The sequence below is a fragment of the Hyperoodon ampullatus genome (genome assembly GCF_949752795.1).
Source record: "Hyperoodon ampullatus genome assembly, chromosome: 3".
NCBI classification, from domain to species: Eukaryota; Metazoa; Chordata; class Mammalia; order Artiodactyla; family Ziphiidae; genus Hyperoodon; species Hyperoodon ampullatus.
Window position 1 is genome coordinate 178,331,134 of NC_136916.1, and position 143,502 is coordinate 178,474,635.

Sequence of the window (143,502 nt, forward strand, 5' to 3'; positions counted from 1 at the left end):
ATATTTAAACATTCAGATCAGTGGAAAAGGTACAATAAAACACTGCATACCATGACACTTCACCCCTAAATATTTTAACCTGCATCTCTTAAAACTAAGGACATCTCCTATGCATTCTGAATACCATTGCCACACCTAAGAAAGTTAATAATTCCGATATCAAGGTCTTGTTCAAATTTCTTATCGCTGACATAGCTTACACTCCCCACATTCTAACAAAGGACCACCAGGGGTTCGGATGTTCACTCCTAGTTAAGAACCATAGTTTCTTTACAATATGAACTGTGATTCCTCTTGGAAGTAATTTTCTTCTTAACCTCCGATGAATCAAACACAAAGAAACTTACCAGCACTCCTGATTTTATAAACGATAAAAGCCATCAGCCCCATTCCTGCCCAAATCTCCTGGTAAGCTTGGGTATAGTAGGGCTTCATGGGGATCCAAACATTCTTAATAAGGCTTTGAAGCATCTGAAAAGGAACACAGTGATAAATACTACCTGACTATTGTTTTAAACCTAACTGGTAAGAGGTTTCCATTTATTAAGTTTAATCCTATTTCCCAAACTATTCAACAGGGGCAGCCCCTATGCCAGACCTGCTACCCGAAGACATTCCAACATCTACATGGGGACTCCCGCTCTCAACAGCTTTCCAAGCTCCACTCACCTCTCACCATCCCCTGACCTTGGCCATCCGGACACTCCATCACTTCACATTCCTCCAGCCCCAGAGCTCTCCCAGCCCGTGCTGTCCCACACTGTCACCAATGGTCCCCCTCTCTGAAGGCTATCCTCCACGAATGCCCCCAAATTATGCCAAGAATTACACACTTTTTAAGAAACTAGCATACCTGCCCATCACCATGTTAAGAACTGTTGGCATTCAAAGCTGAAAAAGAACATGGTCAAGGCACGGTGATTTCCCTGTGAGACTAACACCCAGGCTTGGGCTCACGTCCGTCAGCTGTATCTCAGTCCTTCTTTTGTTTTGTTTGAATCTCAGCTGTATTGGCATAACTGACATATAAAACTGTAAGACATTTACGGTGTACACCATGGTGGTGACTTGACACATGTGCACAATGTGCAGGGACTTCCCCCGTCTAGGTGATTAACACATCCATCACCTCACTTTTTTTTTTTTGGAGAGAACTTTCACTTCTCTAAAGAGCCAGAGCATCTGGGAGAACAGTGTCCTTGGTAGAGGCAGCTCACGGGCCAAGACCCAAGGTCAGAACATGCTTGGAGTGGGAGGAACATGCTTGGAGTGGGAGGAACAGCAAGAAGGCCACTGTGGTTGCTCAGATTCAAATCCTGGCTCTGTCACTTTCCAGCTAACTTAAACTGCCTCGGTTTCCTCATCTCTAAAACAGGGATAAAAACAGCACCCGCCTCAGAGGGCTGTTGTGAAGATGGAGGAGTTGCTCTGTGTGAACTGCAGTATCTGCTGTCCTACAGCAAGTGCTTGTTACATAAAGTGTCATGGCTGGGCTAGTGGACAGAAGATGGCCAGGTCATACAGGGCCTTGGAGGCCACAGCAAAGAGCGCAGCTTTTATTCTCAGAATGTCATGCAAATTTAACAGCATTCATGAAGTGCTTTACCTGCTTATCTCCTGCACTCCTTGGAGAAGATCACACAGTTGCCTGAGATCACACAGCTGGATCTGTAAGGCACCCAGCTGGATCTGCTCATTACTGAGAATTTGCTCTGAGGCCCAGCTTCCAGCTCTTCCAAAGAGAGAACGTACCCAGGCTGAGGCCCAGGCCTGAAGGCCAGCCAGCCCCCAAGTGACCCACGAAGACGTGGCTGTGTCCTCCTCCTGGAACCCCTTGCAGACATGCCTGCCCTCACATTTCCTGTCTTCAGGCAGTACTGGGATGCTCTGTCAGAGCATAACGTAACCTTCCAACAGCCCTGTCCTGAAAAGGCAGTGGAGAGGATCCAAACAGGCTGTGGAGGAAGCCTCTGGAAGCCCTGGACGGAAGAGTTCAGAGGCACTGAGCAAATTCCTGTCCTCCCTGCGCCCAGCACTGACCGGGAAGGAAGACCAATGGGGTTGGAAGCCCGCGAATCCTAGGTTCCTACACCAGTTCAGCCTGTTTTGCCCTCGATCCTGGGAATGTCTTGAAGCTGTCATTTCAGAGGTTTCCCTTTCCGTGAAACAGGGATAGCTCCACCTGCCCCACTGGGCTCTCAAAGTAAAGGACCCCAACCTACTGCCTGGTGTGGAATAAAAACTCAGTAAATGATCGCAGCAAGATCAGAAAGAATTGCTGCAAATGCCCAGCTGACTACAACAGCACTAAGCTCCTGAGATTCTACGAGGAAGGACTTAAGAAGCTGAGGGCAAAGGCCCAGGCCAGGGAGGGGCCTTAGAGCAAGGCCAGAAGAGGATCTAGAAGGAGAAGAGCAAAGCAAACTAGGATGGTGTAAAGGAGGTAAGAAGGGGCCAAAGAAACTTCTGTTATCTCCATATTTTGCTCAGGGCCCAGGCCCCTCGTGTTGTCTCCTCACCTAGAATTACCCAAGAGTGCTTCAGGGTAGGTACACGGCAAATGCTTACCTCCCACCCCGCCTTTGGCCCAAGGCTGACATATCTGGCTGGACAAGCGACATGTTCCCAATGTTTACAAAATGAGGCCCCCTACTTTTTCTGCCTGAGTTCACTCTATCTAGCATCGTTTCCCAGCTGTGTGAGTTTTATTAGCGCCCATTCCTTCAAAGACCCATCCTATTCAAAGGCCAAGTGGGTGTCGGCTGTGTCCGTTTAAGTCTGCCAAGTGGTTGGTATGTTACATAAACAGCAAACTATTACCTGACCTTACACTGGAAACAGGAGACGTCTGACCCGTTGAGCCTCACATCGGGCTTCACAGGCTGAGGTCCGTACAATTGCAATAACCTCCGATCCCGTTTTGGTCCCCGTTTCCCCCTCTCCCAAAGCCCTGTCATACGTACAGTGTAGCTCCGAGAACAGTGTGCTGCAAGGAAACTTGAGGTGTAAAGGAGAGAAGAGACTAAACCTGGGCTAAGAGCTCTCGGCGTGGATCCTGACTCCATCACTAACCTGCCGTGTAAGCTCGGTTAGGTGGCTGAACCTCTCACGGCCAAAGGAAAAGGCGTAGCGCGGCCTCGACTAATAACAGCTAACCCCCGGACGACCTCCCTTTACAGTTTGGGGGACCCAAGTAAAAAGTGCGCGTGGGCAGGGAGAGGAGTTGGACCTCAAGGTCAGCGGGGATGGAGGTGTGGCCGCGGTGGCTCCCACCTGCCACGGAGGCCACTCCGGGCTCCGAGTCCTCGCCGCCCCCGATCCGGCCCTTCGCCGTACCGGCTGCTCCGCGCCGAGCGCCGACCCCAGCCCCGTACTCACCTCGGCGATGGACTAGCGTCTCAGCTAGCCCCAGCTCAAAGCTGATGCCTCGAAAAGGTCACTGAGCGCGCAGGCGCCGCGCGGGGCCTGCCGGGAAGGCGGAAGGAGCGGCGTCGCCCTAGACCAGCACGCCTCCCCTGGCCGCGCCTGCGCACCACAGCGCCCCCAGCGGCCGCCCGGGTTCGGCCGCCTGGAGGGTTGGGGGAGGGGACACGTGTGTGTGTGAGTGTGAGAGTGTGTGTGTGTGTGTGTGTGTGTGTGTCACAATCACGTGACTTAACCATCCGGATTTGCCTGGGCGTGGGACTTTCAGTGCTGAAACAGAGAAGGTCTTGGACAAAGCCGACGAGTTGGTCTACCTGAAAAAGGGAATCTTTACTTGTGTTAAACGCAGAAAAGTTGCATCTCCCGTCTCTGATTTTCTTGCCATTTCTCTGTGTTAACATTTTTTGCTCTGCATATTTTTATGCATCAATTCTGTGCATCGTAATTCTACTCAATAGACAATATAAAGACTTCCACAGGGGTGCCAGACACTGGACCTAAAAGACACAGGCTTTAAAAATAACCATGCTTGGGACTTCCTGGTGGTTCAGTGGGTAAGACTCTGTGCTCCCATGCAGGGGGCCGAGGTTCGATCCCTGGTCCGGGAACTAGATCCCACGTGCATACCGCAACTAAGAGTCCACATGCCGCAACTAAGGGTTTGCATTGCCACAACTAAAAGATCCTGCATGCCGCAACTAAACATGCCACAACGAAGATCCCACAACTAAGACCCGTGCAGCCAAAATAAATAAATAAATATTTAAAAATAAATAAAAATAACCATGCTTAATATGTGCAAGGAAATAAAAAACAAGCCTGAAAATATCAGCAGAAAACTGGAAACTGTAAAAAGTGAAACAAAAGAAAGCCACTTAGCTGATTTGAAAAAAGAGCCCAATAGAAATTGGATTGACTTAGCAACAGATTAGACAGTTGAAGAATTACTGATTTGGAGGCTGGGTTAGAAGAAACCATTCAGGAACGCAGACAAAAGAGAAAGGAACAGCAAGAAAATCGATCATACGTGTAACTGGTGTCTTAGTATAACTGCCAATCTAGAATTCCATGCGTGAGGAAATTAGCATTCAGAACAGAAGGCGAAATGACATTTTGGGCCAACTAAGACTGAGGGAATAATCACCAGTAGGTCTGCAGATTAAAAAATAAATCAATGTTCATTATTCAGGCAGAAGGAAAGTGAGCTCACAAGGAAGGATGGGGAGGCTGAAAGGAAGAGCAACAAACTTGGTCCTGCTTCGAAGTGAAAGCAGCTTAGGATCAAATGAAGCTGCATGCAAAACTTGGAAAACTTAGGGTAGTGATGCTCAAAGTGTGGTCTCAGGGTTCCCAAGGCCCCCGAGGGCCGAAACTATTGTTCGTAATAATGGTAAGATGTTACTCGTCTTTTTCACTAGAATTCTCTCACAAGTGTATGGTGGAGTTTTCCAGAGGCTGTGTGGCTTGTGATGCCACAACAGAATGAGTACAAAAACAGGAGAATCCAGCTATCTTCCATTAAGGCAGACATTAAGAGGTCTGTGAAAATGTAAGCGTCTTTTATTCTTCTCAAACACAAAAATTTGGGGGTAAATATAGTGACTTTTCATAATTATTCCCTTTAACATCAACTGGTTTTATTATCATTTTTAAATGAGTTTAAAAAGTAAATAAAACATTTCTCAGTTGTCATCCCTAAATAAAGCAGATAGAACCCACGTAAACAAAAGCTCTGTAGGGTCTTCAACAATTTTTAAGCATGTAAATGGGTCCTGAGACAAGGACAAGGTTTGAGAAATACTATCTTAGAAAAAGAATGTTTTAGACTTATAATGAGCTAGAAAACCACAAAGGACAATAAGCACTTAGGAAGAACTGAAGGAAGATCATCATCATTGTAAGCTATTTCAAGACAAATCTTTTGAACTTCAAACTCGACTTGAGAGCGACAGAATTTTAATGTCCTCAGTTGTTAATAAAACGTAGCCCATGAAAAACACACATTCAAAGAAAACAATGTTTAAAGAAAGGGTCAGCCCAGCAGATTAATTCAAAGTGCAAAATGCTGTATTTTGTGGCTGAGAAGGTCACTGAAGATATGAAGGTATTTTGGGCAAAGCTCCTCCCACTTCACAGCATCAACATCACTTGGAATTGCTCTCAGCTGTTTCCCCTTTGGGCCTGCAGCTCCAACTGTTCTGGGGATGCAAATATATGAAACCTCCACCAAGGCCTGCTCCGTGGCCTTCCCCTTTGCTCTCGCCTAGATGTCTACGTGCCTATTTGGAACTATGAAGCTGCCTCTTTTTAACTCTGGACTTTGGGCAGGAATGCCAGATGAGCTGGGCCAGATGACTAAAGAGCACCAAGAACTACTCATGAAATGAAGGGGCTCAAAGCCATTTACTCTGTCACGACACCGAATGTTAACCAGTGTTTCGTCTGGGAAGTGGCAGTTACATGACAACAAATTTCAAAACTGAAGAAGCATCAAGACGGTGTCCTTCAACTGCAGTTAACTCAAACCTCAGGAGGACCGAAGGAGGTAGTAAGCCAAAAGGATCAAAGAACATAGAAAAAGCCCTTCAGAAAACATCTGCGTGAAAGGCACTTTCTTCAGAAAAACAGCAACTTCCACTTAGAAACACACTCACTGTGACATCAACAAAGGAAGGTAGTGTGAGAACAGTAACGTACTAGGAAACACAAATGGGATTTGCAGAGTTGTTTGAAGTGGTTTCGGCCTATCTTGTGAAATTCAGAACACGTGCTAGCCTTCACAAAATGGATGAAGTTGCAGTATTTTCCCACCAATGCTGAATGACATACTGAGAGTCTAAATGACTTTATGGTCACATTTTCTTACTTACTGAAAAATATGTTCTTTTTTCCTTGCCAAAAAATGTGCGTGTGAGGGGGACTTTTGAAGCCTGCACTATTTGGAACAGTCAAAATACGAGGCCCAGAGCTCGTAATACATCAGTGGTGTGGCCAAGATAGGGCCTGGGACTTCTAGCTCAGTACCATGCTGGGTTTGTTTTTTGTAAGAAACCAATAGCTCAACCCGGCCTAGTCTGACTTCCCTGTGCACTGTTCTCAGGCTGACCTCTTATTTGCCAATCTTTGGGCATTTTCCAGTGTTTAACTGATTGGCCCTCACACTGTTGACCAGTGCCATGCTCTGGATGCCTCCCACCTATTTCTTAGCAGGGCTCTTTCCTGCGAGCCCACACTGTGCCAGACACTGCACTGGGCACTGACGGTGTGAAGGTGGGCAGGCAGTAACGTCACTCTTCTGATTCTCCCTGTTGCCTTTCTTCCTTTGTATATCTTTACTGGATTTTTCCTCTCTGATCCTTCTTTCAGGCTGCTTCCTAGTTTCTGTCTACCTTCATTCACTCTGGCCTGGACCATTTCAGCTGCTCCCAGGGTTTTAACCACCATCCATTTGCTGATGACCTCCAAATGTGAACCTCTCACCACCTGTTTCCGTCTAGCTGTGGGGAGGACACCGCCCCTGAGACGCGGATTTAGGAAGGAAGGAAGATGAACTCAGTTTAGTCAAGATCTCGCCCCACTTAACTTCTTCCAGATCCTCAATTCAGCCAGCAGGGCCACCTGCCGTCAGGCCTTCATCAGCGTACTACCTCCCCCTCTGAGTCCTCTTTCGCCGGGCTTGTTCCTGGTTCTTCTACAGGTTTCCACTTAGGTGTCATTTTCTCCAAGAAGCCTTCCCCAACTTCCTTGCTCCTTTCCCCAAATTAGGTTCAAGGTGTCCCAGGTTAGCAGGCTCTGGTTTGCCTTCCATCTTCTCCACGCTGAGGTCCATTACCACCACCCTGCACTGGGCCAGGCACACAGCAGGTGCTCAATAAACGTCTGTCCCGTGTTGGCCCAGAGCGCCCGCCAAGCCTCAGACGGAGTAGCCCTCAAAGGGGGAGGTTGGAGAGAGACTGGAGGCCTTGTTCTTGCACATCCCGGGTTCGCTGATACTGGGCCCCGCCCCCAGACGGCCGACGAGCCCTGAGGGACTCGTTTTGCCAACTTCGGTACCTGGTGGCCGACCCCCAGCGGCCGGACTTCGGCGTCGCTGACTGGCAAGTGCTCCCGGCAGGCCTCACACGGCGCAGCGGGGCGGGGCGGGGCCGGCGGCACAAGGTCAGGGTGGCGCGTGGGGCGCGTGGCGCGCGTGGGGCGCTCTGATTGGAGGGCTTGCGGCGGGGCGGGGCCGCGGGCCTGCCGTCACTGCGTCGTGCGGGCGCTGCGTCGTGCGGGCGCTGCGTCGTGCGGGCGCTGCGTCGTGCGGGCGCTGCGTCGTGCGGGCGCTGCGTCGTGCGGGCGCTGCGTCGTGCGGGCGCTGCGTCGTGCGGGCGCTGCGTCGTGCGGGCGCTGCGTCGTGCGGGCGCTGCGTCGTGCGGGCGCTGCGTCGTGCGGGCGCTGCGTCGTGCTGCGCCGTGTTCCCGCCACTCTGACCGGCGGTTGAAGAGGCTCGGACGCCGGCCTGTGAGCATGCTATGCAAGCTCACCCTCGACCAGATCAATGACTGGTTCACCATCGGCAAGACGGTGACCAATGTGGAGCTGCTGGGCTCGCCGCCCGCCCTCCCGGCCGAGGCAGCCCGGGACGAGGCGCAGCGCAGGGACGTGGGCCATGAGGCCCCGGCCCAGGCCCAGGCCAGGCCTGTGCCGCTCGAGAGGTAAGAGTCTGGCGGGGAGAGACGGGGGCGGGGGGGCGCAGGTGCGGGCCTGGGCAACGAGGACCTAGGCCGCCCTGACCCCGCATGACCATGTCGCTGGCCTCGGCCGCTCTGGTGAGATGTCTGGCCACCAAGCAAGCCCCACCCCGTGGCCTGGGCCAGGTTGACTTCTCCCTACCAGAAGTGGAGCCGCTCCAGAGTTTGGTTCAGTTTAAAAACTTTTTATTGGTAGGCTTTATTTATTTACTTTTTAGAGCAACTTAAGTTTATGGAGAAACTGAACAGAAAGTAGAGCCCCATGTACCTCCTGCTTCCCGAACAGTTTCCCTCACTGTCAGTATCTAGCTTTACTGTGGTATGTTTATTATTATTAACTAAATCCGTCAATAAGCCGAGGGTTCATTCTTGGTGGTGTGCAGAATGTGGGTTTGGACAAAGTATAACGATATGTATCCACCGTGAGCATCGTACAGAGTACTTTCACTGTCCTCAAAATCCTCTGTGTTGTGCCTCTTCATCCCGCTCTCCCCCGCCTCCCCCAGCCACCTTTTTATTGTCTCTGTAGTTTTGCGTTTTTCAGAATGCCTTCTAGTTAGAAAGCGTCCAGCATGTAGCCTTTTCAGATTGGTTTCTTTCACTTAGGAATATGCAGTTAAGGTTCCTCCATGTCTTTTTAGGACTTGGTAGCTCATTTCTTTTTAGTGCTGAACAATATTCAATTGTCTGGATGCACCACGGCCCGATCACCACTGAAGAATATCTCGGTGGCTTCCAAGTTTTGGCAGTTATGAATAAAGCTGCTGTAAACATTCTTGTGCAGGTTTTTGTGCGCTCAGAAGTTTCGGCTCATTTGGGTAAATACCAAGGAGCACTAATGCTGGATCTTTGTTCAGTTTGATTAGGGCTCCTCCTCCTCCCATTACTCCTTGACGTGGGTGCTGTCAGTTAATCTGTTCACATGATTTTAGTGGAAATAAGGCAAGAGGTTGCCTCTATTTCTAGGAGACCTAGACCTGGTGAGTAGAAACACCTGCTCCCTCTTTAAAGAAGGTCAGTGTGGAAGTATCCCCTGCTTGGGGTATCTGCATCACTGCTTGGCCTCTTCCCCCCAAGTTCAACACCCTTTACAGTTGAGAGGGTGGTTTTGATTTTAATTTTTTTAAGTTACCATTGTGCATTGCCCCCAGCCTTCACCCCCATTTGATCTAGTGGATGGACTCAAGAGTCTGAGTCAAGGTCTCATGGGTTGTTTCGAGCCTTTGTAAAGTCAAGTGCAACTTGGGATCGTTGGTAAATTTGTTTCTTGGAGGCAGGGAGGGGACAGAGAGACTCTTGTACAGCTTTGGAGTGGCTGTTTTGTTCACGGTTTCACACACTTTGTTTCCTTTAATTACTCTGGCGAATGATCCCTTAGATCCGCCCCCTGCCCCCACTCCCCTGCTTGCTCCATAGACTTAATGGGCAGAACAGTATTGCTTTTAAATAACTCACTGTGGTACTGAAGTAAGCTATTATTGACCTTGTCAGAAACGACAAGCATGGATTTAAATGTCCTTTTAACTTCCTGGACCCTTAATGCTCATCTAATGCCAGAGTCTCTAGCAAATAGTAGGCACTCAGTTAAATATAGCTATATTATTTAATCCTCAAAACAACCCCTTGAGGTTGCTGGCATTACCTTGATTTTATAGATGAGGAAACACACTTGGGTGGTAAAGTGACTTGCCTGGTTTCCAGGAATAAATGGTCAAGGTAGGTAGAATGACTTCCTCCCCCACCCCCAAAAGATATCCACTGGAACCTGTGAGCATTTTATGTAACGTGGCAAAAGGGATTTTGCAGATGTCATTAAGGTTACAGATCCTAAAATAGGGAGATTACCTGGATTATCTAATCAAATGAGCTCTTAAAAGCAGAGACCTTTTCTGGGTAGAATCAGGGATTTGAAACATGAGAGGGACTTGACTGGTCATTGTTAGAGGGGCCACATGGAAAGCCTGAGAAGGAATGTGGGCAGCTAAGAGCAAAGACTGGATCCTGGCTGACCGCCAGCAAGGAAATGGGGACCTCAGTTCTCCAACTTCAAGGAACTGAATTTGGCCAACGACCTGAATGAGCCTCCAGCTTAGGGAATGCAGCCCTGCCAACACCTTGATTTTGGCCTTGTGGGACCCTAGACAGAGGACCTAGTTGGGTCCACCTGGACTTGTGATTTACAGAAACTGAGAGATAATAAATTTGTGTTGTTTTAATCTGCTGAACTTGTGGTGACTTGTGGTAGCAGCAGGAAACTAATACAGTGGTAGAGCTGGGATTCAGACTTAGATGAGCTGACCATGAAGCTGTTACAGCTACAGTGCCTGGCACACAACGGCTGCTCAGAGGCTTGTTGAATGATGTCTTCCCAGTGAAGGAGAGTTTTTATTTTTAAATAAATTTATTTATGTTATTTATTTGTTTTTGGCTGCGTTGGGTCTTCATTGCTACGTGTGGGCTGCTCTAGCTGCAGCGAGCGGGGGCTACTCTTCACTGCAGTGTGCAGGCTTCTCATCGCGGTGGCTTCTCGTTGTGGAGCACGGGCTCTAGGCGTGCGGGCTTCAGTAGTTGTGGCGCGTGGGCTCAGTAGTTGTGGCTCGCGGGCTCTAGAACACAGGTTCAGTAGTTGTGGCACACGGGCTTAGTTGCTCTGTGGCATGTAGGATCTTCCTGGACCAGGGCTCGAACCTGTGTCCCCTGCATTGGCAGGCGGATTCTTAACCACTGTGCCACCAGGGAAGGCCTGAAGGAGAGTTTTGATGTTGGTGAGAAAACATTCGATGTAGGGGAAGGCAGGCTTTATTGGTATAGGGTATCGCATAGTGAAAAGGTATTTGAGAGGGACAGTCACTCAGGTGGGAAGATTAGCTTGCATTGAGTCCCCGGAGTCCAGTCTGTGGGTGCTGTTAAATCAGCTTAATGAGTCGTATGAGTTGTGACCATCAGCATAAAAAAAAAAAAAGGCAATAGGAAATACCAGACTGTATCATGGTAGTTCAAATAAGAATTGCTTTGTGAGATGGACCTGTGCCTGTGTGGTGAGTACAGAGTCACAGTGTGAGTTTCTTTCTGAAAGAAAGCCCTGCTTGAGTTCCTGTGGTGAGAAGTTAGCAAGGACCAGGAGTTGGGAAGGGTGGTGAAGTGAGTAGGAGTAGTTGAATGGTTTGCAAATGATGTATTCAGTGATACTGTGGATTTCCTCCTGTCTTGTTTTCCACATGTTATTGTATTTTTGCTCCTTTGTGCTGATTGTGGGGTATGCTTTCCCTTTTTTCTTTTTCTTTCTTTCTTTTTTTTTTCGTCTGTGCTGGGTCTTCGTTGCGGGCTTCTCTCTAGTTGTGGTGCGCGGGTTTAGTTGCCCTGCGGCATGTGGGATCTTAGTTTCCCGACCAGGGGTTGAACCCGTGTCCCCTGCGTTGGAAGGCGGATTCTTAATCACTGCGCCACCAGTGAAGTCCTGAGGTATGCTTTCTTTTATTTTTACATTCCTGTTTCTTCACCTTGGCATATGAAAAAGAGAAACTTAGTGGCTGTGTTAGGCCATTGTGTTTTCCTCCAGGGTTGTCTGTTGTGTTTTCCTCCAGGACTGTCTGTGCCAGCTTTCCTTTGGAATGCAGGGCATGGTCCTCAGACTGTGGCTGGGAGCCTCGCTGCACTCCCATTGCCCTTCTGCCCAGTGTTGCTTTGTGTGTGGACTTCCCTCTGTCTTCCTAACTCACACAAACTCCTGCGCTCATGACGGTCTTGCTTAATTCTCGCTTTGACATCTTTGACTCTCCAGTACCTTAAAATGTACTTTGTCTCAGAGAAACTCCATTACAGAAAGCTTTCAAATCGCTTTTCAAAAGCATCTGGTGATGCTCTTACCCAGTTTACTTTTTTGTTAATTTCACGTTTCCTTCTTGAAATGTCTTACTATGAGTTCAATGCCTACTGCGTTGGGCATTGTGTCAGGTGACGCAGGCAGTACAAGCAATCTCACTCCTTCTGCCAGACGAGGCAAGTCCCATCTTATAGCTGAGGAAGTCAAGGATCAGGTAAGTTGAGAAACATACCAGCCTATGTATCTGTTATGTTGTACAATGGGTGTATTTGACTCCAAAGCGTGTGACTTCTTCCTTTTTGCCTTGTCTTTCAGTATTTAGGCCTTCCGTAGATGGTAGTATTTGCTTGTGTTACCCTCCAAGGAGTTCTGTTTTCTTTTCACCCACAAAAGTCCATGTTTTTTAAAAACCTTTGTCTGTTGAACAGATTGAGTCTGTTAGGTAATTTTCCTGTTAATTGAAAAACTATTTGAGTGTCTATTCTGTATCTACCACGTGCAGCTGGAGTAGAGGGATTGAGAGGGAGGGAGGAGATGAAGTCAGAGAGGCAGCAGGGTGCCAGGGCACGAGTTCCTTGTTCAGTCTCACAGAGCAGCTTGCTGCTTCATCTTTGACATCGGGGAGCCCACTGGAGGGCGCTTGGAGGTTTTGGGCATAGCTGCGGTGTGTAGTCTCCACTCTTAACAGGGTCACTGCCAGTTGAATGAATGAAGGGAGCCCAAGGCAGAAACAGGGAGGTCAGGTATCAACTTTATGTGTAAACGTGGTTGCACCATGGTGCCCAGATATTTGGTCAAACATTACTCTGGGTCTTTCAGTGAAGATATTTTTTGGATAGAATTAACACATAAATAGGTGGATTTTGAGTAAAGCAGGTTAACCTTCATAATGTGGGTGAGCCTCATGCAATCAGTTGATGGCCTGAATACAACAAAGACTGATCTCCCCTGAGCAAGAAGGAATTCTGCCAGCAAACTCCCTTTAGACTCAGACTGCAACTGACCGGGGTCTCCAGCAGATTTTGGACTTGCACCTCTACAATTGTGTAAGCTAATACCTTAAAACTAATCTCTATATATACAGACGTCCTGTTGGTTCTGTTTCTTTGGAGAACCCTCACTAATACATCATCCAAGCAAGAGAGAGGACGGTGGTTTAGACTAGGACAGTAGCAGTGGAGGTGGTAAGCGATGGTGGAATTCAGGGTATATTAAAAGAGGCGGGAACTTTGTAGCTGGATCAGGTGTAGAATAAGAACGGGGAAGCAGTCATGGGTGACACCAAGGTTTCCGGCTGAGCATTTGGAAGGTGTTGCCATCCCCTGAGAAAGGCCAGACCGCAGGAAGAACTGGTTTTGGGAGAATACGAGGTGTTTGATTTTGAACATGTTAACTCTGAAAATCCTGTTAGATAACAGTAAGTGCATGAATCAAGGAAAGAAGTCTGGTTGTGGAGCTAGATGTTTGGGAGTTTAAGGCTTTGAGGCCAATGAGACGAGACCACCCAGGCTCTGGGTGATGAAGCCTGGTGGGTGAGTGCAGAGACAGGGTAGGTCTAAGGACCCAAGCCTGGAGCACCTGAATGTTTAGAGGTTGGTGAGAAAAAATGTGCAAAGGAGACTGAGAAGGAACCACTAGCAGGGTCTGAGGAAAACCAAGCGAGTGAGCCTGTTTTAAACAACTGCTTGCTTAGTGCCCTGTATGTGCATCTCTTAGTACTTTTAAGGAGTTATTTATTTAATTTATTTATTTATATTTTTAATTTTTTGGCTGCGTTGGGTCTTCGTTCCTGCGTGCGGGCTTCCTCTAGTTGCGGCGAGCGGGGGCTGCTCTTCATTGCGGTGTGCAGGCTTCTCGTTGTGGAGCACAGGCTCTAGGTGTGCAGGCTTCAGTAGTTGTGGTGCACGGGCTCAATAGTTGTGGCACACGGGCTTAGTTGCTCCGCAGCATGTGTGATCTTCCTGGACCAGGGCTTGAACCTGTGTCCCCTGCACTGGCAGGCAGATTCTTAACTGCTGTGCCACCAGGGAAGTCCCAAGGAATTATTTTATGTGTTGTTTTCCCCACATAAGAACTTGAGGGTGCAGATTTTCATTGAATCTCCACCTCTTAGCACAGTACCTGGCGTATAGTAGGGACTCAGATGTCTGTTTGGATGGATGAACTGCCTTCGTAGGTCCCAATTATTGATTGCTTACAATGTGCTGGGTCCTTATTCTAGAAATGATGAGAGTTGCTTCCTCATTTGCTCCTACCTTGAATGAATCCTGAAATCTGAGTTATTCCTCTGAGCAGAGCTGATTTCCCTAAGGTAGGGGTGTGCGTGCATGAGTGTGTGTGTGTGTGTGTGTGTGTATGTATGTATACAATCAGTCCAATAAAAATCAGCATATCCTGGCAACTGTACCGTAAAGTATTTCTAGAATAAGAGTGTCTCACTGTGTATACGATCACCACCCTGGTCTAAATAAACCACCATCATATCTTGCCTGGATTATTACAAAAGCCTTCTATTTTTGGTCTCCTGGCTTGCTATCTTTGCCCCCAATAATTTATTCTAGCACCTAGAAGAATACCTGGTGTGAGGCAGATGCCCAGTTGATATTTGTTGAATGAAGGAATCCTTGAGTAAACATTCACACGTAAGGTTTGAGGAGCCCATGTGCGACTTTCTGTGGGGTAATGGCTGTTAGAACAAGGTGTAGACTCTGATCGTGGCTTACCGAGTGTTCCTCCATCTGGCACCTGACTCACCTCCTGCTGTCTTTCACTGCACTCTGGACACATGGGCATTTTTCTGTGTCTTGAAGACACCACGCTCCTTTCCACACTAGGGCTTCTGGAGTGCCTGCCCTCTGCCATTCCTGCCCTGTCTCTTCCCGTGACAGGTTCCTTCCATCATTCGGGGCACTGCTCCTTCAGGAAGTCTCCTGGGACCTCCATAGCTACACAAGTCCTCCCCCAGCTTCTTTGGCAGTCTCTCTAATCTTTGTCAACTTTTTCTCCTCCTCTAAAGCACTTATCACTTGCCCCAAGTCTTGTTGGTTTGTGATGTGTTTTTGGGTCCTTCACCATTGTGAGGGGGCCAGAATGATCCTGAGACTTCTGGCTTGTAGGATTGGATGGATAGGTAGGGTTGTCGTTTCCTGGGAAATGGCTGGAAAACCCTAGTTGAGGTGTTCGAAGAGTTATGCTTTTAGTTTGTGTAAAGTGTGTTGTTTTGATTCCTGTTCCTTTCTTGAATTTTATTTATCCTTTTAGGAAACAAACCTCTGTGATTTGTTTTTGAGCATGTTGATTTGAGTTGCCTGTAGGTCTCCAAGAGGAGGTGTCAAGTAGGCAATTGCCTGTATGCATTTGGAGCTCAGACGTAAGTTGGGGCTGGAGGTGGTGTAGGGGCCTGTCAGGCTGATGTGAATCCTAGCCCTGCCATTCAGTATCTCTTGTGATATTGGGCAAAGGCGTCGAACAGGTGTGAGGCTGTTTTCTCATCTGTCAGATGGGAATAACATCACCTACTTTCAAGTTTAGGATTAAATGAGGTGTACATACATACAGTGCTTAGCACAGTGCCTGGCATGTAGCAGGATGACTTTCATGTTATTAAATGGATTCGGCTGGTTAATAATGCCACCTTTTCAGAGCTTGCTATATGTCAGGTTATCAGAATACTTTTACGTGGGTTAGTGCATTTATTCCTTGCTATTCCCTACCTAAAACTTTTAGCTGCTGTGCCAGTACTTTATCTTTGTAAAACATACCTGAAGCTTTCCTAGTAGTCCTCTCCCCCATCTGCACCCCCTTTATATTTTTAATGCTCATTCTTTTGCCAATGTTAGGTACTATAAGTAGCCCAGTGTATAGAAGTGTGGATCTGTTAACATTCAGGAAGTTATTTGTGTTATAATTTCTACCTGATTTGTCAATTTTTTAGAAACAACTATAGATTTCAGTTATATACACCAATACTGACATAGGAAACATGGTTATTAGGTTATTGCCAAAAACAAATGTGAGAGGTAGAAACTCAGAATACCAAAGTCCCTTTTGTATTTTTCCAGTCCCTTTAAAAGTCTGGTTGTACAGTTGACTCACTGCATCGTGGGTGACTTAGAGTGGTGTGGGGTTCGTCTTCATCCTGGACTAGTGGGATGACCTAACGTCTACAGCTTCTTCAGTCACTGTAAGCTTTTTTTTTTTTTTTTTTTTTTGCGGTACGCGGGCCTCTCACTGTTGTGACCTCTCCCGTGGCGGAGCACAGGCTACGGACGCGCAAGCTCAGCGGCCATGGCTCACGGGCCCAGCCGCTCCGCGGCATGTGGGATCTTCCCGGACCGGGGCACGAACCTGTGTCCCCTGCATCGGCAGGCGGACTCCCAACCACTGCGCCACCAGGGAAGCCCCCACTGTAAGCTTTTTGATAGGAGTTATTTTAAAAAAATTATTTTCTTCCTGTCTGAACAGGGAGGATGGCCCTTTCTTGAAAGTGTCATGGGCTCAGTCATTACTTTTGTTCAGTGGCTGTTTGATGTGCCTTGGAGGGAGGAAAATGTTTTGGGCCTCTTCATGGTGTATATCTCCTGATATATGTGGTGAGGCTCCTGGCTCTAGTACTGGATTTCATAGACAAACTCAAGTTCTGTTTAAAACAGAAATTCTATGAGGACCTACTGTACAGCTCAGGGAACTCTACTCAATACTCTGTAATGATGTATATGGGAAAAGAATCTAAAAAAGAGTGGACATATGTGTATGTATAACTGATTCACTTTGCTGTACAGCAGAAACTGACACAACCTTTTAAATCAACTATACCCCAGTAGAAATTAATTAAAATTTCTTGTTTGCTGCTTCATATGTTCACTGCACAATGAGCAGTTGTGCCCTTTGGGGAACATTTCTCTCTCCCACAGATAGTTTTCACTCTACAGATTCTTATAGTGATTGAAGCCATAGATAGTTATGTCCTGAAAAATGAACAAAAAGGGAACAGGAATGAGAGGTGTCTTTATTTTAAATTCACTTTGGGTTTGTTTCCATTTACCTTGTCTTATTAAACCCTGGGTAGGTTGACACCATTTATAACATTGTTAGGATTTAAGACCAAACTGAGGCCAATTCAGAATGGTGTTGAAGTTAGCCAGGAGTAGGGAAAAACGCATAGTCAGAGTGTGTATTTTCTTTGGCGTGTGTATTTAGCTCCTACCTTGATTTTTTTTTTTTTTTTTTTTTTGCGGTACGCGGGCCTCTCACTGTTGCGGCCTCTCCTGTTGGTGGAGCACAGGCTCCGGACGCGCAGGCTCAGCGGCCATGGCTCACGGGCCCAGCCGCTCCGCGGCATGTGGGATCCTCCCAGACCGGGGCACGAACCTCTGTTCCCCGCGTCGGCAGGTGGACTCTCAACCACTGCGCCACCAAGGAAGCCCGCTTTTTTTTTTTTTTTCTTTTTTTCTTTTTAATGGAAAAAAACTCACTCGAATAAATCTCCAAATATAAAGTTATGGACATTAGGTTCCTTGGATTTACTTTTAAGAATGATATAGGTTCTAGCACTTAATCATAGAAATGAATCTGACTAATGAATAGTTCCCTACTTTAATGAAATTCTGAGAGGTTGAATTTTATATATTAAATATTTTGCTATTTTAAATGAACATAATATTGGTTTATAGATTGGCATTGACTTTTTCTTTGAGTAGCTGTTACTAATGTTGTTAAACTAGTCCATTTCTTTTTTGCTCATGTAATATAGAGCTGTTTTTTTAATACTTTCCCTTAATGCTGGTTGAGATTAAAAACGAATCTCAGTGTTGGGCTGAAGCACTGCTTTGTTTTCAAACTGCACATTATTTTTTTCCCTCACTGCCGTCTTCCCCCTCCCCTGCAGAGAATGACTGATTCAGTGTTATATTGTAAAGATAAGATTCACATCAATCATTTGTTTTATTCTATACATAGTTCTTTTTAGAATAAAAGCAAGGTTAATATCAAAGTTAATTTATCGAATTTCATACTTGTTACTTTCATACAAATTTCAGATTTCAAAATAAAATGCCTTAGTTCCTGTTGGGATGTGTTTGAGGTATAAGAAAATGCTTCAAACATTTTTTGAAAATATTTAGGAAACATTTTAGTTAAAAGCATACTGTTCAATGAAAACATTGCATTTTTAGAGTGGTTAAAAAAGGAACACTATTTAAAACATAGGCTACATCCACAGGAATTTTAACTTATGATCTTGCAACAAAGAGTAGCATTAAGTCACATCACTTTCTCTTTTTCTTAACATTAAGGGTTCTGATACTAAGACTGTCAAAAACTCCTCTGTTTACAAGTAATTTAACTTGATGGGTAATAATATGGTAGGTTCCATATCCTATGTGAGAATGTTGGGAACCTGTTCTTTGTGTTTTTGTCTACATAACTTGAAATAGTGGGTATTTCATCCTTGTCTGGACTCTTGGAGCTTTCTCCTGGGATCACGGAGCGAACAGGACAGGCTGCGCTCTGTGACTCTTCCAGGCCCTCTTGCTGACTGCCTTTGTCAGTACTACTTAAGAAGTCCTTCAGAACTTGCTTGAAGATGTAGACAATTTCCCACGGCAGTACATCATTTTCTGCCAGAACTTCTCGAAATCTAGAGGCAAAGCAGTTATCAGTATTCAATTCAGAAAATCTCTTTTGTCGTATCCCTTTGTCTCCAAAATTCAGCTTAGATAATGTAACCATAGAGTAGTTACCCACCTTTTGAGTAAACTGCACATTGCTTTAAAATTATACTTCTAGTAAAGAAATTTCAAAAGAGACTTTAAAACATTTCCTAGCCAGTGAGATATCAACAGTGTTTTTGTTTTTTTTAATCCGGCCCATCCTTAGGGATTTTGGTTGCTGGGTAGTTGATACACATGATTAAAAAATTTATATGATATAATACGATTTCCAGTCTAAAGATATGAGAAGCTTAGACTTGACAGCAAATATCACAGGAAGAGAACGTAGTATTTTTACCTGCTGAGAATAGCTCCAGTTTGACAAGGTTGAACCTGTGAGCAAAGAACTTCAAGTTGTCTTTGTTCAGTAGCTGGGATGGTTGCGTGGGGATTCTGATAGTTTCTCAGCCAGTTGTAATCCACACCTGTTTTTTTCACTTTTTGCTCATTTTCGATCTCTTGTATTAATCTCTCTCGTTCCTTTAGATGCCATTTTAATTCCCGAAGCAGAGTCTTTGTCACTACTTCTGAGTCACGGTAGTGTGTGGATTTGTAGGAATTGTATTTTGGCCATTTCATCCAGCCAAAAAGTGGCATTTTTAGCCTATGGAAATATTCTCACTTGTTTATTTGCATAAAATCTTATGGTTCTGATGAGCAAATATTTGTTTCTTTACAGTAACTTTGCCAGAAAAGTGCATGAATTTTTCACTGGTTAGATATACAGGTCAAAATAAGATTAGAATGGATTAAAGTCTTAATTTCTAACTAGGTCAGTGCCAAAAACCAGGCTTTGAAAATACTTTTATGTAGCTAAGGAGAAATGAAATGCAGTCAGATAATCTACAGACTGAACATTTTCTGAAAATACCACTAACACTTGCTATTAAAAGTTCTTAGGAGGCTTTAAAATATTAACATATAGGAAAGTGCTATCTGCAAACATACTTTTGACTTATGTTTTGTACAGAAAAGGTTTAAAGATTACCTGTGAAGTTGATGGATCCGACGTGATTACCTGTGAAGTTGATGGATCCGACGTGGTGATGTTGCCAGAGAGTTTACTTGAATTGGTGATGAAGCTGTGCTTCACTCAGGCGTATCTCCTTCTCCTGGATGTGTCCCCTGTTGAAAGAATGATTCTCCTCCTTTACCCAATGAAACTGTATTTGAAATAACTAACCTTCTATGTTAGGAATGAGGTTGTGATGTCTTCATTTGGAGAGAATGCTCATTAATTCACCTTGTAAGTAAGCTAGAAGAAATGACAAAAATAACTTACTATTTAATCTTTACAAATTATATAATGGTTTGCCTTTTGAATGTAGCTCAGTGTATTTGAAAAAGATGCCGGCAGCTACACATTCTGGTCCTAAATGCATTTAGACATATCTTTGATAAAGAAATGAAGAAAGGTCGTCTGAAGCACCACAGATGCGCTGCCAGCTAAAGTGAAGACTGTCGCATGATGTGATGCTTTGCTGTGCATAGCTGCAGGTCACAGTTTAGTGCTGTGTTTTTATGCCTGTAGAGCTCTAAAAATAACCATGTTGCTTTTATTCTTCAGCTTAACTTTCAAGCCGTTTAGAAGCCAGGTCACTGTCCCCTCTAATGAAAGCAGGAAAAATAGATCAGACTTGACTATTTGCACAATATACATTCTGAGAAACCTCGTTACAATTGAGCAAAGTAGGCAGAGAATGCTGATATCAGTCGTGTGAAATATTTAGTAAATGTTATATTCTGTACACATTTTGTTTTTCTTTCTAAATAGTATTTAAATTTGTATATTTAAACAAGTTGTAATGCTAGAGGACATTATATACACTTAAGTAGATAACTTTAAAATATACTTTATAATCTCTAAAAACATGGTGATAAGGCAATAATAGATTACGGTCAGAAAAAAAATAGAGACATGAGAACATATCAAGTTCACAACAAAATCTTACAGTTCATTATAGAAAATCATTTTCGTGTTTCCTTTTGGAGCTGAAAGTGAAACTTATACTCACAGTTTGGGCGAGTAGCGATGTGTACTTGGTCTTTATTGTGCTGATTTTCTGTTCCAGAGAGGTTTGTGTCTTTGGTTTAAGCATGGACAGGTTCGTTACTCTCTAGTTCTGTGTTAAATGGCTGTGTAGTGGCTTTTCCTTTTATAATATTTGTTTCTTCTGTTGCTTTTTCCTTCAAATGATCTGTGAAGCATAGACCTTGTTTACATCAGATCTGCATGTCATGCATGATAAAGAGTGATGTGTGTGGTCATCCTCCAGCTCCTGTTACTTATATGTTAGAAAAACCCAGATGTCAGGATTCATTATCTGTAACTGGAAGGTTTTCATATTACATTGTGTATAGGACTGTGAAAGGGAAGGGAGTAAAGTTTATCATGACAGAACTGTCCTATCTGATTTTCTACTATAGTTATGATGAGTCATGCTGCTTCTCCCTTTGAATAACCTCGTTGTCATTGCTTTAATTTTTAAATTTTTTGCCTCTGAAATGGTAACAAAAATATCAAAAATGTATTGGATGTGGAGCATAAACCGACTTTCTGTTCCAGGCCCTCTTTAGTCTTGCCTGTCCCTTTTTTTTTTTTGCGGTACGCGGGCCTCTCACTGCTGTGGCCTCTCCCCTTGCGGAGCACAGGCTCCGGACGCGCAGGCTCAGCGGCCATGGCTCACGGGCCCAGCCGCTCCGCGGCATGTGGGATCTTCCCGGACCGGGGCACGAACCCGTGTCCCCTGCATCGGCAGGTGGACTCTCAACCACTGCGCCACCAGGGAAGCCCTTGCCTGTCCCTTCTTCTCCGGCTTGCTTTCTTGCTCTACCTGAGTCTGTCTGTTGTGTCAGCCAAGCCTGACTGCCACTGCCCCACGCAGGCCATGCTCCCTCTGACACTTCAGCTTTGGTCGCACTGACTCTCTCTTCTGAGATGCTCGTTTTTCTTTTCCATGTACCTATACTGTAATTCTCTTATTTATTTATTTTTGGCTGCGTTGGGTCTTCGTTGCTGCGCGCGCGGGTTTTCTCTAGTTGCAGTGAGCGGGGGCTACTTTTCATTGTGGTGCGCGGGCTTCTCACTGCGGTGACTTCTCTTGTTGTGGAGCATGGGCTCTAGACTTGAGGGCTTCAGTAGTTGTGGCACACAGGCTCTAGGGTGCGTGGGCTTCAGCAGTTGTGGCGTGCGGGCTCCGTAGTTGTGGTGCGCGGGCTCAGTAGTTGTGGCTCGCGGGCTCTAGAGCGCAGGCTCAGTAGTTGTGGCGCATGGGCTCAGTAGTTGTGGCGCACGGGCTAAGTTGCTCCGTGGCATGTGAGATCTTCCCGGACCAAGGATCGAACCCGTTTCCCCTGCACTGGCAGGCGGATTTTAAACTACTGTGCCACCAGGGAAGTCCCTATACTGTAACTCTTTTTTTCAGGGCTCAGTTTCGATATCAACTAATTTCTTCTTCTGTCTGAGGGAAAAACGTTTTTCCCTTGGCCCCCACGCCCTGTTCCTTTCAACTCTGGTTTTATTTCTCTTTACTGTTAAACTAATAGTCCTTCACGACTAGGTTCTGTCTGTCCTCCACTTACTTGCAGCTCTCATTAGCTCAGCAGATAGTTTTGACTGTGCCGTGTCCTAGATGCAGGTTAGGGACTGGGGATGCAGCAGTGGACCAGACAGACCTATTCTCTGCCCTCATGGAGCCCGTCTTCTAGTGGAAGGATGAACCCAGGGACCCAAATCACCCAGTGCAGTGGTCATGATACACTCGAGGACTCCCCAGTTCACTGTGGAGGTCAGGGAAGGCCTTTCTGGGTAGGGGCTGTCCTTTGAGCAGAGGTTTAAAGACCAGCGAGGAAGCTACACAAAGCGCTTCATGCGGCCAACTCCCTCCTCAGCTTGACCTATTAGCGCCTAGCTGGCTATTGAGATTCCAGTCTGACTTTCACAGAACTTTTCTTACACCTCGGCTCACATTCAGTGCATTTTCCTTTGATCTTCCTCCCGTAAGCCAGTTTTCCTAGTACTTAGTGTGTGCTACTTGTATTATACATTTTGTTTTTTCTGTCCTGTCTCCTGAGATTGTTAGATTGAAATAGAGCCCAAATGTCATTCTCTGATTACAGTAATTCCCCTACTACCATGGAGATAGAGAACAGAAATATTTGTAGATCAAGGTAAGGAAGTACCTTTGCATTAATCCTTCCTGTCTGTTGGGAGTATAACCAGATTAATGTTGGATTTTATTCGTCACACATTTTAGTAAGTTGAATAAATGAATTATTTCTAATGAATTGCAACCTCATTAGGCTATTTTGTGTGGAAGACATAAAGCTTAAACTATGAAGCAGTTAGGTTAATTTCTTTTTGGTCTTTATCATGGTTTTCTAGTCTTTATCTTCTTAGCTGAACAGCAAAAGATTTTATGACTTGAAGTGAGATAGGATCATATTCATAGTGTGTGTGTGTGTGTAAAAGTTTAAGATGTGTAAGGAAGTACTTAAGTCTAAAAAGACAAAATTTTGGAATCTCGAGGGGCAGGCTAAGGAGCCAGGTTGTTTATATACAACTTGTATATATTTATGGTCAGGGGGCCTTATACAGTTCTCAGCAGCATTTGATTGCAATTAAAGGAAGATTTTTCATTGTGAGGGGACTAATATCTTTCTGTTTGTAATTCCTTTGCTACTGAATTCAAAGTTCTGAATTATTGGTTCTTTTTTTTTTGGCTATTAAAGATGCAGTTAATATTTGAGAAACTGTGATGTTAAATTCCTTTTCCCAATATTATTCCCTCTTTAAAATACTCTAATTAAAACACACTAAGATGTACTTTTTCATGTTAAAAATCATATTCTGTTGGGTTGTCCATATTTTACCGACTTAAGAGAATTCTTAGTGTACGTCTGCGTTCTGTGCTGCAAATGTTCACTCTAGAGAGACCACTGTTCTTGCTCTTTAACCTTTATAGACATTGTTCATAAGTTTTCTATTATAGTTTAGTTCAGTTTGTTGATATTTTCCTTTTTTGACTTTTCCTTTTTTGTGTTCTTGTTTAAGCCTTTCTTTACTTCAAAGTTACAACATACAGGAGAAGATCAGCTTTTTAGGCTTAAAAAAGTACGTACCCCTGGGTGTTGAGTTGGTTTGAAATTGATTTGAGATTGGTTTGAGGTGTAGGGGTCCCCAAATTGGATAATCATTATTCAAAGTAAGTAGTCATTGTTCCACCCAGGAGATTTTCCCGATTCCTCGTACGCCCAGTAACTGTGTGGCGTATCCTGGGTATTTTGAATATTATATTATGTTATGGGACTCTGGGTCTTGTTTAAATCCTGTGGGGAATGCAGCTGACCAGCTGTGTTCAGGCTGCAAGTTCCAGCCAGCTTCCTATGGGCAGTGGATTCAAGGTCCCTCTGGTTTTCAGAGCCTTTGCAGGGCTGTCTGGATCTGTTTTGCACTGTGCCATCTAGTGGCCGTCCTGTATCTCAGTTCTCAAAGTCTGTGATGGGCTGTTTGGGGTCAGGGCACGCCTGCCAGCCCAGGGGTGCGCCCAGCAGTTCCTAAAGGTTCTCAGGTGTCTGCAGTTTCCCTGGTGCTTTCCCAGCCCAGGGCCTCCCTTTTCTGGTCCTCTGGCCAGAAGACAGGGGCTTCGTTGCCCTGCTCTTCCAGGCACTTCCTGCAGTGATGTCTGCCTCCCAGGCCAAGCAGTGGGAGGGCAGAGAAAGAAAAAAGGCAGTGAGAGTTTGCCCCGCCCTCTTGTAGAGGGGGTTTCCCTCCCTCGGAGTTTGATGCTCCCGCCGCCCCTGGCTCGTGAGAGGATGGAGAAAAGAAAAATGTAAGGTGTGCACTGCCCCCGTTTTGAGTATTTGGAGTCCCCTTTCCTGCCCCCCAGGGCACAGCTAGAGCTGGTCCTGGGGTCCTGTGCCAGTGCCACGTGCATTTTGTAGCTTAGGAGTTCAGGTCAGGGGCCAGCAGAGTTAAAAAATGAAGAGCTTGTGCCGCTGGTTTGGTGCTCTGAATTCTGGCCTTCTTCCCGTTTACTTGTTAGAGTCCTCCAGCAGCTGCGCAGGCGTTCTGCCCAGGGGTTACGGCTTCGTCCTGTGGGAGGTACGGGGTGCAGCGTGCTTCCGTGACCTTACTGGAAACTGGAACCTTGGAATCATTCTTGACTCCTTTGTTTTTTTCAGACCCCAGGTCTAATGTGTCAGCATGTTCTGTGGGCAGCACTTTCACTGCTGCCACTCTAGTCCGAACCATGTCATCTCTGGCCTTGGTTTTTACGCCGGTCTGTTAGGTGGTCTCCCTGCTTCTGCTGTGTCTGAGCCCCCATCAGCCCACCCTACTTCACCCAGTCAGAGCCATCCTGGTGAAATAGGAGTCAGATCTTTTTATTGCTCTGTCTATGCTCAAAACCCATCTCACTCAGAGCAAAAGCCAAAATCTTTAAAATTAGCCCCTGCCAGTCCTCTGGTACCTGCTCCCCCAATCCCTGCCTCTTCCCCATACCTCTACCCACCCTCGCCCACACCTCTTCTGGGCTTTCTCTGCTGGAGCCACATGGGTCTCCCATCCTCCCTGGCCTTTTGCCTCAGGGCTCCTGCTTTCCTGTGAATGTTTCCCTTACAGAGCTGCCCCGTCCTTCTCTTTCTTCTGATCTTTGCCTGTGTGTCACCTTATCAACATGCAACTCTCCTCGCCCTGCCTCTTCTCCTGCCTTATTTTTCTCTATTTTATTACTGTCTGACATACTCCATGCTTTACTTTATTTCTCGTCCCCCAGCTGGACTGTAAGCTCCATGAGGGCGGTCTGCTCACTGCTTTAGGTACTTAGGACAGTGCCTGGCATGGAGTTGGCCCTTAATTATTAATTTGTTGAGTGACTTAATGAGTAAATATCAGGTAAACAGTAACCAAAAGTATGCTGATAGGACTATAAATATCAGGCAGAAGTAGATTTTAATGCAGATAGCATTTATTAAGGTAAAACTCAAATTTCAAGAATTGGCATCATACTGATAGCAGTGCATTTAAATTAGACATTGATAACAAAGACAGAATTGATAGCATATTTTGCATATCATAGCAATTGCCTTTTTTTCCACTTAATGTTTTGGACATTTTTATCTATTAGCATGAATATAGCCATAACATTCTTTAAAAATGATACATATTAAGTAAGAGTATGCCATAGTTTAGCTTGTCCCTCTGTCGTTCATTTTTTCCAGGTTTTAACCACTACAAGTGTCTGGAAAAGGTATCCTCTCTCCTTGGAGGGTCCTTTATACCCTTGCCCTGTTTTATTTTCCCTTTGTATCCCCGATGAGCGTCTTGCATGTTTGTTCTGCGTCCTTCAGTGAAATGCTGGTTTTGTGAGGGCAAGGACGTTGTTCTGTTTACTGCTGTATCTCTGCTCTGTGTCTAAGACAGTGCCTCACACGTGCTAGGTGTTCAGTAAATATTCGCTGAATGAATGAATGCTTTGTTGGGGAGGAAGAAAACTTTCTTCTAGCTTCTTCTGGCTGGTCTAAAAATTAAATTGACATGAGACAGATTAACAGGAGAAAATAAAATTTAATTTCACATGATCAGGAACCCCACATACCTGAGAGGGTCAGAGACCCCACATGCTGGAGAGGTTCAAAGACAGAAAGGTGAAAGGAGGTATATATGACATCCTGAGCTACGGAGTGGGAGAGGGGCCTGGGGCTTCCAAGGACAGGAGGGTCTTTTGTTTTTTTTGGCCCCATCGCATGGCTTGCAGGATCTTCCGGGTCAGGGATTTAACCTGGGCTCTCCGCAGTGAAAGTGCAGAGTCCTAACCACTGGATCGCCAGGGAATTCCCCAGGAGGGTCATTTATAGGATGATAAGAAGGAGAGCAGATGTTTGGTAATTAGATGTTGGCCTTGCTGTGTAGATGGAGCTCTATACACACACACACACACACACACACACACACACACACACACATTCTTTTCCATTATGGTTTACTACAGGATATTGAATATAGTTCCCTGTGCTATACAGTAGGACCTTGTTGTTTATCCATTCTATATAAAATAGCTTGCATCTGCTAACCCCAAACTCCCAATCCTTCCCTCCCCCAGCCCCCTCCCCCTTGGCAACCACAAGTTTGTTCTCTATGTCTGTGAGTCTGTTTCTGTTTCATAAGTAAATTTATTTGTATCTTATTTTAATTTAATTTTATTTAAAATTTAATCTTATTTTTTTCTGGCCTCTACAGAGTATATTAAAAGCAGCACGTGAGGTTAACACATACTTTCACTGGAAAAACATTACCTAGATATAACAAAATTCTATTTCGCTTTGAAATATCTTTTACATAGGTGACTATACATGTTTTATTATATGCACCACAGTGTGTGAATCCCATTTTTAGTGCAAGAACTTCTGTACTTATTTACATATACATGTAGGACTCTTAGAAACATCTTTTATATGTGCATCTTTAAAAAGTATATGAATTGCAGCACATATCCTTTAACTGAGAAAACAATACCTAGAGACAATAAATTCTACCACTCTTAAAAACGTCTGTTACACATTTAACTTTGCATAGTGTCTTACGTGCGCCAAAGTGTGGACATCATACTCTTAATTAAATAACTGTATGTTTTCACATGTACAGCCAAAATTCTTATAAATATCTCCTATACCTGAGATTTTACAGAATGTATGAAATGCAGCATATGTGGTGAACATTCTTTTGATGAAATAACACTACCTGGATGTAACAAAATTCTATCACCTTAAGAAACATCTTTTTTTAAAAAACATTTTGTATCATATTTTAGATTCCACATGTAAGTGGTATCATGTGGTATTTGTCTTTCTCTTTCTGACTTCACTTAGTATGATAATCTCTAGGTCCATCCATGTTGCTGCAAATGGCATTATTTCATTATTTTTATGGCTGAGTAGTATTCCATTGTATATATGTACCATGTCTTCTTTATCCATTCATCTTTTGATGGACATCTAGGTTGCTTCCATGTCTTGGCTATTGTAAATAGTGCTGCAGTGAACATTGGGGTGCATGTATCTTTTCAAATTAGGGTTTTCATCCTTTCCAGATATATGCCCAGCAGTGGGATTGCTGGATCATATGGTAGCTCTATTTTTAGTTTTTTAAAGAACCTCCATACTGTTCTCCATAGTGGCTGTGTTTTGGAAAACAGGCACTTTACGTTCCCACCAACAGTGTAGGAAGGCTCTCTTTTCTCCACACCCTCTCCAGCATTTATTATTTGTAGATTTTTTGATGATGGCCATTCTGACTAGTGTGAGGTGATACTTCATTGTACTTTTGATTTGCATTTCTCTAATAATTAGCAATGTTGAGCATCTTTTCATGTGCCTCTTGGCCACCTGGATGTCTTCTGTGGAGAAATGTCTACTCAGGTCTTCTGCCCATTTTTTGATTGGGTTGTTTTTTTTTTTGATACTGAGCTGTGTGAGCCATTTGTAGAGTTTGGAAATTAAGCCCTTGTCTGGTGCATCATTTGCAAATATTTTCTCCCACTCTGTAGGTTGTCTTTTTTTCTTTTATGGTTTCCTTTGCTGTGCAAAAGGTTGTACGTTTGATTAAGTCCCTTTGTTTATTTTTGCTTTTATTTCTATCGCCTTGGGAGACTGACCTAAGAAAACACGTTGCTACGATTTATGTCAGAGGATGTTTTGCTTCTGTGCTCTCCTGAACCTGTAGCGTCTTGACTGCCTTTAGTTCAAAATAATCCTCATACAACAGTGACACATTTTGGGGAGGCTCGTTCTGAACCCCTACAGCTCCCATACGTGTCTTTGCACGTGCTTCCTTGTGTACAGGTGCTGCGAATACTGCCCTTGGGGAAGATGCTGAGGAAAGGAGTGTCAGCTGGCAGGGGATGTCTTCTGAGGTGGACAGGACTGGTCATGACGCTCTGCAGAGCAACCACTTGTACCCGCCTGCCTCCCTCTCCTCGCAACCTAAGCACAGCTGTGCTTCCTGCCAATGCAAAGGGCGGAAAAGGTTTCTCATGGTTTTAATTGGCATCTGTTTGGTGACTGACAGTGAATTTGAGTGTATTTTCATTTGTTTATTGACGATTTGCAGTTTTTCTTATAGGACTTAATGTAAAAGTAACTATTCAAGAATTCTCCTAGCATGTGGGAATTTCTTGGCTTTCTGTAAACAGTATACTAACTTTTAATGTTCTTTGCAGGCCACTGAGCCAAAAGAGCTCAGAGACGGAGTGTATTAACAAATACAGAAAACTTGAAGCACAAGAGTTTGATATGTATGGCAGTGATCATTCAACCAGTGGGCCAGGTAAACGAGTATCTTTAAATATCATAAAATATGATACGTGAGTTGTTCACATGTTAAAACATTAACTTCTTTTTTTTTGCGGTAGGCGGGCCTCTCACTGTTGTGGCCTCTCCCGTTGCGGAGCACAGGCTCCGGACGCGCAGGCTCAGCGGCCATGGCTCACGGGCCCAGCCGCTCCGTGGCATGTGGGATCTTCCCAGACTGGGGCACAAACCCGTGTCGCCTGCATTGGCAGGCAGACTCTCAACCACTGCGCCACCAGGGAAGCCCTAAAACATTAACTTCTTAAAAGTCTTTAAGAAGTGTATTTTGATCAATAAAGAATCCGTATTGCTTGTTAATTCAGGATTTTGGGGGGATGAGTATATGATAGATTATAAATTGTGAGTGTGTGATGTGTTGTGAGTTGCTCATGTTTTTATCTCAAGTATAGTGTCTAAATAGTCTGTCCTTTGGAAGACTAATAATGGTCCCTGACCTTACTATTAATTAGAATTACTTAAAATTGTTATTACAATTTTAATAATAATATATTATTATAAAATTATTATTAGTTATTATAGTTTTTAAAATAATAATCATATTAAAACAAGATTTTAAATAGTACATAAATGTATACAATAAAAGGTAAAGATCCTTCTTAACCTCTCCTCCTCCCAAGGACGAGATACAAGGATACAACTGTTCAGAGTTTAGGTTAAGCTAGTTACTTTCTGTGAGTATGCACTTTCTTTTAGTGAGCTGATTGTCTTATTAGCATTAGACCGTATTCATATGACAGAAGTAAGTTTTTGATTTTTTTGCTTTATAAAAGGTTATCCGTCACAAACTTCCTACCAGTTCAGTCAGGAAGTTCTGCCTCCTTTCTTTCTACTCTGTGTACTTATGCTCGGACTTAGGGACAGAAGTTGGGGTTAGAGTAATATTTTCCAGCCTTTTTGAAAATTATGAAATATAGTCCATACGTAAAAGTATACTAATCCTTATTCTTCTTGGTCTTTATTTGGGCTTCTTGACAGTATAAAATATTGGTATCTTTCATCAATTCTGGAAAATTCTGAGCCATTATCTATGCTCCACTCTCTTATGCAGTTTTGTATTTTTCATTTTTTTGGTCACTCTACTATATGCAGATTAATTTCTCATTGTTCATCTTTCTCCTAAGGCAGAAGCAGCTTTGAGTTCTTTGTCTTCCTCTCTGTGTCCTTGCCTTATTATAGACTTTGGCCTGGTGTTTCCTCTCTCTCTTGCCAGGCTTTCGGTTTTTTAAAGATGGTGTTTGTATATTTCATCTAGCATCTTTAGTTGTCCTCAGGAGGAATATTTGTGTGAACAATCCAGTACATTATTACCAAAAGTGATAGTTTAAAGTGATAGTGTGTCCTTTGATTGAATATTTACTTATTCTAAGAAAAGTACAACGTAGTACGTGTAAGAACATTTATTGCATCGTTGCTTATTTACGGGAAGCCTTAGAAGTCTCTTAAATGTCAGTGAACTAGAGGCCTGGTGATTTTTATCTGTGTAGGGGAGTGTGTGGACTTTGATAGGAGCCTGAAATAGCTATTATGTGTTATTGTGGAAAGACATCTGTCGTTCAATATTGCCTTTTGGGGAAGTGTGTTAGTTTTCAGATGACTCTTGATGATGTGATCCTTCGTATTGCACTCACATATACAGACCCCGAGCACACCCCTGCGGGTCCTGGAGCGTGCCATAGGGATTGCCGCTGTGTGGAGGTGGCTAGATGACAAATGAGTGCCTGCAAGTGCAAGTGTCTGCTCTTGTAACTTTTGATTTGTATTTGTATTTGAAACTGCTATTTGCTTTCTCTGTCCATGGCATCTTAATATATTTGGAGCTTTTCACTAGCCAGTCATATAGCTTTGACTGCACTTGAGGATTCACTCAACGACCAGTGTTTATGAAGGTGTGTGCCAGGGACGGTGTGAAGCAATGAGAATATAAGTTAAAAAGACCTGGTCCCTCCTCTTACAGAGATGATCATTTAATCATGCAGTTACACAAATACATGCTTTTGGAGGTAAATGCTCTGAAAGATAAACTCTCTGGGGACTTAGGACAAGGGTTTCTGACTTGAGCTGGGGTATCAGGAAAGTAACAATTAAGCTTGGAGCTGAAGGATGAATAGAAGTTATAGAAGTTACCTAGACAGTTTGGGGATCAGGGGGAGGGGAAAATGTGTGCAGAGGGCCTGTAATAGGAGAAAGCCTGGGGTGTGGGTGGGCAGGGTCAGTTGGAGACTGAACAATAGCCCTCCACAGAGAGCCTCACCCTCCTCTTCAGAACATGTGGTGACTGTGCTACATCACGTGGTAAAAAGAACTTTACAGATTAAGTTGAGGAGCTTGAGGTGGAGGGACTGTGGGTGGGTCTGGTGTAATCGCAGGGCTCTTAGCAGAGTCAGTCATAGATGTGAGGACAGAAGCCGGAGTGATACAAGGAGGGGGCAGTGAGCCAGGGAGTGCAGGTGGCTTCTTGAAGCTGAAGAGGTGGGGAACGGGTTCTTCCCCACAGAACCTCCAGAAGGAACCAGCTGTGCAGACCTCTGGATCTTAGCCCAGACTGCTTTTGGACCTCTGACGTTCAGAGCTGTAAGAGAATGCTGTAAATGTATGTTGTTTCAAGGTACTGAGGTTGGGATCATGTGTCACAGGAGCAGTAGAAGATGAGTGCGGTTGTGTTGGATGAGATACAGGCACAACTGGGGACAGGGCCTGGGGCTGTGACTAAGAATTTTAGGTTTTTTTTTTTTTTTTGCGGTACGCGGGCCTCTCACTGTTGTGGCCTCTCCCGCTGCGGAGCACAGGCTCCGGACGTGCAGGCTCAGTGGCCCTGGCTCACGGGCCCAGCCGCTCCGCAGCACGTGGGATCTTCCCGGACCGGGGCACGAACCCATGTCCCCTGCATCGGCAGGCGGACTCTCAACCACTGCGCCACCAGGGAAGCTCAAGAATTTTAGTTTTAATACTCAGAGCAAGGGGAAGCTGTTGAAGGTTCTAGGTTTACCTTGGCATGAGTGTGTGTGGGTGGGGGAACATCAAGGGATGAGATCAGTGTTTTGAGAAGACCACTTTGGTCATATTGGAGAGACTGGACTGGTGGGGACCAGCATGGACATGAGGAGAAGTCCAGGTGAGACTGGATGGTGACTGACGACTGGGGTGACGGCATGGAGTGGGGAGCTGTTCGTGGGATGGCCGGACAGGACCACGTGAGGCATGGATGGGGATATGAGGGAGGAGAGGGGCCGCAGGAAGCAGGAGGTGCTGCTCCACGCTTTGAAGTGCGGCGGTGCCTGTGGGGAAGAGATGAGGTTTTCGTGTGTGTGTGTGTGTGTGTGTGTGTACACACACAGCTATTTCTATCCCTATTCTGTCTATTTACATTAAAACTGTGAGATCGCACTGCTACCTCTAATTCCAGTCCAGCCCCAAGGTTTCAACGTGAAAATTTTGTTATATCCAGTTTAAAATACTTTGATTCAAAATACCTTTGCTGGGATTTCCCTGGTGATGCAGTGGTTAAGAATCCGCCTGCCAGCAGGGGACATGGATTCGAGCCTTGGTCTGGGAAGATCCCACATGCCGCGGAGCAACTAAGCCCATGAGCCACAGCTACCGAGCCTGCGCTCTGGAGCCCACAAGCCACAACTACTGAGCCCGCATGCCACAACTACTGAAGCCCGTGCACCTAGAGCCCGTGCTCTGCAACAAGAGAAGCCACCGCAGTGAGAAGCCCATGTACTGCAACAAAGACCCAACACAGCGAAAAATAATAATAATAATAATAAATTAAAAAATAATAATAATTAAAAAAATACCTTTGCTTTTGGCATGATACAGGTGTTATTTCATCTATATAACTGTTTTAAAAAATTATTTCTAAGTAGAAATCCAAGAACGCACATTCAGTGAATTTCTGTGAATTACATTAGAATCATTTTATATAGTTTAAAGTAAATCATTTTTTTAAAATTGAGATTTAATAGCATTTCTGAACAGCTTGACCTTGGTTCCAGGCTGTGGACTCTTGCAGGGTTTCTGTTGTTTTCATATAGCAGTTTTGAATTTGTCCTGGGATGGTGTCCTTAGTTGTGATTAAATGCCACAGTGCTACCTCCCTTTTAATTTGGTGAAATTTTTGGTGGTTGTTTCCATCCGTTTGATAGCTTTTCTTTTGAATTTAAGAGAATGGCCTGTCTGGAGTTTCTAATAACTAAAAAGGGAAATATTCAAATTAAGTTTAATTTTGTATTTGGAATACCAACCCATACTTGGAGAAAGTGATATGTAATTATTTTGGAGATTTAATTGTATGCCTAAATCAGCAATGTAGAAATTAAACTTATTTTCTATAGTGTACAGTGTCTAGATTTTATGATAAGAAATGTTATTATGTTCTCCAGTTAAAATCCATTATATACTGTTTGGAACCCTGACTGCTGAATTTTTTGGTTAGATTTTATATTTAAGAAACTAGCAATTTTCATGGTTTCCAGTTTTTTCCAGTTCATGTGAGATATTTTAATGTTAATAACGTCGGATAAAGAGATAACAGGAAAATAAAATTTAAGGTTGAGGTATTTCTCATATCACTTTTGGATTACACTTTGCTGTATGTGGTTTGTTGATTTGCGTTAAATTACCCGTTTTCTTTGAGAACTTACCTGTAATATTTTTCTGGCCCCCTCTGATTTGGTTGCTGCTGCACAGGTGAAAGAGCTGCACAGCCATGAACATGTCTTTTGCTTCTGGTCTTCCCTCTGGCGGTGGATGTGGAGGCTGGACTTGATTTGCGCTCGGTCGGCTGCAGCCAGTGACCTGAAAATGTCAGCCTGTGTTTCCTGTTAAACAGAGAGAGTGCTGTGGTTTAGACAATACAGTTAGGACTTCTGCAATTTTTTTCTTGTAGCATTTCTGTCTTTAAGCAGCAACCTTCAAAATGCATGTAATCCAGGAATGGAAGTCACATCAGTGTTGCCAGAGTGATGGCTCGTTCAGCAGCACCGTGAGCCACAGCTGCAGGTTCTGAGCAAAACACACAGCTGTGACCTTTCTGTCTGTCTAAAGAGTCTGTGTTCCCTCTCTTCCCCACGCAGGCCTCGTCCCTCTCGCCCTGTGTCCCACTCCCTGTCACTGCAGCTCCCAGCGGTGTCGCAGCTCAGGAGCTCCTCCCTCTGTCTCTCCTCCTTTGTTGGGCCGTGTGGAGTCTCATCCCTTCCCTTTGTGTTAAAAAGGCCTATTATTGATTGATAAGCCTACCAACACCAAGGATGGGAAGGTCTCTATTTTTTCCCGATTTATGCATATATCATCTCAGTTCTTGCATTTGTAGACTGGCCTGGGTACCCAGCCATCATTTAGAATTCTACATAATTTAATAAAATCTTGGAACCATTTGTAAGTTAGAAACTGTTCACACATTGAGTTTTGCTACATGTTTTGAAGGTAGTATGGTTAAATTAAAGCGCTTTTTAGCTGAGAGTGCTTCTGGAAGGGGTGAGATTGAGCGCAAGTATACCAGTGGGAACACAGGACAGCGTCAGTGATTGTGTTTCTTAAAAGCTAAGCCGAGCAACAGAAGGAGAGTGAGATGTGAGAGTGGACAGAAATGCACCCTTTGGAGTTTGGCGGTCAGTAGTGAGGTGACTAGAAGGTTAGAAAGCTGTTGAGGGCAGGACTTAGAGAACTTTCCCCCGAAGTCAGTGCCGCGATGCCCGAGAAGGAACTCTGTTTCCACAAAGAAGCTGTTTTCGCTTTGAGAGAGAACAGAACTGGCTCCTCTGTTCTTGAAATTCAGAACAAGTACTGCACATCTTGATTCAACTGTAGGAAAATAGCCATATTTTAATTGTATAGTTAGACCGATTTTGAAACTGAGAGTATGTGTAGGGGAAAATGTAGGAGAGCAAAAGTAAAGCGTGGACACGTGTGTCAAGTGGGAGGGTGATGGCAGAACAGAGGGAGAGGCTGGGACAGAGAAGCGAAGGGCTGGGAGGAACAGGGAGGGGGGCGTTGAGGGGAGACCTGGGGAGGGAGCCAGCTCAGTGCTGTGTTTGGGGGAGACAGGGAAGCTTTCAAAGTTTATTTACTTTGGAAGTAAAACTTACTTCCCAATAGAAGTCTGTATCCTCTGAATTTTGATGATTTATCAAGAATTTGTGGCATCCCCGGAGTATAGTGCATGTATTTACAGGAGGACGTTCAATAGCAGGGCTGGGCAGAGCTCCCCAGGGTGTGTCTTTCTTTTTTTTTTAATAGTATATTTATTTTATTTAATTTATTTATTTTTGGCTGTGTTGGGTCTTCATTGCTGCTTACGGGCCTTCTCTAGTTGCAGCGAGCGGGGGCTACTCTTCGTTGCAGTGCACGGGCTTCTCATTGCGGTGGCTTTTCTCATTGTGGAGCACGGGCTGTAGGTGCGTGGGCTCAGTAGCTGTGGCGCACGGGCTTAGTTGCTCCACGGCATGTAGCATCTTCCCGGACCAGGGGTCGAACCTGCGTCCCCTGCATTGGCGGGCGGACTATCAACCACTGCACCACCAGGGAAGCCCCCCAGGGTGTGTCTTTGTCAGAATAAAGTCCCTTCCAGGGTGCTTGTTCCTAAGGTATCCTTATGGTGTTTGGTTGTCTACTACCGATTTAGTAGCAAGGAATGAACACTTAACAAATTGGTGTGAAATTTCAAATAAAAGTTTGTTCTTTAAGCTAATCATTTTTGTGCCATTTTCAAGTGATGAGTACTGTGCTCTGCAGCTCTTTTATCTTAGGAGGTAGTGCTGAGCCTACAACACTGATTGCTGTGATAGAGGGTAAGATGGTGCTCATCTTGTATAAATTATTCGCAGTGAGTGCTAAGGGCATTTTCTAATTACCCTGCTCACAGGGTTAGCCTGTAGAATATGTATTTGTGTGTGTATACAGCTTGCTGTATATATAGATAAAACAGTAGGTTGTTTACCTTGTCTTTTTTCATATAAGAAATAGCATTGTATTTGTTTTGTCTGAATCCAGGTCCAAGGCCACCTTTAGCTAAATCAAGCAGTGTGATGTGCATCCCAGAGACAACTTACAAATATCCTGATTTGCCTATAAATCGATGTAAGGAAGAGGTAAAATTATTTTTGTCGCAATGTAATTTTGTTGTTCGACTAAATGCCGGCGACCCAGCACTTGGTTTCTGGTCTGAAAGTGATGGGGTGCTGGGCAGGCACCCTGGGGAGGTGGTTTTGTGTAACAAGCGTGTTGATGGCCTTCCGTTTGGCTCTCCTTCATTTGTTCAGCCTTCCCCTGAGCTCATCTCCTCATATATAATTATTCTCCTAGTCTTCCCTGCTCTGAAATAAGTGTGAGTAAACACCTGCTGGGCCCCAGGAGAGCTGCTGCTTGCAATACCTGCTGCCCAGACGTTTTAGAAAGCAAAGAATACCCTCAGCCGCAGTCTTGTCTAGCATTCCACTGTGTTTTCTTTGCACTCTGCCTGGTTTGTTTGCCTGGTGATGGAGCAGTCATTGATACATAATTTTAAGAACAATGTTGGGCAATATAGCAGCAGGATGATTACACTTTTAATTAGTTACATGTTATGAAACATGGGTAAAAGTAAGCGTATTGAAACCTTAATTAACTATACTAGCGGAAGAAGTGGTTATAGATAGGACTAAACTGTAAATGTTCTAAATTTAATTTTTATTTTGCTTTAGATTAAATCATGCAGCTTTTGTAGAGTAGATATACTTTATTAATTTTTAAGAGGCAAGTATTCAAATTAATTTGTATTCCCTGACCTTGGCAGTTGCTAGAGTGATAAGAGCTTAGGCATATCTAGGGTGGAGGCGGGGAGCGGTGGGGAGAGATCGGGCTGGCGTTCCCGGGCCGCTCCATGCAGTCTGTACGTGGAGCACGAGAAGTTCATTGTTTTAAAGTGTGTCTGAAGAGTTTCAAATGAGAATTTAAAGCCACTTGAGTGTAATAACAGCTGTGTTTTCATGTTTCTCAGTAGAATTACATGGAGGTTCATTACAAAATTTTAAAATAATAGAAATTTAGACTTAGCAAGAGCTATAGAAATTCATTTTGGTGTTTTCATATTTATAGATGAAGAAATTGAGACATAGAGATCAGTGAACTTGGCCTGAATTTCTGTGGCAATTAGTTATTGTTCACAGTGTTCAAATTGGTTTCAAATTCAGCAACCATTAGTAACCTTCTTTCTCTCATTTGTGATGTTTAGGTGGTTAGGTAATAATTTAACTTTTAAGGATGAAAAGAATATAAATTCTGAAAGTCTTCCTGAGATAAAGCTTTTGGTTCATAGGTAATACTTTATTTATTTATTTATTTTTGCGGTACGTGGGCCTCTCACTGTTGTGGCCTCTCCCGTTGCGGAGCACAGGCTCCGGACGCGCAGGCTCAGCGGCCATGGCTCACGGGCCTAGCCGCTCCGCGGCATGTGGGATCTTCCCAGACCGGGGCACGAACCCGCGTCCCCTGCATCGGCAGGCGGACTCTCAACCACTGCGCCACCAGGGAAGCCCCCGGTAATACTTTGTTACATCATTGTTAAATTTTGAAGGTTTTTTTTTTTTTTTAATTCTAGGTCATTTCTTTGATAGAAAGTAATTCTGTGGTAATTATACACGGTGCCACCGGTTGTGGTAAAAGTACTCAGCTCCCGCAGTATATCTTGGATCATTACATCCAACGCTCTACCTACTGCAACATTGTGGTCACCCAGCCGCGGAAGATCGGGGCCAGCAGCATCGCCAGGTGGATCAGTAAAGAGCGCGCCTGGACTTTGGGTGGTTTGGTGGGCTATCAGGTGAGATGAGAGAGGGAGCCATCTCTCTCTGTTAATTTTTCTTTTTTAATTTATTTTTTGGCCATGCCACATGGCATGTGGGATCTTAGTTCCTTGACCAGGGATTGAACCCATGCCCCCTGTGTTGTAAGCACAGAGTCTTAACCACTAGACTGCCAGGGAAGTCCCTCTTTGTTAATTTTTTATTTTATATAAGTTGATGATAAGGTGTGATTATTTTCTGCTGGAAAAGAAAATAAAATCAGTTGCTTATAGAGCAGAATTATGGCATAATTTTTTTTTTTTGGTGGTACGCGGGCCTCTCACTGCTGTGGCCTCTCCCGTTGCGGAGCACAGACTCCGGACGCGCAGGCTCAGCAGCCATGGCTCACGGGCCCAGCCGCTCCGTGGCATGTGGGATCTTCCTGGACCGGGGCATGAACCCGCGTCCCCTGCATCGGCAGGTGGACTCCCAACCACTGCGTCACCAGGGAAGCCCCTGGCATAATTTAAAAAACAGTGAATCTCTGAAGTTCTTGAAAATATTGATAACTTTAGTTTCTTTCTCAGTTGAATAGAAAAGAAGTGAGAATGCTCAGACTTGAGAATGGCTTTTATATAATTTTATCTTTTAATTATATCTTTATGTTGAAGATGTCAATAAACAATCATTTTAACATAAAAATGATATGGGAAGTACGACTAGATAGGCCAATCTCTCCACCCATCACCAAAAAAGAAGAAGAAGAAGAAAAATCAACTTGAGAATTTCAGTTTTAATTTAGACCCTATATTTTTTGTGATATACAATAATTTTTTTTCCCTTTCTTACCTTCATTAGGAAATGAACATTTTTTGGTAGTTAAATGTGAACCATTTAAACTGAAAATTTTCTCCTTTCTTTTTTCCTTCCCCAATTGTAGGTAGGGTTGGAGAAAATAGCGACAGAAGACACCAGGTTAATTTACATGACGACCGGCGTGCTGCTTCAGAAAATAGTTAGTGTCAAGAGTCTGATGGAGTTCACGCATGTCTTCATCGATGAGGTAAGTACTCTGCTTGTACGTTCATGTTCCTATTTGATAAGAGAACACAGTGCACGTTACCTGTAAAGTGTCAAAAAGTACTTTGGGCCTATGTCTGCTTATTCTACTTAGAATGTTGATTTTCTGTTTTTATCCTTTGCTCTTACTTCCAAAATGTGGGTGGGGAGGTGGAGGACTGTGAATCCTTGTTTAGAGCAGGGGTTGGCAGACTACAGCCCTCAGGCCAAAATTGTCCCCTGTTTTTGTAAGTAAAGTGTTATTGGCACACAGTTTTGCTCTTTATTTATGATTGCTGGTGTTCTACAGAAGAGATGAATAGTTGGGACAAGACCATATGTTCCGTGAAGCTGGAAGTATTTGCCCTCTGGCCTTTAACAGGGAAAGGCTGCTGACCCTGGTTTAGAGTGTTAGCCACATCAGACAATTAAAAGAACTTTAATTGTCTGTAGGTATTTTTAGTGCCTTGCAGATACTTTCCATCTAGTAAAACAAGGACAATAATATCTTTTAAGAAAATGAATAAAGTAAATAGATGATATTGATCTATTCACTTTTCTAAAAAAATCTCTAATAAAGTATTGTGAACCCTGTCTTTGTGCCAGTCTTAGCTTTCTCGACTTTTTTCAGTAAGGATGGAATATTTAATTGATTTTGATTTGATTCTATTCTGTTCTGTTTAGGCCGCGCCACGCGGCTTGTGGGATCTTAGTTCCCTGACCAGGGATTGAACCTGCACCCTCTGCAGTGAAAGCGCCAAGTCCTAACCACTGGACCACCAGGGAATTCCCGATTTTGTTTATAGAGTCTTTTGAGGTGGAGAGATGCTGTGTTCAAACAGTTTTCCCAGGAGCTTTGGAAATGCCTCTACCCCAAACTCTTGAGTTTTAAACCTCATCAGTAATTATGCCTTGAGAAGCTTTACTTATTTCTTGTGGCGTTAGAAACATCAGCAAATAAATAGGATTTGTGGGAGACTGTGAGGTGGGGCTGGAGTACCCGATAGAGGCTGGAATGAAACCCTCTGAGCAGCCCTTTAGGGAAAGGTCTCTCCATTCTCTTGATGTGTTGTGTGATCAGTATAATACCAAAATATCCTGTCGATGGAAATAATCAGTAAACAATCTATAATAGGAATAGAAAAGAGTGTTATTTGAGCCAAACTGAGGACTATAGCCTGGGACACACTGATTAAAGAAGCACTTGAATTGTGTTCTGCTGGACTACAAAATGGGGGGCTTATAAAGGCAAAAACTGAAAAATACAAGTTGTTTGTTGAGAATTAGGATTGGAGCCGGAGAGAAGTAAGGGTGCTAGTTAAACAGGGTTTGGTCGGGGTCTGGAATGGTTGCATAGTTATAAGCAGAGACCTTGAGACCGTAAGGTTGCAGTTGGCAGCTGCTGGCAGATACTGTTTTGAGAATGGCTGGAGGTGTCCTTGAGTCTGTATCAGTTCAGAAAATTCAGGTTCCAAGTGATGGAGGAACGTGTCTGAAACCACATCCACAAGGGCCACCCGGCTCCATTTTGGATGCCTGAACCATAGTTACTCCATTTTTATGTTTAAGTGCATTCTCTTCTTTAATGGTTAAAGCAGATGCACAATGCCTGTGTGACAGGCCACAAAACAAGGCTGTTCTAATTAGCATAAAGTCCAAGCATGTCAAGTATAAGCCAGAATGACTTCCCCATACCTCAATATGTGAAAATTTCTCCCATCGATACTGCAGGTAAAGCTGAGTGGGTGCATTTACTAGCTTGTGTACATTTACTTGGTTTTAAATTACTGTTGGTTGTTTGGGAGAGTAAAAGGTTGTTATTCTTTGCAATACAGTGTGATGTACAGTATGGTTCATAATTTTTCTTCATGACTTTTGGCAGTTTTGAGTGTCTTTTGGTAGTGATGAAATTCAGACTTAGGCAGTATGCCCAAAGGTGGTATTATACAGTCCACAGTAGTTACTGTTCGTTGTTGAGCCTTTTACTGAGGCCTCCAGATAGCATGGTGTTGTGGGGTAGTTCACTCCAGACCTCTGCTTCTCATGCCTCCATTTATTTCTGTAGATGCAGCAACTTTCTGACAGTGTTAGGAGGTATCTTTGCACACACACGCCTGAGTGACATGGACATGCCCATGCACACTGCGTTACTGGGTGCATTCTTTCCTGAAGCTGTGTGATGGTAGCAGAACACAAGTCAGCTACACTGTGCACGCGCTTGTCCTGCAGGGGAGTGTCTCGTCACTTGGTTACACGAGCAGCTTCCTACTCTACCACCGTGTCCCCAGCTCCTCGTAGGTGTTGTAATAACTATTTGCTTAAAGAATTAGTGGGTTGGATAGACCTGAAGTTTCAGTTTTACAAAGAATATTGTTCCTATTGTGCAGGATGATTTGAATTCCAAAAGAAATCTGAGAAGTTGAAGGTGGCCAGGCAGTTGAAAATGGAATGATCATGTCCTTAACTTCTTAGCTCTTGAAAAAGAATAAACTAGCTTCAGGTGAATCATTCGTTTAGTAAACATTTTTTGAGTATCTGCCTCATTAGGTGCTGAGGTTATAAAGATGCAGGAGTTGTAGTTTCTGCTCTCAGCCACTCTGCTGGGGAGACACTTATCTACTGAGATATGTGTAATTATGGGCAACGGAGAAGGGCCTGGGCCCGGGAGAGGACTGTGGGCCTCCTGGGATATAGGGGTGAGTGGGGTCCTCAGGGCAGGAGGGGGAGGCAGCCCGGCCTCCAGCAACTGGGAGAAGCCGGCTTGTGTGAAGTCAGAGCTCTGGAGGCTGTAGTGGTGGTGTGGAGGCCAGGGGCGTCTCAGCGCTAAGGAGAGGTCACTTTGGGGCTCTTGCCTGAGCACAGCCTTTATTTTTCTTTGTTAAGTACGCGAGGCAGGATGTTTGTGTTGAGGAAGTGCTCTGGGGTTTGGTGAGAGAACGAAATGAGAGTTAGATTAATAAGGTGTCTGTTAGGGTTTCCAGCGGTTAGGCAGGAATGTTAAATGCTTTTCAGCTGCTGTGTTTTTTTTTCTTTTCTCTGTACTACTTTTGTCCATACCTGCTTCAGTGGGAAGTGCGGCCGGGAAGGAGCCGGCTAGAGAATAAACCATGGAGCCTTTTGCCTGGAGGAGAAGGGAGCGCCCTCTTTCAGACTCAGTAGCTAATCTCTCCACTTGGGCAGAGGAATGTCCCAGAGTAGAATCTGCTGTCCCCTTGTGCCTTGGGGAGCCCGACTAAGTGTAGAGAAACGGCCACACGTGACTTAGCCCTGGTTGTTGGCTGGTTCGGGGCAGGCCCTCGGGGACTCGGCCTGGAGGGCGCTGTCTGAGCAGCAGGCCCCCGGGGGACCCTGCAGCCCCATTTCCCCGGGTGCTACTGTGGGGCTTCCTGTTGCCCTCAGCTCCTCACCCAGCCCTGCGCTACCTGTTCCTGACTGAGCCAGCTCTTCCGGAGCCCACCCTGTGAGCTCCAGCCTGCCAGGCAGGGAGCACTGCTGCCCAGGCATAGCCACCGCCCTGCACTCCCTTGCTGAAGTAGTAGTGTAAATACGCCCATGCAGAGGGGTGCTGTGGGCCGGGAGCGGCAGAGGGAGGCTGGTCTGCTGCTTCTCGGTGGTGGGATGCTTTGTGTTGTCACAGTGGGCAGGGCCGAGAGCGCTAAACATTCCTCTGTCCAGATGCCTGTGCGGCCCTACAGAGAAGCACGGGGGCTGGGGGGGACAGTGACACACACGCCCCTCGTGTGCTCTCTGGTTTGTGGGCCGCCGTTCTTTGCTTCCTCTTAACCAGGAGTAATAGTCTCCTGAGGAGCGGCATTTAGCGCAGAGACTTAGTCCCCAGGCCCCTAGGCGCACTGTTGAACCCCTTTCCCTCCGGTCACTCAGCGGTGACATGTGCCTTCCCACGTTGGGGGTGCCCCCTTTCTATTTTGCAGGTACACGAGCGAACTGAAGAAATGGATTTCCTGTTGTTGGTCGTCCGCAAACTTCTAAGAACAAATTCACGTTTTGTGAAGGTAAAGTTCATTTCATGAGTAACTGAAACATTTAGGGTTAAGATTTATTATCTAGTTTTGTTTCTCTTTATTTTAATAGAAACTAGTTGTTCATCGTCTTGTGTAGTCCTCCAGATCTTGCTAGGAAGCTGGCTAAAGGGCGTTCTCCTATGATCAGACCATGGAGTACTTTTTGGTTATTATGTTGCATTAAATTGTAGAATATTCTACAGGCTGCAGAAAATGATCTGATAATAGTTGACTCTAATGAAATGCTGGGTATTAGAGCACTGCTTTTGGTTGAATAGGTACCATAATCTGAAGGTATATGACTACATCTTTTAAAAGTCGCACTGAGTCACATTGAAGTTTGAGAATAGTTATATGCACTGTTATTATAGGAGACTTGAGTTAGGAGCTAACTGAAAGTCCGTGGCAGTGGTAAACATTGCTTACATTCTATTGGAACAAAAAGGACAAAGCAGTGAACTAGGTCAAAATAGCAAAAGGTTTATAATTATTATGCAGTTTAGACATAGGGCAACCCAGCCATGCTAAGTAGGAGTCTTTCAGAAGCAGCAATGATTGGGTGCATGTCATTCATTAATATGAAGGAACTGTGGAAGGACTCGCTGTTATTGGAAAGCAGATGCCTCTAAATCACAACAGATTTTGTCTTCAAGTGTTTCATCCCTCTGTCCGTTCAGGGAGACGTTCCCACCCTGCCCCAGGGTGGGGCATCAACCTCAGGAGGCTCACAGCCTCCCCTGGGGGATGCTGACTAAATGGAACCCGGAATTTGCAATAAGTTGTCTTATTGCTTGAGATGACTATAAAAGGAAGGAGAGAATTTGGCTATTTCATTCCTTTTTCTGAATCTTAAAGATGATGTTGAAGGTTGTTCAACAAGTTCAGACCTTTCTTTTTCTTTTGTTTTTTGGCTGTGCCGTGGGGCATGTGGGATCTCAGTTCCCTGACCAGGGATTGAACGCATGCCCCCTGCATAGGAAACGTGGAGTCTTAACCACTGGACTGCCAAGAAAGTCCCCAGAATCTGGACCTTTCTTTTTTTTTTTTTTTTTTAGTAAATTTGTTTATTTTTGGCTGCGTTGGGTCTTCGTTGCTGTGTGCGGGCTTTCTCTAGTTGTGGTGAGCGGGGGCTGTCCTTCGTTGTGGTGCGCTGGCTTCTCGTTGCTGTGGCTTCTCTTGTTGTGGAACACGGGCTCTAGGTGCATGGGCTTCAGTAGTTGTGGCTCACGGGCTCAGTAGTTGTGGCTTGCAGGTTCTGGAGTGCAGGCTCAGTAGTTGTGGCGCATGGGTTTAATTGTTTCATGGCATGTGGGATCTTCCTGGACCAGGGCTCGAACCTGTGTCCCCTGCATTGGCAGGTGGATTCTTAACCACTGCACCACCAGGGAAGCCCTCTCTTTGGTGCTTGTTACTCCCTTATTTTTCTGGAGCATATCATCTAGTAGCTTATTCTGTCTTAAGTTAGCTTTCTGTTTTTTTTTTTTTTTTTTTTAGCTGTAGCTTGTTTTTTTTTTTTTTATAAATTATTTTATTTATTTTATTTTTGGTTGCGTTGGGTCTTCGTTGCTGCATGCAGGCTTTCTCTAGTTGTGCCGAGCGGGGGCTACTCTTCGTTGCGGTGCACGGGCTTCTCATTGCAGTGGCTTCTCTTGCTGTGGAGCATGGGCTCTAGGCGTGCAGGCTTCAGTAGTTGTGGCATGTGGGCTCAGTAGCTGTGGCTCGCGGGCTCTAGAGCGCAGGCTCAGTAGTTGTGGCACATGGGCTTAGTTGCTCCACGACATGTGGGATCTTCCCGGACCAGGGCTCGAACCCGTGTCCCATGCATTGGCAGGCAGATTCTTAACCACTGCACCACCAGGGAAGCCCTTAAGTTAGCTTTCTGATGCAAAGTGTCCTTTTAGGTTAATGGTTGTAATTTAGCTTTATTGGAGAAATGTAGTTTCTCACTTGATAAAGCAATTGAAGAGAAATTTAAAAGTTGGCATCTCTGAGCATTCTTTAAACTGTAATAATTTGAATTACACTGGAGATCAAATCGAAGTATTCAGTTAAAGTTTTGAAAATTATTAAAACAGAAGACAAGCCTGGAATTGTAAAAGTATTTCATTTCAGTTATTATTATCATCATCATTTTGTCTGTTTTAATGGTTTCTCTTGCTCTGTAGGTAGTCCTGATGTCAGCCACCATCAGCTGTAAAGAGTTTGCAGATTACTTTGCTGTTCCTGTTCAGAACAAGATGAACCCTGCTTATATTTTTGAAGTGGAAGGAAAGCCCTATGCAGTTGAGGAGTATTATCTTAATGATTTGGAGCACATTCATCATAGCAGGGTATGTTGGAATGCATTGTTTCTTTTACAGTGAATGTACTTTTGTATTTGATCAAACCTGCATTTATTAGCTACGATTGCAAGGCTCTTTTGGAGCTTAAAATTGGAGCAGAGAGATGGTGTGGGATGGGACTGGAGAAGAATAAGAGGAAGGAAACTCCGGGGTTTGTTGTCATAAACTGTGAGCATCATGAGCACTCACACTGTATATCCCGGTGAAAATTATTCAAACTGGTTTTATACTTTATTGATGTTGAAGAATAAAATGTCAGCTTTTGGTCAGCTACAGAATTGTAGATTCAGCTGAGGGTAGAAGGTAATTTTATTTCTGTTAAATTAAATTTTCTAATGTAAGTTGTATTGCTCTAAACTGAAGGAAGATTGCATTGTGGGAACAGTGTGTGATAATATATTCTTATGAAAAGTTGCAGTTGATTTACAGTTGTTTTCACGTGGCTAATACATTTATAGGATTTGAAGATGGAAGAGTGTATGCAGGTATAAAATATCTCCTTCCTGCTCCTGTCCTTTGTCTGCCCAGTTCCCCCACTAAATTATTGTCATTAATTTCTCTGGATCTTTCCATATTTCTGAGCAAATATGGATATATTGTTTCTCCTTTTTACAGAGTGATAGCGTTCTATGTGCATCTTGGTTTTTTTTTTCACTTACCTTTTCACATTTTTTACATGTCATATAGTTTCTTCATTCCCTTTTTAGAGCTACATAACATTCTTTTATGTGAATATAAATATAAAGATTATTCTTTTTTTTAAATTGAAGTATGGTTGATTTACAATGTTGTGTTAGTTTCTGGTGTACAGCAAAGTGATTTGGTTATATATATTGTGTGTGTGTATATATTCTTTTTCATATTCTTTTCCATTATGGTTTATTACAGGGTATTGAATATAGTTCCCTGTGCTATACAGTAGGACCTTAACTGTTTATGTATTTTATAGGTAGTCGTTGGTATCTGCTAATCCCAAACTCCTAATTTATCTCTCCCCCACCCCTTTTCCCCTTTGGTAACCAGAAGTTTGTTTTCTATGTCTCTGAGTCTTTTTGCAAATAAGTTCATTTGTATCATATTTTAGATTCCACATGTAAGAGATATAATATGGTATTTGTCTTTCTCTGTCTGACTTACTTCACTTAGTATGATAATCTCTAGGTTCATCCATGTTGCTGCAAATGGCATTATTTCATTCTTTTCTATGGCTGAGTATTATTCCATTGTATATATGTACTGTATCTTTATCCATTCATCTGTCGATGGGCATTTAGGTTGCTTCTATGCCTTGGCTATTGTGAATAGTGCTGCTATGAACGTTGGGGTGCATGTAGTAAAGATTATTCTTTATTTAACTAATCTCCAGTGTTTCTTATCTTTTCTTATTAAAAACAGTGCTAGGGCTTCCCTGGTGGCGCAGTGGTTGGGAGTCTGCCTGCTAATGCAGGGGACACGGGTTCGAGCCCTGGTCTGGGAAGATCCCACATGCTGCAGAGCGACTGGGCCCGTGAGCCACAACTACTGAGCCTGCGCGTCTGGAGCCTGTGCTCCGCAACAAGAGAGGCCACGACAGTGAGAGGCCCGCGCACCGCGACGAAGAGTGGCCCCCACTTTGCCACAACTAGAGAAAGCCCTTGCACAGAAACAAAGACCCAACACAGCCAAAAATAAGTAAATAAATAAATTAAAAACAAACAAACAAAAGAAAACAGTGCTATGTGCATGTGAAGGTATATCTCGTAGGCCAGGGTTTCTTAGCCTCAGCATAGTTGATATTTTGGGCCAGGTAATTCTGTATGGCGGGGGCTGTCCTGTGCATTGTAGGATGCTTGATATTTAATAGCTCTGCTGGCCTTGACCCACCAGATGCAAGTAGGGCTCCTTCCCATCCCCACCCCCTGTGACAACCAAAAATGTTTCAGGACATCCCTGGGATGGGAGTAAAACACCTCTTTCGAGTACCCCTGTGTAGGTTGTGCCTTCCTGGAAGTGGGTCAGAGGATGTGTGCATTTGGAATTTTGATGGACGTTGCCAAATTGCTCTGTATAAGAGTTTGACTTTTATTAAAAACATCTGTAGGGACTTCCCTGGCGGTCCAGTGGTTAAGACTCTGGGCTCCCAATGTAGGGGACATGGGTTTGATCCCTGGTTGGGGAACTAAGATCCCGCCTGCCGCGCAGCTCGGCCAAAAAAAAAAAGAAATCTGTAATGTTAAAGTAAACAGTCTCTACTACAATGAGTTGGCTGACTAGGGTTCACCTCATTAGAAGATGTATTTTGTCAAATCTAATTATGTCAGAGGGAGGCCAGTGATGGCCATTAGAATGTAGCACTTCTTTTTTTTTCTCCCAGCTTTTAATTTTTTTAAAAAAATTAATTAATTAGTTTATTTATTTTTGGCTACATTGGGTCTTTGTTGCTGCACGTGGGCTTTAGCTGTGGCGAGCGGGGCTACTCTCCATTGTGGTGCGCGGGCTTCTCTTGTTGCAGAGCATGGGCTCTAGGCACGTGGGCTTCCGTAGTTGTGGCACACAGGCTCAGTAGTTGTAGCTCGTGGGCTCTAGAGCGCAGGTTCAGTAGTTGTGGTGCACGGGCTTAGTTGCCCCGTGGCATGTGGGATCTTCCCAGACCAGTGCTCAAACCCGTGTCCCCTGCATTGGCAGGCGGGTTCTTAACCACTGCGCCACCAGGGAGGTCCTCTCCCAGCTTTTAAAATGACAGTATTTCAAAACAGAAAAGTTGAAAGAAATTTTGTAGTGAACACCCATGTGTCCATCACCTAGAATCTACAGTTAACATTTACTTTGTAGCACTTCAAAAAAAACCCAAACCTGTCAGAACTAAGAAACTAACACTGGTACATTACTATTAGCTGAACTTGAGTTTGTTTGGATTTCACTGGTTTTCCCTAATGTTCTTTTTCTGCTCTAGGATCCCACATTGTGTTTAGCTGTCATGTCTCCTTAGGTTCCCCTGGGCTGTGACAGTTTCTCAGACTTCTCTTATTTTTGATGACCTTGACGATTTTTAGGAGAACCGGCCAGGTATTTTGTAGGATGCCCCACTACTGGAATTTTTCTGGTGTTTTTCTCATGATTAGACCGGGGCTATGAGTTTGGGGGAGGAAGACCACCGGGGTGAAGTGTTGTTCCATCACATCATGACCAGCAGCACGGCTCATCGCTGGTGACGTGGCCTTGGTCTCCTGGCCCCGGTGGTGTTTACCAGGCTTCTCCCTTGTAATGCTACTCTGCCCTCCTTTTCTTTTTCCATATATATGTATATATATATTAGGTTAGTTTGTTTGTTTATTGTCTGTCACAGGAGAGGGCCCATATTTATAACATTTAACCATTGTGCCTTGTCTGACCCATTTTGGAATATGAGAGTAATAATGCTTTACTAGTCTTTTCACCTGGCCAATGTCTGATTGACTTCTGTTGATGTGTATTTTGTGTTTGGTTCCTTGTGGATGTGCTGAGGAGTGGGGTCTGGCCTGGGCACGTGCCCTGAGCCCGTGTGGGCCCTGGCAGCGGATGGGTGCATCGTGTTCACCTGCTAGAGGACACCTGGCCCCAGCGCTGTTTACCGTATGTCCTGATCGGTGTCACTTAGGGTTTCAATGAACCGATACTCAAGATTTAACTCTGTATTAATTTTAAGCCTTACAGAAAAGGTGCTTTATGTAGATTCTATTATAATTTTTGGAGTCAGAGGGCCTTTGTTAAAATCACAGTTTTATTACCGTGATTAGTCGTGCCATCATGTGGTTACTCAGCACGCTGTCTCGTGTTGCGAGGGAGAAGGTCCTCCTCCAGAGCAGCGGCCTCTCCACCCTGTGGTTGTCTCATCCCTTCCCACCTCTTAGGGACCTCGTCTGTTTCACTGCCCTCCTCTCCGTGTCTTTCCTAGCATCTTGTCCACAGTTAAACAGCACTGAGTGTCTTTCATCTTAAAAGACACCCACGTTAGGTGCGCTGTTTCTCATAGCTTTTGCTAGACTTTGAACTCCCAGTGCCCACTTCTCTACCCTCCCCCCACTCACTGCCGCCTCTCAGCCAAGACTGCACCCCCCAGTGTCACTAGTAACCGCCTCGTGAAGTCCAGAGCAGTCGGCCCTACACCCCCTGAGCTGTCTTTAATATTTGACACTGTTGGCCACTTTGGTTTTCTTGAAACTCACCCTTCCCTTGGGTCCCATGATGCCCTCCTGGTCATTCTGTTACCAACTCTGGCTGTTACTTTCAGTGTCCTTTGAAGAGCCCTTTTCATGCTTCATTTTCAACTTTTTTTTTTAATTGCCAAAAAGCCCTCACAAAACCGGCCCGTAGGAAAGGACATCAAATGTAATCGTGCACTGGGATAAATTGTGGCCACCCGTGATCTGCAGCCTGGTCCAGCAGCAGAGCATGGCCCACTCCCCAGGCCTCCTCGTGGGTTCTTTTTGGAGCATGCTCCACCACCCTAGAGCATCACTGTTCTATAATTCTGCTTGGTTTTGCTGTAATCCATTTGAAGGGGATTTGGGAGGATGCTGTGGGATGGGTTGCTTCCCGGACAGGCTGGTTGGCCTGGGCGAGGCCGACTGGGATGGAGGCAGACAGGCAGGGCTCCAGGGCCTCAGCTTGGAACAGAAATGTCATGGTTGCTGAACACTGGGCTCCGGTGGGTGGGCTGACTGGAGCCACCCTGGCCCCGCCTGTGTGAATAGCAGCATAGCAGCGCTTCCCTCCACAGTCCTGCTCCCGCCTGAGCACGCCCTCTGCAGTGCACTTCACTCCACTGCCTGCCCACACCGTGCTCTCCGGGAATGCGGAGGCTTGTCTGTTGTGCCGCCTCCTGGTTTCCTCTCTGCAAACAGAAGGGGTGGGTTCAACAAGTGGATGGGTGGGCTGTGACTAGTGTATGTCCTTTGTCACCTGTGTCAAGGCTGGCTTGGAGAAAGCAGGGCTATGTTTGGTATCCTAGCAGTGAGTTCAAAAAATATTCTCTAGGCTTGGATTCTAGAACTCAGTGAAATCACTTGTGAACTGATGTCATGCTTTTCCTACAGCTTGTTTGTAGGAAAACAATTCTAGATGGGTTTGGATCTACTGTTGGAGTTTGTGAAAAGTATACCTTTTCTTCTATTTCTTTTTTGTCTGGTTGTGTTATGGTAAATACTGGCTATTGTTTGGGTAAAGTAGAAAATTATTTAAAGGTTGAACGTCAAGAATGCTTATTCAAAATTATTGATTAAATAAGAGTCAATTTGTCATACTTATATTAGTAGAATTTTAATTTTAATGAAACATGGATTATTTGAATACTAGCTGACTTAATTTAAGTAAAAATTGGAAAAGGAGTTTCTCCTGAAGTCTTCTAATCTGTTCTTCACAAAATCAAATGTTGTGTCTTTCATACAGTACTTGATAAGTAAAATTATTAAATAAACAAAAAAGCTGTCTTATTCTTGGTGAAAAAACTCAGTATGGCTATAAAACAGATTTTATGGCAACAATGACATAACCTAATGCTGGATATTCTGGAGAGAGATGCAGTGATGGCCTTGGTCCTATGAACACTCTCAACTCAGACTGGTAATTCTAACCTCACCAGGGAGTCTGTGGATGTGGCTGAACCCCAGTGTTCCAGAGAAGCACCTGAAGGGCAAGTTTAAAGGAACTGGGCTCCATGTGGCTTTGTTTGAATACACAATTAAAAGTAGTCTAGGGACCCCCTCAAAAAGCTTCATAGCTATAATATGACATGGTTATATTATTACTGTAAATCGGCAGATACAGATGGGCTGTTGCCTTTTCCTGGTACTTGTGATTTTTAGGGCTACTTTCCACATGATGCTGTTGCAGTCCTCAGGCTCTCTGAGGTCGAGGGCATGAGCACTGGCTCTGACCAGAAGCTCTTCCTGGCTCCACCGGCATTGGGAGCAACTTTTCCTTTGTTCTCAGAATAGATTTCCCACCAGAGGTCTCACTTCTGTATGTGTGGACCCTGACTCCTCCGTTGCTCCCGCGACGTGTGTGCCGTGGGTGTCGGGGCCTTGAGAAGGGCTTGATGCTTAGCAGGCACCAGATACTGGCTGCAAACGATGCCATGTTTATTCGGGGTATTTGTTATGGTGGTAAACTCGCGGGTCACCCATCCGACCCCAGAGTTTCCTTGGTGATCCTGTTTTGGCTTTTCCTCTTCCTCTTTCTAGCTTTCTCCTCACCTCTTGGAGGAGCCAGTGATAACCAAGGACATCTATGAAGTCGCTGTCTCCCTCATTCAGATGTTTGATGGCTTGGACATGAAGGAGAGTGGGTAAGAGATGCTCCACTTGGCAGTGTACTTGAATGTATCTGAGAATTAAGAAATCTTTATTCGTTTTGAAGCTTTTTACTGTTTTTATAATAGTAACTATAGATACTGTTTCAGTAGTCACTGTATATATTTTAAAATAATGTCAGTATCTTGCAAATTTTTTTACTGGAAACTTCTATTTTAAAGTAGTTAAAATCATGCTAAGAACAGTATAGGACTGACTGTGTTTAAAGCTAGAAACTGCAGCCTGAAGATAGAATAGTTTTTCCAGACACGCAGAAGTCATGTCAGGGCTTCCCTGGTGGTGTGGGGTGGTTGGGAATCTGCCTGCCAATGCAGGGGACATGGGTTCGAGCCCTGGTCCAGGAAGATTTCACATGGCGTGGAGCAACTAAGCCCGTGTGCCACAACTACTGAGCCTGTGCTCTAAAGCCTGCAAGCCACAACTACTGAGCCCATGTGCCACAACTACTGAAGTCCGGGTGCCTAGAGCCCATGCTCCGCAGCAAGAGAAGCCACCGCAATGAGAAGCCCGCGCACCGCAACGAAGAGTAGCCCCCGCTCACTGCAACTAGAGAAAGCCCACGTGCAGCAACAAAGACCCAACACAGGCAAAAATAAATAAATAAATAAATAAATAAGTAGAAAGATAAAACCAAAAGCTAATAAAAATCTTTAAAAAAAAAAAAAAGGAAGTCATGTCAGTCAAGTCACTCACAGTTCTAAGGTAAAACTTAAAGGACCACATTAGGAGAAACTGTTGAAAGCCTTTCTTTGCCTTTGTTTCCATTTACTGTAAAGATATATTCCCGATTCTAAGCAGTCTCCCATTATAATCCAGACGTTTTTTCATTTAGCTGGCTCTTTGAAACCTAGAACATACTTATTTTCCCTTCAGGACAATTTTAGGTTACAAGTGGTAGTTAGAGTCTTTAATTTTCTAAATATTATACCATATTAAGACTTTTTACTGTGCTCATTTTGCTACAGCTCATAAATACCATTTATATATTGGGACAACAAACAGAATATAGATTCCACCTCATCATAGTAACCAGCACTGGGTTGCTGGGAAAGCTGCTCTCTTATAGGCCCTAGACACACACAGACATGGTATTTCTCTTCTTTCAGTTGTTAGTTGTGTAACATAAACATACAGAAAGTGTCAAGGTATTCATTGTCTTACACTCCTAGTGAACAGTACCTTGCAGTGAGGTGGCTGTATTCTGTGCCTTCAGAATAGATTTCCTGCCAGACATTTCACTTCTGTGTGTTCGGATTCTGCCTCCCCCGTCTCTCCAGTGCCAGCGTCAGGGCTGTGCCAGGACCTCCACGTGTCGGGGGCTTGGGTAGTGCTTGACACGTGAGTTAGAAAATCCAAGTTACGTGCAGCTCTGTTTTCAAGCTCCCACAGTTTTTTTTAATATGATCAGTGTGTTTAGCTTTCCTCAGATATATATCATTTTATTCATCATTGTTTCATCTTAGACTTTCCTTTTTTTACTTTTTCTAATTTCTTAAGTAACTTTATTGAGGTATAATTTACATATATTAAATGCACCCATTTTTTATTGTCTTTCAATATTTTATGATATTTTCCCATAATATTCTGGCTTCTCTTATTATGGTGAGAGGTTACCTTTTGGTTCAGCTGTTCCTTGTAGGTAAATCTGCCTTTGCCTGGTTAGCTTTCAGCCTCCTTCCTTGTCTTTGTCCTGTGGTTTGACTGCTGTGAATAGGTGTGGCGGTCTTTTCATTGATCTTGCTTGAGGTTCAGTGGACTCAGGGAGTCTGAATGGTGGTGGCTTGGGTGCTGCCCAGCAACCTCTCAGCCAGTGGTATACACTGATGCTCTCACCTGAGCCATTGGTACATTAGTGAGGTTCTGATTTTATCACTTGTCCTTATTATTCTCTGAGATTGTTCTATAAAGAGGACTTTTCCTTTTATTACCCTGCCTCTTTTCTCCTTATCTCTCTCTCTTCATGTCACAGTGGACTCGTGGATTTTTTTTTCCTTTTAAATAGATTTTATTTTTTAGAGCAGTTTTAGGTTCAAGGCAGAACTGAGCAGAAAGTACAAATAGTTCCTGTATACCCCCTCTCCTGCAGATGCACAGCCTCCCCGCCTATGGAGTCTCCTGCCAGAGTAGCACATTTGTTACAATTGACACATCATTATCACTCAGAGACTATAGTTCAGGGTTCACTCTTAACCCTGAAGATTCCTAGAAATCCTCTGTGCTTGACCTGTTCATCCCTTCCTCCTCCATAACCTCTGGCAATCACTGACCTTTTACTGTCTCCATGGTTTTGCCTTTTCCAGAATGTCATAGAGTTGGGATCGTACATATTGCAGCTTTCAGATTGGCTTCTTTCACTTAGAAATAAGCAGTTAAAGTTCCTCCATGTCTTTTCAGGGCTTTTTAGTGCTGAATCATATTTCATCATCTGGATGCACCACAGTCTGTTTACCTGTTCACCTACTGAAGGACATCTTGGTTGCTTTCAAGTTTTGGCAATTGTGAATAAATCCACTATAAACATCCAAGTGCAGGTTTTTGTGTGGATGTAAGTTTTCATTTCATTTGAGAAATACCAATGAGTGCATTTGTTAGATCATATGGTAAGAGTATGTTTAGTTTTGTAAGAAACTGTGAAATGGTGCTCCAAAGTGGCTGCACCGTTTTGCATTCCCACCAGCAATGAACAAGAGTTCCTGTTGCTCCACATCCTCACGAGCATTTGCTGCTGTCAGTGTTCTGACAGTTCTAATAGGTATGCAACGGTATCTTGTTTTAATTTGCATTTCCCTGATGACATATGTTGTGGAGCATCTTTTCATAGGTTTATTTGACATCTGTGTGTCTTATTTGGTGATGTGTTTTTTCAGGGCTTTTGCCCATTTTTTACTTGGACTGTTCATATTCTTATTGTTGAGTTCTAAGAGCATTTTATATATATTTAGGATAACAGGTCTTTTATTATATATGTGTTTTGCAAATGTTTCCTCTTAGTCTGTGGTTTGTCTTCTCATTCTTGTGAGACTTACGGATTTTATTTATTTAAAGTGTCAAAGTTAATTATAATCAGTTTTATTTTTTTAACAATCAGTTGTCCAAAATTTGGCCAGTGGGAGCCTTTGGTAAATTGGCTCCTGTATTACTTGACATGACTTCCTTAGTTTTGGGGCATTTATTTGCTTTCTGGCACAAGGTGTTCCAAGCCATTCATCTTGTTCTTTCCCTGCACTAGACCAAGAATCATTTCTCCAAGGAACTGATTCTTGTAGTGAGGAATGTTTTTAGAAAATAGGATTTGGATTCTAAGTGTGCTCATTGCTACTGGGATGTCTGTCATTGCTTCTAAGTCTTTTCAGTGGTTATAGCTGGAAATGTATTATTTATTTATTTTATTGAAGTATAGTTGATTTACAATGTTGTGTTAGTTCCGGGTGTACAGCAAAGTGATTCGTGTATATATATATAATATATATATATATATATGTATGTATGTATGTATGTATGTATGTATTTATTTATTTATTTATATTCTTTTTAAGATTCTTCCCCATTATAGGTTATATTCCACTGGAGTAATATCTCATTGTATATATGTACCACATCTTCTTTATCCATTCATCTGTCAGTGGACATTTAGGTTGTTTCCATGTCTTGGCTATTTGAATAGTCTGCTATGAACATAGGGATGCATGTATCTTTTTTTTTTTTTTTTTTTTGCGTTATGCGGGCCTCTCAGTGCTGTGGCCTCTCCCGTTGCGGAGCACAGGCTCCGGACACGCAGGCTCAGCGGCCATGGCTCACGGGCCCAGCTGCTCAGTGGCACGTGGGATCTTCCCGGACTGGGGCATGAACCCGTGTCCCCTGCATCGGCAGGCGGACTCTCAACCACTGCGCCACCAGGGAAGCCCCTCATGTATCTTTTTGAATTATAGTTTTGTTCAGATATATGCCCAGGAGTGGGATTGCTCTATCATATGGTAATTCTATTTTTAGTTATTGAAGGAACCTCCATACTGTTCTCTGTAGTGGCTGCATCAACTTACATTCCCATTAACAGTGTAGGAGGGTTCCCTTTTCTCCACACCCTCTCCAGCATTTGTTATTTGTAGACTTTTTAATGATTGCCATTCTGACCGGCGTGAGGTGGTACCTCATTGTAGTTTTGACTTGCATTTCTCTAATAATTAGCAATGTTGAACATTTTTTCATGTGCCTGTTGCACATCTGTATGTCTTCTTTGGAAAAATGTCTATTTGGAAATGTCTCTTTCTGCCTATTCTTTGTTTTTTTGGTAATTTTTTTAACTGTCATACATGAAATGATATTTCAACTCAAATTTAATATTGTTCTTTTCTTAGCTTTTCTTTTATATGTTTGTTACTGAACCAAACTTGGGTCTGCTCACCCATGTGCAGTAAAGCCAATCCACTGACACTGGTTGTGGTGAAGAAAAGTGCAGGGTTTATTGCAGGCGCCAAGCAAGGAGTCCAGGCAGCTAATGCTCAAAAAGCCCAAACTCCTTGAAAGCCTTTAAAGGCTTTTAAAGACAGGTTTTTAAAGACAGGGTGAGGGAGAGTTGTGGGGTGCCTGATCAGCTCGTGGACGCTCATCTGACTGGTTGTTGATGAGGTAATAGGGAGTCAACATCCTCAGCCTTCTGGTTCCAACTGGTCGGGGGTCTACAGGCTTGTGGTCACCCATGCAGTTAACTTCTTCCACCTGGTGGGGGTTTCAGTATCTGCAAAACAGCTCAAAGGATGTGGCTCAGAATAGTACCTGTTTCCCTTGAGGAGGAACTAAAGGTCCTTGACTTTGTTTAATGGCTAAGCTATTATTATTTTGTCTTGCTTGACTGTTTTCCTTTGTTTCTGCATTTTCTCACTTCTCTGATTAAATTTGCTCTTTGGAACTCTCAGAAGGCCTAGGAGGCTAAAGTTTTTCTACAAATAAGAGGCAGGTGGAGGACATGGTGTGTGGGAGGGGTGGTTTCTGTCCTGGGAAGGCCCCATAGGGTCCTGCTTGATTACATTTTTAGTGCTTTTTTTTTTTTTTTTAACATCTTTATTGGAGTATAATTGCTTTACAATGGTGTGTTAGTTTCTGCTTTATAACAAAGTGAATCAGTTATACATATACATATGTTCCCATATGTTCCCTCTTGCGTCTCCCTCCCTCCCACCCTCCCTATCCACCCCTCCAGGCAGTCACAAAGCACCGAGCTGATCTCCCTGTGCTATGCAGCTGCTTCCCACTAGCTATCTACCTTATGTTTGGTAGTGTATATATGTCCATGCCTCTCTCTCGCTTTGTCACAGCTTACCTTTCCCCCTCCGCATATCCTCAAGTCCATTCTCTAGTAGGTCTGTGTCTTTATTCCTGTCTTACCCCTAGGTTCTTCATGACATTTTTTTCTTAAATTCCATATATATGTGTTAGCATATGGTATTTGTCTTTCTCTTTCTGACTTACTTCACTCTGTATGACAGACTCTAGGTCTATCCACCTCATTACAAATAGCTCAATTTCATTTCTTTTTATGGTTGAATAATATTCCATTGTATATATGTGCCACATCTTCTTTATCCATTCATCCAATGATGGACACTTAGGTTGTTTCCATCTCTGGGCTATTGTAAATAGAGCTGCAATGAACATTTTGGTACATGACTCTTTTTGAATTATGGTTTTCTCAGGGTATATGCCCAGTAGTGGGATTGCTGGGTCATATGGTAGTTCTATTTGTAGTTTTTTAAGGAACCTCCATACTGTTCTCCATAGTGGCTGTACCAATTCACATTCCCACCAGCAGTGCAAGAGTGTTCCCTTTTCTCCACACCCTCTCCAGCATTTATTGTTTCTAGATTTTTTGATGATGGCCATTCTGACTGGTGTGAGATGGTACCTCATTGTAGTTTTGATTTGCATTTCTCTAATGATTAATGATGTTGAGCATTCTTTCATGTGTTTGTTGGCAGTCTGTATATCTTCTTTGGAGAAATGCCTATTTAGGTCTTCTGCCCATTTTTGGATTGGGTTGTTTTTTTTTGTTATTGAGCTGCATGAGCTGCTTATAAATTTTGGAGATTAATCCTTTGTCAGTTGCTTCATTTGCAAATATTTTCTCCCATTCTGAGGGTTGTCTTTTGGTCTTGTTTATGGTTTCCTTTGCTGTGCAAAAGCTTTTAAGTTTCATTAGGTCCCATTTGTTTATCTTTGTTTTTATTTCCATTTCTCTGGGAGGTGGGTCAAAAAGGATCTTGCTGTGATTTATGTCATGGAGTGTTCTGCCTGTGTTTTCCTCTAAGAGTTTGATAGTTTCTGGCCTTACATTTAGGTCTTTAATCCATTTTGAGCTTATTTTTGTGTATGGTGTTAGGGAGTGATCTAATCTCATACTTTTACATGTACCTGTCCAGTTTTCCCAGCACCACTTATTGAAGAGGCTGTCCTTTCTCCACTGTACATTCCTGCCTCCTTTATCAAAGACAAGGTGACCATATGTGCGTGGGTTTATCTCTGGACTTTCTATCCTGTTCCATTGATCTTTCTGTTTTTGTGCCAGTACCATACTCTCTTGATTACTGTAGCTTTGTAGTATAGTCTGAAGTCAGGCAGCCTGATTCCTCCAGCTCCGTTTTTCGTTCTCAAGATTGCTTTGGCTATTCGAGGTCTTTTGTGTTTCCATACAAATTGTGAAATTTTTTGTTCTAGTTCTGTGAAAAATGCCAGTGGTAGTTTGATAGGGATTGCATTGAATCTGTAGATTGCCTTGGGTAGTAGAGTCATTTTCACAATGTTGATTCTTCCAATCCAAGAACATGGTATATCTCTCCATCTATTTGTATCATCTTTAATTTCTTTCATCAGTGTCTTATAATTTTCTGCATACAGGTCTTTTATCTCCTTAGGTAGGTTTATTCCTAGATATTTTATTCTTTTTGTTGCAGTGGTAAATGGGAGTGTTCTCTTGATTTCACTTTCAGATTTTTCATCATTAGTGTATTGGAATGCCAGAGATTTCTGTGCATTAATTTTGTATCCTGCTACTTTACCAAAACTTTCCCTCTGCTATATTTTGGAAGAGTTTGAGAAGGATGGGTGTTAGCTCTTCTCTAAATGTTCGATAGAATTCACCTGTGAAGCCATCTGGTCCTGTGCTTTTGTTTGTTGGAAGATTTTTTTTTTTTTTTTTTTTTTTTTTGCAGTACACGGGCCTCTCACTGTTGTGGCCTCTCCCGTTGCGGAGCACAGGCTCCGGACGCGCAGGCTCAGCGGCCATGGCTCACGGGCCTAGCTGCTCCGCAGCATGTGGGATCTTCCCGGACCGGGGCACGAACCCGTGTCCCCTGCATCGGCAGGCGGACTCTCAACCACTGCGCCACCAGGGAAGCCCTGTTGGAAGATTTTTAATCACAGTTTCAATTTCAGTGCTTGTGATTGGTCTGTTTATATTTTCTATTTTTTCCTGGTTCAGTCTCAGAAGTTTGTGCTTTTCTAAGAATTTGTCCATTTCTTCTAGGTTGTCCATTTTATTGGCATATAGGTGCTTGTAGTAATCTCTCATCATGATCCTTTGTATTTCTGCAGTGTCATTGTTACTTCTCCTTTTTCATTTCTAATTCTGTTGATTTGAGTCTTCTCTTTTTTTTTCTTCATGAGTCTGGCTAATGGTTAATCAATTTTGTTTATCTTCTCAAAGAACCAGCTTTTAGTTTTATTGATCTTTGCTATTGTTTCCTTCATTTCTTTCTCATTTATTTCTGAGCTGATCTTTATGATTTCTTTCCTTCTGCTAACTTTGGGGTTTTTTTTTTCTTGTTTGTCTAATTGCTTTAGGTGTAAGGTTGGGTTGTTTATTTGAGATGTTTCTTGTTTCTTGAGGTCGGATTGTATTGCTGTAAACTTCCCTCTTAGAACTGCTTTTGCTGCGTCCCATAGGTTTTGGGTTGTCGTGGTTTCATTGTCATTTGTTTCTAGGTATTTTTAAATTTCCTCTTTGATTTCTTCAGTGATCTCTTGGTAATTTAGTAATGTATTGTTCAGCCTCCATGTGTTTGTATTTTTTATAGTTTTTTCCTGTAATTGATATCTAGTCTCATAGCATTGTGGTCGGAAAAGATACTTGATATGATTTCCATTTTCTTAAATTTACCAAGGCTTGATTTGTGACCCAAGATATGATCTATCCTGGAGAATGTTCGATGAGCACTTGAGAAGAAAGTGTATTCTGTTGTTTTGGGATGGAATGTCCTATAAATATCAATTAAGTCCATCTTGTCTAATGTGTCATTTAAAGCTTGTGTTTCCTTATTCATTTTCATTTTGTATGATCTGTCCATTGGTGAAAGAGGGGTGTTAAAGTCCCATACTGTTACAGTGTTACTGTTGATTTCCCCTTTTATGGCTCTTAGCATTTGTCTTATGTTTTGAGATGCTCCTATGTTGGGTGCATAAATATTTACAATTGTTATATCTTCTTCTTGGATTGATCCGTTGATCATTATGTAGTGTCCTTCTTTGTCTCTTGTAATGGTCTTTATTTTGAAGTCTATTTTGTCTGACATGATGCTACTCCACCTTTCTTTTGATTTCCATTTGCATGGAATATCTTTTTCCATCCCTTCACTTTCAGTCTGTATATGTCCCTGGTTCTGAAGTGGGTCTCTTGTAGACAGCCTATATACAGGTCTTGTTTTTGTATCTATTCAGTCAGTCTGTGTCTTTTGGTTGGAGCATTTAATCCATTTACATTTAAGGTAATTATCGATATGTATGTTCCTATTACCATTTTCTTAATTGTTTTGGGTTTGTTGTTTTAGGTGTTTTCCTTCTCTTGTGTTTCCTGCCTAGAGAAGTTCCTTTAGCATTTGTTGTAAGGCTGGTTTGGTGGTGCTGAATTTTCTTAACTTTTGCTTGTCTGTAAAGGTTTTAATTTCTCCATCAAATCTGAATGAGATCCTTGCTGGGTAGAGTAATCTTGGTTGTAGGTTTTTCTCCTTCATCACTTTAAATATGTCCTGCCAGTCCCTTCTGGCTTGCAGAGTTTCTGCTGAAAGATTAGCTGTTAACCTTATGGGGATTCCCTTGTATGTTATTTGTTGCTTTTCCCTTGCTGCTTTTAATATTTTTTCTTTGTATTTAATTTTTGATAGTTTGATTAATATGTATCTTGGTGTGTTTCTCCTTGGATTTATCCTGTATGGGACTCTGTGCTTCCTGGACTTGATTGACTGTTCCCTTTCCTATGTTAGGGAAGTTTTCAACTATAATCTCTTCAAATATTTTCATAGACCCTTTCTTTTTGTCTTCTTCTTCTGGGACCCCTGTAATTTGAATGTTGGTGCGTTTAATGTTGTCCCAGAGGTCTCTGAGACTGTCCTCAGTTCTTTTCATTCTTTTTTCTTTATTCTGCCCTGCAGTAGTTATTTCCACTGTTTTATCTTCCAAGTCACTTACCCGTTCTTCTGCCTCAGTTATTCTGCTATTGATTCCTTCTAGAGAATTTTTAATTTCACTTATTTTGTTGTTCATCATTGTTTGCTCTTTAGTTCTTCTATGTCCTTGCTAAACGTTTCTTGTATTTTCTCCATCCTGTTTTCAAGATTTTGGATCATCTTTACTATCATTACTCTGAATTCTTTTTCAGGTGGACTGTCTATTTCCTCTTCATTTGTTAGGTCAGGTGGGTTTTTACCTTGCTCCTTCATCTACTGCATAGTTCTCCGTCTTCTCATTTTGTTTAACTTACTGTGTTGGGGGTCTCTTTTTCTCAGGCTGCAGGTTCGTAGTTCCCATTGTTTTTGGTGTCTGCCCCCAGTGGGTGAGGTTGCTTCAGTGGCTTGTGTAGGCTTTCTGGTGGAGGGGACTGGTGCCTGTGTTCTGGTGGGTTGGGCTGGATCTTGTCTTCCTCGTGGGCAGGGCTGCATCCGGTGGTGTTTTGGGGGGTGGGTCTGTGAACTTAGTATGATTTTAGGCAGCCTCTCTGCTAATGGGTGCGGTTGTATTCCTGTCTTGCTAGTTGTTTGGCATGGGGTGTCCAGTACTGGAGCTTGCTGGCCTTTGGGTGGAGCTGGGTCTTAGCGTTGAGATGGAGATCTCTGGGAGAGCCCTCGCTGATTGATATTACCTGGGGCCGGGAGGTCTCTGGTGGACCTGTGTCCTGAACTCAACTCTCCCACCTCAGAGGCTCAGGCTTGACATCAGGCCAGAGTACCAAGACCCTGTCAGCCACACGGCTGAGACGAAAAGGGAGAAAAAAAGGAAAGAAAAAAAAATTTTTAATTATTAAAATAAAAAAATAATAATAAAAAAAAGAAGAAGGAGAGCAACCAAACCAGTAAACAAACCCACCAATGATAACAAGTGCTAAAAACTAAACTAAGATCAACATAAAAATCAGAAACAAATCAGTCACAGACAGCAAACCCCAAGTCTACAGTTTCTCCCAAGTCCACTGTCTCAGTTTTGGGACGATTCGTTGTCTATTCAGGTATTCCACAGATGCAGGGTACATCAAGTTGATTGTGGAGATTTAATCCACTGCACCTCAGGCTGCTGGGAGAGATTTCCCTTTCTCTTCTTTGTTCGCACAGTTGCTGGGGTTCAACTTTGGATTTGGCCCCGCCTCTGCATGTAGGTCGCCCTCAGGCATCTGTTCCCACCCAGACAGGAGGTGGTTAAAGCAGCGGCTGATTAGGGGACTATTGCTCACTCAGGCCAGGGGGAAGTGAGGGGTAAGGTACTCATAATTGTAATGTGGGGCGAGCCTGCAGTGGCAGAGGCCGCTGTGATGTTGCAACAGCCTGAGGCGCGCCGTGTGTTCTCCCGGGGAAGTTGTCCCTGGATCACGGGACCCTGGCAGTGACGGGCTGCATAGACTCCCGGCGGGTGGGGGCTGGGGGCTGGGGGGTGGATAGTGACCTGCGCTTTCACACAGGTTTTTGGGTGGCAGCAGCAGCAGCGTTAGCGTTTCATGCCTGTTTCTGGGGTCCGAGCTGATAGCCGCGGCTCACACCCATCTCTGGAGCTTGCTTAGGCGGTGCCCTGCCTTCTGTGGGTGGACAGGGAAGGAATCCCCTCTCTTGCGCACCCCGAAACAGTGGTCTCTTGCCTCTTAGGCAGGTCCAGACGTTTTCGCAGACTCCCTCCTGGCTAGCTGTGATGCACTAGCCCTCTCAGGCTGTCTTCATGCAGCCAACCCCAGTCTTCTCCCTGGGATCTGACCTCCGAAGCTCGAGCCTCATCTCCCAGCCCCCACCTGCCCCTGGGCGGGTGAGCAGACAAGCCTCTCGGGCTGCTGAGTGCTGGTCGGCACCGATCCTCTGTGCAGGGATCTCTCCGCTTTGCCCTCTGCACCCTGTTGCTGCGCTCTCCTCCGTGGCTCCGAAGCTTCCCCCCGCCACGCCCCGTCTCCGCCAGTGAAGCGTCTTCCTAGTGTGTGGAAACTTTTCCTCCTTCACAGCTCCCTCCCAGAGGTGCAGGTCCCGTCCCTCTTCTTTCTTCTCTGTTTTTCCTTTTTTCTTTTGCCCTACCGAGGTACATGAGGAGTTTCTTGCCTTTTGGGAGGTCTGAGGTCTTCTGCCAGGGTTCAGTAGGTGTTCTGTAGGGGTTGTTCCACGTGTAGATGTATTTCTGATGTGGAAGGAAGGTGATCTGCATGTCTTACTCCTCTGCCATCTTGAAGGTCCCCAACAATTGATTTTTGTTTATTGATCTTATATTCTGCAACTTTGTTGAACTCATTTATTAGTTCTAGGAGGATTCCTTAGGGTTTCTGTATATAAGATCATGTCATCTATTGAATAAAGATAGTTTTATTTCTTCTTTTCCAATCTGGATGCCTTGTATTTCTTTTTCTTGCCTAACTGCCCTGGCTAGAACCTCCAGTACATTGTTGAAAAGAAGTGTCAAATGTGGATGCCCTTGTCTTGTTACTGATCATAGGGGGAAAACATCCATCTTTCACTGTTAGGTTATCATGTTTGCTGAGGGCTTTTTGTAGATGACCTTCATCAGGTTGAGAAAGTTTACTTCTATTTCTAGTTTGTTGAGTGTTCTTTTTTTAATTAATTAATCACTTTATTTATTTATTTATTTATTTATTTATTTTGGCTGCATTGGGTCTTTGTTGCTGTGCATGGGCTTTCTCTAGTGGCAGCGAGTGGGGGCTATTCTTCGTTGCAGTGTGCGGGCTTCTCATTGTGTTAGCTTTTCTTGTTGTGGAGCATGGGCTCTAGAGTGCAGGCTCAGTAGCTGTGGAGCACGGGCTTAGTTCCTCCGCAGCATGTGGGGTCTTCCTGGACCAGGGCTCAAACCCGTGTCCCCTGCATTGGCAGGCGGATTCTTAACCACTGAGCCACCAGGGAAGTCCTGCTGAGTGTTTTTTAAATGAAAGCGTGTTAGATTTTGTTAGATGATTTTTGTCTATTGAGATAATCATGTGCTTTTTGTCTTTATTTATTTTTTAGATGTTAAATCAACTTTGCATCCCTTGGATAAATCCCACTTGGTCATGGTGTATACTTCTTTCTATATGTTGCTGGATTTGGTTTACTTAGTATTTTGTTGAGGATTTTTACATTCATATTCTTAAGGTATTGGTCTGTAGTTTTCTTATGTCTGTCTGGTTTTGGTATCAGGGTAATACTGGCCTCATAAAATGAGTTGGGAAATGTTCTGTTTTTTTGGAAGAGTTTGTGAAGAATTGGTATTACTTCTTTGACTGTTTTTTGGAATTCAGCTGTGAAGCCATTGGGGTCTGGGCTTTCTTTATGGGTAGTTTTAAAATTCCTAATTCAATCTTGTTGTTTGTTATAGATCTATTCAGATTGTCTGTTTTTTTCGTGGGTCAGTGTCAGTAGTTTGTGTCTTTTTAGGACTAGTAGCAATGTCTTCTCTTTCATTTCTGATTGTAGTATATGGACTCTCTCTTTTTCTTTTGGTCAAACTAGGTAGATTTGTCAATTTGTTGATCTTTTCAAAGAGCTAGGTTTTTGTTTTTCTGTTGTTTTTCTTTTTCTATTTCATTGATTTCCACTCTAATCTTTATTTTTTTCTTGGAACAGTCAAGAAACAATCCATGCTGTGCCTGGGAACAGTAACTGCAAAGAAAGAGGAGGGGGTGAGAGGGGTAAACTAGTAACTGCAGCTCTGTGGCTCTTTGTCCCCTGTTTGTTCTTGTCACGGTCTTACTGCTGAACTGAAGGGGCTGATTTCCTTGTTTCTTGTCTGTCTCTCTAGCTAGAATGTAAGCTCCAAAGAGTGGGGACCTTGTCTGTCTTTCTGCTGTGCCTGCCTGCATGGAGGAGGGCCTGGCACAGGGGAGGGGCTCAAGGGTTTGTGGAGGAGCAAAAGTTCTGACTTCACACAACATAAATATGTTGATAGCAGCAGGGAGGCGAGAGGACAGTTTGAGATCTTGGTCTATAAAAGTGCTTTCTAATGATAGTTTGGATTCCTTAGAGTTTAAGTTTTGTTAGTAGTAGTTTTTCTAAATGTTTTGTATTTTGAGGTTCTGGGTTACAGTAACTGAATTTCAAAGAAGACTTTTCCGGATAGTGAGTTTTTATGGGAGAAAGTAGTCAAGAGGCTTGGGGTCCCTTGGGTGATCCTGGGGCTTTGGACAGTGTCTCACGTCCTGGGTCCTCTGTGTTTTCTTATGTAAAAGAAGGAATATTATACTCGATGATCTAGATGTAAGAACCTTTTAGGGTCAGGAGCCATAATATGAGGATTCTGGAAAAACAATGGCTACTTAGCCTTGATTAATATTTGTGCACTTCACATTTTAACAGGACCAAGACCTGGTCGGTCACCCCATTTGTGTCAGAGCGGAGCAGTGTGTTGTTGTTTTTGCCAGGTGAGTGTCATTCCTTCGTGATCTAGAATCTGCGCTGGATGGAGACTAGTTTGTGTCTCGCACATATTGTGAAAAATGGTATTTGTTGTGCGGGTTTATTCTTTTTAGACTCTGGGAATGCGAATAATTGTGATTTTAGGTTTGACTTCTTACTATAACTTTTGTGTTGCTAAAAACATAGATAATGAACAGTTTAACTTTTTGAGGGCAGTCTGACCCCCTTCAGAAAAAATTGGCTATGTTAAATTTGCTATTTCATATATATGGTTATAAATGTGAAGTAATTGTCATCAATCTGTATTTAAAGTTTATTTAATAATAATATCATTATTGTAATACCATGAAAATCATCAAGGTAGCCCTTGAGTTCCTTTTTCTTCAGTATTTGACAAAATAATCTCTTAAGATACTTAAAGATTAATTTTTGTTAAATTGTACTTTTTCAAAATGATGATTTTGATTTTTTAATCAAGTGGTGTAGCTTGATGAAACCTTATGAAAATAATTCATGTATTTTTTGTTGTTGGAAGGTAATATGTAGAACATATGAGTATTTGTGCTAATTGTGGTGGAGAACAAAAAGCATGAATAAAAGTAACATTTTACTTTGGAATGCAACATGAGAGTTTAAAACTTTGATCATGTTTTGCTTAGGTTGATACAGATTAGTTTTATATCCAGAAAACAAGTATTAGCTGACAGTGGTATGGAGTTGCATTTGTCCCAATAAATATTTGTCAGTGATTGCTGTGTGCATAAGATTGTATCAAGGAAGAAATGACCAAAATAGAGTCAGGGCAGTACTGTCTTAAGAACACCTGATGTGAAATAAATGCTTTCTAACTGCTAAACATTGCCTGAATAAAATATGTATAAATGATATTTCACAGTTTAGTTTGTTGTTTTTCTTTTATGTGTTTATGTGAGTTCATTTGACAATACATTTATTTCATTAATTGATCTTTTGGGAATGGTTCTGTGTTAGTTTTTTTAGGGCTGCTGTAACAAAGTGCTATAAACCAGAAGGCTTAGAACAAGAGAAATTTATTTTTTCACTCTGCTGGAGACTAGAAGTTCAAAATCAAGGTGTCAGCAGGACCCTGCTCCCGCTGAGGCTCTGGGCAGAATCCTTCCTTGACTCTTCCCAGCTTCTCTTGGCTGTCAGTCTTTAGCCCTCCTGGGCTTGTGGCTGCAGTACTTCTATCTCTGCCTTGATTGTTACATGGCGTTTTCTGTTTGGGTGTCTTCTTACGAGGACACCAGTCCTTTTGGAATAAAGGCCTATTTTTCTCCACTGTGACCTCATCTTAACTAATTATATCTGCAGTCATGCTTTATTTACAAATATGAACCTTATGAAAAAAGTTTAAAAACGTCTCTGTGACCAAGACTTTTTAAATATTATTTTTTGGTTGTACAATTTTGCATAATCAAAGTAGGACATTTGGAAAACCAGTGGGGGGACTCGAGAGGAATGTAAAATTACTCATCTCATATGGCCAGCACTCACAGGCAGTCATTGCTGTGGAAAGGAAAACATAGAAAGAATATGGTTTTTCTCATATTTTTGAGTTACTGGTAGTCAGTGTCATTAGGCATTTTTCACTTGTAATTCTGATATATTTAGGTGAAGAGGATAAAAGTCAGGTAAAATGAATTGGTCGAAGCCGTATTTATAAAAGATGTCGTCTTAAGTTAAAGGTTGTTTTTTAGAAATAAATACAAATCTTTTTTTCCCCCTCCACTTTTTTTCTTCCCTAGGTCTGGGTGAAATAAACTATATGCATGAACTTCTCACAAACATGGTTCATAAAAGGTGTGTTTAAAATGATATTGTTGTATTTTTACTTGTAAAGCATTGTATTGTTTCTAGCTTAAATAATTTTAATGATCTCAATGCGTAGTGATTCATTTTCATATATATCTACTCTTTATGGATATTTTATTTCATTTACTTCTTTCTTAGGTTACTGGTCTATCCACTCCATTCAAGTGTGAGTTTGGAAGAACAGAATAACGTGTTTTCAAGTCCAGTGCCTGGGTACAGAAAGGTAGGACAGCTGGGAGACCAGTTCTGAGCACTTAGGTACATTTTCCTTAGAGACTCTGCTAATGAGAAGTGCTGACATTCCAGCTGTTTGTGCGATATGTTCTGTAGCTGGTGGTTAGTCACCTAAACAAGCACTTGCCTGATAAGCCAAGTATGTTATTTCATTTTGTTTTTATTTTATAAATCAGTTTGCTAAGGTTTTTTATTTCCTCAGCCTCAGGACATTATTTCTAGTGGATTTCAGTGCCTCTTACCCCCAGCAGTTCTCAAACTGTGGGACTGTTCTCTTGTCCCTGGCACTGCTCTGGGGATTTTGGTTAGAACCCACATTCTTAGTCCTGGTTTAAGAGTATTTCTTTAATTTTCTTCTTTATGTGTGAATGATGGGATTGTCTTATCACAACCCTTCTAGTGCTGCTTGAGATCATCAGGGACCCCAGGCATGCGGCCCAGCCCCCTTGATTCCAGTGAGAAGGTTCTGCATCTCTAGGGGTCGCCTAGACCTTGCATGGCAACTCAGGGCTCTTACGTACTGCAGACCTTCCTGGGAACTTTAGCCTGGTTGTGCTCTGTGCCCCTGGGTAATTCTAAGACCCCCTGAAGCTATCATATCTGAGGTCAGGGAGAGCTGTCTTTGCCCTGTTTCTTGCCTGCTGCTTTTATGAACCTTCTGTGTTGCATGGGCCTGGTTTTCTGTACATCAGGGGCTTCCACGGGACCCCTGGAATGATTCCACCAGGAAAAGGCTGTATCTTAACCTTGAGGTGTAGGGGTTAAGAGCATGCGTGGGGAGTTGGACAGGTGACACAGGTCTCTGTCCCCTGTAGGCGTGTCCTCTGAGCACGTCACTTCTCAGACTTAATTTTACTGTTGGAAAGTAGAGTCGATGATATTTACCTTGCAGAGCTGTTAGGAAGGTTAATTATAATAATATATGTCTGTACTTAAATTGTGGTAGTGCTACAGTGCCTGACACGAAGTAGGTGTCCAATGATTGGGTGCTGGTACTACAGGTAATAGCTACTACTTATTGAGCACTTGGTTCACGCCTGGAGCAGTTCTAAGCATTTCACGTTTATCAACTCAAGTAATAGGGAAGATCTTATCGTTATCTCCATTTTATAGATGAGAAAACTGAGGTTAAGTAGTCCAGGGTCCTATGCTGGGGTGGAGCAGCGCTGGGGTTCAGAGCAGGTTTGGCTGCTGAGCCCGCACTCTACTGACTCCTCCTCCTCGTCCCCCGCCCCCAGGACCCTTGACTAACTGTGACTTCTGTCTAAAATAGAAAAAATGGCTAATTTCAGCATTTGAGCCCAGCACCTCATGATTTCCTGTATATAGTGAGCATGTCAGATTCTTCTTTTGATGTTTGATAGATCATTCTGTCCACCAACATTGCGGAGAGTTCTGTCACGGTTCCAGACGTCAAATATGGTGAGATCCTGCTGTTTTCCTCACAACGTAAACCATAGTATTTGTAGCCTGTGTGTCCCTCAGGAGTTGTTCTTCCCCGTCTCTTCCCTGTCTCTTGCCCTGTTCTGGAGGAGAGAATGTAGGAAAGTGGGTTCCGAAGTTCCTCCTGGACTTCTCTCTCCCCCGCCCTCCTCTGAGCTCACGTGTCCGTTCAGCCGGGCAACCTCTGCGGCGCGGCTACTCACACACACAGGAAGCGATCGGGGGCGTCCTCGGGGCGCCGTGGGCAGTAGGACAGCTTTGGGGCTGCCCCCGCTGGACACAGTGACTGGAGGGAGGGGCCCGAGTCCGCCCCGTTGCTGCAGGTCGTTGAGAAAGACACCACGTCAGCTCGGGGTGAGGCCGGTCGTAGTCTGGTCTCCCACGTGTGTGTCCTTGATGACGTTGTGAGGTTGCGTTAATTCACGTTCGGGAGCCTGCCGCTTGCCGGGCGCCGTTCCCGGTGGCAGGCAGGTAGGCGTACGGGGCGAGGGAGGCGTGTTGTCTTCGGGGGGAGAGCCAGGCGGTTAGCAGGGGAAACAATAGGTGCAATTTCAGGTCGAGGTAGATGTTATGTAGGGAAATAAGTCAGAGAAAGGGGTTACAGTTAATTGGGTAAATGACCTTTTAGACGGGGCGATGTGGGAACACCTCTGTGAGGACGTGACAGCTGAGGAAGGCGTGACTTGGGTGAGGAGTGAGCGTGGGAGAGGCGGGACAGCGTGGGGAGCAGCTGCGAGGAGCAGCAAGGTGGCCAGTGTGGCTGGGACAGGTCAGCCGGCGCCACGGCAGCGCTCCGTCTGTGCCAGCGGCCGTCCAGGTGCTGCGGGGACAGTGCACAAACAGGCGAGGCTCCCTTCTCCTGACACATGGGGAGGCGGGTGTTGACACGCAGGCGATCAGTTAGACAGCCACCCACGTGCCGCCAGGTGGACTGCGGCATGTCCAGAGGAAGAGGTGGGGGAGGGGGCAGCGGCCAGTGGGGGGCATCTGCGGGAAGGGCGTTTCTGTAGAAGGGACGGGAGGCGCCAAGTCCCTGAAGGAAGAGCGCGGGACAGCCGGGAGGCCGGGCGAGCTGGACGGGGCGAGGTCAGGGGGGTCCCGGGCACCAGGGCACCAGCGGAGGCCGCCAGGGCATCGGAGACTCCAGCTTTTCCCGAGGGAGCCGGGGACGTCAGCGACTTGTGAGGGAGGAACGACGGCGCGTCAGGTCCGCTCGACAGCCTGTGGGGGGCGTGTTGGGGGGGAGACGGAGACGAGGCCGAGGAGAGGGCGGGAGGGAGTGGGTGCCTTAGGAGGGGAGCCTGGGGGGCAGAGGCGGCGGCGGCCGTTCCTTGCGCAGCCTGTGGGGATTTGACTTGCTGAGGGGTCAGGTGCAGCGCTTTCGCGGCTCGTGGTGACTCCCCGCCGTGCGCCCCACCCCCGGGAGTCGGCGGAGACTGGCCCGGGTTGTTGAGACGCCGGCGGATGTCCCGGGGGCGGCCTTGAGGAGGTCTGGGCCAGGGCTCCGCGCCGCCCAGGGAGCACGAGCGGGCGGTTCAAGGCGGGGAGCCCGTGGAGGCGCGGCCGGCTTGGAGGGGTCGCGGAGGGTCGGCGCCGAGGCATTGGTTGTCGTGAAGCCAGACGGTGCTCTTGAGGCAGTTTCTGTGACGGGCGGGCGGGCGGAGAGCCGGGGCAGCAGCCGGAGCGCTGGTGGGCCCAGGAGAACGTGTGTGCCAGGCGGCGCGGGGCCCAGAGGCGCAGAGGACGCGTGGGAGCCGGCGTGGGGGAGGGGCGAGGCACCTGGTGGGCGGCTTGGCCCCCATCCTGGGGAGGAGGCCGATGTGGGCGGCGGGGTGCTGCCGAGGGGGCGCAGGGTCCTCTGATGGCCTCTGCGTTCCCTGTGAGCCGGAGGCAGGGCCTCAGCTGAAAGCGAGCAGGACAGGAAGTGCCGGAGGTGTGAGGAGGCTGGATGGACTGGATGGACGGGGCAGCCTGAGTCCCGAGGGCCGCTGGCGACCGGGAGCTTAAAGGGCGCCGTCAGCCTGCAGCCCGTTTTGTTTCTCTTCTTCCCTCTCCCGCCACTTGGGCTGCGCAGTGTAGGTGGAGAGCTGTGATCAGCAGGCCTGGGGTCGAGTCAGCTGAGCAGAGCAGGGTGACGGGAGGCCAGGGGTCAAGGCAGATGTGTGGAGCGGTCACAGTGGGGGCTGGGAGCCCGTGGCTCGGTCAGGAGGGAAGGAAGGTCATTAGGCGACAGGGCGGGGACAGTTAGCAGCAGCCCTGACGTGCGCAGGTGGCAGGTCCGTTTGTAGGGTTTAAGGACTGCTGGGGGGCTTCCCTGGTGGCGCAGTGGTTGAGAGTCCGCCTGCCGATGCAGGGGACGCGGGTTCGTGCCCCGGTCTGGGAGGGTCCCACGTGCCGCGGAGCGGCTGGGCCCGTGAGCCATGGCCGCTGGGCCTGTGCGTCCGGAGCCTGTGCTCTGCAACGGGAGAGGCCACGACAGTGAGAGGCCCACATAACGCAAAAAAAAAAAAAAAAAAAAAAAAATAAGGACTGCTGGGGAAGGGTTACAGGACGGGGGGGGTGGTGGTGGTGCCAGAGAAAGATGCTTGCGATTGAGATTGGGGGGGTCAGGTAGGGCGGTGGGAAGGACATGCTGAGACAGGTGGGAGACGGGGTCTCGAAACCGAGGGCCTCGGCGCTGCCAGCACTGTTTTTATGGGAATGGAGATCCCCAAACGCTATGGCGGGAGGAGTGTTCAAGAGCCCTGGGGAGCCAGCAAGGCGGGGTGCTGGTGGTGGTGGTGTCGCAGTCAGTGAGCAGGAGGTTCCTGAGGAGGGATGCAGCGCTGAGGAGCAGGCTGAGGCCCAGGCGGGTGGGCACAGGAGCCAGCACCGCCCCCCCAGCTGCCTGCTCCCCTCCCAGGGGCCGGGAGCGCCTGTCCTTGGGAGAGCTGCAGGGGCTCCTGTCCCTGGGTTTTACAGGTGAGGACACTGCAGCACAGAGATGCTGAGCGGCTGTCCCCCCCGCCCCACCAGCGCACACATGGGATTGGGACCTGGCAGTCCCCCACTTCAGCTGTGCTTCTGTGCAGCCCCGTGAGGCCGGCCTATCGCTGCAGCCCGCGTAGGCTTGTATTATGACATGTGGGCTCTTACGGGGCATATGTTCTTTCTGCCCAGACTCCCAGGACTTAGAAGAAAGAATGTGACCCCAGCCTCCCCGTCCTAGGCAGTCGGGAATGGCCGGTGCATTTCCAGAGGCTTCTGTGTGTACACTAATTCTAAAGGCTGTGTGTTTCATAAATTGTCTTGTCGCTATACATTGTGATTGTTACACGTTTATTTCTTGCTAGCCTGGTATTTACATTCCCTTTTTTAAATGACAGTTATAGATTTTTGTTTGACTAGAACTCTGGTTTGTGATGAAGATACGAATTACCAGAGCCTGCGATTGAGTTGGGCCTCTAAAACCAGTTGTGAGCAGAGAAAAGGTAAGGCGTTTGTGTTCCAGCACAATAATAGGAGTTGGTGGCGCATTCGGGTGTCTTCTTGAACTTTTTGCTTTTTGTACGTTTAGTCTTATTCAGAGATTTCCTTTATTGGAACTGGTTTTAAGTTCTAAGCAAAAGCATTTCATACTGTCAGGCTCTCTGTTCAAATCCACGATCCTCCTCGTGTCCATTGAAGTAGGTAAGAGCCTTTGCACATACTGGATGAGCGTCCTGTCACCTTTCACAGTGACTAGTTACAGAAGCCGTGCGGGTCACTTGTTAATTGCTGCTAGTCCTTTCTCCGACTTCTCTCCAAGTTTTGATCCTTCTGGGATGATTTTTTGCTGAGCTGGCTCCACGGAGGGGTCAGCCTTTTCTGCGAGTGCACATGGTGTATTGCTGGGGAGATGAGGGTGTGGAGTCCTTTGTCGGGGCCAGGGTGTCGGGGGTGGGTGGGCGGGGCTTTGGTCACAGTGGCCGTGCAGTTGCCTGCGGGGAGTGGCCCCAGGGCACAGCCTTCTCGCCATGGACTGAGACGCAGCTTGTGATTTATGAGAGAGCCTTCAGGGAGGACAGCTGAAGGACTGCTCCAAGAATACCTGTTGGGTTGGGTCATAAAGCTACCACATCAAAAAACAGAATAGGGGCTTCCCTGCTGGCGCAGTGGTTGAGAGTCCGCCTGCTGATGCAGGGGACGCGGGTTCGTGCCCTGGTCCGGGAAGATCCCACATGCCGCAGAGTGGCTGGGCCCGTGAGCCATGGCCGCTGGGCCTGCACGTCTGGAGCCTGTGCTCCACAACGGGAGAGGTCACAACAGTGAGAGGCCCGCATACCGCAAAAAAAAAAAAAAAAAAAAAAAACCGAAAAAACCCCCAAAAAACTACAATAGAGGCCATATTTATTGAATGCTTGCCACAGGCCAGGCACGAGTCTAAGTGTTTTCCATGTACTTACACATTTACCCCTCATTCCCCCAGTGAGGTAGCGCGCTGTTAACACCCCGACTTCTCAGTGATGCAGCCGATACACAGAAGGAGTAGCCTGCTCGGGTTACCCTGGGAAGTGCTGGGACCGAGACTAGGACCCAGACGTACGGCTACAGCCCGCAACTTTAACCATGTTGTCCTGTTACCTCTCTTGAAATGACTTGCCTGGAGAGGGATTAAGAGAGAATGATTAAGGGACTTACCTGGTGGTGCAGTGGTTAAGAATCCGCCTGCCAGCACAAGGGACGTGGGTTCGAGCCCTGATCCCACAGGCCGCGGAGCAACTAAACTCATGCGCCACAACTACTGAGCCTGCGCTCTAGAGCCCGCGTGCCACAACTACTGAAGCCTGCACGCCTAGAGCCCGTATTCCGCAACAAGAGAAGCCACCCCAATGAGAAGCCCACACACCGCAAGGAAGAGTAGCCCCCGCTCACCGCAACTAAAGCCCACGCGCAGCAATGAAGACCCAACACAGCAAAAAAAAATTTAATTAATTAATTAATTTTAAAAAAAGAATGATTAAGGAGTCACTGAAATACGGTCATAGAGAGCTTCTCATCACCTTTGAAAAACCTTATGTATTGTTATAATCATCTCAAACCCCCCCCACCAAAAAAAACCCAGAACATAAAACTATGCTTAGAAGAAGTGACTAGAAATATTGTTAGCCAAAAATTTCATTTGGTTTTTGCCATAAGGTATAATGGAAAAAAGCCAACCCAGTAGATATACAAAAATGTTTAAAGTGATTATTTTTGGGTCAGTCTTGAGATATAGGAATTGTATCCTTTGTCTTTTTGTATGTTCAAAATTTCTATGATTAGAAAATTTTTCCCATACAGGAAGTTGCAAAAATAGTACATAGAGTCCCTTGAACCCTAGCCCCAGCATCTCAGCTTGTTATTGGTGACACCTCCTACCTCGGTGCAGCGTCAGCCCAGGCAGCTGATGTCAGCACAGGGCTGGACCGCGGACCCTAGTCAGTTGCCCAGGTTCACACCGTGCAGGCTTCTCTCCAGTTGATCCCATGTGTAGCCACTGCCACGGTCAGGACACAGAACTGTTCCAGCTGCCTTGAAGGAGCTGCCTGGTGCTGCACCTCTAGTCACACTGTCCCCTGCCACTCTGTGCCGACCTCGAACCCCTTCTTCATAGCCGTATCTGCGGCCTTTCAAGGACAGTATTTAGGTGGAATCGTACCGCATGTAACCTTTTAAGACTGGCTTTCTTCACTCACTGTAGCGTCCTTAAGCTCCATCCAAGTTGCTGCATGTGTCAAAAGTTTCCTTTTTATTGCTGAATAATATTTCATTGTATTTTGAAAATGAGTAAAGGGAAACCTCTCTAAAATGGAGGGGGAGGTCAGAAGGGGGCGCTCTTGTGCAGTACCACTTGAAGTACCACTGGAGCTCAATTACAGGAAGATGCCAACTTCAGATGCCAACAAGAACCAGCAACAGGAAAGAAGCATCAGTTATAGGCCCCAACAGGAAAAACTGTGCCTTGCATCTCCCACAAGAAATCGTCTGCCCCAGCAACTCGGCCAATGAGAAACCATCCCCACCCTGAACTCTCGCTTTTCTCCAGTGGACTTATGTTCAAAACAACCCCTCCCAGCTTCCTCCTTTTTCTCTATAAAATAATGTTCCTCTTCCTTATATGGGACTTGCCTATGGTTTTTGCCATAGCTTGCTTGTCCCAAATTGCAACTCTCTGCTATTTCTGAATAAACCCATTTTGCTGGTAAAATTACTGTTTTTATTTATTTATTTATTTTGAATATTTATTTATTTGGCTGCGCCAGGTCTTAGTTGCAGTACGCGGCATCTTTTAGTTGCGGCACTTGGGATCTTTTAGTTGTGGCATTCAGGATCTAGTTCCCTGACCAGGGATCGAATCCAGGCCCCCTGCATTGGGAGTTTGGAGTCTTAACCACTGGACCACCAGGGAAGTCCCAATTACTATTTTATTTTTAAGGTCAACAGTACCATTCACCTGTTGAGGGACATTTGAGCTGTTTCTAGTTCTTGGCAATTACAAATAAAGCCACTGTGAATATTGATGTACAAGGTTTTGTGTGGACATAAAATTGCATTTCTCTGGGATAAAAGCCCAGCAGTGCAGTTACTGGGTGGTATGGTAAGTATATGTTTACTTTTATAAGAAACTGCCCCAAACTATCTCCATGGTGGCTGTACCATTTTACAGTTGTACCAGCAATGTGTGAGATCTGTTTTTTTCACGTCCTTGCCAGCATTTGGTGTACCACTATTTTTTATGTTAGCCATTCTAAAAGGTACATAATAATATCTCATTGCAATTCTAATTTGCATTTCCTTAATGCTAATGAGGTTAAATATCTTTTCTTATGCTTATTTGTCTTCTGTATCTCTTCAGTGAAATGTCTGTTCAAGTCTTTGGCCCATTTTCTAACTGGATTGTTTGTATTTTTATTGTTGAGTTTTGGGAGTTCTTTATATTATATATACTAGATATAGTCCTTTATTAGATAGGTGGTTTCCAAATATTTCACCCAGTCTATATTTTGTCTTTTAATCCTCTTAACAGGGTATTTCATAGAGAAAAAGTTTTAAATTTTGGTGTGGTCTAACTTATCAGTTTCTCATTTTATGGATCATGCCTCTGGTGTCATGTGTAAAACTCTTCACCTAGCCCTAGGTTGCAAAGATTTTTCTCCTGTGTTTTCTTCTAGACATTTCATAGATATGTTTTGCATTTGTATCTGTGATCCATTTGAATTAACTTTTGTAGATGATGTGAGGTTTGCTTATGGATGCCCAGTTGTTCCTGCACCACTGTTCTCCTCCCATTGAAGGCTTCTGTACCTTTGTGAAACATCGCTTGGGTGTACTTGTCTGGGTCTATTTCTGATTCTTCATTACGTTCTATTATCTGTGTGTTTTTCTCTCCACCAATACCACACTGTCTTTATCTCTCTATAGTAAGACTTATCATGAAACAGATGGATTACTCCCACTTTATTCTTCATTTTCAGAATTGTTTTAGCTGTTCTACTTTGCCTTTCCATATAGACTTTAGAATAATCTTGTCTATATTCACACACAAAAAAGCCTCCTGTGATTTTGCTAGGAATTGTGTTAACCTGTACATCAGTTTGTGGAGAATTGATATATTTGCTGTGATGAAGCTGCGTATCCCTGAACATAGTGTGTCTCCCTTTATTTAGGTCGTCTTTGATTTGTTTAATCAGGATTGTGTTATTTTCAGCCTACAGATCCCTGTATATGTTTTGCTAGATTTACACCTAAGTATTCATTTTAATTTGGAGGGAGTATAATGAATGTGATGGCGTTTTTAATTCCGGTTTTCACATGTTCGTTTCTAGTGTATAGAAATGTGATTGATTTTTGTGTGTTGGTATTGTGCCCTGTGACTTGCTGATTTCACCGACTAGTTCTAGGAGTTGATTTTGGTTTTGTCATTACCTTGGGATTTTCCATTTAGACAGTCCTGTCATTTGACGATACGGTGGGTAGATGGTGGCGGAGGCAGCAGTCTGGACTCTGCCCTCAGTCTCCTGTGGCAGGACAGGTGGGTGGGGGCAGAAGGGGACAGGGGTCCAGGCTCCACAGGTGGGGAAGGAAAGCTCCTCCCTGGGCTGCCCCATTTTTTAAAAGCTGAGTATTTGTGAAGGATCCCCCCTCCCCACCTGTCTCCTCTCTCTCAGATTTTATTATGTTTGGGAATAAAGGAGTTTCCATTGCACAGGCAATACCATCACAAGAGAACAGTCGTTTATGGGATGGTCTCCGTGGTCCAGGCCTGGTTTTGAGCTGTTTGCATGTGATCACTCATTTCATATGAAGCCATTGTCTTGAAGGACGCCTTTGCAGAGGTGTTGGGATGGGTAGCAACCAGCCATTTCACTGGGGCTTCTCTCGCCAGCTTGATTACTTTCGTTTGGTGACCTCTGTATTTTTACCAGTATGAACTATGCATTTGCAGGAGATGTGTGGTATTTAAAATGTTTTGATTGCCATTGTATTTTGGGGCCAAGGTGGTTCTCTTTAGAAATATGCATTGGATTTTCCACTATACATCACTGAGTAGGAGTCAGCACTTAATCTGTATATAGAAGATCACTTCTAACGCTTATTCTGAAGTTTTTACCAAACTGACCTGGTTTGGTAGAAGATAACGGAAGTTTTTCTTAATATTTAATGGTTATTCTTAAATATATCTTTATGCTAGTGTTAAAGTAATTAATGCCAGAGTTTGAATGTTTCTCCTTTGCAGGCCGTGCTGGACGAGTGTCTAAAGGATACTGTTACAGACTCATATACAAGGATTTCTGGGACAACTCCATCCCCGACCATGTCATTCCTGAGATGTTGGTAATAAACTTTGGTCATCTTTATGACATAGTTTGTTTTTTGTAGACAGTTTTGCTAAATAGGTTAATATAATTTTGAGTGTCATATGATTTTGATTCCAGAAAAATCACTTCTGATCAAGCTCATCTTTAATCACAGAACTGGCTTCTATTCACTAAGCACCAGTGAGGGACTTCACACCCATGTCACGTTTCTGGCCCTGTAGGAGGACTGTCCACAGACGCTGTTGCTGTGTGCTTTTATAGTTCGTGCTGTGGACCTGGCTTCTGTCTTTCCTCTCCTGCCTCTCTCTCCTTTCTCTCCCCGCTTCCTCTCCTTTCTTTCTCACCCTTTCCCTTTTCCATCTTCCCTTCTTTCTCTCTCTCCCTCTCCTTCTCTTCCCCCATCTCTTCATCTCCCATTTCTCTCTCTCCTTCTCCCACCCCTTTCTCTGTTTTCCTTTCTTCTTTTTCTCTCCTTCTCTCTCTAAAGTACTAGTCATGTGAATAGGTTAATTGATTTACTTATTTTTACTGTTTCTAAATTTAAGTTTTGTTCTTTTCAGCGTTGTCCATTAGGAAGCACAATATTGAAAGTGAAATTACTTGATATGGGTGAACCAAGGGCTCTGCTGGCAACAGCCCTTTCTCCACCTAGCCTGAGTGACATTGAACGCACCATCCTTCTGCTAAAGGAGGTGGGACCATCTGATACTTGTTCATGTTAGGAAAAGCTAAGATTTTTTGGGTGAATTTTAGAAGTTTCATACTGTGGATATCTTTAAGGTATTTTGACAGTTGTAAATAATCAGCATTTGCTTGGAAAAGCAGGTCATGACTGATTTTTGATTCCAGATTTTATATATGTTGTTCAGACCAGCTTTGTTCATTGTCTGAAACTGAAGCTCCTACTCTCTCGCCCCGCCCCCCGGGGGGGATTGCTGTTTGTTGGCGGGGCTGAGAAGCGCGGGGTGGGAGGTGGCAGCCGTAGACCTCTGCTCTCCTGCCCTGGCTCTGTGAGCCTCCTGCCCATGGCCCCTCCAGTTCTGCTCTCACCCTCATGCCAGCCTCTCCTCTTCCTGTCGCCGGAAGCCCTGCCCTGCTCCCGTGATTCTCTGACTCTCCTCCGACCCACGCTCCGCTCTCGCTGCTTGCAGTGCCCAGTGCCCCGGCCTGGGCGCCTCCACCTGTTGGGGCTGTGGACATCCTGCCTCGGGCCCTCAAAGCTGGGGCTGCCTCTGATACCTTGGGTACCTGCTTGGGCGTCCATAAAATACACTTAGTCGAGTTGAGGATGTCGTTTTCTGTGCACAGTCTGTACGTTTTGGCTGAGTGACCACGCGACGTGGTGGTTGGAGGTTTGGTTTAGTGCTGTGCGTGCCATGTTCGTTAAATCTGGGACTTAAGTAGACTTCTGTGGGGGTAGCTTGAGTGTCACCTCCCAGCATTAAAAAATAATAAAATGTGTTCTGAATATCAAAAAACGAATTAAAAAACTTCAGTATCCATCTTTCATAAGTTGACTTAGGTATCTTTTAGAACCTTATTCACCAAAATTTGGTCGTTTTCTGTTTTAAACTCCCTGCCTTAAGGAAGAAAAGAGTGTGAATAAATCAGTGCTTGCTAACTGCACTAATTTATTTTATAAAGGTTGGAGCACTTGCGGTGAGTAGGCAGAGAGGAGATGAAAACCCCCATGATGGTGAATTGACCTTCTTAGGAAGAGTTTTAGCCCACCTTCCTGTTAATCAGCAACTTGGTAAACTCATAGTCCTCGGACATGTGTTTGGATGTCTAGATGAGTGTCTTATTATAGGTGAGTGTGGGAGCCGAGAAGCGGTAATGGAGGGTAATGTAAGGCTACTCCAACAGTCTTATCTTCTCTTTGTTTTTTCTCTTGTTAGCGGCATCTCTTTCTTTGAAGAATTTTTTTGTGATGCCTTTTAGGCAGCATCTTGATGGATATAGGTATTTAACTTCATATTTTTAAAAGTCACTGTGTTGGGGCTTCCCTGGTGGCGCAGTGGTTGAGAGTCTGCCTGCCGATGCAGGGGACATGGGTTCGTGCCCCGGTCCGGGAGGATCCCACATGCCGTGGAGTGGCTGGGCCCCTGAGCCATGGCCGCTGAACCTGCGCATCCGGAGCCTGTGCTCCGCGACGGGAGAAGCCACAACAGTGGGAGGCCCGTGTACCACAAAAAAAAAAAAAAAAAAAAGTCACTGTGTTGTAATGGTGTCAAGTGACACTGTTTGTCGTCTGTTTATAGGAGCAAAGTGGATTTCTGTGGCAACAGTAAGAGTGACTGTGCTGCGCTTGTTGAAGCGTTCAGGGTAAGTTTTCCCAGCGTGAGCTGTGAAGGCGGCTGCCACCGCTTGTCAGCACATGCCGTCTCCACCAGAAGCACCGTGAGGGTTGCCGATGTCCATTAGTAAGCAAAGTGTGTTGGGAGATGGGGACTTCCCTGGCGGTCCAGTGGTTAGGACTGCACACTTCCACTGCAGGGGGCGCAGGTGCCATCCCTGGTCGGGGAGCTGAGATACTGTAAGCCTCGCGGCACAGACAAAAAAAAAAAAATTGTGTTGGGAGAAGTAGATGAGGGTGGGAGTCCAATTCTATGAAGTAGATTGGAAAAATTAAATTTGTAAATTTTCTGTGGTCAAAACGTGTTGAAATTGGACTTACTCTATTCACTAACCAAATTTTTTTATTTTGAAACTCTGGATCGTTTGTTTTTAGGCTTGGCAGACTTGCAGACAAAGGGGAGAGCTGCGGCATCCGAAGGTCGGTGAGCTGTTTCTTTGTGGATGGCTGCCCGTGTCGTGGAAGCTTCCTGAGCCTTCTCTAGCTCAGCCTCAGCGCTCTGTGTGAACTGGCAGTGTTCAGCCTGAGCGGAGGTCACTGTAGACGGTCCTTAGGGTCCGCAGGCCAGGGCAGCTCCTGGGCCCACCTTCAGCTGTAGTCACTTCCCAGAGGCAGCCGCGCTGCCTGTCGCCCACCCCTGGGTAGTAGTGACCCTTCCTGTGTCAGGAGCCTGTTAGCTGCCAGTACTAAATACCTGTGGGACGTGCCTCGGCATGTTGGCTCAAAAGTAAGAAACCCAAAGCTTTTCCTTCTGCTGTTTTCAGCAAAGTTTTAGAAAATGGGCTTGAAAAAACCAACCTGTTAGCCTTCATTTTTTTGGGTGGGCATGGTTGCGTGTTGTTCTTCTCCTTCTAAACTGACTAGGGTCAAAAGATTTTTGATAGGTCTGTGTGTTTAAATTTGCCATGCCTAGATGTATCCTTAAAATAACTACATGAGTTACTCGTGAAAGGCACCTTTTACAGAGTCAGCCATATTATTTTTCTTGTTGGTATATATTCTTTTTGGTATATAGTTTTAGCTGAGATATATGTATTACAGTAGCCAAATTAGCTCTCATTTGTTACATTAATATTGAATATTATCCTTTTATGTATTTAAAGGATGAACTTGACTGGGGACGGTTAAATTACATTCAAATCAAGAGAATTAGAGAGGTAAGTTATAAATTCTTTGAATGCAAGTAAAGATGACTTATCAAATGTTTATCAAGTACCAGCAATACCCAGGGTAGCAGAGAGTATCCAAGAAGTACATCCTCGTTTCCAGCTTTGGTAGAACTTATGTGTTCCATTCACGGTTACAGTTGACTGCAGCTGAAGGACACAGATTAAGATCAGCAAAGGTAAGAGGCGGGTGGGAGGAGCCAGGAGAGACCAGGTGCCGGCTTGCAGCCGTCCTCTCCCGGTGCAGTCTTCTGGGCAGCACGATGTGTGACAACCCGCGTGAAGTACTGCAAGCCAGGGAGGCTGTCCCGAGCCTTGGTGTCCAAGGTTTTATTGAGGGTTGGTTACATAAGTGTGGGGTGCCCACATGGCTGACCTTAACTTCCTTAGTTTTTAACCTCTCCAGAGGTTACTGATACTGTATGTCCCCACCATTACAGAAGTCACATTGCTACCATGAACTGTTTGTTGTGTCCAAGGCCTCAGGTAAACAAAGTCACTCTTACAAGGCAGGATATTCCAAGGGCCTGGAGGTGAGCTGCCAGGAGCCAAACCTTTCTTTGGAATGTCCAGGGTGTGTCCAGGGTGTCCAGGGTGTGTCCAGGGCCTGCTGACTTAATCCTTTATTGCACAGTTTGCAAAACAATCTGTCTGTTTTATTTTTATTTTCAGAGAACTTACTCTTGGTTTGATTTGTCAGTTTTACTGTGCAGGTGTTTTGAGGGAAGGGGAAAGGTGGAGGATTTCAAAGGATTGATTTTTAATTTTTTCCATTAATTTAGTTTTTCTGTGTCTATTGGTTTACGTTTTTAGGCTTACTGAGATGAGAATTTAATGTATTAATACTTTCAATCTTTCTAATTAAAGGTATTTAAAGCTGTGAATTTTCTTATGAGTACAGTTTGGGGCACATCTCATTGATTTGTGACATGTAGGGATCTCACTGTTATCCCTGTCTGTAACTTATTTTAGTGTTCGTTTCCTCCTTGATTCAGAGTTTTTAGAAGAATATTTGAGTTTCCAGGTAGAAATATTTTTAGGTATCTTGTTTTTTTGTTAATATTTTTGTTTTTATTGCATTTTGATCAGAGAAAGTGACTTGCATAATTTTTAGTTGATTTTTAATTAGAGAAATTGTATGTATCAATACTACAGCCTTACAGAAGATTTTTTTTAAAATAAAATTATTTTTTATTTATTTATTTATGTCTGCATTGGGTCTTTGTTGCTGTGCGCGGGCTTTCTCTAGTTGCGGTGAGCGGGGGCTGCTCTTCATTGAGGTGGCTTCTCTTGTTGCGGAGCTCGGGCTCTAGGTGCGCGGGCTCAGTAGTTGTGGCACGCGGGCTCTAGAGCGCAGGCTCAGTAGATGTGGCGCACGGGCTTAGTTGCTCCGTGGCATGTGGGATCTTTCCGGACCAGGCTCGAACCCACGTCTCCTGAGATGGCAGGGAGATTCTTAATCACTGCACCACCAGGGAAGTCCCCTCTTTGCTTGTTTTTAATCACAAAAGAAGTATACGTTTATGGCAGAGGTTTCGGAAGTGTTTAAAGGACTTAAAGCAAAGGCTGTGATCATGGTCTCCTGTTCCTCTGACACCTGTAGATGACTGTGTTTGTGCATTTGCAGTGGTTTCCTGTGTGTGCGTGTGTGCTTATAAACTGGGATCATAAAGCATATACAGCTTTGTATCCTGGTATTTTCTGTTAATATTGTATTGAGCATCCTTTCCATTCTTTATTAATTAATCTTTAATAAGATGGTTCTTTAAATGAGTTTTTAAATATTTTCATTTATTTTTTGGCTGCATTGGGTCTTCGTTGCAGTGCACGGGCCTCTCATTGCGGTGGCTTCTCTTGTTGCGGAGCATGGGCTCTAGAGCATGTGGGCTTCAGTAGATGTGGTGCGTGGGCTCAGTAGTTGCTGCTTGCAGGCTCAGTAGTTGTGGCACACGGGCTTATTTGCTCCACAGCATGTGGGATCTTCCCAGACCAGGGCTCGAACCCGTGTCCCCTGCACTGGCAGGCGGATTCTTAACCACTGTGCCACCAGGGAAGTCCTAATAATATGGTTCTTAATAGCTGTAGTGTTTCATCCCATAGACATACTAATGCTTTCCCCATTATGTACTACTTTTCTAGTGCATTCGCTATTCTGAATAATATAATCACTTGGAGACATCATCTCCCAATGTGTTTTTCTTAGGTGGCTGAATTATATGAAGAATTGAAGACTAGAATCTCACAGTTCAACATGTATGTTGATTCCCGGCGGCCTGTCATGGACCAAGAGTATACATATAAGCAACGATTCATCCTGCAGGTACTCTGGAGTTTCCTGGATGTCTCTTCCTGGTTCTTTCTGCTTATTAGGTCTTGTGGTTTTGACAGTGCTTATTTCCTCCTTTTTTTTTTTTAATGATTTGGAAAGCTTACAGTTATTAATTAGAAATCTGACGGCTTTTTAAAAAAATTTATTTAATTAATTTATTTTTGGCTGCGTTGGGTCTTCGTTGCTGTGCACGGCTTTCTCTAGTTGCGGCGAGTGGGGGCTACTCTTCGTTGCGGTGCGCGGGCTTCTCATTGCAGTGGCTCCTCTTGTTGTGGAGCACGGGCTCTAGGCACGCGGACTCTAGAGCGCAGGCTCACTAGTTGTGGTACACAGGCTTAGTTGCTTCGCGGCATGTGGGATCTTGCCGGACCAGGACTCGAACCGGTGTCCCCTGCATTGGCAGGCGGATTCTTAACCACTGCACCAGCAGGGAAGCCCTAGTTCCACTTTCTGATACAAATCATGCCTCACAGGAGATCTTAGGTCCATGGTGTTCGTACTGTGTTTGGGCACCAGGGAAAACTCTGGTCTTACCTAGTTTAGGTTTTCCATGTCATTGAGTTGATGATCCAGACCCATTTCTAATCTCTGGAGTAGTGTTTCTAAAGACTGCTAAATATTATTACTGCTTCTGGAGAGATCCTTTTGTTTTGGCTTTTAAGAAAGTAAAAATGCTCTTAATATTATTATGTGGCTCTTCCCTTGCACTGAAAAATTATTTTAACTTTGGAGGCCATGATCAAATTAGCTTGTTGGATGGAACCTTCTAGGCATTGTGTAGAGGGAAGTGTGTCCTAGAAAGGTGGCCAGTGCTTCTGATGTAGGGGCTCAGAGGAGGAGTACCTCTTGTATGTGTCAGTGTGTTGGCTGATGCATACAGAATTGGGTTCTAGGTGGATCCTGTAAACTGGGGGATGCTGGGAAATGGACTGTTTCTCTGGATGTAAAATTACTTGAAGTTTAGGAGAGAGTCTTCCATGGGTTTATGTTTCATATGGTATATTTTTATTGAAGAAGGGACTCTTCGCAGCATGCTTTTAGAAGTGAATATTGGATGCAAGCCTGCTGCTCTAAATCTAAGTGTCTTAATTGTAATTTTATCTAAACATTTGGGAAAGGACTTGACCCATAGAAGTAAGTATGTCAGGGAAAATGTAGAAAAAGTTGGCTAACCCCCGGGGCTCTGTGTGTTCAATCATTTGTATCCTTGTTCAACTCACCACTGTTTTCTAAACCTCATTCTGAGAAGTACTCAGGCTCCTTGGAGGAAAGACCATGTAGAAAGTGTTTCGGTTTTGGGGAAGTAACCAGAATTGTGACTTTCTGCTTGATTGGTTTAAAGGTCCAGTGTTTTTTTTTTTTTTTTAAACATTAAGCTCATCTTTTATATTGTAGATGATATTCTGGGATGAGACTAGTATATTGGTGAGATAAAATGATAAAATAATGCTGTTACTTCATGAAAATAAATTTCTCTTCCAGGTTGTATTGGCAGGTGCTTTTTATCCAAATTACTTTACTTTTGGGCACCCCGACGAAGAGATGGCAGTGAGGGAGCTGGCGGGCAAAGACCCAAAGACAACCATTGTGGTAGGTGGAGAGATAGGCAGCCTTCTCTGGGGTGGAGGCCGGGTGCTCAGTTTTCAGATGAGCTTCATTCCAATGTGGCGAACACGGAACATTTTATTTCCCCACTTGCCTCTGTTTTTTTTATAAGTACTAAGTGGATTTTTTTCCCCTAAAGTGAATTTCATGGTTTGTCTGACCTTTTCACATGCATCCACTAGTTCCTCAGTCTCGCTTCCTGTTTTGCAGACCTGGCCTTAAAAAAGAAAGCCTAAAAAAAAAAAAAAAGAAAGCCTTGCAGAGTTAGGTATTCATGGCTAACCTTGACTGCTGATGTCCCATTTTGAAGGATTTAAGATGCTTCTCCATAAATTTAAGAACATTTAGTTAATTGACAACTTCATTTTACACAAAGTAAAGAGTTATTTGGTTGGCGCCTTTGCACTGTGATTTAAACTCTGATCCCTATTCATGCTTAATAGAATCACCTAGAGAGTGTTTGTTTATTTTGAAATTCAGATTTGAGGCCCCGTGGCACAGAATCTGAAGTAGAAAGTGTGGCCTGGAAATTAGTGTTTAACATGAGCTTTGGGCACATCTGATGGTCAGTCCCAGGCACTGACTATCAGATCAACATTTGTGGACCCTTTGTTTAAACCTGAGCACAAGATCACTTCAGGGTAGGCAACTGGAATAAAGCATTTGGGAATCGGGCTTTTAGCGGACCCTGGGTTCCATGACCGGCCTGTGTCTAATAAAAAGGGGGTAGAGAGCGCTTGGCAGAGTTCCTGGCCTAAAGTAAACACGCCGTCATTGCCAGCTCTTACTCCTCTTGTTTCCATCACACTGTTACTGAAGAAGGAAGAGTTCACGAGGGAGAGGGTCTCTGCAGAGCGCTGGAGCGGAGCTGGTGCTCACATTGGGGACCAGAGGCAGCTGAGATACAGTTTGTACCTGGGGGCGGGTTTTACCTGAAGGGGCGGTCATTGGCTCCTTATTGCTCTCGAGGAAGTGTGGCTGGGCCTCTGTTCGTACTGAGACCGTCATGGTGGACCAAGCCCTTCTGGTTGGCTTCCTCTCACGCCTTGGTGGGGCTCCCTCCTGCCCTGTGCACCAGAGGAGGGACCCCACAGCACATTTCCTCAGACGTGGGCTGTGCTTGCCTCCTTCAGCCACCAGGCAGCCTGTTCACCTTGCACTCTGGGGGCCAAAAAGTTACCTGCTGTATGTGTTACAAAAACTAAGTGTGGCTAGTGTTTCCGTAGCGCTTATCATCTGAGAGGGCCTTTGTCGAGTGCTTGTTACTCATTCTTCTCTGAGCTTCACACTGACTCTCTGAGTCGAGGACTTATTGTCCCCCTTAATTAGTGATGTGGCTGTTGGGTCCTAGGGTGGCTCCATAACTTTTTGCCTGCAGAACCCTGACAAGCCAGGACTTGAGCTCAGACCTGAGTCCCCAGCCCTTGCTTTTCAGCCACCCACTGCCTCTCATGGAACTGTGCTGGGCCCTGAGATAAGCAGGTCACAGGGCAGGGGACTCCCAGTTTCGCGCCGGAGCTCGGAACACAGATTGCCCTGATGGGAGGGAGAAAGCGCTCGGAGAGGGAGGGGTTGCTGCAGCTCCTTTCCTGTTAGTGCAGCCTGCGTGCGGGGCGAGGCGCACCCCCTCCTCCACCAAGTGGTGCATCTCCCTTTAACGTTTAAGGTCCTGCTGTTGCCTATATAGAAATACTATGTTTTAAAAAGATGTATTTAGTCAGCTTGGTTATTTTAAGGTAAAAATGAAAAATAAGTCTTAACTTTTTTGTATCAGACTTTTGGACTCTTTTAACAGGGGAAGAATTAGCCTTTGTTTAACATGTATTATTAAAACTTATAATTTAGAAGTCATTAGTCCTTAAATACCCTGCTGTCGGGTCTACGCCTTGTGCTTAAAGACAGCGTGCTCTGTTTTTGTAAACATTATGACTGTGAGCTCTGTGTTTGCTCCTGTTAATGCATTGTGGTGTTTTACAGCTGAAGCACGTTCCTCCCTATGGATTTCTCTACTATAAACAACTGCAGTCTCTCTTTAGACAGTGCGGCCAAGTCAGATCCATCGTGTTTGATGGTGCAAAGTAAGTAGTGTATTTTTGTAATCCACCGCAATTACGAAAGAACCACGAGATTTTATGTTTACAGGGGCTGATTCCTTCAACTTGGGGGCGTGTGGAAATGGGTCGTCAGACGGGCTGCTGAGGACACAGCTCTTAAAGCACAGCTGTGGTTTATCTTGTTGTCAGGAGCAATTTATCTTCTCTTTCAACCACGTTCCTCCTAAAGGATGTCTGGTGCCGAGAAGGTTCAGTAGCGCGATGAGGTCCAGGGCTGGCGCTCTGGAAGTGCCCTGCACTCGGGCGTGGCCGTCCGAGATTTCACAGTAAGTCGCCGGCCGCCAGAGATGCCTGCAGGAGAGTTTATCTGCTTATAGTTACTTAGAACTTACATGTTCTAAATATTTTTGGAAGACAGATATTGCAAAACTCAGTTACATTTGGCCTATTTTAATTGCAGATAAGGAATAAGTGGTGTGTTTTGGAGTATCACTTTGAGTTTTCATTTCCAAGAGAGAATGCTTATGCACAGAAAAGGCTATTACGGTTTTTAAATTGATTTTTAATTTTTAAAATTGGGAGCTTCCCTGGTGGTGCAGTGGTTGAGAGTCCGCCTGCTGATGCAGGGGACATGGGTTCGTGCCCCGGTCCGGGAAGATTCCACATGCCGTGGAGCAGCTGGGCCCGTGAGCCATGGCCGCTGAGCCTGCGCGTCCGGAGCCTGTGCTCCGCAACGGGAGAGAGGCCTGCGTACCGCAAAAAAAAAAAAAAAAAAAAATTGGAAAAAATTTTCTCGTGTCCTACACATTTAATTTACAAAGCTTTGTAAATCTAGTAAATAAGAAATACTTTTAGTTTTTCTTTGATTAATGTCCAATAACTCAAGTTGAGCCTATTCATTCTGCTTAAATTTTGGATTAATTGCCTCACACGTTTTAGGTTCCATTCCTGTGATTAATATATTGATTTTCTTTGTAAGCATGTAAATGCCTCACATGGCAAATATATAACCCTAATAAGTAAAGTCTTTCTAGGTGCTTCTAACAACCATTACAGATTTAATTAAACTTAGTGTCTCAAGTTTTCTTAAATATTCTAATATAAATTAGCAGTCAAATTCTTAATCACATACAAAATGACTTACTTAAAGTTGGATTCTTGTAGCTAAACCATCTTTCTTGAATATGGAAAGTCCACTTGCCTTACTGAGACTCCAGTTCTATGTGCGTGGGTGCTCTTTGGACTGATTTGGATGGTGCCGTCTGGGCTCTCACTAAGCTTGCAGCGGCCTCTTTCCTTAATCCTTACTGCTGGATTGCATTTGGTGTTCATTTCTTCTTCTTTCTGTCAGGGTTATCTCTGTAGGTATTCTAATTATATTTTACTCGATTCCTCATAGATTTCTGGTGTTTAGTCATAATACCAATGTCATACCAATTACTTGGGGATGTAACAGTGTTCTTCTGGTTATACCAGTTCTGTGCATCAAGTATTAAAGGCAGAGAATGACATAAAATAGTTACTGAGTCAAGACTGTCCTCCCCCTTGGGATCCAGCAGGACCTGCTCTGTGCAGGACCAAGGGCACTGGAGCACACGTCATACGTGGGCGCACGGTTTCCTCCTGTAAGACATTTTCAAATTAGTGGTGCGCATGGAGAGTAAAATCAGTTCCACAGATGTTTGCCCATCGTGAAGTGTCCTGGGAGAGGCCTGGGGGGTTGGAAGAAGGTATTGTATCTGAGGCTCAGAGTAGGAGCAGTGACATTCACCTGGGCCTTCCTCTGGAGGAGTTGGAGGGGCCTGGAGGGGAGGCAGCCCTGGCAGGTGGGGCAGGAGCCCAGTGTGAGCGGAGCTGTGGTTTGGGAAAGCGTAGGGTGTGTGCCAGGCACAGCCAGAGCCCTCTTGCCGGGAGCTGGTTTTGTGTCAGATTGAGTCTGAAGAGTGGGCATCAGGTGCTGCCTTTAGGATGGTATTTGTAGCCAGCTGACGAGTATGAACGTCAGTAGTGGGTATTTAGAGAGCCCTGAGTGTTCTGACGAAAACTGTGTTTTGTAGAACTTAATCGGGGAGTGGTGAGGAGGAGAAGAAGCCATCCAGCATAAGCTTGGCAGTCGTCCAAGCCGAGGTGACTTTTGACATGAAAAGGAGGCAGCGGATGGGAGGGAAGAGCTCTTCGCTTCGGCTGTTGATGGCCTGTGGAGGACCAAGACGAGAGAGGAGCCAGCGAGGGCCAGGACTTCAGCCGGGGGGAGTGGACAGGAAGGCAGGGCTGGGGGCTGAGTGGGGCGCGGGGAATATCACGGGTCTGGCTCTCTCCACGTGTTGAGTTGAAAATACTCAGGGAAGACGAGAGTCTTGGAAATGTGCTCTAGAGTATTTGAAAGAAATTATTTCTAAGGAGAGACTTAGGCTCCTTCTAGAGAAAGATGGCAGAAATGGAAGTGAATAAAGGGAGCTGAGGACAGGAGGAGACTGCACGTGCTCACTTGTGAGCTCACCCAGGGTCGGTGGAGGAGGGTTGAAAGGGGGCCGAGGGCAGGGGGACAGTGCAGTGGAGACAGGAGGCTGCAGAGAGGCCAGAGGACGGGACGGGATGGGACGCGACAGGCCGCTCTTCATCAGCTCAGGGTCCTTCCAGGTCACCCAAAATCACACATTTCCATGACAGTAGTTGAAGCAGTCATAAGTCTGTTTTTCCGAGTATGATGTTTTGCTCCGGGAGATTTTGACATACATATACAAACAAATGTAAACCTGAAGATTTTTTCCGTTTTACCAGGAAGTGTCTGGCAGGCACCCTTACTGCATGTTTTTTTTTTTTAATTAATTATTTTTTGGCTGCGTTGGGTCTTCGTTGCTGCACGCAGGCTTTCTCTAGTTGCAGTGAGCGCGGGCTACTCTTCATTGTGGTGCGTGGGCTTCCCATTGCTGTGGCCTCTCCTGTTGCGGAGCATGGGCTCTAGGTGTGCGGGTTTCAGTAGTTGTGGCACACGGGCTCAGTAGTTGTGGCTCACGGGCTCTAGAGTGCAGGCTCAGTAGTTGTGGTGCACGGGCTTAGTTGCTCCGCGGCATGTGGAATCTTCCCGGACCAGGGCTCGAACCCGTGTCCCCTGCATTGGCAGGCAGATTCTTAACCACTGCGCCACCAGGGAAGTCCCCTTACTGCATGTTTGATTCTTATTCCCCCAGAAGGAGGGATGTGATAATAGGACACTGTGATGTGGGTGGGCTGTAAGGTGGGGCGTGCCTCAACATTACTGGGTGATAAACTGAATGGTTTTTCGGAGGGAGATCAGAAAGATCACTGAACTACTCAGTTGTGTGCTTTTCTCTGTCTGATTTTTACTTTACAATAAAATAGAAGAAAACAAAAACCCGAATCTGTCACTTTGTTCTAATGATGAGAATTAAGATTTCTTAGCCGAAAATTCCTTTTGAACTTAATCTTTATTCTGCATTATACTGAGTAATACATAAGGATGATACTTGGTTTTAATTTAATGGTATGTCATTGTAACTTTTATTTCTCTTAAGTGCATAATTTTCCCTTAAATACGTCTTCTTGATTAATTATAGAAGGAAGAGTTGCTGGTATTTTGAAGAGAGGTGTTACTGAAAATCTCTATCTAAACTTGAGAGAAATTAACATGCCTCGTAAACTTATTTTTTTATTTACCTTTGTGGAACAGAGCCTTTGTGGAGTTTTCACGCAATCCAACAGAGAGGTTTAAAACTCTTCCTGCGGTGTATATGGCCACTAAGATGTCTCAGCTGAAAGTTTCCCTTGAACTCAATGTTCATTCTGCAGAGGAGATTGAAGGGAAGGTGCAAGGAGGGGCTGTTTCCAAGCTCAGGAATACAAGGTATCTTCAGAAGGGAGGCGGGCACAACTCTGTCCACCTGCTTCCACATTCTCAATATTATTTTTAAACAACTGTTTAACCTTGCTGAAGTTCGCACTAAAAGCACTGGCATGGCAGCCTGGTTTCATCATCTCCCAGCTGTGTGTGCTTGGGCACATTGCTTGACCTCTCTGAACCTCAGTGTTTTCATCTGTTTAATAGCTATGATAGGGCCTCCCTGGTGGCGCAGTGGTTGAGAGTCCGCCTGCCGATGCAGGGGATACGGGTTCGTGCCCCGGTCCGGGAGGATCCCATATGCCACGGAGCGGCTGGGCCTGTGAGCCATGGCCGCTGAGCCTGTGCGTCCGGAGCCTGTGCTCCGCAACGGGAGAGACCACAGCAGTGAGAGGCCCGCGTACCGAAAAAAAAAAAAAATAGCTATGATACCTATTGTACAAGGCTGTTTGGAGGATTGGGTAGGACCATTTGTGTCATTTTCAGTTTAAATCGAAGGGATTGACCCTAATGTGAGTTTCCTTTCTTCCTCCTTACAGTAACTGCCTTTCTCTTCCTAAGCAGAGGAGAGTCTCCCTTGCCCTTAGCAGAGCCAGCAGTGGGACAAGACGCAGGCGCAGTTGGGAGCAGCCCGCCGCTTGCCAGCACAGGCCACCCGTCCCTGTTGAGCAGGGTCGGGGGGCCGGGCTGCCTGCACGGGTCTGCTCGGCCCCCAGGCAGCTGCCGTGCAGTTCGCAGGCTGGCTTCTCTTGGACCAAATTAAATCGCCCTTCAGTGTTTCTGACAGATTACTTTGCCTTTCAGTCATATTCACACAGTGCTGTATATAGGAATTCTCTTGCATCTTTTCTTATTTGTAATCTTTTTAACCCCATGAGGAATTTGACAGGGATTTGAGGAATTGATGAGGTAGGGAAGTATGTTCCATCGAGTTTCATCCAGTGTGGGATGGTTTGATTCTGCGAGTTTGGGAGTTGAGTGGGTTCAGTCTGTAATAACGTGGAGTAGGCCTGTCCTGCTGGGTAACTTAGCCTGAGTCACTCTTATTTAATAAATGGGTTGGAAAATTGGGAAGAGAGGTGGATCAGATCTCTTATAATTCTTCCTCTTCATTTAAGAATAAAATTATTAGGAAAGGAAACTTTGTATCAGTTTATATTTCATCTCCTGGAATTTTAGCATTTATTATATTATTGCTTCACTGGATGAATGATAATTCTTAGGTTTATTAGACAATCATGTATGTTTCCTAACAACATTAAATAGGCTTTGGATTCTTGTAGTTTTCTAAAAGTCAGAGTCACTCACCTCTGAAACCACAAGTTAGGAAACATTGCAGGTCCTAGATTTAGAATTTATATCCTTAAAAGTAGATATTCCGTAACAGTCTTGACCTTTAGAATATATTCCTGAAGGGTAGTATGTAACTGCTGGGGTACACACCCTCCCCCAGGGCAGCTCAGGAAGCCATCAGAAACTCACATTTCAGATAAGATCGACTTCATCATCTCTGGCTTTAGGTATTTTATTAAAATGTTCTTTTCTTATAGAAACAGTGGAATAGTTCAAGCAGTAACTTCATATATGTAAACATGTTTTCTTGGTAATACTTCTATTGCCTTTTAAAATAAATTGTGTTAAATAGGGTGAATGTGGACTTCCAGAAGCAGACAGTTGATCCTGTGCAAGTCTCATTTAACACGTTAGACAGATCCCAGATGATTACAGATCTCCTCTTAACAATTGATGTTACAGAGGTAAGAATGGTGTGATCCAATCATTAGAGCTTTTCTGTCTTCTTAATCTAGAATTGTCGTGTTGTATACATGAGATAGTGGATGTATAGAGACACTCACCCACAGCCTGTGTACCTTAGTCATCTACACTGGACCCTTGAACAATGTGGGGCTAATCCATGGGTAACTCACTGTCGGCCCTCCGTATCTGTGGTCCCGCTGCATCCTCAGATTCGACCAACCATGGACCATGCAGTCCTGTAGTCTTTACTGTTGAAAAGTATCCGGGTAAGCGGACCCTCGCAGAGCAAACCTGCCTTGTTTAAGGGTTACCTGTAGCAAATCTAGGTGAGCTTGAATTACTCTCACTTGCTGAATTGAAATGTGGCTGTAACAGAAATTGTAAACACAAATATTCATTCTAGAGTCAAATTTTAATTTTTAAAATGTTAGTACATTTTAAAATCAGTTTTGGTGACAAGATACATGTAAAAATGTTAATTGGCATGGTGCTATTTGCTTGTGTAATTCAACTTATATCCACGAAACTAGCATTGGCACCATTATTCATTAGGGTATAGTTTTTACTTCTTCAAAATAAAATTTCAGTTAAAATGCATCGGGCTTCCTGGTAAATCCGTAGTTACCCTTCACTGGGAGACTTCCCATAGAAACCTGGATGCCAGGAGACCGGAGAGCTCCAGCAGTGCGACCCTGGCCGTCTTGCAGCGGCAGCAGGCGAGGACATCCACTCTCCCGTTCCCCCACTGCTCTTCCAGGGGGCTGTGCATTCACCTCGCGCCCGGCCCTCGCCACCCAGAGGGCACCTGGGGGCCCTGGGTTCTGGTCAGGGATGGAACAGCCCTGTTCTCACGTGCCCCCCAGAGCCTGCAGTGCTTGTGTGCCCGCAGGTCTTGTGCCTCCAGACACCGTTCCTCACCTCGCTCAACCCGGGCACCCCCTCCCCTGTAGAATACTTAGGGACCGGAGAATCTGGCTTGTGACATGTAGTAGGGTGGTATGCCAGGGCTGCAGTTTGAGTGTCTGTGCCTCTTGACAGAAATCCTTTCTAGAGTTCATCTCTGCTCTTCCTCCTCCTTTTTAGGTGGTTGAAGTGGGGCACTTTTGGGGATATAGGATTGATGAAAGAAGCTCAGAGATTCTGAAACAGCTCACTGCTGACATCAGCCGTGTGAAGCCGGTGCCCTTGCCCATTCACCCACATCCAGACTTGGTCTGTCTGGCTCCTTTTGCTGATGTTGATAAAGAAAGCTACTTTAGAGCACAAATCCTTTATGTGTCTGGAAATTCTGCTGAGGTATGTTTTTCTGTAACAAATCACTGAAAGGGAAATGAAACAGACTTATAGCAGTTGATAGAAAGTCTTTTCTAATTTCAAGTGGAAATTAAATATAAAATAATTAAAGTTAGAAAAGTGGTCTGGTAGAAAAGTTACTTCCCTCAGTGATGTGAGGATTTAAGCCCCAGTCCCTAGGAATCCTGTGATGACAGAGCTGGGATGGATGGTCACGTGGCCATGGTTGGTGGCACACAGTGTTTGCCTGGGCCTCTACTAACTGAGGCACATTCCTCATCCTCTAGGTGTTCTTTGTAGACTATGGAAACAGAGCGCACGTAGCTCTGGACGTCTTAATGGAGATTCCCTGTCAGTTTCTTGAACTTCCCTTTCAGGTAAGGTCGAGACGCTCCTGTGGTGTGAGAGCGTAAAGCTAGGAGGGTTCTGGAGTCATGTGGTCGCCCCGCAGCTTATGGACAGGGCCAAGGCCCAGAGGGATGGCACTCATTTTGTCATGCTCTCTGAATTTGGTTTCTGCTTTTTCCCAGAAATATATTGCTGTAGATATTTTTGCTAGTACTGCTTTTGGAGCAAGTTAAAATATATGGAGTGTTTCACACTTAGCAAAAAAAGTAGTTTTAATTCAGCAGTAATTTCTGATGCTTTCCCACATGCCCTTTCTAAAAGTTATTCTAAACTTTTTTTGTTGTCGAAAAGGAAAACCAAGTTTTTTTTACCTATGAAATCCTCACTTACCCTGAAACTGTTTTCAGTAGGATTTGTAGGAGATCACTGGTGAGGATCCCTGCACCAGGGTCACTTTTCAGTGGTATTTGGGATGAGTGTCTCGCACATTTATAAACTGGCTCACCTGTGCGCTTCTGTCCCGTAGGCTTTGGAGTTTAAGATTTGCAAGATGCGCCCATCCGCGAGGTGTCTGGTAGGCGGCAAGCATTGGAGCAGCGGGGCCAGCCGGCGCTTCTCCTTGCTGGTCAGGGGCCGTGCCCTCCTCGTGAAGGTCTTCTCCGTGGTGCACGGCGTCCTACATGTGGACGCCTACCTCTCCTCAGCGCTGCACGACACCGTCAATGTGCAAGACGTCCTCGTCAAGGAGGGCTATGCCGAGCTGGCCGAGGAGCCCTATGAGTCCAAGGTGTGTGCTTCCGTCCTCCTTTTAGGAGCGTGTGCGTGTGTCTGAGTGTGTGTGTGCAGAGGGCGGGGGAGTGAGAGAGAAGGGGGGCCCTTTTCCTCTCTCAGGATATTGGGGGGTGAAGAGCTGGACAGTGTTCAGTGTGGTAAGGTCTGTGGTGCCCTCGTAAATGTCTTCTAGTTTCTTTGAGACCAAATTACGGTGGTCAAGTGCTGTTCTTGTTGATTTCTGATTATGGAGCTGTTTTTTTTTTTTTCCTGGAATGAAGATTAGATGTGAAAATGTTCTCTGGGGATTTTTTAAAAAATGGATTCCAAGATTTATCTCCCTAAGGAAAGTAATTATATAAAATATTAGTTTCAAGTATTTTGAACATTTCAAAATATCTTTCAACTGTTTCTTTCAAAATCAGTTGTGAAGCTATTTTTCTTGATCTGAAGGTTTGAGATGCCACATTGAGGCTCATGTTGAAGGTGGTTTGTTTTTCCTTCTGTAATTTCTGCTGGGGATGAGGTGCTGAGTTGGGCAAGGGACAGACAAGCAGGAAAACGTCACCGTAGAGCTGGTTGTGTTTCCATGTGGGAAAACACTTCCGGGGATCCTGGTAATATTCCCAATACGAAACTGACATTTTGTATACAAAAAATTCTTTTTCTCACTCTTTTCAGTTCTCTGATGGCTGAAAGGTAGTAAAGGCTAATGAATTGAGCCTTTAATGCATTCTGTTTTATTTCTTTTGTTTGAATTTTAAAATGTACTTGAGAAAATTATCTTTTGACACCTTAATAATCTAAAGATCACCTAAGAATAAGGTCATGCCTATGAAATACTTTGATTAGCTTGGAATAAAGTGCTTTTAATACTGGTTTTCCTTTTAGCAAAATGAACTTTTCTTATTTGGTTCAGCAAAGCCATGAAGTTCTCAAGGATCTCTTTTCCAAATCAGCAGAATATGTGACAGACATGTCCGTGCCATCCCCCTTGAAAGACGACGAAAAGTATCTGATGCAGATTTTGTTAGAGAGCTTTTCTTCCAATAAACTGGGTAACCCAAACTGCAAGGTAATTTATAGGAGTTATTTTAAAATACAGTTAAAATTTTTAAAAAATCATTCTACATTTATAAGCTGAATTGTAGCTAGTAGTCATGATGGTTTTTTTCTTTACTGTTTTTTTTTAAATTAATTATTTATTTTTGGCTGTGTTGGGTTTTCGTTGCTGCGCGCGGGCTATGTCTAGTTGCGGCGAGCGGGGGCTGCTCTTCGTTGCGGTGCGCGGGCTTCTCATTGCTGTGGCTTCTCTTGTTGAGGAGCACGGGCTCTAGGCACGTGGGCTTCAGTAGTTGTGCGTGGGCTTCAGTAGCTGTGGCTCGCGGGCTCTAGAGCGCAGGCTCAGTAGTTGTGGTGCACGGGCTTAGCTGCTCCGCGGCATGTGGGATCTTCCTGGACCAGGGCTCGAACCTGTGTCCCCTGCATTGGCAGGTGGAGTCTTAATCACTGTGCCACCAGGGAAGTTCTTCTTTACTGGTTTTTAACCGTTACTTTTCTCACAATGGAGCCTATATTAATAAGACCAAAACCCAAGGTTTAGTATAGAGCAGTGCTTTGACTAGTTCTTCTTTTCTTCCAAAAGAAATTTTATTTATTTATTTATTTATTTATTAATTATTTAGCTAGCTAGCTGTTCCGGGTCTTAGTTACAGCATGTGGGATCTAGTTCCCTGACCAGGCTCAAACCTGGGCCCCCTGCATTGGGAGCGCAGAGTCTTAGCCAGTGGACCACCAGGGAAGTCCCATGACTAGTTCTTTTTTATTTATTTTTTTAAATTTTATTATTATTATTTTTAAAATAGTTGTGATGAAATGATTATATACTACACTTATTCCGTTTTTTTTTGTTTGTTTGTTTGCGGTACATGGGCCTCTCACCGCTGCGGCCTCTCCCGTTGCAGAGCACAGGCTCCGGAAGCGCAGGCTCAGCAGCCATGGCTCACCGGCCCAGCCGCTCCGCGGCACGTGGGATCCTCCCGCACCGGGGCACGAACCCATGTCCCCTGCATCGGCAGGCAGACTCTCAACCAATGCACCACCAGGGAAGCCCCTAGTTCTTTTTTAAAACTAACCTTTCCAAAGGTGATGTTGAGTGAAAAAAATGCACAGCCTGAAAGTTGAGGATTATGTTTTATTCAGCAAACTTTCTGAGGACTTGAAGCCCGGGAGGCAGCCTCTCAGGTAGCTCTGAGGGACTGCTCCAAAGAGGTGAAGGAGAAGCCAGGATGTATAGGAATTTTGCAACAAAAACCAGGCATTCGGACGGCAGGCAACATTTTTCAGTCACAGCGACCAGTGCTTGTCTATCAGAACGAGGGGAAGCATGGTGTGTGGGCTTTTGAGAACCAGCGTCCAGGCTTAGCTTCGTCCCGTGGAGGGGCTCTAGTCGCTCGGCCCGTTTGGAGGAGGGCCGACAGGGACTCACTCTTAGACTGCCCCAGCCTTTGGCTGTGTGGTCATAGACCTGCTTATTTAACTGGAATAGTCTGCTGCCATGAAAAGAATACTTTCACTGAAGTATTTGGCAGTGTTTCCTTTTTTGACCAAAGTATGTGTATGTATTTATATATATAGAGAGAGGAAGGTTAGCGAAACCATGGAAGGAATCAGTTGCATCCCAGAAAAATACCTCCTTTAAGGCATTTTTCTCCCATTAAACCTCGAAGATGTTATGACTGACGAAGGTGTAGCTTTTTTCTTTTTTTAAACTATGATCTGGCTTTTGGATTTTTAAAATGTATGTGAAGTGACATTTTACTTACTGGTAACATCTTGTATATTTTATGTGTACAGGCAATACTTCATGGGCCTTTTAACCCTTATGAACTGAAGTGTCATAGTCTGACCAGAGTATCCAAGTTCAGGTATGATTAACTTAAGTTTCCCATGAAGTTTTTTTTCTCTCGTCCTCTTTTTACAGAGCTCATCAGAAACTAACCCTTTTTATACCTAACCTGTAGGAATGTGATACTTTTTCTGACTCCTTCCAGCTTCTCCACTAGCTCCAAATCTGCGGTTCCCGTTCTCTCTTATGTGAAAGCCATTCTGTATAAGACTTGTTAGAGTATCTTTCATCAAAGCCTTCGTTTTTTCTGTTCTTACTGTAATTGTTATACATTCAGCAGGTCTGTGAGTGCCCCCTGTGTCCTGGGAGCAGTTGGGGAGAACAGTAGTGAACCTACACAGTCGGTGTCCTCCCCCAGCTTATGGGTCCAGTGGGCAGAGGGTAGGACAGAGAAAGCCACTTATTTCAAGATAGGTTGATGAGGGTCTTGTTAGGGGCCATGGAACATTACAAAGGCATCTAAGAGGGGCCCCTGTCCACAGTTGGAAGGCCGTCGAGATTTTCCAGGGAAGCCTGAGACCTGAAGCCTGCAGAGGAGTTAGACCAGGAGAAATCCAGCTGTCAGGGCAGGCAGGGTGAGGGCTGGGTGGGGAGGGTCCCAGCAGCAGGCATATGGGCCTTGGGTCACCTCTGAGAAAGTGGAGGGAAAGTGTGGGGGCTGCAGAGCCTCACGAGCCATGTGGGAAGGCTCACTGTGTGCACTTTATTTTTAATTAAAAAAATTTTTTTTTATAAATTTATTTATTTATTTATTTTTGGGTGTGTTGGGTCTTCGTTTCTGTGTGAGGGCTTTCTCTAGTTGCAGCGAGCAGGGGCTACTCTTCATCGTGGTGCACGGGCCTCTCACTGTCACGGCCTCTCTTGTTGCGGAGCACAGGCTCCAGATGCACAGGCTCAGTAATTGTGGCTCATGGGCTTAGTTGTTCCGCAGCATGTGGGATCTTCCCAGACCAGGGCTCAAACCCGTGTCCCCTGCATTGGCAGGCAGATTCTCAACCACTGCGCCACCAGGGAAGCCCTGTGTGCACTTTAAATAGCCACTTTGGCTACAGGGTAGACCCTGGCTTCTCAAAGTCTCCTCCAGGGCCAGCAGCAGATGCGTCCCCAAGAGCTTGTTAGAGATGCAGGGCTCAGCCCCACCCAGACCTTTCGAACCTGCATTTTCACAAGGTGTCCAATTGCTCTGTGAGCACTTTAAACTGTGCAGAGCCCCAGCATGAAGGATGCTCGGGTCAGCGCAGACCTCTGAGGCTGCTCACACTGTGCTCCAGAGCAGGACTGCCGTGGACCGTGCCGAGTCCACGACGGGAGGTGCAGAAGCGGGCAGCTTTGTGAGAGCTTTCGGTGTGGACCCAACAGGCCGGTGCTTGATTAGAGTTGGTGATGGGGGAGGAGCAGGAGTGGAGGGCGCCCTGCTGGGCTCTGCTAAGAGGCGGGAGGGGGTGGGTGGCCACGGGACAGAGGTCTGGGGTGCAGGTAGAGGTTTGGGCAAGGTCAGCACGTGGGTCCAGGGAGTGGTTGGGGTCACACGAGGAGCGGAAGAGTGAAGGGGGTGGAGGACCAGCCCCAGGACTCCAGCGCGAGGAGGCTCAGTGCAGACTGGGCCGTGGTGTATTGCACTGGTTGGGCCTGTGTTGGCGCACTGGACTGTCTTTGAAATGTGTTCCTCGCGGGTTTGGCGTCACTCAGTGCTTCACGGGTGGAGGGGCAGCCGTCTCCCAACGGCTCTCCTTTCAGGTGCGTTTGGATTGAGAAGGAGAGCGTCAACTCTGTCGTCATCAGCGACAGCCCCGAGGACCTCCACCAGAGCATGCTGGTTGCAGCTTCCCTTTCGGTTAACGCCACCGGTGAGTGAAGACCGCCACCGGTGAGTGAAGACCTGCTGTCCCTGCGGTGTTGCTCTTCTCTTCTTGCCCTTGACTCCAGTTCCCAGCACAGTTTGTCTTATAATCAGTGAACAGCCTCATGCCTGTGTGCCATGTTTTAGACTATTTCCTGAGAGCATTGGCTGGTGGGAGCTTAAGAACTGGAGCATCATCACCTTTCCCACTGTGCAGGGCTACGTGGATTGATTCCTTGATCATCCATTCATTCCATTGTGCTTGGCCACGAAGGAGAGAAAATCCAAAAGCTTGGCCCAGGGACAAAGCCGATAGCCTAAGGAGGAGAAAGGAAAGGCCAGAGTAACCAGACAGGACGGGTCCCCAAACGGGGTCAAAGCTTGAGCCTTAGGATAAGGGGTTCCTCTTGGGGTGCTGTGGGGACCGACACCAGGGAGCACTTCTCTGCTGGGGCACATCTGTGGGGACAGACTCAACACAGGGAGGGAGGCCTGAGGACCAGGAGGAGTTGTGGGGAGGGAAGGTGTCACACTCGTGACAATGTGCCCAGTGCTGCCCTTGGCCGTGACTGTCTGCAGGGTCCGCCATGCTGCTGAGGGAGACCTCGCTGATGCCACACATCCCCGGCCTTCCTGCGCTCCTCAGCATGCTGTTCGCACCCGTCATGGAGCTCAGGTACGGCGTGCTCCCTTGTCTTGTCCCCAGGCTTTGGTAAGATGCGAACCCAGTGGGAGAAACGGGGCCCCTCCCTCCTTTTGGAGAGAAAGCGCTGATGGAAAAGTGTCCTTGGCAGGTCTGGAGGCTGGCCGCGCCTCCCCCGGCTTCAGTGTGACTGAGGGAGGCTTTATGGTTATTTGCGGAGCTACACTGAGACTCAGTTTAGAAAGAAGCTCAGAGAGCTGACAAGGACATGCAGCCTCACACAGGAGCATGACTCGAAGTGGGGCAAAAGGGATCAAAGTGGAGGTGGAGTTGAGGCCCAGCATCAGCACCACGCTGATGGACGTCCTGTTGTTAATGGGCTGTGGCTGTGACACCAAGTCTCCTGGCAACGGTTGTCAGTGGGAAACCGTGCCCGTCCCACTCGCGTTGGTGCCACGAGGTAAGACTGCAGCTGTGGCTCTTTCTTGTGCCAAGATCAGACAGGAACTCCTAGAGGCTTTAGTAAAGAGAAGTGTGTCAATGAGCAGGGCTCGCTTTTTTTTTTTTTTTTTTTTGGCTGCACTGGATCTTCATTGCTGTGCGTGGGCTTTCTCTAGTTGTGGCGAGCGGGGGCTACTCTTCATTGCAGTGCGTGGGCTGCTCATTACAGTGTCTTCTCGTTGTGGAGCACGGGCTCTAGGCATGTGGGCTTCAGTAGTTGTGGCATGTAGCCTCAGTAGTTGTGACTCGCGGGCTCTAGAGCACAGGCTCAGTAGTTGTGGTGCACGGGCTTAGTTGCTCCACAGCTTGTGGGATCTTCCTGGACCAGGGCTCGAACCTGTGTCCCCTACATTGGCAGCCGGATTCTTAACCACTGCGCCACCAGGGAAGCCCCTCAATATTTTCTAATAACCTATAAGGGAAAAGAGTCTGAAGAGGAATATATACACATACATGCATATATATATCCAAATTGCTGTGCTTGTACACCTGAAACTAACACAATATTGTAAATCAACTATACTTCAATAAATAAATAAATACATATATACTATCTATATGTATAAAATAAACTCAGGCTTCCCATTCAAAAAAAACAAAAACAAAAAACCCAGTGGCTTAACAATTCTGAAATAATAACTTTTCTCAAAACTGTTCATTTAGAGTTGATCGAGATGGCAAATGCTATACTGGAGTCCTCTGTGGTTTGGGGTGGAATCCAACTACAGGGGCCGCTCTCCTGCCGGAGCATGACATGGAGCTCGCTTTTGACGTGCAGTTCAGCGTGGAGGATGTCATAGAGGTAAGGCTGCCAAGGTCATCATAGTGTGGGAGCTGCTTCGCGCTCTCGGTGTGCTGGTACAGCCGTTTAGCAGCAGGAGCTGTGTCTGACGCCGTGCTTAAAATGCAGGCGCACACCTCTGGTCCTGGAGGTGCTCGCTCTCCCTCGACCTGCCTGTTTTACTTTTCTGTGCGAAGTAGCTTCCTGACAGGTGGTGCTCTCTGAATTTCTCACTAGGTACCTCCCGGCACAGTAAGCCTTCCTGGGCAGTAGAACTGAACAGCAGGCAGCAAGACTGCCGTGTATGTCTCCCCAGGCCTCACCCCAAGTCAGGACCAGCTGGACATCCTTGCTAGCTCCTGTTGGGGGCTGAGGAAAGTCCTGCCCCACTCGGTCCTCTCCACACACACGGTGGGGGGCTTGCTGGGCTGACCCTTGGGTGCAAACTCGACTCTGCAGTGGAAGTACCTATTCTGGTCTGGGACCAGATCAGTGCACAAGTTAAGGCTGACCATTTAGAGACTTGGGTGACAAAGTAATTTTATAGCTTTTGAATTTAATAATGAAAAATTTGGGCTTATGTTTTATATGCTTTTGTTTTCGTATTTCATTGTTGTAGTAACTCAGTTCTCTTGCATTTTACAAAATGAGAAACAAAGCTGGTCTTTCAGGACAGCTAGTTTGGAAGCACTCCTCCAGAGTGCTAGAAGTTCCATGGAGTCGCTGAGGTTGGCATAGCTGTGCAGGAGGGGGTGGGGGAGGGGCGCTGGGCGAGGCCTTTGGGCTGGTCCTTTCTCCAGGGGGCATGTGGCTTTGTTGATTGAACTTGACTGCTCTCTCATGTAAAGGGGCTTTGGGGCTTAAAAGTACTCTTTAGATCATAGACCTAGTCGTGAAATGTGAAGCTGTAAAACTGCTAGAAGTAAATACAGGAGAAAATCTTTATGACCTTGGGTTTGGCAGTGAGTTTGTAGATGCAACGAAGCATAATCTGTGAAAGAAAAAATTGATAATTTGGACTTTATCAAATTAAAACCTGCTCTGCAGAAGACCCTGTTAAGAGGATGAAAAGACAAGCTACACACGAGGAGGAAATATTTGCAAATATGTATCTAAGGAAGGACTTTCATTCATAATGTGTAATGAACTCTTAAAACTCAATAAAATAAGCAACTAAATTAAATATGGATGGCAATAAACCAGTGAAAAGGTGTTCAACATCATATGTCATTAGGAAAAGGCAAGTTAAGATCTCAGTGACATACCTCTGCAGACCTATTAGAATGGCTAAAATCCAAAAAACTGAAAATACCCAGTGCTGACAAGGATGTGGAGCAACGGGAACACTTGCTGCTGGTGGGAGCGCAGAGTGGGCTAGTGTTTTGTAGAGGATAAGGTTCTTCAAAGTGAAACATACACCGACCATAAGACCCCGGAGTCCTACTTCTAAGTATTTATCAAAGAGATTTGAAAACTTACATCCACATAAGACCTGTTTGTGAATACGGATTGCAGCATTCATAATAGCTAAAAACTGGAAGCAGTCAAGATGTCCTTCAGCAGGGGAATGGACAAACTGTGGCAGAGCCGTACGATGGAGTACTCTTCAGCAATAGAAAGGAGTGAGCAGTTGATTCATGCAACAACGTGAGTGAATCTTAAATGCATGTTATTAAGTGAGAGAAGCCAGGACTCGGGGGCTACGGATGGTATGATTCTATTCATATGACATTCTGGAAAAGGCCAGACTATAGGGACGGAAAATAGATTCGTGGTTCCTGGGGGCGGAGGAGTGATGGACCACAAAGGGTACCACAGGGACCGGAGAGTGAAGGAGCTGCCCCGTGTGCGCTGCGGGGGCAGATGCATGGCTCTGCGTGCTTGTCCAAACCCGTAGTCTCACCACCAAATGTAAAATAGCTAGCTAGTGGGAAGCAGCCGCATAGCACAGGGAGATCAGCTCGGGGACTTGTGACCACCTAGAGGGGTGGGATAGGGAGAGTGGGAGGGAGATGCAAGAGGGGGGGATATAGGGTTGTATGTATACGTATAGCTGATTCACTTTGTTATACAGCAGAAACTAACACAACATTGTAAAGCAATTGTACTCCAATAAAGATGTTAAAAAAAATACAAAAAATCCTATAGTCTGGGGCTTCCCTGTTGGTGTAGTGGTTAAGACTCCATGCTCCCAGTGCAGGGGGCCCAGGTTAGATCCCTGGTCAGGGAACTAGATCCCACATGCATGCGCAGCTAAGAGTTCGCCTGCCGTAACTAAGGAGCCCATGTGCTGCAACTAAGGAGTCCACCTGCTGCAGCTAAGACCTGATGCAACCAAATAAGTAAAAAAATAAATATTAAAAAAAAACACAGTCCGTGCCCCGTGAAAGAGTGGAACTCTGATATATGCAGTCCACACACACACACACACCCCAACACCGACTAGGATTTGGGGGATAATTGCATTGAAGGGGGTGAGGGGAAAAGGAGCTTTGGAAAACATTGTTGACTGGAAATGGTAAGGCTACTGTCTTCTGCTTGGTAAAGTTGTTTCTCATGGAGTGCAAGTTAATTCTGAAACTGCATGTTACTGGGGTTGAGCAACAGAGTAAACGGACGCAGGAGCCAGGTTTCTTATTACTAGACTTAGAGATGCACTTAGGAAGGCCAGAACACACCCTGTGGGGCAGGGTGACTGAGAGACATGGTTCAGTAGGAATTCATGTTTAACTTACTGCATGCAAGTAAGTTACGTGTGTATACATGATTTCGTACGCATGCACCGATAACCTAGCTCTCTCAGCGCAAGAAACGATGACACCCCAGTAGCCATGAACAAACCCAGGGCCCAGATTGCGGTTTCTGATAGGATTTTCCAGTAAAAGGAACCAGGGCTCCTTGGAGAAATGGGCAGAGGAAACACAGCCTGGAGCTTCTTGTAGAGCCAGGAAGAAAAGAAGCACTCAAGAAACAAAAGTATGCAGCCTGTCACAGGGACCTGGGAGGCCAGTGGCCAAGGTTGGAACAGAGCAACAAAATAAATCATGGTGTATTGGGTTATAACTCACAGTGTCCAAAGGGTGTAAACAAGTGATTGGATAAACAAATGGGGAAGAGGAGACAAATCTTCCACTCAGGAGAATTCCCAACAGTACCCAGGAAGTGGAGCTTAAACCTCCCCTGTTCCCTCCTCCCTGCTTTGAGAGTGGACTAGACTTAGTGACTGGCTTCCACTGAGCCTGGCAGACGCTGCCTCAGCTAAGTGGCCAAGGCCAGCATCACCAGTGATCCGTCTTAGCGATGGCACACACATCCTGACGGGATGGGATGAGAAGGGCCCCCACCTCTGTGGGGTTCTCCCAAGAACTCACCACCCCAACCTAATCATGAGAAAGATGTCACATAAGCCCAGACTAGGGGGCATCTCACAAAATACCTGACCAGAAATCAGAACTGTCAAGGTCTCAAAAAACAGGAAAAGGCTAAGAAACTGCCCTGGACCAAAGGAGACCGGGGAGACGTGACAACAGGTGCAGTGTGGTGCCCTGGATTGGGTCCAGGGATAGAAAGAGGACGTGAGTGGAAAAGGTGGTCAAATCCACATGGAGCCTGGACTCTAGTTATAGTGACGTGCCCAGGTCAGCCTCTCAGTAGTGACAGATGGACTGTGGGTGGAAGGCGCTCACGTCGGGGAGGGGTGCATGGAACGTCTGTTCTGTCTTTGCTGCTCTTCCTAAATTTCAGATTACTCAAAGCAGAAAGTTCATTAAACACTATGGCACAGGCTGGAACAAAATACGGCACATTGTTGCTCTGGGGGCACTCCTCAGGCTTCTGTGGGAACGTTGCAAACAGGGCGACAGCAGGGACTGAGGGGCGGAAAGGGTGAATGCGTCAGATACATGGTGACTGATGGTAAGTGGACTTACTGTGCAGAGTGTATACAAGCGCCGAATTATTCTGTTGTACCCCTGCAACTAACATACTGTCATGTACCAATTGTACCTCAATTGAAAAAACGCACACAAGGGACTTCCCTGGTGGTCCAGTGGTTAAGAATCCTCCTTCCAATGCAGGGGATGTGGGTTCAATCCCTGGTCGGGGAACTAAGATCCCACATGCCACGGGGCAACTAAGCCCATGGGCTCTAGAGCCTGCGCGCCACAACTACTGAGCCCACGTGCCCTGGAGCCCGTGTGCCACAACTAGAGAGAAGCCCGTGCCGCAGCGAAAGACCCCACGTGCCTCAACTAAGACCTGATGCAGCCAAATAAATAAATATTAAAAAAAAAAAAGGAAGAAAAGACACACACAAAGTGAGAGGAACATATGGCCCTCCCTCGGTATCTGTGGGAGTTTGGTTCCAAGACCCCCCTCAGATACCAAAATCTGCAGAAGCTCAAGTCTCTTATATAAAATGGTGTAGTATTTGCATATAACCTGTGCACACCACCCATATACTTTAGATGATCGCTGGATTACTTATAATACCTAATACAATGTAAACCCTATGTAAATAATTGCCAATGTATGGCAAATTCAGGTTTTGATTTTTGGAACTTCATGGAATTTTTTTTTTCCTGAATGTTTTTGATCCAAGGTTGGTTGAATCCACAGATACAGAGGACTTACTGTGTATGTGATACAAGTAGATTTTGAACAGTGTAACCCCATGGGTTAAACTATTAAATTTTAGAATAGAAGTTTAAAAAGTGTGCCTACACTGAAAAGTCTGAACCTTCCTTGCTGTTCTTTTTCTTTTTTTACTGCTTCTTAAATTATTGATAGTGGTTATTGGTGTTACTTGTGTCGTTTTGATAATTTCTTCCAGAAACCATACTGATGATAATCATGAAATTATGAAATCTGAATGCTTATGAATTATTTAAATGTGGAGTGGAATTCAGTTATAGAAGAACCATATGAATACGTTGCCATTTATTTACAGGTTAATATTCTTAGAGCCGCTATTAACAAGCTGGTGTGTGATGGACCAAATGGATCGATGTGTCTTGGGCCAGAAAGAATCACACAGTTGCAGGATAATGCTCGGCAGAAACTTTTAGAGTGAGTTGTGATGACAAGCTTTCTTTCTTAGCTATCTAGATTTTGAACACCTTGAATTGTTTATGAGACGTGATAGATTGATCCTCTGACGCGGGGCGGCATCTAGAGGTGCCAGACGGAGGCACCAGCCACCTGTGTCCTGATCGTCAGCCAGGAGCCAGGCAGCAAGTAGGGGCGGCTTGAAAATATGTGATAAAGAGACCCTTTCAAATAGCACAGGCAGGTCGGAGGGAAACCACAGTGGGCACCTCAGAGGCAAAGGGAGGGAGGGGGCCTGGGCTGTGGAGGCTGAGAGGCTGTGTGGAGAGCATCAACTTACAGGAGTGGGCCCTGCTGTCGCGCTTCCCCCAGGATAAGCATCCTGGCCTCCCCCTCCACCTCCAACACTTGCTGGGCTCCCCGTTGGCCAAACCCAACCCGAATCCCTAGGACAGGGGCTCTCGTTGGCGCAGCCCGTAAGCCCAGGTCAGCCTGGACAGCTCAGAGGAGGCTGAGAAGGGAGGACAGACATGGGGGAGGAGCAAACAGAAGGCTCCCAGCACATCCAGTCCTGCATGAGAACAGGGAGCAGTGGACACCTTTCAAAAGGTGTTAGATAAACAGAGCTGCCTTAGCCATGGTGATAAAGGCTGAAAATATTTTTACGTGAACTTTGTGTTGAAGTTTAACATACATGCAGTGCACAGGTCATCTGTGTGTTTGCACACAGTGAATGTGCCATGTGACCAGCAGCTGAGGGAAACCATGTTATAAAACATTAGAAGTGCTCATAAAGCTAAAAGAAATCACCCGAAATTGCATATGGGAAGGAGCGGCAGGTCACCAAGTTGGCAGATGCTCCCTGTTCTTACACAGCTCTGCTCTCAACAGCACAGGACGCCTTCTCGTCAGGAAGGACCAGTCACCTGGTGCTCCTTTGCCTCTCCTCATCCCACCTCTCTCTCCACCCCCGACGAGGGTGGCCGTGTCCCGACTTGCTGTGCTCTGGGTAGCAGTTCAGTGGTTTTAGTAAGTTTGCGGACTTGTGCTGACCATCACCACAACTCAGCTTTACAACAGGTCTGTCATCCCCAAAGTTCGCTTATAAATACCTTAGAACAGTTGTGGGGATAGTCACACAGATCTGTAAATTTACTAAAATTGTTAAATTGTGTACTTAAAACTAATTAGTTCATGGTACGTACCTCAATAAAGCTGTTTTTAGAAACACAAGTTCTTAGGTTTGTCAGCAACTCCTGTTCCTACCCCCACTCCGGGCTACCACTGAGCTGCTCTTGGTCTCCATAGATTTGCCTTCTCTGAAAATTTTATATAAATGGCATAATTTTTTTTTAATCTGGCTTCTTTCATTGAGCATAATATGTTTGAGGTTCATCCGTGTTTTAACATGTTTGTTCTTTTTAACAACTGAATAATGCTCCACTGTTTGTGTATGCCACATTTCCTTTATCCATTCACCAGTTGATGAAATGTTTGGATTGTTTCCGGTATTTGGCTGTTATGAATAATGCTATTCTGGAAAGTTATGTAAAGTCTTTGAGTGAACATATATTTTCTTCTCTTTTCGGTAGATATCTAGGAGTAGAATTGGTAGGTTGTATAGTAAGTTTATGTTAATTTTTTAAGAAGTGGACAAACTGTTTTCCAAAGTGACTCACATATTACATTCCCACCAGCAACATATGACAGTTCCAGTCTCTTCACATCCTTGCCTGCACTTGGCATTGTCAGTGTATTTTTTATTGTACTTAATCTAGTGGAGTTATGGTAGTATCTTATTATGGTTTTAATTTGCATTTCCTTAATAACTAATGATATAAAAGATCTTTTTATATCCTTATTAGCCAATCATACACCTTTTCTGGTGAAGTATCTTCAGATATTTTCTGTTTTTTTTTTTTTTTTTTTTTTTGAGCTTCGCGGGCCCCTCACTGCCGTGGCCCCTCCCGCCGTGGAGCACAGGCTCCGGACGCACAGACTCAGCAGCCATGGCCCACGGGCCCATCCGCTCCGCGGCATGTGGGATCCTCCCGGACCGGGGCATGAACACGCGTCCCCTGCGTCGGCAGGCGGACTCCCAACCACTGCGCCACCAGGGAAGCCCTTCCCTGTTTTTTAATTGGTTTGATTGTCATCTTATTGAGTTGTAGAAATTCTTTATAAATGCTAGCTAAAAGTCTCTTCCGAGTATGCAATTTGCAGATATTTTCCCCATCGCATAGCTTGTCTTTTCATTTTCTTAATGGTGTATCCTAAAGAATACATGTTTTTAATTTTGATGGTGTCCACTTTAGCTTTTTTTAAATTCTTTTTATGGTTTATGCTTTTGGTGTTATATCTGAAAAACCTTTGCTAAACCCAAGGTCACAGAAGAGTTTTCTCCTCTGTTTTCCTCTAATTCTTATATTTACTTATGGTACTGAGGTCTTTGATCCATTTTGAGATGATAGTTGTATATGGTGTGACGTGTAAGAGTCTTAAGTTCATTTTTTCACATATGAACATCCAGTTGTTATAACATCATTTGCTGAAGAACCCCCCTCTGAATTGCCTTGGCACCTGTCAAAAATCAATTGGCCATAAATGTAAAGGTTTATTTTTGAACTTCCTATTTTGTTCTATTGATTTATGTCTCTCTTTAATAGTAATTCTTGAAATTGGGTAGTGTTAGTCCTCATATTTTGTTCTTCTTTTTCAAAGTTGGTTTTTTTTTTTTTTTTTTACTATTTTAGATCCTTTTCCTTTCCATATAAAATTTAAGATGGGCTTGTCATTTCTACAACAAACCTTGGCAGGGGTTGTGATGGGGATTGTACTGAATCTGTAGATCAGTTTGAGGAGAATTGCCATCTTAACAGTATTGAGTTGTCCTATGCACCGAGCCAGAATGTCTGTTAGATATCCTTTAATTTCTCTTAACACTTTTTATGGTTTTCAAGTGTGCAGAATTTTGTTAAATTATTTCTATTTTAGTCTTTTTGATGATATTGTGAGTTTAAATTGTTTTCTTTATTTTTGCATTGTTCATTGCTAGAAATGAACAATTGATTTTTATATATTGATCTTTTATCCTGTGACCTTGTTAAACCTGTTTGTTAGTGCCAGTAGTTTTTGTAGATTCTTTAGGATTTCCTACATACAGGATCATATCTATGAATAAAGACAGTTTTACTTCTTCCTTTCCAATCTGTACGCTCTTAATTTCTTTTTCCTGTTTTATTATACTGGCTAGAACCCTCTGTATTGAGCTGTTCCCAGTTTTGGGGAGAAAGCATCGTTTTTCACTACTAAGTATGTTAGCTGCAGGTTAGCTGCAGGGTTTTTGTAGAGGTTCTTTATCAGGTTGAAGGAGTTCCTTTCTATTCCTAGTTTGCTGAGAGCTTTCATCAGGAAAGGATGTCACATTTTGCCAAATGCCTTTTCTGTGTCTGTGAGATAATCATGGTTTTTTTTCTTTTATTTGATTTGTATGGTATATTACATTAATTGCTTTTTGATTGTTAAAACTAGCCTGCATTCCTGGGATGAATTCCACATAGTGTGTAATTCTTTTTATAAACTTGTTTTATTTTTATTTATTTATTTTTAAAATTTATTTTTATTTTTGGCTGTGTTGAGTCTTCGTTGTTGCGCGTGGGCTTTCTCTAGTTGCAGCAGGCAGGGGCTACTCTTCGTTGCAGTGCGCGGGCTTCTCACTGCGGTGGCTTCTCTTGTTGCGGAGCTCTAGGCGTGCAGGCTCAGTAGCTGTGGCTCGCAGGCTCAGTAGTTGTGGCACACAGGCCTAGTTGCTCTGCGGCATATGGGATCTTCCCGGACCAGGGCTCAAACCCGTGTCCCCTGCATTGGCAGGCGGATTCTTAACCACTGTGCCATGAGGGAAGTCCCTATAAACTTGTTTTATAGCAAACAAGTTAAAGGTTTTTAATAGGTTTTTGCTAAAGCTTTTTCATCTGTGTTCATGAGGGTTATTGGTTGTAGTTTTCTTGTGATATCTTTGTCTGATTTGGTAGCAGAGTAGTACTGGCTTCATAGAATGAGTTAGGAGGTGTTTCCTGCTATTTTCTGAAAGAGTTTATGTAAGATTGATATTATTTCTTTAAATATTTGATAGAAATTGGTAATGAATCATTTGAGCTTGGACTTCTCTTTGTGGGGAGATTTTAAATTACTAATTAGATTTCTTGTGTTATAGGTCTATTCAGATTTTCTCTTTCTTCTTAAGTCAGTTTAGCTTAGCTAAAGTTTATTAATTCTGTTGACCTCTTTAAAGAACTAACTTTTGGTTTTGTTGATTTTTTCCCCCTAGTGTTTATCTTTTTTCTGTTTCATTGATGTTCACTCTCATAATGATTATTCCCTTACTTCTGATTGCTTTGGGTTTAGCATGCTCTTTTTCTAGTTTCATAACTTAGAAGCTTAATTATTGTTTTGAGACCTTCTTTTCTGTTACAGACATTTAAAGCTATACATTTCTTTCCGTTACTGTTTTTGCTGCATCCCATACTTCTTGATTTGTTGTATTTTGATTTTTATTCTTTTTAAAATATTCTCTAGTTTCCCTTGTGATTTCTTCTTTGATGGGTTATTTAGAAGTATATTGTTTAATTTTCAAGTATTTTGGGATTTTTCAACTTTTTAAAATGTTGTTGATATATAATTTATTTCTGTGTAGTATTATACATACTTTGAATGATTTCAGTCTTTCAGAATTTCTTTTAAAACTTATTGAGACTTATTTTATGGCCTGACATACAGTCTTTCCTGGAAAATGGTCCATGTTCACTTGAGAAGAATGCATGTCTATTGTTGGGTGGGGTGTTTTGTAGATGTTGGGTGGATTGAGTTGGTGTTCTAGGACTCACTGTCTTTGCTGGTTTTCCCTCTAGTTCTGTGAATGTTGAAACTGTGATATTAAAATTTCTAACTAATTATTGAGTTATTTCTTTTTTCAAGTCTGTCAGCTTTTCTTTTATGTCTTTTGGGGCTCTGTTAGACACGTTTATGTTTATAATTTTTGTATCTTTCTGACGTATTAGCCCTTTTGTCATTATGAAATCTCTCTTTTTTTTTTTTTTTTTTGTGGTACGCGGGCCTCTCACTGTTGTGGCCTCTCCTGTTGCGGAGCACAGGCTCCGGACGCGCAGGCTCAGCGGCCAAGGCTCACGGGCCCAGCCGCTCCGCGGCATGTGGGATCTTCCCGGACCGGGACACGAACCCGTGTCCCCTGCATCAGCAGGCGGACTCTCAACCACTGCGCCACCAGGGAAGCCCCTCTCTTTTTATTCTAGTAATATTTCTTGTTTTAAAGTCAATTTTGTCTGATATTAATATAGCTACTCTGGCTTGGTTTTGTTACTGTTTGCATGGCATATCTTTTCCTATCCTTTTACTTATAACCTATTTGCATCTTTGATTTTTTTTTTTTTTTTTTTTTGCACGGTACGTGGGCCTCTCACCGCTGTGGCCTCTCCCGTTGTGGAGCACAGGCTCCGGACACGCAGGCCCAGTGGCCATGGCTCACGGGCCCAGCCGCTCTGCGGCATGTGGGATCTTCCTGGACCAGGGCACGAACCCGTGTCCCCTGCATTGGCAGGCGGACTCTCAACCACTGTGCCACCAGGGAAGCCCTGCATCTTTGAATTTTTAAAAATGATTTTTCTGCCCTATTCCTGCTCTCCTCTCCTTTGGGACTCCCATTTTACATGTTTTTGTGTACAATTGATGTTGTCCCACTGGTCTCTGAGGCTCTGGTCATTTTTCTTCAGTCCTTTTTCTCTCTGTTGTTCAGATTAGTTAACTTCTATTGATCTATCCTTAAGTTTACTGATTCTTTATTCGTCCATCTCACACCTACAGATTTTGGTCTCCTATGTAAGGAATTTTCCATTTTAGTTATTGTACCTTTCAACTCTAAAATTTCTCTTTGGTTCTGTGTATAGTTTTAAATTTTTATTGAGATTATCTTTGAGTCATTACCATCATATTTTCCTTTATTTCTTTAAACATAGTTTGCTTTAATTCTTTGTATATACTTGCAGTGACTTCTTTAAAGTCTTACTTGCTAAAACCACATCTGAGTCGACTCAATCAGCTTCTGTTGGCTGTTCTTTTTTTTTTATTCCTGAGTATGGGTCACACATTCCTGTTTCTTCACAAAATATCTCATAATTTTTGCTGAAAATTGGGCATTTTAGATAATGTAGTGTATTAATGTAGGGTTTTGATTACTCCCTGCAGAATTCTGCAGAATCAGTTTCCCCACCATGTTGTAAGGCCACTAATGCCTGTTTTTTAATTCTCCTTTTTATTTTTCAGCCTGGCTTGTTAGGGGTCATCCTTGTGTCTGCATTGCTTAGTGCTCAGCCAATGATTAGTGAGAAGTTGTGCTTAAATACCTAAGACATTAAGGCTTCTGCCCTCTGCTGGTGGGTCTCTGTGTGGGTCAGGTAGTACATCCAAAGTTCAGGCAGTTTTGAAATCTGGCTTTTATTTCTTGCCAGGGCTTTCCTGTGTGTGCATGCCACCTTCCCGTCGGCCAGGGCTGTGTGGCAGGCCAGGGGCCTTCGTAGGTCTCTGCTGCATGTGTGTGTGCAGCTTCTCCATCAGCTAGGGAATGTGTGGTGAGCCCGAGTAGCCTCTGTGGCACTCGTTTTCAGGATCTCCCTCTTGCATTTCTGGATTGTCAGCTGGTCTGTTGCTGGCCCCAAGCAGGACCAGGGCCGAAGGCTCCCAGAGCTGTGGGCTTTCTCCATCTATTTCCTACTGAGTTTGCCATTTTTACTGACAGTGCTGCCAGGCATGAGGGTTTTTACCCTCTGCTCCAAATCAAGTAAATTCAGTCTGGCAGTGAAGATGCCTGTTTTCACCCTGGGAACACTAGAGTGCCAGGTTGAGCTGGTGGGGTTGGCGTGAGTGGTGGGTGGGAGTAGCCCCACCCAGGCATGAATTCCACAGACTCCACTGTTGTTACCTGGAGTTCAGCAGTTTTTTGTGAATGAATGCTTCTGAATTTGCTTTTGATTAATATCCAGAGTCTTCAGGCATGTTTTTTTGGACGATTTTGTCTAGTTTTATAGTTGTTTGGGGGTGGTGGTGCAAGAAGATTTGCAGACTTCTTTACATTCTTATTGCTAGAATTCTCTATCTATGCCTTTTTAAGCTGATGACATTTCCAACTTGTCATGGCTGCTTAAGAATAAATGGTATAAAAGATCTTCTTACATTTCCTAGAACTTGACTCAGTAACCCAGGTGATGTGTGGTAACGGAGCAGCCTCCACTGGTTACTAGGGGAACACAGAAAACAAGGGTCAGTCTTATAGACCCACGTTGCTCCATTTTTTTGTGTTTTTGAATGTATAGGGGGTTAAAATATTCTCTGATCATAATTACATAAATTTTGACCTTTAAGAAACTTATTGGAGGGCTTCCCTGGTGGCGCAAGTGGTTGGGAGTCTGCCTGCCGATGCAGGGGACACGGGTTCGTGCCCCGGTCCGGGAAGATCCCACGTGCCGCGGAGCGGCTGGGCCCGTGAGCCACGGCCGCTGGGCCTGCGCGTCCGGAGCCTGTGTTCCACAACGGGAGAGGCCACAGCAGTGAGAGGCCCGCGTACCGCAAAAAAAAAAAAAAAAAAAAAAAAAAAAAAAAAGAAACTTATTGGAGTTAGAATTCTGAGGGAAAGTACATAGGATTTAAATCTCGTTTTAAAAATCACAGTAGTGTTTTCAATTACTAATGTATAATTAAGGTGACTTAAGCTCTCTTTTTTTAAATTTTAGTTTGTTCTGTCCGTTGAAACCAAGAGAGAAGATTGTTCCTAAGTGTCATGAAAAGCCATATGAGTGGAATCAGGTGAGTGAGAAATAGGTGGCCATGTGAGCAGCCTACCACCAGGATTGATGGGAACAGAACTCTTGATGGATTCAGGGGCTCCAACAGGGTTGGTGGAGGATGCCCGGGGAGCAGGGGGAGCCTGGTGGCAAAGTGCGTGGTTCTTTGGTTAACGGGGCAGGGTCACAGGCCACACAGGCTGTTTCTGGATAGTATACTCTATGTAATGTCTTGGTGAAAAACTAGACCTCAGGCTAATTATCCTTTAATTTTGGATAAAACAGGTATGAATGTCTGGATTAGCTTTTAGGGTACAGTGGTTGTTTTTGGAGTGGCTTGGAGACATCCAGCCTCTCACTGTGCCCTCACATGGCAGAGAGAGTGGTGTCTCTCTGGTGTCTCTGCTTATAAGGGCATTAATCCCATCCTCATCCCGTCATGGGAGCCCCACCATCATGACCTCATCTGACCTGAATAACCTCACAAAGGCCTCATCTCCAAATACCATCACATTGGGGATTTGGAAGACACAGTTCAGTCCATAGCAGTTGTGAAGTAGGGCAAACGGCCCCTATTGGGCACCTTGACATTTCCTGTCTGTAAGATTTAGAGTAAAATGTGATTTCAGGAAAGGAGCTCAGGGAGGAATTTGAAGCTTTAATCCTAGAGCCAAGGATGTCTTTATAAATAAACCAGCTGGGCCACTAGTTCCTCATCCCTTTGGCAGTGGAAGTAGGCTACCACCCCTGGAGATGGTGTTTTCCCACTCTGAGTCTGGAAGTTACTTCTGCTGCAGAATGTTCCTTCTCTCCATGTGCTCCATGACTGTTTCCCCCCGTTAGAGCCCTGAGGACCAGTCCCTGGAGCCAGCTCCATCATGTGCACAGAGCTGTGCCCCAGCCACCTCTCCTACAGCCTCCATGGCGGTGTTTGAAGCTAATAGCAGGGCTTAATTTGAAAGCAGAATTTCATTCTGAGGTTGATGTGGTTTAGAAAACTTACATGCTTTAATGCCTCTGTTCACGTTTCCTGTTCACAATTACATAGGAAGGAATGTATGGGAGATTTCTGGGTAAAGATTGCCATATTATTAGGATGAATTTAAAGATGAAATAGCAGATATATAGTATTTATTGTTGTGAGAATAGAGAAGCTTTCTGTAAATATTTTTGGAAAATTAAAAGAGTAGTTTCTGCCATCTTATGTGTCTATGTGTATGTGTGTGTATAATTTTATTTGTTTTACTTTATGTCTAGAAAAGTCCCATTGCAGAGCCTGACTGGTCCTTTTGCCCCGATAGGTTGATCTGACGCTGGTGATGGAGCAGGCGGACTGGGAGAGCAGCAGAGGGAAGAACACCTTTCTGTACCAGCTGCACAAACTGATTGTCCTCAGTCCCTAGACGGGACGCAGGCTGTCCCCAGCCCTCCTGGGGGCCACAGAGGCCTGTTAAAGGCTCCACCCACAGGCTGCCTCCCTCTGTCCACCCTGTCTGAAAGGCCTTCTCAGTCCCGGTTCCTTTCCCCTTCGGGTGGTGGCTGGAGAGTGAAAGATTGGGAAAAGTCTAGTCTTTTCTAGAAACAGAAGATCACTGTATTAATAAACATTTTGGGACAAATCATTCTGAAAGAAGACTTCATTTGGAAAAAGAGCTGTATTTTGCTTTCAATTTACTAAGGTAAATATAAGTGGCTAATCTTTCATTAAGGTTCCAGAACATGCTTGTATGTTCTATTTTGTTACAGTGATTTAAACATGGGGCACAGGAGAAACCAGGGCTCCCAGTTTACCACAAGGGGAAAGCTGTGTGTTTTTTTCAAAACCATGTGGCATTTTCTAATTTTTTTTCCATGAAGGAAAATACCTAATTTTGGTAAAACTACTTCCGTTTTGTATATTTTAGGTTTCTACTTAAGTTAAATCTTAGTCCACGTTTTGGAAATTAGAGAGCTTACCTGGTCACTAGTATATCTATGTTAAAACAATGAAAGCATTAGACTAAGTTTGTTTCTGACAGTTATTAGAGGAGATTAAAAGGTATTTCATTCTGAAAAAAATCCAAATTTCTAAAACTGATAAAGGAATATAGACTTCTTTTTAAAAGTCAACTTTTGTCAGACAGGGTTTCACCAGAAAAGCAGAGCCACTGTAAATGCAGCAGTAAATGAGATCTGAGTCAGCTCTTACATGAGCGCGACAGAAGCTGGAGTGAAGGTCTGGAAGGGCCAGTGGGCGGATCGGAGAAATGGTCCACCTGAGCCAGCTGCTTACAGGCGGACGTTTGAGGCTTGTGAGAGCACACATATTTGGTCAGCAACGTGGGGTCATGACCAGGAGCTCAAGTAGAGAACTCGAAAACCACCCCGTCTAGGGGAGCCTCTGTAAACTGGGGGCCCGGCCAAGTGCTGTGCTGGGCCGGCAGCCAGGAAGCCCGCTGGATGCTGAGTGTGCCAGCAGCAGCGGCTGCGCCCGACACGACCATCTGAGCACATGGCCCCCACTTCACCTGTGCCCCAATCTTGCTCAGCTGCTTCTGAGGCAGCTCAGAGCGGAAGCATTCCAGTGGGGGGGTTTCTGGGGAATGCGCTTCCCACCTTATGCAGGAGGTGGTGCTACCAAGCTAGCAACACACCATCCTTTGTTCAACTTTAAGGTTAAGATTTCACCTGCCGGGCTTCCCTGGTGGCGCAGGGGTTGAGAGTCCGCCCGCCGATGCAGGGGACACGGGTTTGTGCCCCGGTCCGGGAGGGTTCCATGTGCCACGGAGCAGCTGGGCCTGTGAGCCATGGCCGCTGGGCCTGCACGTCCGGAGCCTGTGCTCCACAGCGGGAGAGGCTGCGGCAGTGAGAGGCCCGCGTACCACAAAAAAAAACCAAGTTACTTAGTAAGTAATGCATATCCATGATGTGAAATGAAAAGGTTTTAAAGGGAAGGTAGGAAAAGTCTGTCTTCCCATCCCACCAGCACCGAGGTCTCCTCTGAGGCGGCTGTGGTTTCTTCATTTGCACAGTCCTTCAGCGGGTGTTTATTGAGCACATACTGTGCCCCAGGCACCGGGGCAGGTGCTTACGGACACTGACACCCTCACGGAGCTGACCTCAGAGTGTGTATAGGCACAGGACGGGCAACCAGGCAGGCAGTGGGAAGAGCTGTGAAGTCAGTTGAAGGAACCGAAGGGATGGGGCAGGAGGGGCCTGCTGTCTCTAAAGGCCCCGGTGGTAAGTGTCCTAGGCTCTGCGGGCCACGTGGCGTCTGTGCTGCCTGTCAGCTCTGCAGGCGTAGCTCAGAAGTTGTCGTAGGTGATACTTAAACAAATGAGTGAGGCTGCATTCCAGAAAAACTTTATTTATAAAAACAAGTGTCAGACCATGGTTGTGGTTTGCTGACCCTGCAGTAGAGGGCGGGGGCAGGTGCAGGGCAGTGACACTGTCCTGTGGGCAGCGGTCAGGGAGAGCCTTTGCGATGGGGGGACAGCAAGTAGAGATCCCATCTGGGGATATTGGGGAAAAAGGTGTTCTGGGCAGAGGAAACTGTGCCCAGGCCCTGTGGAAGGAGCACATGCTTGGTGTATTTGGAGAGCCAGCCAGGAGGCTGGGGGCAAGGATGGTTAGGAGGGGACATTAGACAGAAGCCAGGTCTGGGACCGTGGGGCAGAGTCCAGCTTTTATTCTGAGTGAGGTGGCGGGGCTCACCGAGGGGCTGGAGCAGTAGTATCGTGCCTCAACTGATTTTCTGAGAAAGACCATCCTGGCTGCTGCATGGGGCACAGGGTGAGACACTGGTGCTGAGAGCAGGTGGCTGGACTGGGGTGTGTTCCAGAGGGGAAGGGACACGAGGGAAGAGGGTTGGATTTGAAAAATCAGAGAGGAAGAACATTCTCGGGACACCAGTGTAGTGGGCTGAACTTCCCCTCAAAGCTGTGTCCACATCTTAACCCCTGGGACTCTCTGTAAATGTGATCTTACTTGGAGAAAGGATCTGATTAGGTAAGTTAAGGATCTTGAGATGAGAAGATCACCCTGGATTTAAGGTAGGCCCTAAAGCAGATAACCAGCATCCTTATAAAAGACACATAGAGGAGGACCCAGAGGGAAGAGGCCATGTGAAGATGGAGGCAGAGATTGGAGCAATGTGGTCATGAGGCAATGACCACCCGGAGCCACCAGAGGCTGGAAGAGGCAGGGGGAATCTCCCCTAGAGCTGTGGGAAGAGTGGAGCCCTGATGGCCCCTTGCTCTCAGACTCCTGGCCTCCAGAGCTGTAGAGAATCCACTTCTGTCGTGTCAAGCCCCCCAGTGTGTTACAGCAGCCACAGAAAGCTAAAAAATGGACACAACCGTCATCTTTATAAGATCTAACACGGGAAAAAATGGCTCCAAAGAAATCCCACAGTGACAGAAGCTCTGACTAATACAACTGTAGATAGAACACACCTCCCCAAACATTCTCTGTTTAGAAAATTGCACAGGGAATTACACAGATTTAGTGAAATTCATTCCAGAAAATACTTTTTTCAGTGAAAATTTTCATTGTTGATATGATGCTAATTAATGTGTTTTAGCTTCACAAACACTGTGTCCGAATGGTGTCAGAATGGCAGGCGAATGCCTCGTAGCTGAAGCTTCCTGCCTGATGTCTAGTTGCCGCCCCTCCTCCCGTCCTCTGCCCTGTGGCATGCACGTCACCTCAGTGCTCAGATGCCTCTGGTCCAGCCTGGACGTGCCTTTGGCTGTCGTGTCACCACACAACCTTGCAGCCCGGGTCCCAGTGCCACGGGGCTATTTCTCATCATTTCCTGAGCATTGCATGTACTTGGATATTCTGTCTGTGCACACAGTGTTCCTTCTGCCTGGACTGACTGCTGCCCCTGCTTGCCCCTGGTGAATTCCTCCTCTGCCTCTGTACACCCCCAGCGGTGCCCCTTGTACTGCAAAGCTGTCCGTAAGTCTCTGGACAGAATTAAGTATCCCGTTTCCTGGGTGGTCCAAGCATCTGCTTATGCTACCAGAATTAAGTAGTTCATTTATTCCACAAGCATTTTTGGATTGCCTTTTGAGGGGTTAGGGTTAAGTGACCCCACCCCTTAGTAAATGCTAAGAGAGGGGTTTCACATTATATGTCTCTTAAGGGTAGAGTCTGTATTAATTTCTGAATCTGAAATACCTGACACCTACTTGGTATTCAAATACGGTTTGAATAGAACCCACCACAGTCTGGGGAGGGAGGGAGGCATCGGCATACTGTCAGGAGGGGAGGGGCTGAGGGGTGGCCCTGTGTTTAGAGGAGCAGGAGGACCACGGGCGGGGGTGGAAGCCACGGGCACACACCAAGACGGTGCTCCTGCCTGTCCAGGCTTCTCCAGCAGGGAAACCCGACGGCGCTGGCCAGTGCATGTGCCTCGAGGCAGCTGGCAAAGCCACCTCCTGTCACGGGGCTTATTGCCATGGAGATGTCAAAGTGCTGTGTTCAGATGTAAGAGTGACTTGCTAAATGTGAAGTGGATTAGTGAATCACAGCAGTTCTGACTTAGAAGTGCAGGAGGAGATTATCAACGTAAATAGTTTTAGGAAGAGGCAGCTTTCTGAGCAGGTGGATACCTGCTGGCGCCAGGCACAGGGCGCTAGAGATAGAAGTGAAGGAGGCTTCCTGCCCGCAAGAGCTCACGGTTCAGTGAGGAGACAGCGTTCAGGAGGAGCGCGGTCTGTGTTGTCACGGGGCGGCCGGGGTCGCAGGGGGCTCTTGTCGAGGGCGGGCCTTAGCCTAGTGCAGGTGGGCGTGGGGGGAGGCTCCCCGAACTCGGCATTTCTGCTGAGCTTTGAGGGCAGGTGGAGAGTCTGATGAGGAAGCCGGTTGGGGCCCGGAGGGGCAGCTGTGTGAAGATGCTGGAACGCCTGCACGGTTGGGAGACTGACCGGTTCTGGGAGGCTGAGCGGTTCTGGAAGGTTCTGGAAGGCCCAGGTGTAGGATCGAAGGCAGGGAGACTAGCCCGAGGGGAGACTGAAGGGGTGGGGAGCAGCTGTTGTTCTGTCTGCCCTGCAGTACCTCCCCGACCCTGTCCTGAGAACTGACACTGGACACCCCCTTCTGAGTATTGCTTCTCCTCCCAGGCCATCTGTGTGGCGGGCCCCGTATTGATCCAGAAGTGGGCACCTGCCTTCACTGGACCACTGTGCCCGTCAGGTTTTTAAATTGGAGATCAGGGCGTCAGGCCACTCTCGAGTGGCTGAAACGAGAAGGCCTGAAGCTCTGGAGTTCTCTTCTGTGGGGAGAAGGCCAGCCTGCTGCCTGAGTGATGGCTGAAGCCATCATGTCCAGAGAAGCAGGGATGAGAGGGGCAGGGGAGCTTGAAGGACATTTGAGTCCTTTGTTCTGGCCTCAGTCCTGCCCCTGGGGTCCATGACACCGTCCAGAAGTCTAATAATAAACTCTACTTGACAGGTAGGCTGGTTCAGGTTGGGGTTTTGTCTGAGAGAATGCCAGCAGACAGTGGAGTGTGGGGTTTTATAACGAAGGCAGCGCCTGCCAGCGAGGGGTGTTAAGCAGAGCAGTGGCATGATAACGTGTGAACTTTAGACAATTCCGGCTTCAGGGGGATGAATAGATGGAATGAATAGGAGCAGAAAGTGATGAGGCCAAAGACCGGGAGAACGGCTGCTCGGGCAGGAGGAGGGGACCTGCCGGGACCGAGGCCGACAGTGGAGCTGGGGAGAGAGAGAAGAATGGATTTTCAGACCCCTGAAGGAGGTAGGCTTGATGTATAACTGAGTGATGAACAGTCTTCTGGGGTGACCTTTAGGGTTTAATTTAGATAATTGGTTCAATGGTGACATCTTTTGCCAGGAAAATAAAGAACAGGTTTGGTGGAATGGGGAAGACTATGGACTTGAGCTTGAATCACCCATGGGTAGTTGAGCAAAGATGTATAAGAAGCCGTGAGGTGTCTGGAGGTCAGGAGAGGCATCTGGGTGGAGGGAAGGGTCTTGGATGGAGCAATTTACAGGTGGTCACTGAACTATTTTATTTTTTCTCTTAGAATTTAATTTCCAAAACGTCTGCAATTCCATCATGTGTCACCATCTTGGTGGCCACCAGCATCTCTGACCCAGTAACTTCCTGACCCAGTCTCTCCGTGGCTTCTGTTTTTCCTCCTTTTCTGCCCATTCTTCCTTTTAGAAGGAGGGATCCAATCATAAAAGTCAGTGTTCCACAGGCCTCCTGGGCCATGGTTAGTGCGTTGGGGAGATGGGGGAAGAAAACATCTTGGCGTGGGAAGTACTTGGACACAAGTCTTCACGTGATGGCCGTGGTCACAAGGGCCGTGGAAGGGAGGGAGCCCTGAATGGGGACTTCCAAACAAGCAAGGGGAGAGATGCAGTGGCTGCAACCTGGGCAGACCAGGAAACTGGGGAGGGAGTGGTCAGAGGCGGTCCCTTCGTGATGAGTAATAAACATGAAGGTGAAGGGAACAGAATCAAGTATGTTAGTTATTACGTGGACTGAATTTTCCCACCAAAGGACAGGCGCCTAAATAGAGCTGAGAAATAAACAAAACCCAGCTCTACACTGCACGGCTAACACAGCTTTAAGTGTTTTAAGAGAACACACTTAAAGTGGTGAAAGTTGAAAATAAAGACGAGGGCAAAGATACCAGATAAATGAGAACAAAAAGCAGAATGTGCAGTTAACATCAGACCAGGAGATGTTTAAGGTCAAGTGTGTTGAATTAAGAGGAATGTTATGTAATGTCAAAGGCACAATTAATGGTGTGTTAGGAACACGTGTGCACCAGGCAGCATAGTGATGAATAGTGTGAACAGAAAGTTTCTGGAAATGCTGGGAGAATTTCATGCAAATACAGTGCTAATGGGTGATCTTGGCACACCTGGGTTCACTCCTGAGCATTCTAATTGACCAATTAGGATACAGAAATTAAATCATACAGTCAATAAAGCTGATATAATATGTATGTAGAATCCAGCATCCCTCACATTTAAAGTATCCTTTCCCTTAGGTTTGTGAAATGTTTACAAAAATAGATCATGTATGTGACCACAAAGAAACACTTTTTTTTAAATCAGAGAATTTAAAGGCCACATTTTTTTGGTTATAATCCATTAAAGTTGGACATAAATAATAAAAAGGTGTCCCCCTCCTTTCCAAATTTTAACTGCTTGGAAATTAGAAAAAGAAGATGCCCATATATAACTCTTGGATCAAAAGAAGAAATTAAAAGAAAAATTACAAACTGCCAAGAATGCAATGAAAAGGTGCTGTATACTGAAATGTGTACGATTCTCAGGCTAAAAGAAAAAGGAACTAAGTATTCTTAAGAAATTAGACAAAGAAAAGCAATTGCTGGGACTTCCCTGGTGGTCCAGTGGGTAAGACTCTGTGCTCCCAGTGCAGGGGGCCTAGGTTTGATCCCTGATCGGGGAACTAGGTCCCACATGCCACACCTAAGAGTTCGCATGCCACAACTAAAGATCCTGCATGCCACAATGAAGACCTGTCGCAGCCAAAATAAATAAAATATTAAAAAAAATTTTTAATTGCTCGGAAGAGAAATATGGTAAAGACATAAAATCAGGAAATAGAAATTAATCAGGATAAATAAGTCCAAAAGCTGGTTTCATAAAAATAGATAAGCCCTTCACAAGTCTGACTAAGAGAAAAAATAAGAACGGGAGCAAAACAGGCTAAATGGAGTAAAATTCCACCACTAAAAAAGGGTCTGGCATCAGCTTGGCTCGCAGCCTGCAGAGAACAGATGACCCAAATGCTGACTAATCTCTCTCAAGCCACCTTCAGTTCACCTGAAGAAGCTGGCGCGTGACTTTAATGTCACCACACACACAGCCCGCTTAGGAATACAGACAGAAAAAACTAAATTTTCACCAAACGGAATCCAGTGATGTTAAAAAAATAAATAACTGACAAAGCAGGGCCTATTCCAGGAACGTAAGAGCAGTTTCATGTCAAGAACCATCAGTCAAGTCCCACATAAATACAGGAGGAAAAGTGTGTGGTTCTATTCAATGGATGCTGAAAAGGCATTTCATGAAATTTAGCATCCATTGCTAAGTCAAAAGAAAAAAAATGAAGTAAAGTAGAAACAGCAGAGAGTTGCAGGCAGTTCTTGCTTGCACAACAGGCGGGGCGGCGAAAATGCAGACTGAGTCTGCGAAGCTGTCCTGTGAGATGCTTGGTCAGAACTGTAGAACACCGTCCACTTCAAATACAGAGAATGATGAAAAGAATAGTCAATCTAGTGCATGTCGTACACTGTAATTTAAAAGATTAGAAACACTGAGAATTAAAGTGAAAAAACAGTGGTTTGAACAGCGCTTCCCTCTTTTCACCGTGTAACTTGGCGCGGAACCTCTTCTCGCCGTGGTGAACTGTCACAGCCCTTCCTAGGTCGGGACGAGCCTCCAGCACCGCCTTCTTGCCGGAAAGCTGGCCCCGCTCCCTCGGTGTCCTCCTCCCCGTTGCCCCAGGTCCCGGGCCGCGCACCTCCAGCCCCAGAGCAGCCTCAGGGCCTACTTCCCCGGCAGCCTCTCTTTTTTTTTTTTTTTTTGCGGTACGCGTGCCTCTCACTGTTGTGGCATCTCCCGTTTAGGAGCACAGGCTCTGGACGCACAGGCTCAGCGGCCATGGCTCACGGGCCCAGCCGCTCCCCGGCATGTGGGATCTTCCCAGACCGGGGCACGAACCCGTGTCCCCTGCATCGGCAGGTGGACTCTCAACCACTGCGCCACCAGGGAAGCCCCCAGCCTCTCTGCTAGGGGCGTTAAGGTCCACTCCAATTTCACTGCCAGTGTTATCAGCGCTTTTCGTATCTTTGCTGCACTTTCACCTTTATTGGCCGATTTCCTCTTTCAAGTGTCCATTTTTTTTGTTCTTGTTTTTTTTTTTTTGTTTTTTTTTGCGGTACGCGGGCCTCTCACTGCTGTGGCCTCTCCCGTTGCGGAGCACAGGCTCTGGATGTGCAGGCTCAGCAGCCATGGCTCACGGGCCCAGCCGCTCCGTGGCATGTGGGATCCTCCCGGACTGGGGCACGAACCCACGTCCCCTGCATCGGCAGGCGGTTTCTCAACCACTGCGCCACCAGGGAAGCCCCAAGGGTCCGTTTTTGTAAGACATCATGTGAGTTTGTCCCTGGTGAGGCAAGGAGACGACGCCACTACAGACTTTGCTGTTTGTGTGTGAGTGAAAGAACACACTCGGTGATCAGGGACCGACGGACTTCGGGAGAAACGCAGTGAGTGGTCCCCGCTCGCGCTGCGCACCTGTTCCTTGTGTGCCTGTGGACGGAGGAGCTCAGCACGCACCCGGCTCATCCTGGGCGCAGTTGCTCACGGTCACCAAGCTGCGGGGACTGGGGTCTAAACCGAGTCGTTGGGAGGCTGGTGCTCCTGAAAAGGAATGAAAGCCCAAAATCCACAGTAAGTGTTCTCTTCAGTGTCAAAGCATTCAGACCATTCAGTTAAAATTAGGAACTGGACGGGGATGTCTCCTGTCCCTATTGTTTAAAACGACTTGAAGGGGCTTCCTTGATGGCGCAGTGGTTAAGAATCCACCTGCCAATGCAGGAGACATGGGTTCGTGCCCTGGTCCGGGCAGATCCCACATGCTTCGGAGCAACTAAGCCCGTGCGCCACAACTACTGAAGCCAGTGGGCCTAGAGCCCGTGCTCTGCAACAAGAGAAGCCCCCGCTCGCCCCAAGTAGAGAAAGCCCACGTGCAGCAACAAAGACCCAACACAGCCAAAAATAAAAACAAATAAATAAATTTATTAAAAATTAAAAAAAATAAAACGACTTGAAGGTTCTAGCAAATGCAATAAACCTAGAAAGATGGGATAACTGATACAACATTAGACATAGATAAAGCTCTTTTTTGCCGGTATGATGCATAATCTGTGTGCTGGGGTCCCTAAGACCTCCTCCAGTTTTGGTGATTCACTAGCAGGACTCACAGCTAAGAGTTATGACAGCAAAAGGACACGAAGTAAAATCAGCAAAGGAAGTAGGCACGTGGGCAAAGTCCATGAAAACAGCGGGTGCAAACTTCCGAGAGTCCTCTCCCAGGGACGTCACACACCGTTAATTTGTCCGGCAATGAGCTATGACAGCCTGTGTGAAGTGCTGTCCACCAGGAATCTCCTCGGAGTCTCAGTGCCCAGGGGTCGGTCGTCTTGGAGGCTGGCCGCCTAGGCTCCCTCTGCCCCACACGCGCCGCGATGCCAGTCTCCCAGTTCTGCATAAACCTCAGCGTTTATGCAAAGGGTTTAGGCTCAGTGAGTCACCCTTATCAGTTAGAGAACGGCGGGAACCCTCCTGAAATCTAAGCTCCCAGATGCCAGGCAAAGGCCAGCCCTGCGAGCAGGCCTTTCCAGGAGTCCAGTATCGTGCCTGCTGTGTGAGCTCTGCAACAACAAGACCCTTTGGTAAGGCTTCTGGATGCACGCTAGGGATACAAAAGTCATTAGCTTCCGTGGCGATGAGAGCCTAGAAGGCCTTCCATGGACATCCTGAAAAAATATGCTTCAGAATAAAGGTGGAGGATCTATACCCTCATGAAGAAAACTGAGATCGTATTGAAAGACAGAAACAAAATCTGAACAGATGAAAAAGCATACTTGGGAAGATTTTACATCATGAAAGATGTCATTAATATGCAAATATCATACAATTCCAGTAAGAATCTCAATGAGGTATCTTTTTGGATTTGGATGAAAATATCTTAAAATTGTATTTGGATGAGTAAATGCTCAAGGATAGAATCCTGCTTGAGGTATGGGGAGCCCCTTATTAACCTAGATGGGAAAATCAGAAGCTATACAAGGAGATACAAACATATTTGATTAACGCTGAAAAACGTTGTATGGCAAAAGACACCATAACCAATCAATGGGTAGAATGGAAAATATTTGTGATGTGGATGACAAAGGGCTAATATGTACTATGCTAGAACCTTAAAAAAAAAACTGTCAGGAAAGAGCAACAATCAAACAGAAAAACAATTATATGAATAGAAGGTCTAGAGAAGAGCAAATCTTAATGGCCAGAAACATGAAAATGCTCAAATTCCTTAGGAGTAAGGGAAATAGAAACCAGCGAGCTTTATACCCACAGACTGGTGGACAAGGTTTTTTAAAGTGCTGTATCACACAGCTGCAACTATTCCCTGACATTGATAGTCACCACTTCTCTTCTGGCTTACGCTGTACAGCTGTCCTGACATATCAAAGTTAAAGGAGAGGCCTGTTTTCAATTTTCACAGATGTTGCCAGATTGATTTCCAAAGAAGCTAAAACACTTCATATTTTACCAGCAATATATATATTTTTCCCTTCCACCTCCACATCAGCAACTTTTAAAATGATACAGCACTTTTAAAAGGATCCGGCCGCCGCCGTTAGGGAATAGTTGCAGCTGTATGAAGAGTGAGCTGGGAATTAGAGCTGCTCCCTGAAGGGATTCCACAAGGAAGGGTGAGTGGGAACAGAGAGGTGTGGAAATGTGCATATTATCTCATTCTAAAAATAAGTAACCACGTTACATGTACACGTGTGTGTATTTGTGCTTATGCTTGTCTGGAAGGGACTAAGAGCACAGAGAAAAATGTGGAAGGATACATTCTAGATATGACCTCTGTCATCTGGAATGGGATGGGCCCTTTTAGATTTCTTCCTGCTGCTCTCCTGGAACACAGACCTGATGGCTGGTGCTTCAGCAGCCATCTTCAACCTTGAGATGACCTTGATAGTGGAAACCACCCACATACAATGGCAGAATCTGGGTTACTGTCAACCACAGCCATCCCACTAGCCCTGGACTGCCTACCTCTAGACTTCTTTTATGTGAGAGGGAAATTAACTTTTTAAACTCTCTGTTATTTTTGGTCTGTGTTACAAGCAGCCGAACACAGTTCCTGTTTGATACAATATATACTTAAAAAAAAGAACTTAAAAAGTAAAAGAATACACGTTCCATCAACAAAGTGCTCAGTTACAGGAGGAGTATTAAAAATCGCAAGAAGAGACCAAGGCAGATGGATATCAGATAGATTCAGTGCAGTCATGGATATTTGCTTCCAGGCTATACATTCTGACTTGGCTGAATTCAAAGTAACTCTTGACCACCTGCTTCCCACTCTGAAAAGTCCAGGCTTCCTTTTAGAAGCATAGACATTATCCAAATTGCCAGAATCCAAGTGAGTAAAGCATCTTCTACTAAGCATCTTCTCTCTCCACCATGAAGTTACTCTGTACATTAAGGAATGCAAAAGATGGATCTGATCCAGTCCCTGACGGCAAGTTAAGACCCCCTAGAAACTAGAGAACAGTGGCTGAGAGAGTGCAATTAAATACCACGTGAGGAAGTGCTGCAGGATATAGTGCCCTGCTTTCTGGATTATTCCCTGGATTTGCTTTTGAATTGGAACGATAGTTTTAGAACATTAACTGGAAAAGATTTTTTTTTCAAGCAAAAGAGAAAAATGGCTTTATAACCTCAAAGAAGTAGTATAATGTTGAAAGATGATAGGCAAAGACTTCAGAGGAATCTTAAATTAGACTGTGCTTTTGAAGACCTGCAATTAGAGAGAGGCGTGTTATCTCTTACATAATATTTCCTTGCTTAAATTACATTTCATAATGAGCTACTTATACTTGGGTTTCAGGAAACCAATTCCAGTGTGGGGGGAACGTTTTTTTCCTCGCAAGTCGAGAAACATCAGAAAGGCAGCACTGCCCTCTGGCCTCTCTCTCCTAGAACTACAGGTTTTGCCTCAGCAGCTGTCAGTCTTCATAGGCAATGCTTTTGGAGCTTTTCTGAATGTTAGCTTGCAAACTGGTAATGGCAGGGACCACCTCATAAATGAAAAAAAAAATTGGAAGTACTGATGGGAAATTATGACCAGAAAGCAGAACTTCTTCCAACTTTGTGGAAGCATTTTTATAAACAATATGGAGCGTTATATAAGTTTTATTGTTTGTATATTATTGCTTGCTTAGGCTTATTACAAAATAACTTGATTTGGGAGAGCATAAAACAAAAAGATATTGCCCGGTCTTATTATGTTCTCTTCTTTTTTCATATAGCTCTAAATCAGCAGTTATTTTTGCCTTTTCTAAAAATTGAGACATAGTTTACACACAGGGAGTGTATGGATCTGAGTCATAGTTCAGCGAATGCTACTGAATTCACGCAGCCACACCTCTACTAAGAGAACAGAGTGTCTCCATCAGCACTGAAGCTTCCACGTGCACAGCAAGCACCGTCCTGACCTCCTTCACTGTAGAGGAGTTTTGACTGTTGCAGAAGTTCGTATAAGTGGAATCCTACAGCGGAATGTACTCTTGGTCAGGCTGCTTTTTGCTCAACATAATATTTTTGAGGTTCATTCATGTTGTTGTATAAATCAATAATTTGTTCTTTTATTATCCATTGTACGAAAACACCAGTTTATTTATCCATTCTCCTATTGATGGGCATGTGGATTGTTTTCACTTTGGGCCTATTATGAATAAAGCTGCTGTGAACAAGTCCTTATAGATACGTGTTTTCATGTCTCTTGGATAAATACCTAGGAGTGGTGGGATTACTGGGTCTTAGAGCAGGTGGTTTGACTTTATAAGGAGTGACCAGACTTTCTGAAGTGGTGGCTGCTTTGAGCCTTCTCTTCCTGTAGTCTTTAGAATTCTGTCTACCCCACTAAACTAAAGTAGTTAATCCCCTCTTATTAATTGTTCTTTGTATTACATTTTTTTTTTTTTTTGCCATATGCGGGCCTCTCACTGTTGTGGCCTCTCCCGTTGCGGAGCACAGGATCTGGACGTGCAGGCCCAGCAGCCATGGCTCACGGGCCCAGCCGCTCCACGGCATGTGGGATCTTCCCGGACCGGGGCTCGAACCCACGTCCCCTGCATCGGCAGGTGGACTCTCAACCACTGCGCCACCAGGGAAGCCCTTAAATTTTACCTGTATCTTCCTCAATGAAGTATTTGCTCAAGTCTTATGCCTCGTCTTGGGGGTTGGTGTTTTTATTACTGAGTTGTAGGGTTCTTTATTCAGGATACAAGTGCTGTGTCAGGGATATGTTTTGCGAAAATTTTATCCTGGTCTATCCTTGCCTATTCATTTTATTGTAGTAAAAACACAAAACAATTACCGTTACAAAATGTTAAGTATATTTACATTGCTGTGAAACCCGTCTCCAGGACTTTTTCATCTTGTGGATCTGAAACTCTGTCCCCCCTGAAGAGCACCCCCCCTTCAACTCCCGACACCCGCCACTCTCCTTTCTGTCTTACATAAGTAGGTTTATGCAGTATTTGTCTTTTTGTGACCGGCTTATTCCATTTAGTGTAATGTTCTCAAGACTCACCTGTGCTGCAGCCTGTGCCAGAACCTACTTCCTTTTTAAGGCTGAGTAATAGTCCATTGTGTGGCTTTTCCGTTCATCCATCCGTGGACACTTGGGTGGCTCGCACCTCTTGGCTATTGTGAATAGTGCTGCTATGAGCATGGGTGTGCAAAGATGTCCTCAAGACACTGCTTTTAATTCTTTTGAATGAATACCCAGAAGTGGGATTGATGGATCATATGGTTCTAGTTCTAATTTTTTGAGAACCCTCCATACTGTTTTCCATAGTGCCTGCACCATTTTAAAATCATGCCAGCAGTGCAAGAAGCTTCCAATTTCTCTACCTTCTCACCACTGTCTGTTGTTTTCTGTTGTTGTTTTTATAGCAGCCACACTATTGGGTATAAGGTGACGTCTCATTGTGGTTTTATTTGCATTTCTCTGATGATTAGTCACGTTGAGCATCTTTCAGGTGCTTATTGGTCATTTGTATATAATCTAGAGAAATGTCCATCCAAGTCCTTTGTTCATTTTTAAAATTTATTTTTAATTAAAAAATTTTTTTTTGCCGTACGCGGGCCTCTCACTGTTGTGGCCTCTCCCGTTGTGGAGCACAGGCTCCGGACGCGCAGGCTCAGTGGCCATGGCTCACGGGCCCAGCCGCTCCACGGCAAGTGGGATCTTCCCGGACCGGGGCATGAACCCATGTCCCCTGCATCGGCAGGCGGACTCTCAACCACTGCGCCACCAGGGAAGCCCCTTTGTTCATTTTTAAAGTGAGTTATTTGATTTTTGTTGATTTGTAGGAATCCTTTATATATTCTATTAACCCCTTATCAGGTACATGATTTGCAAATATTTTCTTTGATTCTGTAGGTTGCTTTTCACTTTTTTTATTGTGTCCTTTGATGCACAAAAGTTTTAAAGTTTAATCTAGTCCCATTTGTCTGTCTTTTGTTGCCTGTGCTTTTGGTGTCACATCCAAGAAATTATTGCCAAGTCCAGTGTCATGAAGCTTTCCCCCATGTTTTCTTCTAGGAGTTTTATAGTTTTAGGTCTTACATTTAGGTCTTTTAGCTGTTTTGAGTTATTTATTATATGTGGTCTATTCATTTTTTAACAGTGTCTTGAGATGAACAGTAGTTTGGGATTTGGATGTTTATTAATTTAAAATTTTTATTTTATGGTTAGTTCCTTTGAGCTTCCTAAGAAATCTTTGTCACAGAGAAATTCTTCTGTGTTTTCTTCTAGAAATGTTATAGTTTTAGCATTTGTATTTGGGCTTGTGACCCATGTCAGATTCACTCCTGTGTTAGGTGAAATCGGGGCGGAGGATATTTTTTCCTTGGAGGGTCTACTGCAGCAGACCTCCCCGTCCTGTTGGATGCTGCAGAGGATGCTGCGATGCTCCACTGGCTCCCCCTCAAGGTGACAGACGTTCTCCTCCAGCTGGCAGGGCCCCTCGGCTGTCAGTTCTCTCTGGGGACGTGTTTTGCTGAAGAAGCCCTGCCCTCCCATGCTTCCCCAATCACACTTCCCTCCAGAGGAAGTGTGCCTCCAGTGACCGATCCATACAGGGCTTGAAAGTACCTTCCCTCTGACTCTAGACAGCTGTGCAGGCCGGCCTCAAGGCCCTGGGCTGGCCAGGGTCTCCCTGGGGCTGGACCTCCCTCCCCTGCAGGGCTGCATCCCAAGAGCCCCCCCAGTCAGCCTCCCCCAGGGCCCGGCCACGTCTCATACCTCCTCGACTGGGGGCAGGGGTGGGGCTCCTGCAGGGCGCCCGGACCCTCCGGGGAGAGGGAGGGCAACGGCAGCCTACTCTTCCCAGAGCCTCTGGTCACACGTGTGGCACGGTCTTCGCGTGCAAGTCATCCACTTGGTCCCTTTCGGCTCCTTGTCCCAGTTTCCAGGCGGGGTGTTTTCCCCTTCACCTCCAGCAAGCAATCCCTGGGCCCCAGCAGGTGCCTGGGACGTCCCGTCAGCTCTCACGTCCAGGGATCAGCCCTGCAGGATGGTCCCCCCACCTCACACACACACGTCAGACCCCAGTCACAAGGCTCAGTTGTCACCTGGGCTTCTGACTGACCGTCTATAGATCAGAGTGTCCGTGACCCCCTCCTCAGGTTCAATTAACTTGCTAAAGCGGCTCGCAGAACTCAGGGAAACATGGTGCTTACTAGATTACCAGATTAGTCCAAAAGGGGTGTGAAGATTAATGGAGGGAAACCTCACTAAAACGGGGTCGGGAGGCCAGAGGGGGCGCCCTCATCACGGACCACTCACATCAGTGCAGCTCCTGGTGGGCAGACACTGTAGGCCGATGCTGCTTTGTTGCCCTTTGCAGATACCGTGTTTTTACAAACTAAAGCTTTGTGGTGACCTTGCGTCGGCACGTCTGTTGGCACAGTTTTCCCGGCAGCATTTGCTCCCTTGTCACGTTTCGGTAATTCTCTCAGTATCGCAAACTTTATTATTATTACCGTATTTGTTATGGTGACGGGTGATCTTTGAAGTTACGTTGTCATTGTTTTGGGGCGCCTTGAACTGCACCGTCAGCCGACAACCTTAATGGATGGACGTGCCTGTGTTCTGACTGCTACCGGCTGTCCCCCCCTTCCCCCGCTTCTTCCCCCAAGGCCTCCCCATCCCCTGCAGCATGACAGCACAAAATCAGGCCAATTAATCCCCCTACAAAGGCCCCTAAGTGTTCAAGTGAAAGGAAGAGTCGCATCTCTCTGCAAGCGACACCCCGCATCCCTGCAGGGGCCTGCCCTGCAGCCCGACACCACCCTCTGCACGGCTCAGAAAGGCTCAGCCTGGTGCCCGGGTCACCCTGGGTCCCTTCTAGCCCGTCCCTCGTCCTCCACACCGCCCATTGTCCCCGGAGCAGTGGCCTGCCCTGTGACAGCTCAGAGTGCCCCGAGGCGGTGAGAGGCAAGGCCCGAGTCCGGTGTGCAGTTACCAGCGGCCTGGGCGGGCATGCCAGGGAGTCTGCTGCCACATTCCCGGGGTGGGGACAGCTGCTGCCCCCAGTGACCGGGCTCAGGCAGGAGCGTGTCGGCGGTGGGTGCGTGGAGCCGCAGCATTCGGGAGGAAGGCCCGAGCTGGGGCTCGGAGCTCGGGGGGCCATTTGGGCTTAGCTGAGGATGCCCCCCACTCTTCTCCCCGGTTCCCATCCCCCATCGGGAGGGCTTCTTTGGTGCCTCTCCCCCCAACCGCCTCCCCGCCGTGTCCCAGGTGCAGCTCTCCTCCCTGCTCTGTTCTCGAGCCTCCTGTTGACAAAAACGTTAATCCATAGTCAATCTAAGATAAAATGGAAAATTTTATTCGAGCCAACCTGAGGATTCTAATGCGGGGGACAGTCTTTCAGAAGCTCTGAGGACTGTTTCTCCCCTTAGAGGTCAAAGCACAGTTGTATATGTTTTTGAGACAAAGGGTTATACGTCAAGGTAACATGTGGACACTTTACAGAGTCCAGCAAGGGGAGTGGTGGGTCATCGTGACCTCTTACGGGATTGCGAAAGGAATGTTATCTCCTAAGGAGTGACCTTGCTGGCGCCAGGGGAAGCGGCCTTTTGGGCGAGCGGGCATTCCTGTGTCTCGCGGCGGGGGGTGTCTAGGTAGCGTGTGATGCAGACAGACGCACAGGGCGCGCTGAAGGGGGCCAACGGCAGAGAAAGTTTTATGTTAAATTTTTCTTTTCTTGCCTTAAAACTCACCTTATGTCGTCATTCCCACCTGATGGCCCTCAGTCTCCACTGCAGCCATTTGAGCCGGTGCCTGCCGCTGCCCCCACGTGCTGTCCACAGACCCGCCCTGCTCACTGGCCATGGGGCCTCTCGGAGCCTCAGGGGTCTCGCGTGACACACAGGGGCGTCCCAGGCCGAAGGAATCGTGTTCGTGAGGGTGTCCCGCAGGGCCTGGCCCCTCGGATGGCTTTGTTAAAGGGGGAGAAGCTGAGGGAGCCTGTGGCCCCCCGTGTCTGCCAGGGCCTCAGGCGAGAGGGGGCGCGCTTCTCCCAGAGGACTGGTGGGGGGCTGCCTCCCCGGCGCCCACCGTACCTTCAGGACCCGCGGCTGCTATGTCCCCATGGAGTCCCCACGTGTCTGTCTGCAGAGGCCGGGCCCTCGGACCGCTGCTCGAGACCCGTGAGGGCGGAGGCGACGACCAGGGACGAAAGCCTGCCCCAGTGGGTGGGCTGAGTGGAGGGGTTCCCCATCTGCCACCGGAAGGCCAGCCACCACGTGGCCACCGGTTCTCCGCCGGCCGCTCCCCACACTGCACATAAGTGTGTGGACGTGACTGTCCCCATAACGTTTCATTTGCGGGGACAGCTGGGCCACATTTGGCCCTTGAGTCATGGTTTGCCGGCCCCTGGTCTAGGCCCGTGGTTCTCAAACTTGTGCTTGCGTCATTTTACCCCCGCGGGGGCATCGGAGCATAGATTGTCAGGGTCCACCCCCGGGTTTCTGAGTCAGGCCATCTGGCAAGTGTGCATTTCCAAGTTCCAGGTGAGGCTCTAGACCAGGGCTGGCTTTGAGAGCCCTGCTCCGAGTGCCGGGTGGGCAGGGAGCAAGTAGATGGGGCTGTGGGTGCATTGGGACCAGCCAGGAGCTTCCAAGTCCCAGACACGCCTCCCCCACCGTGATCCCGCTGTCTGGGTTGGGGCTGGGCCTCATATTTTATAAATGCCCCGGGAGGGGTTTTGACCACGAGCACCCCTGCGCTGGGTGCAGGGAATGGCTCTAGCAAGGGTGTGGATGGAAAGAGAGAGAGAAGAGGGTACGAAGGATCCCTGGGGGTCCAAGAAACAAGTTCCTCTGAACAACTTGAGAAGTAAAACAGATAAAGGCAGGGGTTGGGGTGACCTTGATGAGAACTGATGGCCCTGCCCACGTCCGCCAAACCCACCTCCCAGTCTGGGCACCACTGGCAAGGCTTGACCAGCGGAGGAGCCTTGGGGGATCCTGGAAGAGCTCTTCACTCCAGGGAGAGGGTCTGGGACAGCTCCCTGCCCCCAGGGGGCGAGAGAGGATTGGGGACAGCTCCTGCCCCAGGGAGAGGGCTGCATGTGTCATCCCCCCCAACCACAGAGTCGGGGGCCCCAATCCCTGTGGGAGGAGCCAGATCCTCTGGCAGGGGCACGATGGGCACTGAAGCAGCCCTCCAGGGGTCGTTCGTCCCCTTTTCTCCACGACTGGGGGTCAGGTTGCCCAGGGCCTTCATCTTGCTCAGGGTCTGGGCCCCCCCCCACACACACACACAAGCCCTGGTGTTGGCATGTGGACCCCACCTTCACCCCTGACTCACCTGGCTTCTCCCCTTTTCCTGGCTTCACAGCTGCAATGCGAAGCTCAGGCTGGGCCATGGTCTCCCTGCTTCCACTCCGAGACACCTTGTTGCCGTGACTTTAAATGTCATCCCTGTGCTCTTGACTCTAGAGCATACAGCTGTTGTTTCCTCTGGACTTTGCAGGTGGCATCTCAAACATAAGGCACCCAGTATGGCCCCAATTCCTGCTGCAGGCTTTCTGGACTTGGGAAAGGACATCTCCATCAAAGGTGCTCCTCTGGTCCAAACTTGAGTCGTCCCTGTTTTTATTTTTAGTGTTCCAATAAAACTTTATTGGGGGTGGGGATATATGTATATGTATAACTGATTCACTTTGTTGTAAAGCAGAAACTAACACACCATTATAAAGCAATTATACTCCAATAAAAATGTTAAAAAAAAAAACAAAAATCTTTATTGGGGGACTCCCCTGGTGGCGCACGGGTTGAGAATCCGCCTGCCAACGTAGTAGGGGACACAGGTTCGGGCCCTGGTCCGGGAAGATCCTATGTGCCGCGGAGCAACTAAGCCCGTGCACCACAACTACTGAGCCTGTGCTCTAGAGCCCATGAGCCACAACTACAGAGCCCGTGAGCCACAACTACTGAAGCCCACGCGCCTAGAGCCCATGCTCTGCAACAAGAGAAGCCATTGCAATGAGAAGCCCGAGCACCGCTGTGAGTAGTCCCCACTCGCCACAACTAGAGAAAGCCCACGTGCAGCAACAAAGACCCAATGCAGCCAAATATAAATAAATAAATAAGTAAATAAATTTAGTAAAAAAAAAAACTTTATTGGAACTGGCCCAAGTGATGGGTCAGATTTGGTCCATGGGTCACTGTTTTCCACTTTTGCATTAATCCACAGTCCAGTGGTGTGTATTTTAAAAAAAATTTATAGTGATTTTTCTTTCTTTCTTTCTTTATTATTTTTTTTTTTTCTTTTTTTTTTTGTGGTACGCGGGCCTCTCACTGCTGTGGCCTCTCCCGTTGTGGAGCACAGGCTCTGGACGTGCAGGCTCAGCAGCCATGGCTCACGGGCCCAGCCACTCCACAGCATGTGGGATCTTCCCGGACCAGGGCACGAACCCGTGTCCCCTGCATCGGCAGGTGGACTCCCAACCACTGTACCACCAGGGAAGTCCCTTTTATACAATTTTAAAGGTTACTTTCCATTTACAGTTATTACAAAATATTGGCTATATTTCCCCAAATATATGGAACACTTTGGGAATTTGCGTGTCATCTTTGTGCAGAGGCCACTCTAATCTTCTCTGTATCGTCTCAGTTTTCATATATGTGCTGCCAGAGCGAGCACGAGTCGTCTCTGAGTCTTGTCTTTGCCTCACACCCCAAGCTTCAAAACATGCTCCCGGGATGACCACCTTTCACTTCCTCCCCAGCCACTGTCACCCTTCTGCGGGACCCTGACCGCACAGCCCTCAGCGGCTCTCCTGACCCCTCCTGTCTGCCTCTCTCCACACAGCAGAGCTTAAGTCGAACCAGCCAGCCTTCTGGGGGCTGACAGTCACACTTAGGGTTAAACCCAGGGTCCTTACCTGGCTCCACGGCCCCTCAGCCAGCATCTGACCTCCTGGGCATTGTTCAGACTCTCAGGCTTGTGCCCGTCTGGGGCCCTGGCACCTGCCTCTTTCTGCCTGGCATGCCTGCTCTCTGCTCAGGCTCTGCTCAGACGTCAGCGCTCAGAGAGACTGTCCCTGCCGCCCTGTTGGAAGCAGGACCATCTATCAGTCTGCTGCCTGTTGTTCCTCACAATGCTTGTCATCGCCTGACACTGGGGGAGGGTCGTCTGCTGCTGCCCCTCCCCCCAGACGGTGTGCTCCAGGAGGACAGGGGCTGAGGCCCCAGGGCCCAGAGAAGCGCCTGGCACACAGCAGGCACCTACACACGTGTCACATAAACAGGTAAGTAAGAGAACGTTTAGACGTAGGTAACCATAAGCAAAAATACAATCAAAGCAGAATAGTGAAGAAGGCTGGCAGAGGAGCTGAGCTGCCTACAGACGGCATCTGCAAATGACATTCAGTCACACACCCTGGAGGAGAAGCCACTGTTAGGATATCACCAGAAAAGCCCTGCCCGACATACAAACTTGGTTTCCTGGGACTTATGGTTAACCAGTGGGTTGTAAAGGAACAGCTTCCCAAGGTGAATTGTGGCTCATATAGACAGAGGAGCACGTATGAAAGAGTCTACTTACCCCACAGGCAGGAGCCCAGGCAGGTGTTAGGACCCGCTCTGGGGAGAAGTCCAATGACAGACACACATGTAGAACAGGAACGGTGATGTGAATGTGCAAACAGATGCAAAACTGGGCTTTCTGGGTGGAGGGGCTGAACTGTGTCTCCCCCTATATTAACATGGCAAAGCCCTGACTCCTCAGCACCTCAGAATGTGACTGGCTGTATCTGGAGACAGGACCTTGAAAGAGATGATTAGGTTAAAACTAAAAAGAAATGTGGCCATTAGGGTGGGTCCTAATCCAATCTGACTGGTGTTCTTTTAAGAAGAGGAAATTTGTTTACTCAAAGAGACAAAGAGATGTGTGTGCAAAGAGCCATCCACTTACCAAGTAGAGGCCTCAGAAGAAACCCACCCTGCTCAGCTTGACCTGGAACTTCCAGTCTCCAGAGCTGTGAGAAAATAAACTTATGTTGTTTAAACCACCCAGTCTGTGGTACTTCGTTGTGACAGCCTGAGCAGATTAACACAAACACTCACTGGACAGGTTCATTTGCTTGTGTGTAGACAAGAATTACTTTTGCATTGTTGTCAGTTATCAAAATAACTTCTGTCAATGAAAAAAATCAACAGTCAACCTAAGAAACAGATGGAAAATTTTATTTGAACCAACCTGAGGATTATAACCTGGGAGACAGTCTTTCATAAAGCTCTGAGGACTGTTCTGTCTCTTAGAGGTCAAAGCACACTTATGTAAGTTTTTTTGAGAAAAAGGGTTATATGTCAAAAGACATATTGACAGTTTACACAATTCAGATCTGCATGTTCAAAGTGAGTAGTGGGTCATCGTGACCCCTTACAGGGTTAAGAAGGAAGCGCATCTCCTAAGAAGTTAAGAATGTGGTGGGTCATTTCGACCTTTACAAGAGTAAGAAGGAATGTTGTCTACTAAGGAGGTCTGGTTAATGCAAATGCACAATGCACGCTATGGGGGAGGGAGGAAACCCAAACAGGCAGAGAAAATTTTTATGCTTAAATTTTTCTTGACTTGCCATAAAATATGAATTTTATTTCATCAGTTTCCCCCTTTTGATCATTAATCTTCTGATAGAAAGCATTAGGTGGTCAAATATTTGGTCCCTCAGTATCAGGGTGGCTGCTTACCTGCCCTGAGTCCATCATGTCCCTCAATGTTGGCTCTTAGTAAACCCAGTTCTTTCTTTCCCTTTAGCGGTTGCACTAGTAAGATATTTGGCAAGGACGAATGGTGAATTCCAATTTGTCCAATAGGACTTATGCCAATTTTACCTTGCATGTGCATTGTGCATGTTCATTAATTTATAGAGAATTATAGGTGTGAGCAATAGTTTCAAGTTGTTTAGATATCATCTTAATAGAAGTAGGTGATACACAGACCGAAAGGCAAGAAACTATCACTTTATTTTTTTAAAATATTTATTTATTTATTTATTTATTTAGCCTGCTCTGGGTCTTAGTTGTGGCATGCAGACTTCTTAGTTGCAGCATGCAAATTCTCAGTTGCGGCATGCAAGCAGGATCTAGTTCCCTGACCAGGGATGAAACCCGGGCCCCTTGCATTGGGAGCCCTGAGTCTTAGCTACTGGACCACCAGGGAAGTCCCAAGAAACTATCACTTTCTATGTTATACAAACTGTAATCAAAATTGACAATAGCAGTAACAATGTCATTAGTAAAGGTTTAAGCAAAGATCCTGCTAAACCATATACCATTTTCCTAGTATCTCCCCTAAACTGGGAAGAGGATTCTTCAGGGCTGAAATTTGATTCTTCATATGTATCTTAAGATGAATTATGTTAGAAGACTCATCAGGTATAAAAACCCAATATTCAGTATGTGTCATAACACAAGTTCCCCCTTGGAAAGCAGTTAGAGAATATTTAGGGCCATACGATTCTACAGGACTGATTTTCTCATCATGAAGAATTCTGAATCAAGCAAGCTAATGGCTTGATTACTACCATTCAAAGTTTGCTGAGTAGGGGCTTCCCTGGTGGCGCAGTGGTTGAGAGTCTGCCTGCTAGTGCAGGGGACACGGGTTCGGGCCCTGTTCCGGGAGGATCCCACATGCCACGGAGCGGCTAGGCCCGTGAGCCACAACTACTGAGCCTGCGCGTCTGGAGCCTGTGCTCCGCAACAAGAGAGGCCGCGATAGTGAGAGGCCCGCGCACCACGATGAAGAGCGGCCCCCGCTTGCCACAACTAGAGAAAGCCCTCGCACAGAAACGAAGACCCAACACAGCAAACATAAATAAATAAATAAATAATTAAAAAAAAAAAAAAAGTTTGCTGAGTAAATTTTGTTAAAGCCTCTGTGGTTAATGTTATATTCTATTCCAAGTGAAGGAACAAATATTGCCACCAAAGGGTCATACCATTGGAAAATTGATCAAAGCCAGTGTGCTCACATTACAAGCAGATTGGCAGGGACTGTCTCCAAAACTACCCATAGGTGACCTTGAGCCAAAGGGAGAAATACATTTGGTTCAAGAGCAAAAGTGTGAACAATTATCAAAGTAATTGGTATACAAGCCTGGTCTTCTATACCATCTTGGGTCAGGCGTCTACTTCAGATGTTTGCTGTCTTCTCATCCTGGTCTGGTAGTGCTGGTCTTAGTTGAAGTAGGGTGTCAGAAACAGGAGTTGCAGTCCATTCAAGAGAGGAGGACTGTTAGGTCCCTTCCAACCTGGCTGTAAAGAATCCTTTATCTGATGCCTTTTCCAGTATGCATAATCTCCTGATCGAAGTTCATGGGGCATCCATCTTCATCCAAAGACAGATTATTGTGATAAGATTCAGAAACAAACTTAGAATGTCCTTTTAATATAATTCAGTTAAACTTTACGGTAATGTAACATAGCAACAAGGAGCCATCTGGGAAGTGATTCTTAGGTAGTAAATACAAAACAAAAACAAAAACACCCTTAAAGACAACAACACTAGAACTTAATGTTCACTGAAATGTAATATTTTTCTCTCTAAAGTTACCCTCATTTCTACCAATGATATAGCCAAATTAAGACTAATTAATTTGCAAAATAAGTCTGGTTTCAATAAACTTGGCCTGATTATTTCCATAAGTGTAATTGATCATACGGGTTCTTACAATATGGCTGTGCTGGAACTTTTTATAAAGAATCTCAAATTGAACTTTTAAAAGACCTCTCAAGGCCAGGAAAGCCATGCCAAGGTCTTGTCATCAGATTCTGCCTGTAATATCTATAGATTTGGGTGGGTTCCTTTCTTCTAGAGGTCCCCCAAATATCTTGAGATTCTTGCACCTGTCAGGAGGTGGCCTTCCTTGTTCACCTGCAAAGGCTGCTGGGAACTTAAGAGTTTCCAGTTTCTGGAGGGATCAGGTAGAGAGAAAAGATAAATGCTTCAGTTCTAATTACAAAGGTATAATTTACCAAATTTAAGTCATAAGTAGCTTAAGGGGAAGAGTTTCCTGATATCTGGAAAACACAGATTAAAAACCAGTAATATTCCAGACAAAAACCCCCAAAATTATAACCATACTCATCAGGTTGCTCAGTCTATGTGACTAATCCTTAATCTTCTTTTAACAGCTTTATGAAGTCACCAGGTTAAATAATTCTTTAATTTCTTACCCAGCTCAGCAGTATGACCTGAAAGTGATCAGAAACCTGTACTTGTCCAAAAGTCCTTTATATGAATCTTCTTGAAGATGGAGCATTTTTGCAAAAGCATCTGAGTAAAACAAAAACTATCTATAAATGACAAAAGACTGGAAAAGGCATGGTTAAAGATCTGATTACAATGCAATTGACAAACTTGGTTACTGTTGTGACATACAACATTTTAAGATGTTAACTAGAATTATAATTGATAACATTTTATCAGGATATACCCAATTTTTAGGAGTTCCATATAATTTATTTTTTAAAAATAAATTTAGTTATTATTTATTTATGTTTTGGCTGTGTTGGGTCTTCGTTGCTGCACTTGGGCTTTCTCTAGTTGTGGCTAGTGGGGGCTACTCTTCGTTGTGGTGTGCGGGCTTCTCATTGGGTTGACTTGTCTTTGTTTAGGAGCACAGGGTCTAGGTGTGTGGGCTTCAGTAGCTGTGGCACGCGGGCTCAGTAACTGTGGCTCGTGGGCTCTAGAGCACAGGCTCAGTAGCTGTGGCACATGGGCTTAGTTCCTCCGCGGCATGTGGGATCTTCCTGGACCAGGGTTCGAACCTGTGTCCCCTGCATTGGCAGGCAGATTCTTAACCCCTGCGACACCAGGGACGTCCCTGTATAATTTCTAGACTATCTATTTTAATAAAATTTACCCATACAATATAACCTAAGAAGGTTTATCACTCTTTTGATGATGCTTCCCTTGTAATTTAACATACCAAATAAGCCTAATTAGTTTAATACGCTTCTTTGATAAGAAGAGCAAACAATTCTCTTGAGGTGTTCTGGGGGCCCTTGGGAAACATCAAAGTCAGAGGTCAGACAAACTTCAATTAGAATTTGATCTTTGTCAAAAATATCAAAAAGGCTTTAAAAACCCTTGGTCAAATAGGATCATAGGTCTCTGTGAAACAATACTTATTCACTTAACCAAGTGACAATAAAAGATTTCAAAGGCACATACATAAAGTTACAATAGATTAATTAAAAGGTAAAGGAACCTTACAATCTGTTATCAAAAGCAGATTGATATTCTAAGAAAACTTTGTTCTCTTAACAAAGAGAAAATCATACTCCATTTTTGCGCCAGCCTTTTTTTTTTCTTTTTCTCGCTGCACAGCTTGTGGGGTCTTAGTTCCCCAACCGGGGATTGAACCCGCGGCCCCAGCAGTGAGAGTGCCGAGTCCTAACCACTGAACTGCCAGGAAATTCCCACCAGCTCATTTTTAATAACAAAATTCATTTACTCAAATTCAATCTAAATCTTAGTCCTGACCACCGTAGAATTCCTTATTTTTTTATTTTAAAAATCAATTAATTAATTAATTATTTGGCTGCATCTGGTCTTAGTTGCAGCACACAGGATCTTTATTGTGGCATGCAGGATCTTTTGTTGTAGTGCGTGGGCTCCTCTCTAGTCGTGGCGCGGGGGCTCCAGAGCACACGGGCTTAGTTGCTCTGCGGCATGTGGGATCTTATTTCCCCGACCAGGGATCGAACCTGCACCCCCTGCATTGGAAGGTGGATTCTTAACCACTGGACCACCGAGGAAGTCCCTAGAATTCCCTTCTAAAGATCTTTTTTTTCTCCCTGCAAACCTTCTACAACTTTTTATATCCATATTAATTTGTGCTTTATTTTCTTTACTATTTAGAAATAACCAGCTTTAGGACAAAATTACTTTCTTTTCACTTACAAAAACACGTTTCCATTTCTTTTACCTTCTTTTTCCTTGCATACAGTAGTGTTTTCCTTATTAATTTTTAATTATATATTTTAATTACAATTTTTAACCTTAGTTTTAAAACCTTAAAAAACCTTAGTGAAAACCAAGAAGAAGTTAATTATGAACTATTTATCATACCAGCATTTCCTGATTGGCAAATTTAAGAACATAGTCTAGAAACTAATTTCTTTCCTCAGTGGGATACAAGACCTGTCCAATGAACAAAACATCTTTAATTTTTCTCTAATAAGAAGACAAAAGTAAGGGCTTCCCTGGTGGCACAAGTGTAAAGAATCCACCTGCCAATGCAGGGGACATGGGTTTGCA

General features: G+C 45.2%; 2 protein-coding genes across 2 annotated transcripts; one reads left to right on the plus strand and one right to left on the minus strand.

The window, feature by feature from the left end:
* Window positions 1-7,932: 7,932 nt before the first annotated feature.
* Window positions 7,933-116,464, plus strand: TDRD9 (tudor domain containing 9; the record flags this gene model as incomplete). Its single annotated transcript, XM_079698870.1, has 36 exons — window positions 7,933-8,120; window positions 28,907-29,013; window positions 36,051-36,148; window positions 37,636-37,857; window positions 38,760-38,882; window positions 42,811-42,891; window positions 45,066-45,230; window positions 51,443-51,546; window positions 65,362-65,426; window positions 67,188-67,242; window positions 67,393-67,477; window positions 68,853-68,910; window positions 72,297-72,401; window positions 77,669-77,766; window positions 78,311-78,442; window positions 79,395-79,560; window positions 79,649-79,712; window positions 80,012-80,075; window positions 80,482-80,526; window positions 81,210-81,263; window positions 83,476-83,592; window positions 85,084-85,191; window positions 87,184-87,284; window positions 90,952-91,125; window positions 92,765-92,876; window positions 93,961-94,173; window positions 94,458-94,547; window positions 95,045-95,305; window positions 96,209-96,364; window positions 98,146-98,216; window positions 99,935-100,044; window positions 100,617-100,713; window positions 101,845-101,983; window positions 106,911-107,029; window positions 114,808-114,880; window positions 116,160-116,464. 36 exons carry the CDS (start codon window positions 7,933-7,935, stop codon window positions 116,259-116,261), a joined length of 4,122 nt encoding a protein of 1,373 aa, XP_079554996.1. The 3' UTR covers window positions 116,262-116,464.
* RD3L (RD3 like) lies at window positions 18,319-19,286 on the minus strand (the record flags this gene model as incomplete). Its single annotated transcript, XM_079698871.1, has 2 exons — window positions 18,319-18,616; window positions 18,988-19,286. The coding sequence occupies 2 exons, from the start codon at window positions 19,284-19,286 to the stop codon at window positions 18,319-18,321; spliced, it is 597 nt and encodes a 198-aa protein (XP_079554997.1).
* Window positions 116,465-143,502: the final 27,038 nt, after the last annotated feature.